Source organism: Corapipo altera, unplaced genomic scaffold (assembly GCF_003945725.1).
Source record: "Corapipo altera isolate COAL_440 unplaced genomic scaffold, ASM394572v1 50, whole genome shotgun sequence".
NCBI lineage: Eukaryota > Metazoa > Chordata > Aves > Passeriformes > Pipridae > Corapipo > Corapipo altera.
This window is the reverse complement of record NW_020884889.1, coordinates 7728430-7872608: the sequence shown is the minus strand read 5'-3', so window position 1 is coordinate 7872608 and position 144179 is coordinate 7728430. Positions and strand designations below refer to the sequence as shown.

Sequence of the window (144179 nt, the reverse complement as noted above, 5' to 3'; positions counted from 1 at the left end):
TGTTGAAGACAAATGTCTTTCCTGTAATCCTGTTCATTTAAAAAGATGTGCCAAGTACCTTTTCCTTGAGCATAGGAGGATCAAACAACAGGAGATTGTTTTCATCTGGTATCCAGACTCAAAAGTTCTGTCTAGGATTTTCTCTGTGCTACATCTCACATTTGCCCAGCCTGCATCTGGATTTTCTTTCTAAAAGTCTGCTTTTCTGTGCTATTTCTGCTGTCTTTTTTGTCATACTCACATACTAGTCAAACAAATAATCTTTTGCATAACTTAAATTCCTACTTGTTCTTTTATATTCCTGTTTTGGTCTGTGACAAGCTATATATTGGGTTTGAGGCTCTATTTTCTTTTTCTTTTTTCTTTCTTCTCTCCTTTTTTTTTTTTTTTTTAAGTATATATAAAAAGTTAGACCCTTCTGTTTTAAGGGATGAATATTGGTTACAATAGCATCTCCAGTAGTCTGTTCTGTACTATTGTTCCCTTAAGAGCGATAAAAGTTTTTTGATATTATGTGGAAAAGACCTAAGAAAACAGATCTCTTGTGTAGAAATGTTGTAGAAGTGGGACACTCCCCTCGTCCATGGGTTTTCTGAGTGTGAGGAAAGTTGCAATTGGAATTGTTTGTTTGGTGATTTTTGATTTTAACATCTGTATTCATCATTTCCTGAGTGAGTGTTTCTCAACTTTAAGAAAACACTCCACTATTCACCCCATCAGAGCGTGAAATGATAAAGGCAAAGAGCAGGCAATGATTTTTAGGTCAAGGTCCAGAAATACAACCAGAGAAGTGTCTTTGACAGAGGTCCTTCCCCCTCCTACAACCTTGCTCATGGGCGTAGGGATTGATTGCTGACTGGTACCACCAGCAAGTGTGTCTGGGCTGTGAGGAGAGATGGGAGCTGTGCCTTGCCCACCTCCTCCTGCATCAGGGAGTTGCTGGGAGTGGTGATGTTAGTCCCAGAAAAGGATGGCTTGGCCACAGAGTAGGTGTAGTGTAGACCCAAGCCATTTACTGTCATTCCTGTATTCATTAAGATATGGCTTCTACGTATCATTTAGGTTAACTTGCCTTGTGTTAGCAGTATTATTGTTAAATAGTGTTCCCCTGGTGTGTCCTGACTGTGAACACACACCTTACCAGTCTGCTGCCTGCAGAACAGAGCAGAACGTGGGCAGGAGAAAGGTGTATGCAGCACAAAGCAAAACTAAGACTCAGGTCGTCTGCCAAGTCACTACAGAGGAAAAGGAATATGTGTAAGTCATCTTCAACACTTGTTTCAGAGGCTAATTTCTTATTTTCTTTTTTTTCAGCACTCAGGTTACAAAATAAACAAGCCAGAATTTTGAAAACAGAGATGATGATGGTAATAATAATAGTAATAATAGATTGTGTCTAGAAGATAACTAGGCTTCTGGTTGTGCTTCATTACTTACAAATCCCAAGCATATTTTAACATAATTTGTCCAAGTAGCACAGTGCTCTTTTATCATGTTCCTTTCCCAGACCATCTATCCTTCTTGTCTAAATGTCCCCAGATTCTTTCATCTCTCTGCGGGAAACTGTCAGACAGTTATGCAATTCCAGCAGGCAGAACGAGCTTTTCAGTGGCACTTGTGACTCTGAAGGCAGGATTCCATCTTGCTTACAGCAACCCTTGGGCTAACTCAAAGGCCACCCATTTGCAGCACCAGAATTGAAGTTTCAAATGGCTTTTCCTTGGCTCTCTTAAGTAGAAATAGACAAATGGGGCACAGGGATGAGTTTTCCACTTCCATACATACTTATGGATAACTTACTCTCGGGATATCAGATTTGCAATAACCTAAAGCCGTTAGAAATGGTTCATGAACATTCAGGCATGCATACATAATTCATGTTAACTGAATACATTTATGTGCACGCTCATAAAACAGAAACAGGTTGCGACTTATTAGTGGAATAAATGAAATTGCTTCTTTATAGCATGTGTTTTATGCTTCTCCCTAATTTAAAGCTAGATCATTAAAGTATAAAATTGGCTGATAATTACAATAAATATTCCTATAATGTTTCTACTTGCCAGCTTGTACATAATCTTCCTTTGTTTCTCTTTAAAAACATTTATTCTATCTCAGTTTGTTCAATATATGCCATGAGGATTTCAAATCTGTGTGCTGGTGGGTTACTAACTTCTAAATGAAGGCTTGAGGTAAAATGTCAAGTTTTACCTGAGTTAAATTATTCTTGGTGGAGATTCGTTGAAAGGATTGAATCCCTTTCACAATGGCTGTTGCTCTTGGCTAAATTCCTCCTACATTATTAGACAGCTTTACCAATGTTATGTCACAGTTGTCTAGAGGGAGGAAAAAAAAACCCCCAAAACAAACACCACTTTCTGATGTTGTGTTGTATAGGAAAAAAAACGCAGTGGAAACATATATTACAATCTAAATCCTGAAAATGGAATAACTCTCAGCCATACCTTTTCATCTACATGAAATTAGCTACCAGATCACATGTGACAAACCATTAGACTCAGAAAGCTGTTTGGTTTCAGGGAATACAATATGTGCCTCAGCACTGCCAAGTAACATGCAAAGGCTTTCTTAATGTTGGGGTTTTTTTTCACAGTGTCTCAAAATAAAAAAAATCCTTGCATAGTTACATTTTCGAGCTTCACTGCAGTGAAAAATAATTTTTCCTATACTCAAGAATTAATGTCTGTCTCGGGACTTGATATTTTAGCAGACTAATAAGCAGGCATGCAAGTTTAAATCTTATTACACTCAGTGCAGGAAAAGGTGTCCTGTGAAATTGAACGTTGACAAAAGCCTTGGAATTTGAATATCTTGTGTGTCTACAATTTAAAATCTGATAAGTTTTAACTGTTTTAATAATTTAATTGAAAAAAACCCACAATAACCCTTTTGTATTTAAATTTGATTAGATGAATTTAAATCACAATGAATTATATATTTGTTATTAAAAAAACCTGAATAATTTCATTATTTATTCTTCATACCAGTTTAGTAACACTTTATTTTTGGGATTAAAGGCCATATGAAGGAATGTAGTTTCAAAGCCACAGATTTTGCACACAGTTAACTAAAGTTAGAGCAATTGGAATGACTTCTCTTGATTCTATGATGTATTCTTTCATTAGTTTGCCACAAAGTGAAACAATTATAAGTCTTAAATCTGTACACACTGTGATGCTTTCTGTCCTTCTAATGTTCAGGTTATCATATTTACAGGATTTGATGCATTAAGTTTCCTATATCTCTGTCCTTCCTATTTTAAGTGAGTTGAAATACCAATGGAAAACAAAAAAAATCTCTGGACTTTTAAACCCCACACAATTGGATGGCACCTTTCTTTTTCCCTATGTCAAACTTCATCCTCATTATTTCCATCTTTTTAATTCTAAGGAGAAACAGAAATTTGTCCATTTCTTAGTCCAGTTTTATCAAAGCTCACACCCAAATCTCCATACTACACAGCTCTCCTGTTTTGAAATACTCTAAAGCATCCTACTTTTGTTGTGGGTTTTTTTGCTGTTTGTTTGGTTTCTTGGTTTTTGTCTGACTGAAATCTCTTAGTTTACAAATGCTTTCTCATGCTGTACTAAGGAAGGCTGCCTGGAAGCTACCTGGATATAGTGAGCAGAAGACAGGAACATTTTCAGAAGTGTTGAACTTGGAAGGTTGGCTCTGGCCCACAGTTTAAGTAGAAATCATTGTTGTAATCACCCCAGCTTTTCTTTGGCAGATTGGTTAATAGCAACCCAGAGTTATGTGGCCATGAGTCTAATGTCTAGGTCAGGCTACCCAGGATGGTTAGAACTTTAATTCCCTTGCACTAATCCTTTTGATGTATGCCATGAAAGCATAGCCTGTAGCTGTCAAATTATATATGCACTGTGGGTGTAGTCTGTTTAAGTTCAGGACTTAGCATCATGTATTCCAATTCAATTTATTTTTATATCTCATCTTTCACACAGAGGGTCTGAAAATGCTCAACAGTGAGAGACAGAATAATGAGATAATGCTTTACAGAACTGTGAAAAGTGACTTGCATATAGATAGCAAGTAAGGCAAAGGTTGGATTTGAGTGAGAGAAGACAGCTGTAAATTAAAAGCAGAGCAACTCTGATAGAAGAGACTTGAAAAGTATATGGAAAAGGTTTGTGTTAATGTTAACTTCTTGTGAGAGTCAATAGTAGAATAATAAAGCTTCCTACATATGCAGTGTTGATTGTGCTAAATGGTATTTTGTTTTGCAGGAATTTGTGTTATTGGGATTGAACAGCATACTTCTAAATTTGTTACTTATGGGAGAAACATTATAACAATGGAAAGGTAAAAATCCTATTATAGCATGTACCTGATGACAAACAGAGTTCCTATTGAGGGTCCTTGAAGGGATGGCATCATTAAAGTGTGTGAGGGAAGGAAAAAAATCAAGAAAGTGGGCTATAAAGGTCATTTTGGATAAAATTAATCCTGATCTGAGCAAGAGTCATAATGACAAGATGGAAATGTTGGTAAGCCTTCTGTCAGGAAATGGAGGGGGAGGGTGTGATAGAAATATAGGAGTTTGGTGAGATGACTTGGTATCTTGGATTGGATGTTCATTCCCAGATCATTTCACTTGTCTTTCCTCCAGAACATTTTCTTATCTCTCCCAACCTACAATATCCAGCACTGCATAAACAAAGAGTTTCCCACCATGGGATTTTATCCTGGTTTTCTTTGTTAAAATGCAGACTTTCTCAGTATGATCTGAGTCTTGTGATCTTTAGTGAAGTAGTAAAACTGAGTTCTTAGTTGAAGACAGTAGTAGCAGAATCAGGGAGAATATTTTGCCTTTGAACTCCTCTACAGAAAAAGACAATATACTATAAATTCACTTCCCCCACATTCCTGAACTACCTTAGTTGCATGTATACAACTCATAACGTAGACCAGATTTGAGCTGAGGACTATTAACAAATTTACATCAATTGGTTAAAATTGATGGACCAGGCTGAAACAAGAATAGAAGTTGAGAGAGAAAAAGTGAGATTGAAAATTCAGAGCTTTAAGCAGTGAAAAATGGACAAGATGTATAAAGCCTAAAAGAAGTAAAAAAATTCTTCAAATATAGACTTTGCTCTTTCAGAACATCATCAAAGGCTGGTTGTTGGAAAGGGTTGGGAAGGATAGAGTATTAATAATCAGTGCTTCCAAGAAGATGGCTTTGGAGAAGCCCAGTATAAAAAACCAATAATTAAGATAAGAATGGAAGTGGCTCAGAGTCAGAGGGAGAAGGATTTGGGAAGAGAGTATCACTTCCATTGAATGTTCAGACAAATCCTGAGTCTTGCTCCAAAATTTGCCAAGTTGATTGTTTGGTCTTTACATGGCCTTCACTCATCTTTCTGAAAAGCCTTGGGTTTAGAAGGTAACCTCACTCTGATTTGCAGAGTTGTGAGCACCTGAGTACAGATTTCTGCAAATTTTTGATATACACCTTAATATGCAGTGTAGCATGCTATAAAATTGAATTACCACAGAAGTTGTTTTATTCCCAAACTTCCTTTTATATAAATGAGCTGGCTGGAAATAGTAGGCAATTGTGGGGTGTTTCTCACCCAGTGATGAATTTGTCAAAGGACTACAATGTAACTAGTTATTAAATATTGTGAATATATTATTTGCTAATAAAAAAGTCAAACTGTTTAGCAGCATTATGCTAAGAAACCACAATGACCCTTAACATAAGTCCTGACACAAATTATTATTGTTTACACAGACCTCCCAGGAGTCTGCTAAATGCAGTTTGCCAGTCAAAGTGTTGTAGCTGTGATGCTTGAGACAGTCTATTCTTTTACATGCAGTACTGGGCTCTAATGCAGACTATTAGTTGAATAGTGCATAAATAAGTCCTGCTTTCTGCTCCTTTTCCATGTAAGTTATGAAAACAGAAAACGTGATTGAAATAGCATCCTCTCAGATTACCTGGACAATCTTGCATATTCCCTCTATCCTTTTTATTAATGACTTTGTTGGTGTAAAATTGTAGCCTGTTGAGAAAGGTTTTGGATCTAAAAGATTTCATCACCTTTAAATGACATTCACTGGGGGAGATTAAGTGAACACATGCGCTTTCTGCTCTGTGGAGTAGTTAATAAAATATGAACTTAGCACACAGTCTAATATTGATTTCTCTGGGAAAGTCTGGATTGATATTAGATAATGATGTTGCATATGGACAGCAAATGACTTAAAAGACCTACTCAGCTTTTTGATATTCACACTGCACTTCCAGCACATTCTGCAAATATATCAGAACATTTCCTATCTAACCAAAATGACTGCACCTGATATTTGTCAGAATGTTTGTCAGCATTCTATTTATTTCTCAGTGAAATGCTTTAGGTTAGCTTTTGCAGTTTAGGAGCTTGGTTAGAGAAAATGGTGGTGTACCTTCTGAAATTCGAACAAGGAAACCTTCTGATACACCTCAAAATAACAAGGCTACAGTCTTTCAGAAAGTGAGTCAAAGAATGCTCAGCCCACCCTCTGGGGAAAGCAAAACCTTCTGCTCCCTTGGGTTACTAGCCCAGAATCTGAGCTGTACCTCTACAAAAACATGAACATAGTGAGGAGAGTGTCAGGGAATGCCAAAAATTTGGTTAATATTAGGATTGGGAAAGGTAGAGCTATGTCAGTTACTATAGTGTGGTGGGTCAGTCCTTCAGTACCTGTTGGTGCTCTTTTTTTAATATGTTAAGCTGCAGATCTAATCAAAGGACCAACTAAACAATTTACCTTTACTTATACTATCTCTTTATTGAGATTTTAAGTATGTTGTATGGAATAATGGTCTATATAACTGAGGAGAGTATGTGGGTTTTTTTCCTGTTTTTGGGGCCTTGTAGCTTTGCAGTAATCCTCAGCCAGTGTTAGGGTAGAGTGGTCTTATAAGAGAAATGGTTTAGCATTGGATAATGAAAGCCTAGCAGTAGTAACAGGGCGGAAATGTAAGAAAGAGGCTGGAGATTTGTTCTGTGGCATGTTGGATATGAAGAGATATGGTTAAGACTGGAATGAACGTTTGTGTTGGGGTAGCAATAGAATTTCATAAATAGTCGGATGAGTACCTCCCCTCAGTAAAGCCTGAGTATCATTATGAAGAAGCTACCACAGCTCAGTCTGAAACTATAGGCCTGATCCAGAAATAATTGAGAGAATATTTGGCTTGTGGTATATTTTAGCTAGACTAGATGATAGAAATTGTCTACCAGAATTCAAAGGATCTGCCTCATAAGATGAAGAACTCTGGTAACTTTTTTCTTTGTCTTATAGGTAACAACATCTGACATAAAATTCTTAAAAAACCTCAGCTAGCAGAAAGAAAACTTAAATATTTTACCTTCAAGTTGAATTAAGTGCACATACTAGATATCTTTCTTTTTTACTAACTTTTCCTTAAAAAATCAAGGCTTAAATGAGTGTTCATTAAGTTTATTGCTTATATATGAATGCAGACTGAGGTTTTCTGAATATAAGCCTATAGAAAACAAGCTTCCATATTGAAATTGGTTAAAAGATTGACAGAAGCTTATAGGTGTTACTTCGTCTATGGCGTATAACTTTTTTAATGTGTAAAAGCACCTTGTACATTAGGATAAATAGCCATGTGCATTTCTAACTGAATGCTTCTATGATGTATGTGGTGACGTAAGTTCAAATGTTTTCATAGTTTTTTCTGAAAAGTGTGTTATTTACTTACTACATCTTTCAAATAATCTGGACTGTCTTTTCAGAGGTTGGAGTGGGTTTTCTTAAAAAAATAGATTGATTTTATTTTCCTTTCATAATTAAAACTAACATAAGTAATGTCGTAAGGGAAAAGTTAAAAGATGTAATCACTCATGAGGATCAGTTGTGACAAAGATTTCTGTTCAGTCAAGTTTTAACCCTTGGAGCTTTGGAAGTGGTTAAACGCTCTTGTAGCAACGTGCTGGTATTGTCCTGGTTTGAGCAACCTCAACTACAGGTGCCTCCTGCTCAGCAAACTCAACCTTGTGATTATTTGCAGCACTGGGCTGCACAAACCACACAATTCCTTTACCCTACTGAAGTGTCAAAAGGAAATCTGAATGGGCTGCGACCCCCAAAAGGGAAACTTTAACAGGATGGTTGATTGCCACTAATATTCTGGAAGAGATACTTTGGGATCTTTGACCTTGTGCAGTTAAAGGTCTCTCTTTAGTATCTACCTCATCATAGAACATCTCTGGGTTTAACAGCATGTGGTGCCTTGGTTCCATACCAACTCCAAGGGAAGGCTGCCACCTACTGAACTCCTGAATCTGTTTCCTGCAACATCTGTATTTGCCAATTTGTCACCCAAAACAGTGATCAAATCCTGTCTTGCTTGTATTGTAAGGAATGCGTGATGATCGAGGTCGTTACATGACACAGCTATATACGATGTTGCAAATCTGGATGAGATTACTGCAGCCTGGCACTTGCTAACAGATGTATTTTATTTCTTTTCATTGCGGGCATTAGAACATGTATTTTAACACACTAATTATAAGAAACTGCAATAAAAGTGAAGTTAACAGCAGCCCACATAGCATTACTGTTATCTGACCCTGATTTGAACTCTTCACTGCTGGAAGTGCTAAAATATACTGCTAAGGATTTCTTTAGAAATTCACAAATAATTGATGTGATATTTCAGTCTCAGTCTCATAAAATTTAGAAGTGTCTTTAAAAAGAATTAAACCAATAAGACTTCTCCTGCTTCCCACTAGACGCTCAAGTGCATTTCATCAAAGTTTCTCATGCAAAAAATTTCAATTATCCATCCATAAATATTGATGAAATAAAGTATATATTTATCCCATAAACTCTTCTATTCATTCCAGCATGACTAAAATTGCAGATCTCTTGATGGTTTTTCCTTCTAAAATCTTTCTTTTGGCAAAGCAGAGGGAAACAAATTCCATTTTTGGAAATATGTATGTTCATTTCCAAAGGAAAACAGGACGACTTCAGTTTTGTGCAAAAACTGAATCTCATAGAATGAATATTTTGGGTGCCTTTCAGATATAGCTTCAAACTTTTGTTCAAAGTTGGTGATTTGGTTTTTCATGGATCATTTGGATTAGAGGATGACTTCATGGAACCAACCCAAGTATCTCCAGAATACAAAGCTTTGTTTTACATGCCTCTGCTAGGGAAAAAAATAAATAATAAAAAAAAGATGATGAAACACAGATTAAAATAGGAGCTATGAGGGTCTTTCTGATTATAAAAAATGTTTTGAAAATTCTTTAGAAGTATTTGCTTAGATTTACATCGCAGTAGTTTTGTGACCTTGTATAAACAAACTTCAGCGTGTGATAACTTGAGGTCTTTCCTTTAGGCAGCTGCTGGACCATTTGTAAAATTAAAATTGTTCGTAGTTCCTGCCACACTTTGGCAAAAGCTTCTGCAGACACTCCCTGTAAATTTGGAACAAAATAAGAGAATGGGCATGAAAGCAGTGGGGGAAAAACATGTAGAAATCACAATTGCAGAAGCAAAGCTAAATCAGCAAGCTCTTGTGTCACAATTTAGTTCCCTGTATTGCTAGACCACAGAGGTGACTCTCGGCCAGAAAATTCCCATTACTTCAGTAGTTACATGTTCCTTTTTACTGTGCAGTGTGTTTCTTAAGAGCCATCACAGTTTGCAATTGGTGTACTTTAGTAGAGGTAAAAGTTATTCCAGCTGGCAGGTGATTCTGGATATTCTATGCATTGGGGAAAACAGGTGGTGACTCGGCCATGGCAGAACCTACTCATATCCCTTCACCCTGTTTTTGCACTCATTTAAATGAATTATCTCATGGATTCACTCTTTTTCCTCTGAGGCAATCAGAGCCCCTGCTGTAACTCTGGGGAGGGTGTAGATGAGACCTGGTGCAAATGAACCAAAATGCTCACTCTGAGCTTGAGGAAAATAGAGGCTCTTGCTCTGTCTTTAGCTTAACTACATCAGCACTGCTTCAGGCATCCTGAAACTGGTTATTTTGCTTTGAGAAAAGAGCAACTGATGTAACCACTCGTGATGAAGCAGAAAATTCAGTAGAAACAAGCTGTTATAATGTGGGTTTTATGCCTTTTTCTTTGCCCTCCTTCATAGTTTCCATTCTTGGGTTCTTTTCAGGTGAGTTCTCCCACTCATGAAAGCTGACAGGCTTCAAAGGATGCTCAAACAGCTGGTTCTGATGTGATGGTTACCCTTTTCCAGCAGGCATTGGCTTGAAACGCACCAAGTCTTAGAGATCTTTCATAGGGATCAAGGGCTCAACTCTAGAAAATATTAAGGCATCCAAAGACTTGTGATTGCAGTGAGATTACTCATGGGCTTAATGTGCTTAGTACCTGACTGATTCATGCTGTAATAGGAGGCTCTTTGTGCTGTAGAAGGAAATAACAAGAGGCTTGACTCTGTGGCTTGTTAGGTGAAGTTCAATAGTAAAGCTCTTATCACCAAATAGTTGGTATTTAGGAGATGATTCTATTTATAGAAGCACACTTTCGTTGTTTTATTTCCATGCATTGTTTATTCCGAGGTTTATCTTTTCTGATTATCATAAATATGTAGGTTGCTAGAAGTGCTTTTGTATGTCATGCTTCTTCCTTTGTGCAAGAACAAACTGATTCTTTACTCTATTTGCAGCAAATCGTAGCTGAGTATAGATGGTGCAGAGCATAGAGCTTCATGTGTTTGCTTTGTTTCTTTGCAGAAAAATGAAGTGACAGGTGCTTAGCCTCATTTTTCATGCTAGCTTTGCCATGCCATTTTCACCAATAATGAAGGCAGCTGCCAGAGCTTGAGGAAATCAGGCGAAAAATTCAGCTGGCAGGTAGACCCAGTCACTTTAAGAAATGTAATCTTGTGTTAGCAGATGGTAATTAAAAGGCAGAAGAAATAAAATTTTGTCTCAGTTTTCTGCACTGTTACATCAATTAAATCTGCAGTAGAAATGCAAGCAGAAAATATAGTTTGTTTTCATGTGGCTACGCAGTATGATTGTATGCAAATCTAACGATTTGTTTTGCAGAGACAATTGCAATTTTTTTTAACCTAAGTAGAATAACTGATCATTTGCAAGGAGTATGTGTATGCAGTAAATCTTCAGTCTTTAATACCCCTAATGCAATGAAAAGCATCTCCTTGTTTTCTATTAGTTGTTAAACCTCAAATTAGATTCTGCTGTCTATACACTTCCAGCTTTCAGTAACATCAATTTAAATCCAAGCAGTTCAGTATATCTTAGTGTGGAGAACTAATCTAGCTCAGGCCTCAGCAGGGGTGCATCCTTTTAAAAGAGAATAACCAAAAAGGGCAAGATTGAGCCTGGTAATAGTTGTTATGACCTTGCAGGAAAACGATGTTTCAACTCTGACAAGATTCCTAAGGATTTTCTGTTGTTCCTACTACTTGCAGGCGTCTAGTTTTGAGCATGGAACCTTATCATTCCTCATATGTTACTACTTATAACTGCTACAGTCATGAACAACATGTGGAAATCACTTCAAGTGTGAAATAATGACATAATTAAAGCTCATTATGGCAGAGGCAAAACCCTGGTGTAGCTATGTCACTGTTTCCGGAGCAAGTTGTGATTTGCAGGGCTTTTATGAGTCATACATAAATATTCACCCAATTTTATAAAAATTCACCCTATTTAGAACGTTACAGTATAGTTGAATTTGAATGGTATTTTACTAAATGCTGTTATTAATTTTTAAAAGTCACAGGGCTGTTTAGTTTAAAATTGATTGAGTGACCAGATGTTTATTTTTTATTTCTGTGACTTCAAGCCAGGTCTGTATGTGATGCTAAAACCACGCATTGTTTTCCTACCTCTCTTGCACCAAGTCTTTGTTAAAGACAAAGAAAAATAACCTAGATATGTTTAAAAGCACAATTCCCTGTTCTTCAGTCCCATTGACTGATTGCTGATGACTCTGAACATAATGGAAATTTTATCATTGTATCTCCCATTGTAGTGAGACTGATATAGCAAGCAACTTTTTTCAGTTTTCCTTAAGTGTTCAGTTGAGCAGAAATGCAAACACACTCCTTAAAGCTACAGTGATCTAAAGCATCAATTCAGATCAAATGATTAAGTCTAATTGTGTCTGGTGACATTCCTGCTCATTTAAATATATAAAAATAGTGATCATATAAGGATGTGGGATTTTTATTAGTTCTTATGAGTAACAATGAATATTAGTTTTGAATCATAATTCACATTTATTTCACATTTGCCTGTGGAGTATATCCATGGATTTGCATCTAAGAAAAGACGTTGCATTTAAGTGAGAAATTTCACTTAATCAGCTCTACTTAAGAGAGAGAAAAACCTGGAGCGGGGGAAGTGGGGAAGGGGCATCTAATTTATTGAGACAACCATACCTCTCTTGCCAGGTGCAGATTTATCTGTGTGGAGTCACCAGTCATAAGGAGCTGATGGGATGAGTACCAGACTCTTCACTAGTGCCACATAGCACAGAGAACCCTGCAGGAACAGGGTAAGACAGAGAGCAAGTGTGGGGGCACAGCTTCGGATACAAATTAGACTGGTGGTGGCTGGGAACACTTTTATCTCCTGACATAATCCCTGAGGTTGGTTTTTCCTGTTTTTTATTCCAGGTCACAAAATTTGCCTTGTGGACACTGGTGCTGAGCACTGATGTCTGCAGGTGTAGACTGGAAGCAGTTGTAGAAAGGGAGTAGAGATCAGAGACTTCGGCCAGGGCTGACTCTTGGACCTGGCCTAAAGGTTAGGCCATTTAACCCATCCTCCCAAATATCAGCTTGTAACTTCCTAGGTTTTGCCATGTTTGCCTCACCACACCTTCGAGCTTTAAACACTTGTTTAAATAAGAGATTACAAAGGAACAAAATAAATAAAGGAATTAGCAAGGTAAAAGGACAAGTCTGAGAAACTTTCCCTGGTGCTCTCTGTTAAATGGGGGAGCACTTGATAATGTTGCTTAGTATTTCTTAGTTGTTTTGTAGCCTGGGCATTAAGATAGTCCAACACTGTTAAGCCTTTTGCTTTCTCTAGAGACTGACATTTAACCTCTAAGTTATTCAGCCAGAGATTTTAGATCAGGAATCTCCATTTGAAACTGGCTTTCCCACACACAGCAAGCCTGTGGGAGAATCTGAATTCCTATGCTAACTGGGGATGTTCATTGTTGCAATGCTTCTGGTTTTGAAATTTTATCTGTGTCCTCTGAGAAATGATCTTTTTATATACCCAGAGGACAAAAACATTTTAGCTAAGGCCTTCCAAAAAAATGAATGCTGTATTCCTCCTGCTGGGACTTTGTGTTGAAGAAGGAAACAGATGCTTCACTTGGTTTCTCCTCTCACACAGAAATCAGCGAAGAAGGTAATATAAAGTCAAACTCTGAGAATGTGCAAAGCAAACTCAATGCACTGCCACTGGGCATTCTATAAAATAGTTAAATGCCCTTAGGAATTTTGTGCCCTTAGAGTGTCCGATTTCGGGCACTTACAGGGGCCCAATAGTCTTAAAATGCTGAACAACCTTTCTTGATAAATTGGGGTTACTACAGGGTGTGTTGCATCCTTCACTAAAAGCATTGATAATAAATAAATAAATACTTACTTCAGTATTTATGCCCTGTCCCTTATTAACCTTCTAAGCAGTTTCCTCCTCCATTTTCAGAGTTGACAGAAATGTTGGGAGTGGCTTGAGAAATGGCAGGGATGTTTGGGCTAGAAAATTCTGTGGTCTGAAAATAAAATCAGAGGGGGTTGAGTACACTGTTAAAGAAGGGGTGAAGTGAGAGAATAAGAAAATAGTTTGAATTCAGTTTGACATTTTCTTTTATAATACTTGGCCTCAGTCAGCTCGTGCAGCGATAGTAATTTCTCAGCACAACGTCAGGTACATAAAGGAATGTGACAGCCTTCCCTGCTAACCCAGGCTGCCTGCTAGAAATTATCATTTATTATCATTATTAGTGTAACTAACCAACCCCAGGTCTGATCCCATTCCAGTGGCACTGAAATGGCAAAAATCCCAGTCACATCAACAGTACAGGCTCAGGCCTGAAGCCCTATTATTTAAAGAAAGCCAGTGGTGATTAGTGACTGGAGTTCTGTTATTGTATGTGGGATTTATGTTCTGTTTTTTAATGGAGTGTGTGAAATGAGGAGCTTTAAAATAGTAGCTACTATGAGAAAAATAGTTTAATGTGATTTTAGAGGTTTTATGTAATATATTACCAGATGTTTTACTCAATCAGTAAAACAGATTTTCTTGGGCAGCATTCTGCTCCAGTGGATAAACTTCCATAATTACCCTGACACCACAATTAATAATTATCTAGACTCCTTCCTTCTAGTTTGTTCAAGCTGATGAGAAACTGATAAGATGGCGTTTCAGTGCCTGTGACATGTTGTTATCACTTGGCAACATTTAAATGCAGAATATTTCAAAATCAAATCTCTAAGACTGAACATTACTTTGAAGAAATGTGTCAACAAAATGCTGTCAGCTCCTTGCCTCTTGACAAGCTGTACAGATTTCAGACTCTGAACCGTAGCTTGTCCATCAAATCAGCAGATGTCCTTTCTGGCACTATTGGTGCCACTAACTGTGCTCAGTTAGGTTGGTTGGTGGCTTTTTTAAAAGGCAGGAAAGAGACTGAGATTGTAACTGAGGCCAAAGATCTAGTCTTCAAGTAGAGATGAGCAACTCAGACTTATTGCTTATGTATCTGGCAATGAGAAGAAGGAAGCCCTGAAGACTTTGGTGCTTTGCTCATTTGATCTCAGACAGGGATGGGGTGTCCTGAAGGACAAGAATGGCTAATTGGAAGCTGCTTCTCTCAGCCCTAGAAAAGGAAAGAAATGCTCAGAGCACTTTTTCAGGCTGCAAAGTGTCACATCTAGATGATTCTGACTGCTGTCACTGTAGTATGTAATTTCCTACTGTTTCAAGAAGGACAGCACTAAAATAGCACCCATTTCCCTGTCTGAGAAAACCCTCTGCTAGCAAGGTACTTCTGGCTGCTATTATCCCCACTTCTTGTGAATTGGCTTGGCTGGAGAGGTTCAGCTGTTTCTGGTTTTCATTGAAAGGGATTATAATACACAGATTCAGCAGGTTTAATGTTTTACATGCCAGTTTTAATTGATTGTTAGACTCTGAAACATCTTGTCATGAGTTGAGAGATGATAGAGTACCTTTTTCAGATTTATGTGTGTCTTGCATGTATCCTGGTGCTGTACTTACCTAGCGCCTTTTTGGGCCCATAAGCTGCTTTTATTCCCTAAGGCCACGTGCATATGCTTCTCAAATAACACAAAACTGAAGGCTATTTGTAACCTACCAAATACAGGTTTGTAGAAAAGGAAGTTGATATTTTTCATCATATGGATTCTTCAGTTTTAAATTTAAATGGGTTGAAATATCTTTGATCAGTATACTTTAAAGTGTACTTCTGTAAAACGTATGTGCTTTGACTCTGTCTTTGTTTGTAAATTAAACCTGATTTCCTTACATTCTGTAATAGCTTGCAGTTCTGTTTTGCTTGGCGTAAAACCTCTTTCCGTCTGTGCTTTGGTTAGTCAAAGGTAGAAGACTCTCCCTGAGAGAGAGATTAGTTTTTCTCACTGGAATTCATACTGCAGGATGACAGTCTTCTCTGGCACACAGTAAGCTCACCACCATCCACAGTATACATGAAATCATAATCAAAGACAGATGCCTTTGCCTGTTATAAATAATCAGTGCTGCTTGCATAGACCAGGAAAAATCCTTGTTTAGACTGGTCTTACTTTCTTTCTTGGACCTCTGTATTTCCCTTGGCCTTCCCTTTTTTCATCTTTTCTCTGTCTCTAATTCTAGATATTTGCCTAAGGAAATAAGAGGAATGGGGAAAGTAGGTCTTGGCACTCTCTGAATTCTCAGTGGATTACCCTATGGAGTGAAATTAAATACACATGACATATAAAAGGGAACAGCCTTTTAATTTATAGCAAAAATCCCATTTCACAATAAATCCGTTCTTTCCTGTTTGTTCATGTGCATGATGAGAACATGTCATATGCTTCTGTGAAGCTGATGTAGAAGCTCTTTGTTCTGTGTAGGATTAATTTTTTTTGAATTGGTGAAAGGTTCTCTGTAAATATCAAATAGCAATTGTGGATATGCTTTTAAATTTGCTTGCTTTTATAGCAAAATCCAGCACAGCACAGTCTATTCTAACAACTTCTTGTAAAGGCGTGGTCCTGCCAACTACAAATTGTCCTCAAATAGTGGTGAGATTTCTGACATGTCAGGGCTCAGATTAGAGCTCTTATGAGGGAATATATTCAGATCTCTTTGTGGAAAAATTCTGCTCTAGAGGAGGGATGCCATTGTGAATTTTTAGCCCCTGGGCAGTGCACACAGCACTCCTTTGCTGAGTGTTGGGTAAGGTTTTTCAGCTGCAGTCACCACTCTAATAACATGCTTCTTATTCATATGTTCTGCACTGTTCCTGGCTAAACAGTATGTGTGAATGTTTTGCTTGTAGTGTTTTGTACTCTAGGCTTCCAAATTCTTGTGCTGATTTATTTTTTTCAGGAATATATAGAGTGACAAGGCAGGGATTGTGAAGAGGGAGTTGCACCACTAATGGATCACTGCTAAACAACCAACAGTGTCCTGTGTTCTAATGGAAGATTTGTAAAGACCTGATGGTAAGAAATGAGAATATCAAGGAGAGTCAAACAATGTACTTGGATATCAAGGCTCCATTGGATGATTTTACTGTAGAAATGTCTGCAATGTGCACTGTGTTCTGATCCCAATGAGACTGAATTTGGTAGCAGGGCAAATCAGGATCATTCTTACTCCGTTCATCAGCAGTCTTCTAATGTGGACAGTAATTAAAAGAAGTATCTGACTAAGAAGGACTCTTCTGATGGAACAGCAGGATTTTTATTTATTTCTTTATTTTTTAATCACAATGGTTTACCATGAAAAACACCACTGCCAGTGCTTTGATTAAAAATCCAGTTTGGTCCCCTTCCAAAGGACCCATCATTTTCTCCCAAAGGTCAGCTTTGTTCATGATTAAGTGGGGATTGAAAAGCTTTTTTTTCTTCTTGCTTTTAAAACATATGGGCTAATTCCAGTATTAACTGCTGCAACTCTTATTTCACCATGGTAAAAAATAAATTACCGTTATTTCTTGCCTATAAGTATTTATAGTTTTCTCCTTTACTGACTGTTTTTCTCCTCTGCACAAGACCATAAATACATTAAGGAGCAAAGGAAGTTGAGATCAGTTTGCCTTTGACACGTAGACTCTCAAGCTTGTTGATATTAGTCACATTAATTAATCATTTTATAGACTACAGGTTTTCTTAACGGAAGCATCATCTGATTCAAGTAATTAATCTCCCCCTCTGAAAAAAATACACACTCTTGGTATTAAGATGACTTATTGATACCCGTTGCCACAAAAATCATGCCAAATAGGTCAGATGTGGTTAAACTCTTAGATTTCTGAGTGGTGTTCAGGCTTCGTCTGTCATAATTTTGCTTGATTTTCCACTTCTCTGGGAATCATTTAAGAATATAATAATACAAGTTTAATGAACTGAAATCCCCGTGCTTCAGCTGCCTTGGCACTATATTTTTTCCCCCTTCTGCAGTGAGCAGGATCTGATTACATTCAGGCACTTGCATTTTCCTCTCACTGAGCACAGAGTTGGTCAGCAGTGCAGGGCACGTGCAAGGGAAGGCACGAATCAATCTGTGTTTGCAGTCCAGCTCTCTCTTTCATAGTGTGTACAACTTTGACACTGTTCTTTTATGATATGTCCTAGGGAATGAAAACCCTATGGAGCAGGCTATATACTCAAACTATCACTGAAATTCCCGCTCTATCTGGAATGCCATAGAGTCTTTTTGAAGCCTTTGAGTTAGGAAGTGGCACGTTTCCTGAGAGCTGATACTCTGTGTTTTGCATAAAGTCATGGCAGAAATGTCACACTGAAAACATCCCAATGGATATTTACACCCATTTAATCATCCAGTGGAGAAGTAAGGCATGTATCACTGGTGATATGAATACTGAGTATTGACTTTCCAGCTCTACTGGATATAACTTAATTATATGTCTTTCTTAATAGTATTCGGTTAGTACAAGCAAAACAAACTGTGCTTGTTTCTGTGGAAGGAGTTTCCTCCCCCTTTGCTTTTTCTTTATTTCCACCCTGTAGTTTGATTTTTCTGTGTCTGATAAAATGACAAATTAGAACAAAAGCCAATTAAATTACTTTATTAGGGAATACTGAATCGTACTATCTTTGGGTCATGGCTGCAAATGGAAGCATCTTGTCCAGAAACATAAATGTCACTAAAACGTTGCATAAAATCCTTTCACTTTAACCAATGCAATCTGTTTAAATGTTTGTTCTTGTAGGTGAGGTAAACCCAGCCAATAAATATTTTAGTACAAACCATTAGATTAAGGTGAATTGCTAAAGGATGTAGTTTATGCTTTTGTGATTAACCAGCACAAGGTATGCTGCTGTAAGCCATCTGTAAACAGTCTTCACCTCCAGCCTTTTTTGAGGCTCTCTTTCGTGAAAACTAGGCAGTATAACAGTATCCTTTGTGGTGCACTCTCTGCATAAATAATACTGTTGCCACTGAAACAGTCCCTGAGACTGATTTTGTGAACACACAACAGGTATAAGGACTTCTAGTTAGTAACTGTATATTTGACCCAACACACTGTGTTTGCAATCCTTTCAATTTATGTCACTTGAAACTAAGTCTAATTCCTTCTTCCCCTCACCTGGTGAAGGGTATCTGTAAACCAAAACCCATGCAACTGGGATTTTATCTTAATACCTGCTACACCACTGAGAAACCTGGCTTAATGCTACCGACTGGTAACCAGTTTTTCTGCGTGGAGACAGTAAGTGAAGAAATATATTTGCTATTTGTGCACAGGAGTGCAGCATGGAAGATTTCAGTAGGGGTACTGTAAATAAAAAGTTCATTACAAAAATAACCATATATGAGCTATCTAATTAGAACATTTCACTCTCAAGCATGAGTTCAGTTACTCTCTAGTACCCTGAGATCAGCTCAGTTGGTTAGAGCATGATGTTAATAGCACCAAGGCTGTGGGTTCAATCCCTGTATAGGCCATTCAGTTAAGAGTTGGACTTGATCCTTGTGGGTCCCTTCCAACTCAGGATATTCTATGATTCTGTCAATCTAGTAATTTATTAAAGCTCAGATGTCAAGGACTATATAAGCCTGGTTTATCTTCTTTAATATGCATAAGTCCACATCACCAACTCACTTTGAAGAAAGTGGTTTTGGGAACAAGCATGAGGCAATGGACCAGAGCAAGGCGAGTGGTTGCTAGCAGAGGAGACCTTCAGCTCTGTTTTCTGAGAGGTGTTTGTGTGTACAGATATGAAGGAGTGTATCTGTGCTTCAGAGGCAGGTATAGCTAAATGGGAACAGCCAAGAGTAGGGACAGGGACAATACTAGACTGGTGAGGAACAAAGAAGGAAGCCAACAGAGGATATATCAGAAGGAAAAGCATTCAGAGCTAGATATGGACCAGCCTTCTATTTTAGTTTACTAGGGGAATTAACTCTTTCCAGCACATTTAATTTTATATCATGTCTGCCTTACTTTTTGGTAGTCTGCCTTTGCCATTCACTTAGGTATTAAAATGGCCTTTTTCACTTGTTCCTCATCTTGGCAGTGTTCAGTGGGACTGCCAAGAAAACTAAACCCTCTTCCTTAGTCTTCGAAAGCATAATCAGGGAAGCCAAGATTAGTCTTGCTAATAAATGTGTACAAGAGAACTCCTTTGGGTATTTCTGTTTTTCTAAGTATTTGCTTTAAAGGATTATGAGTTTTTACCCTCCCTCAGGGAAATAGTTGGAGTTTGTCTCGTCCTTCTGTGTGTTGTGGAGGGGAAGAGAAATTACCCAATCAGTCTGCTCTTTGATTTTCCAGAAGACCCTTTTTTCACTATTTTGGCAGTTGTAATGCTTTGCTTTCCAAGGACACTACTGAGACACCAGCCATCCCCTGAGGAACTGTGGTCAGTACTGTCTGTTTCCTCCAGGGAATAACAGCGGGGATGGTAGCTCTGTCAAATTAATGTGGGTTAAGGTCACTATCCCTTTGGGGGAGTTGGCTGGCTTGCCTTGGAGAAAGGGACACGGGTCTGTAGGTAAAGAGAAATTGTTGTGTGATAACAAGCATACACTCACACATATTAAGAACCCTTATTTCGGGTTGCTTTAGGCTGTGTGAGAACACGTCTCAGCGTATCTTTGTCTGATCTCAGCTCGTGCACTGGAAAACGAGCAGACGTGTGAGTGGGTGGAATTTCCACTCGGGAACAGAGGCTGTCCACCAGCCCATCGCAGAGCACATTAGCCTCTGTCGAAACAGGGTGAATGGATTCAGGCTGATCAGTGGCTTTGTGCTGGCTGCAGTCACTGATTACTCTGAGACCATTCATAAATTACAGTTTAAACAGTAGCATTTTTCAAGAGCTTGAAACAATTATGTGCATAGATTGAAATAACGCACTGTCATGGTAGTTTTACATTGCGTGTCTTGAGTACATGGTATTTAGTCTTTGCTGTTGGAAGCCACCATCTGTGCAAACATTTTAACTGATACTGTTCTGAGAGGAATTTGATGGGTGGCACAAGAGAAACAAATCATTAATTAATGATTTGGTTGCACATATGGATGTGTAATCCCTGGCCAGAAGCACTTGGACATTTTGGGTCTTATATAAGCAGCATGGTAGGTCTTTACATGGCCAGTTACAGGCATCCACAATAAAGTTTATACTGACAAGACCCCATTTTGAGGGCCCTTTTTTGGGGGAGCTGGAGGTGGGAGCTGCTGTTTGTGTGTACAACATACCTCACCCCCTCTTGTGTTTCTGTTTTTGCCTTTTCGGTGCAGCAACAACCCCTTCAGCTGAGGCCCTTCGGATTGCTTTGATATAAACATTCAAGAAGATCAAAGAGAAAGCAAAGCTCAGCTGGTGGCCTTTCCCTTTAAAGCAGTGGCTTTTAGGCCATGTCTCTGCTACAGATGTTTGCTGGCAGGGCTGTGTCAAGCCAGGTTTGATGAGGAGTTTGATCCCTGTCAGGCAGATTTGTGTGAGGAGAAGCCCTTGGAGCAGATGTAATTTTTCTGGTTAAGCTACATGTGCTTGCTTGGCAGGAGTGAGCAACAGATAGGCCTGACTTACGCTCATGGTGCAAGTGCAATTTTGTCAGTTCAAAAGCAATTTGCACATGGGAGATCTCACCCTCCTCATGCAATAGTGCCTTGCTAGCATGACTTCAACCCAGGCTGAACAGAGCTCATGGATGTAGCTCTGCTGCCCAACAAGCAAAGTAACTGAGCCTAAAAAATGATACTGCTCTATTGGCAAGAACTCTGAAAGAAATGTGGTAAAACAACTCTCTAGTGTTGAACTGTCTTGTGTTTTAGCAACTGGTTTGGCCTATGCTGGCACAGAAGCATATGCTTGCTTAGGCAGGCTTTTTTTCAGCTGGAATGGATTTATCCTCTGTAGTTTAATTCTATCTCATTTGTTGGAAAACCTTTATGTAAAATCAAGACATCAGTTTTTTCCCCCATAGTTGCGTTTTTAGTAGAAATCCTGCTGTGAAGACTCAGAGACAGAAGATGGACCTCTAAAATGTGGCTCAGAAGCCTTTCCATTCTGGTGGAAATGCAGTGTTTCAGTGTTTGCCAGCATGGATCATAATTCCAGTGTTCTAAGAAATGTTTCCTCTTGGTAATGACTTGGACATGTCAGTAATTTAGGCACTTAAGAAAAGGAGAATTCCCTTCATTTTCAGAATGTTGTGTTTGTAGTGCCAAGGAGATGCATTTTGGGGAAAACAGCTTAAACTCTAAGTCGCTAAGATGGAATTAGGGGCTGCTGAGACTGTGCTTGATGGAGGTGCTGCTCAGGACAGACATTTGTGCCTGGAACCAATATTCAGAACTGCACCTTCTGGAATAGAAGAAGAAATTACTCTAATTTTTGCAGTGGGAGCTGTTCTTGGCTTGATCTTCAAATGAAATTTAGGGTGTGATACTGTTCTCTCCTGCCACAACCTAGATACAATTAGACTAAATTAGTTTTCCTTTGAATTAATTTCTTCTTTTTTTTTTTTGATTATTATTTTTTCTTTAAAATTTTCTTTTTTCTTTTTTTTTTTGTATAGGTACTAAAGATGGTCCAGGATGTGATTACATGCAAACTTTAATGCATATTACTGAACTCCACTGTTGTGAGGTCTGGTAAGTGCTCTTTAAACAAAATGTTTATTCAATTGGGATTTTTAATAAGAGAAAATATCTTTACTGAAAAACAAGCTTATACAAGTACTATTTCCTAATGCCTTCATCTCTTTGAATGTATCTGGAATTTACACCTTTCCTGGACTTTTTGCTTTTATCTTTAAGTTATAGTGTTGCTAGGTTTACTGGGCTTCCAGTAAAGGATTTTTCTAAATAATGATTTGATTTGAAGGTGTGGGGTTTTTTTAAAAAGTATCATCTTCAAACCTGCTTTTGCAACAACCTACTCACTTGGGAGATTGATCCAAAGCTCTCTGAAATCAATGGAAAACTTCTTACAGATTTCATGAGTTTTGGCTGAGGCCTTTTTTGAGGGCATTTTTGGGTTTCACTGTTGCATTCTTAAATCTGAATGAGCAGAAAAGTGGATGTATTACTAACAGAAGTGGATCTACAATCACAAAGGACCTGTAGTTCTCTATTCTAAGGGATATAGTTTGGCAAGATGTAGAGCAGGTAACTCTTACAATGAGAAAAATGTGGACAACTGGAATTAAATGCAACCAAATATACCCTGGAACCACGGCTGTAATTTATAATGCAGTCAGGAATGTATTGCAGACTCTTCAGTCGATAAGCTAATGAGAAAAAGGTCTGCAATTAATTAGAAATCAACTGGGTCAATATCCTGTAAATGAAAGATATGAAATTGCTAACATTTGGATGAAACTTCTTTGCCAAGTATATTTATAAACCTCATATAAAATATGATATTTATAAAAAGAGTAAAAGCTCCTTTCACTGTTCAAAGGCAGCACTATGAATGCTTGATTTCTTTTTGCTCTAAAAATTCAACTGAACTGACTTTATTTCAACAAGTTTTCTACCGTGTATAAAAGAACTGAAGTAATCTTTTAGCTTTAATTCAAGACCCTACAGTGAAGCACAGGAGCTATAAATAGGACTCCCAGGGTGATGCTGCCCATGACTTCATGGTCAAAACATCTGAAATGATGAAAGTTTGTGGCCAAATGATTCTCCTAGTAGATGTCAGGACCTGATGCATTCTGAATGGTGACCTTGTCAATCTAACATCTTGTTATATTTGTAGAAATAGCCCCAAAAAGGGCAGCCAGGGAGTGAAGAGATTGGCTAATGCTGGCACTTGAAAGCAGCTTGTTGTCTGTGTGGGTCTCCAGCTTCAAAAGACTCTGTGCCTTTATGAGTTGCGAAACTGGGAGTGCTACTTACCCAAAATCCTTTTCATCTGGCAGTGATGATTTTTTTCCATATATATTTTATAACACTTCTGCTTTTTATTAAAAAGGAAGAGGACAGTCATTGCCAAGGAGGAAATAATAGTATTAAACTTGTGAATCTCTACCTTTTTTTTTTTTTTTTTGTGAGATAAGTTTGTTTCATTATCCTGCAACATGCTTTTTATTGCCCTTTCAGTGAGGGCGATGGAAATCAGAGGATTGTACTGTAATTATATAACATTAATGAGACTTTAACTGAAAAATAACTATTCTTGAACTGTAACACATTCATTGATATTGAAGAATTCTTTTCAAGCAGATGGAAAAAATGCCCTAACAGACACTGACAGTAAAAGAAAAGGAGGACAAAGTTAGGGCTTTATTACTTAGTTTCTCCCCTGTACCTTCATAGGCCACTGAATTTAATTTTTGTCATCATAGGATTTCACAGAGATGTTAGCAGGCTTCCCAGGTTGTCTGGGGTTCCTAAGATTGCTTGTTCACATTAAAAATATACCAGTCCTGTTTGTTGCAGAGAAGAGCAATTTCTTTTCAGCATACAAACAAGGAAACCAAATTCTGCCCACACATTGTTCCTGGTTTCACCACAGAAGTCCAAACCACAGCATCCACGGGAGTTGCTGAGATGTGGTGTGTGAACAGGGTACCTTTGTTCTCTTCATCTTTTAGGGTAGAATGAGGCTCCACTTTCCAAGTTAGTGAAAGAAAATATTAACATGTGAAAAGAGAAAGAGAATCTGGAAGAGCATGTGGAAGTCAGTGAGCACTGACCTGCTGAAAGAGGGCCCTTGCTCTACACATGGCAAATGTCTGGAGCAACCCTTAGTGGCAGGGACAGGAAAAAAGGTGCTTGCTAACTTTTCTAGACTTTCCAAATTCGGAAATACGTTGTTGATGAATTTTTCTTTGCCACTGTTTTGTTAATTTTTATTTTTAAAAATCTCCTTGAGTCCCTTTTTATTCAATGATAAAATAATAATGAATCAAGGTCTTCTCATTTATGTTAAAATTCTGGTATTCATCTTGTAGATCCTTGACTGCAGGTTTAAAACATTAGAATGTTTGGTACAAAAATATAGTGGGCTTGAGTCTTACATACAAGGCAGGATACATAGTAAAAAATATAGCTAAGGGGTGTAGTATTTCATGTTTTTAGGGAAAAATGTCTGACAGCTTACATCATAAGAAATGACAGGGGTGATATCTGACCACTATCATTGCAGCTCTAGCTTAGTGCTTTTTCTGACTTCACTGCAACTATCATCACACCTGACACGAAAAGTTCCGTGCTAATATTTGAACAACATTGAGTTGTTGCTTTTTCACCCCACGAATCTTGGTGTTTAGAGTATCTTGCTTTTTTTCTCCTCCTTCCCAGATTGTAATGGTTAAGACAGTGTCATCCTCATCTACCCAAAAATGAATACTCCCATGATAGTAGTGAAGAAAGCCTTCTCAGAGTCTTGGCTGCTGTGTGGGTTTCATGAGACTTCTATGAAATGCCTTCAATCTGGACTGTGGTTTTCTTTTTAAGCAGCACATTGCTGAGCTAGGCTAGCTCTGTCGAGGCTAGAGGCATTAAATCACCACCAACACTGCAACATTTTAGGTGAAAGCATGGTCTGTCTCAATGTGAATGATGTCCTCGGCTCATAAACAGTTTTGTTGCTTGGGACAAAAGGGGGATCTGTTTCCAGTCCTCTCTTCTTTCTAGCAATGTATTTTCTCTCAGCATCTTCCAACAAAATCTGGGGGGTTTATAATATGTAATAAAATGTAGATATGTTAGTGTATTATAATATGTTCATTAGTGTAAAGGTAGGAAGTAAGAAAACCATAATAACTGTTCATGATTTTATTAAAGAAAACAATTTTTTGGGTGAAAATTATATCATGATGATGGTGTGTTGTCACAGCAACTAGAAATTTCTTTCCTATTTAACTCTTTCAGTATATTTTATATACAGCCCAGAAGTTTTCATGCCACTTATTTTTCACCTCCAGACTTTTACTACTTCTCTTTAGATCATTTCATCTTTCTAGAGACTCAATTCTGATTTGAGTTCCTATTTCTCACTTGCAGTGACAGTGAGAAATATTAGTCAGCCTGACTGGAAAAGGAATTTATAATAGAAATGTCCAGGCATAGGCTGTTTTTAAAAAAATTAAAATGCAGAATATTAAAAAAAAATTCCCAAATGAACAGTGAACAAATGAATGGCTAATACAATTTTAATAAAAGATAATATTGACACAACACTGACAAATATATTATTGTTTTAGTCAAAATGTTAGTGGTGTCACTGGTGATACAGGCACTTGCAAATTACTAGAGAAAATGCCTGAATTTCATGTATAGAAATAGCACTGCAAAGCTAGAACTGTTCCTATTCCAAACACATTCCACCTGTTCAGGAAGTTGCAGATAGATTAGAAATGTTGATGAAATCTGTACAGCAAGAAATTCTGTTACAATAACATCAGTTGATTTCCATTCAATGTGCAGAAGCACAATCATTTTTTTGTCTGCATTTTCCTCATTAGATATTCAAAAGAAATTAAACACATGAAATCTACATTATTATGAATATATTTTTTCATTAAGCTACAGAAAGTAATTGGCACTGAAATTAGATTTCACAATTCATGAACTCAAGTATTTTGAAAATCTAAAACGCAAAACAAATACAACCAAGAAAACCAAAACCTACAGCAGTTTTACATGGAGATATCTGCATTTTTAGTCAAATAAGTAATGCTACCTCAACAACTGTTGTAGGCCATGCTTCATTTCTTTTGACTTTCTCTTAAGTTAATCATTGAGTTTCCTAAGTGCAAATTCATTATGGCAATAATCAGGTTTTAATTTAAATGCATTCCTTTATGTATCAGGTCAAGAAGTCTTCCTTCCTTCCTTCTGATGTGGCTTTCTTTGGGTAAAGTGAGGGTAACATCATGGAAATTTTTTCTATCTTTGTCATTATTTAGTCAGTCACTCTCATAGGGACAAACTGTGAACCTTTCACAGTCATTAGTATTGTGAGGCTATTAGATTGACTGTCTTATGGTGTAAGTGGGAGAAGAAAATAGTTGTAGTATGACCTTTATGAGGAATTTGTAAGTGATGCAGCACAGAAGAGTTGAGAGAGCTGGGAAGGGAAGACATCCTGAAAAATACGAAGCTAGAGGTAATTTGGGAAAACACAGAATCACAGAATATTCTGAGTTAGGAGGGACCCACAAGGATCATTGAGTCCAACTCTTAAAGCGAATAGCCCAAACAGGAATTGAACCTATGAACTTGGTGTTTTTAGCACCGTGCTCCAACCAGCTGAGCTAATCTCAGGGCCACTTTCTTGTCTCATGCTATATACTGCTACTTCAAGAATTAGCAGTGATCAGTTATTTAAAAAAATAAAATGAAAGAAAATACTTATCCCAGTATTACAGGCTTCTTGTACTTGTTTGTTTTGAAGACTAAAATTCTACAGCATACCATAGCATGGCCATTTCATAGCTGAGCAGATGACAAAATAGAAAAACAGCCAAAGCAGCCTCTTTGATGGGGTTATTTCTCACCATACAGGCATGTACTTTCATCTGAATTTCAAAAAGGTAATGCAACATTTTCTTCTTTAAAAAGACTGGGATGGTGAGGAGAGGTGAGTCTATAGTTTATATGACCCCCTCTTCTGTTGCATGTTCATCATTTCCAGCAAGGGAGGTGGCTTTTTGTTGGCAGCTGACATTAAGCAACAAATCATGCTCTGGATGGCAACGAGCCTTTCCCTCTCAGAAACATCTGCTGTGTGGGGAAGGGCACCCAGGGAGTGTGGTGTATGTGTGCTGCTTGTATCCGGTGGGCTTAGTGAAAGTAAATAGTGTGATAGGATTTCTTGCTTTGATTTCCAAGTGTGCTGTTACTTTGTTCCACCACCTTGCTCAATTCAGTTCAGTTTACCTAGTTGTAAAACGTGTTTCATAATATTTACTTGATTTATTGTGATTAAATCTTCTGTTATTAGTTTAGGTCCCCTTTCTTCTAGTTGTTGTGTACATTTATAAGAAATCAAAGCCTCTTCTTCAGCGAAGGTATTACCTTCATACATAATGTAGACAGAGTAGCAAGAGATTCTAAGATGAATTAGGGGAAACCAGGTTTCTGGAAACACAGCTAAATAACATGGACATTCTTTGCAAAGAAAGCTGGAGATACTGGGTGTTGAACCAACATCTGGTAATTGATGAATACATATCTGCTGTTTCTTCTAAAGGGGTTAATTTGACTTTTTTAACAATTAATTAAAGGATTTTCTGAAATCCTTAAAAGCTTACAAAACTAATTAAATAAACCACATATGTCTTTTGTGTGAACATTACAAAGTAAGTCAGGTAAAAACAATATCTGGTAGGACTGGACTTTTTAAAACATGTATTTCATCAAATTGACAAATGAAGAACCTTATTTCTGTAAAATTAAAACAACAGACAATTTGTCATGAATTTTAATGTAAACTAACTTTTGCCCTTTCCTTCTTGTATGTCCTACATAATTTCTGTAATTGGTTTTAGCAGCTATGTACATTTATTTAAATGATGTATCTGGAAGCAAATAGTCCTTCTGATCTAGCTTTTAAGTTAAAAATACACACATTCATGACTCATACTTAAGACAGCCTATAACAAAGCTCAGTTGTTTGGTTCTTAGGAGACAGCAGTGTAACAGCGTTACACTGGGTTACATGGGTTACTGAAAGGTGTGCTGTACAGGGCATTCTCCTGGATTTTTAAAAACTATTTTAGCATCCTGACACAGTGTCTCATTGGTATAAACTACTGCCAACTGTAGATACGAATTTAGTGTGTCCCCAACCTGTTTTGTGAAATTACAGCACAACATTTTGGAACTCTGCCAGCTTAAGATACAAGCAAAAGTGCTGCTAGCTCAGGCTTGCTACTGTAAAACATTAAAATGATGATTAATGGGAAATTGATGGAATTCAGTCCTCCTCAGGAAATTCAAAGACCTAACATGGAAAGGAGGCAGAAATATGTATCATGGTTCTGGGGCCTGATCTGTTTTCTTGAAATTTGATTCTCTCTCTGAAATCTGCTAGAAGTTAGGAAAGATCAATAGCATTTGATTGTGTGCCCTAGGCAGGAAGGGATTGCTCTAGGCAGTGATAACAAGGGGTAATTTGAATTTGATGCTATTTTTCCTCTCCTTCTTTTCTTATCTGCCAAATTCACTTTACTTTGGCACTTTTTTGTCTGTGACTTTTTCATTTAACTTGATTCTGGAGTTTGTTAGTTATTTTCCTTCATTACTCTCATCATCTAACCCAAGTGCTTGCCACTGCTTACACATCCTTCTGCAAAGGTAGGAATCAGAATCCAAATCCAGGAGAAAGTGCTTGGCCAGCATTAACAGCTGGACATCAGCTAGTGAGTGAAAAGTTAGCAGTCTGAAGAGCTGGTGAGCACCAGCTTTTTCCCAGTTTTTGAACAGTAACAGAGCAGTTTGGAGACCCCTCATATCACAGGGAGATACGAGAGAAAAAAAGGAAAAGACGCCTGTTGAGAGTTTCACTTTACTGTCTGAAAAACTGTGCTTACTCTTATCCTTGTAGCTATTTCATCCTTCTTCCAAATACTTCTGCTGTTTCCTCTTAACTTCCTCAGCTGTAAAACAGCAATACCACGTCCAGTAGCTGCTGGTAAAGTGATTGATTCTTGTGTTGAAATTCCATTGAACACATAAAGTGCGAGGATTGCTTATCTGTTATTACTTATCTATTATTGTCCTAGCAAGATTCCACTCTGGGCATTCATTTTAATTGCTCAAAAAATTTATTCTTCATAAATCCTCTCTCCCCAGTAGTTTGGAAATGTGGATGGGTCTGAATGACATACAAGCAAAATCTGACTTGGATTGAAGATATATTGATATGTTCCTTTAACGCTATATTTTTAACAGCTGAAGTCAAGGGAAGAGAACAGTTATATTACTTATGCAGAAGATCCTTCAAAAAAAGTCTTCACCAACATTGCTAGAAATACCCACAACTTCATTCTGATCACATTTAGGTAACTTAATGTTTTTGTATCTCGTACTTTTTGTTTTGTGGTTGTATTATAGTTGTGCAACAAAATTGAAAAGAAATACATAACATGTTTGAGGGGAATTTCACATCATTAAGTTGAAGTGTATCATTTCCTTTGAAAAATTAACATGGCAAGAGATTTAAATTTTGTGTTAATTTTAATAGATACAAATTACTGTAATCACATCGAGATATAAATTACTGTAATCATGTCCGATTAAATCTTTCTGTGATTATAATGCCACCGTTTTAGTGTCGTGTTTCTAACAAGATATTAATTTCTTGTTGCATGTAGTTTTTGAATGGGTATAACCATGTATCTTAAAACTCATTGCTCTTGGGGAAGACAACTTATCACTTTCAGTGGCAAAAAGAAACTGTGCACAAAGGAAAGAGAAGTTACTGTAGGTGAATGTGCAGATAGAATAACTGTGAGTCCATGCTGACCTCACTACTGGAGTGCCAGGCCATCATTACTGTTTAAAACCAGCTGTGGTGGTTGCACAGGGAAACTGGAATCCCAGGAAGCATTCAATGCCAACACTTACTTCCTCCAACTTAAAAGCAAAAAGGTGTGGGGAAGGGAAAAAACTTTCCAGAGGAGACCTGATGTGTTTAATACACAGAGAGCCCTGAAGCTCTGTGATTACAAGGGGTTTTTTTCTCCACTGCTGTATGAGCATCCTGGCATTTATGAGCATCCTGGAATTTACTGGGGCACTGCACACATGCTGCACAGAGATCCTCTGTAGGGAAACCTGTGTCTCCATCGCTGTGGACATTTAGTGTGACTTGGAAAAATTGTTATGACAGTGAAAAGGGACTGCTATTTTCTACAAATTTAAGGGTAAAGTCTTGTACTATTTAGCTCCTGTTCCCATCAAAATTAATGTAGACTTTTGTAAGTCAAAACAAGGGAGAGGAGTCTGTTTTGTAACATTTTTCTGAGTGTCACTTCTCCCAGTGTGGGAAAGGGAAAAGGAATTGTTTTACACTTGAAACTCCTGCAGGATAATCAAAGGAGAGTGTTCACAATTTACAGGTATTCTCTGTGTCAGGGATTTCCCCCCCCCCTCTCTTTTGGGTCAATTTAAAAAAAAAAAAAAAAAGAGGTGAAATAAAAGAAACTTCCAAACTTCTGATTTCTTTTAACCAAATCCTTGATTGATAGCAGTTTTGGCCACCTAAAATTTAAATAACTTTTGAGAAATGTATTGTCCAGTGAAATCTTTTCCTTCTTTAATCTTTATGACTGGGCCTGTTCATTGAGAAGAAATATGTAAATAATGTTATTACCAGAGAGGAGAGTTAATAGCCTTTGATGGCTTAGATTCTGTGAATAATCATGCCCATGAGGAACTCCTTACACAAGTAGTCCTGGTAAACTCACCAGGAGTCTTCGTGTGGTAAAATTACTCATACAACTAAGTCTTTGAGAGCAAAATGTCAGTGTTCCTCTGCCACATTCCTCCTGTTCCTCCATGAAAAAAAGCCAACACATGAACATCAGAAGGCATTTTTAGTCTCATATGTCCCAAATAAGGATTTAATCTAGACTAAACAACTGTTTTGAGTATTTGCTGTAACTATTATTGAAAATGTTTTGAATTTTTCTATTCACTTCCTAGCTTTTAGTTCTTGATTTAAATCATCTGTAGTGTTCCTTCTTAGTGTGTTCACTTTGTATTTAATGTTTAGGATATCTTTTTATTACAATTTAATAACCTCTACAGTGTAGCTGCATTTTACTTAAAAATGCATCCATTACTCTAAAAAGCTTTTGGAATGAGTGATTCATCAAAAAAGCTTAAATAGCTCAATCTTATGTCCTACTAATAAGGCACCACATATTTGTTTAATTGTAAGTGCATATTCATACCATTTACAATCACCTGCAGTTTAGTTTTCAAGGACATACTGTCTGTAAGGAGCTGTCATTTTTGTCTGACACGAGGTTTCTTGAAAAGTCACAATTTCCCCTACAGGTACTGAAGTTATCCAATTACACCTATTTATTTATTACAATTAGTGCATTCTTGGTTAGCTGTTTTATGGATAAATGTTTTAATTAATCGCTAAACCAACTATTTTTCTGAACCGGGTGATAAAACAGATCACAACAGACTTGTGAGTTTTTGGAAGCAGGTATGCAGAGTTTCCCATGGTGATTTTGGAGGAGTTTGGTTCTTTGGGTTTGTTTGGGGGTTTTATCTGTTTGATGTTTTTTTGGACTGCTGTATTATCCTTGATCCTAATGTTAAAATAATAACTAATTGCATTTAATTTAGGCTGACTGTGAGTCAGCTCTGTATCTGCTGAGGAAGTTATCTGAGACACCCTGTAATTAGGTCTCTGCAGCACCTTCCTTGTACATAAATGGGCAAGTGGATTCCTGGCTGTTTTCCTGTGATCAAAAATGCAACTGAGGGACACATCTGAGTGTCAGGTACTTACATTCATCTGGAATTTTTAATCACATCTCAACACTTGTCAGCTTCAAAGTATACACTGTTGGGAAATTAGTGTCACATCATGTGATGCAATGGTTGTAAGGCTGCAAAGAAAACAGATTGTTTGATTGTTTTGTTTTTTTTTTCCTGTGGCTAAGGTTAACTGTCTGGACAGCTGCAAGTCAAGCTTTCAAGACACGCTGCTTTATCTGATTGGTCTCAGTCTTGATCTGGTACATGAAAGGAAATGTGAGGAAGTTTCCAGCAGAGATCATTTTGCGAGTCCAAAGATGAGGGTAAGGTCAAGTTCACTTGTATTTTCACAGTATCTTATTACAAACATCAGCCAAAGTGCCACATAGAAAACACGAGTTTAGTATAGCAGTGGTTTTCACCTTCAGGAGATTTCCATTGCTGGAGTATTTTTCATGTTCTGTTTACAAGCATCAAAAAGACCCACCACAGTCAAACAAGAGCAGTTACATTTTTTTAAAAGTGACTCTTTCTTCTAGGGACCAAACATATGGTGACTTTATCCAAGTTCTGATGTTTAACTTGCACAGGTGTTGCCAACCTCTCATGGGGCTGCAGGGTAACCTTAGCATCTAGTTAAGGAGTAATTCATGTTACGTTAATTTAGCCTGTAATGTTACTGTAACCGCTTTTCTCCTGTAGGAAACTACCACTTCTTCCATGCATTCAGAACTGTGGGGGATACTGAAGGACTCTATGAGGTGGGAAAATACAGCTGTGCTTTTTTAAATGTATTTTTTAAACAGTGTCTTTTATGGTTATTGTGAGCAGCGTGTGAAACTTAAGACTTTTAGCCTGCAGGGTGGATGGATCTGTCTCTGCCCCAAGAGGCTCACCAAAAGCATTCCCTGAGTTATGGATGAGCATTGCCTTACAAAGCCAACCCTACCGACTGCCTTCCTTCTGGAGACTGTTCCAGTCTCAGTGCTGGCTCCTCAGTTTGTAAAGTTTTCTCCTAATTCCACCAAGGTCTTGGTGAGATTTCCAAATTACTTCTCAATTTCTTAAATACATATACAGTTATGTTGCAGTGCTTTATGGCTTTATGTAATCAGTTTTTCTTATGCCAGAATTGTTGGTTAGCTGTACATTTCAGTGAAACCACAATTTAAAATTTTGTTAGCTGTTGTAACATGTAGTAAATTCTGTGGTTAAAGAAAGAGGCATATTGAGGGAGCCTGTGTACTCTTCAGTTCAATCAGCTAAAATGCTATTTTGTGTATGCTGTGCCTGAGGAACAGGTCTTCACACTTGTGACTGCTGTGTGAATATGATGGTTCTCAACATCTATCACAGAGAAGCAGAAGTTGTGAGGCTTCTTCTCTCCTTTTTTTGAGGTCTGCAGATGTCTTAATCTGAGATTTTAAAAAGTAAAGTTGTTGTCCCCAGAACTAAAAATCCACACAGTTAAAAAAATTTGATTTCTTTCATGATGGTGTTTCTTATATATGCCATGAAAATACAAGATTATAAATTGCCCATAGAATATCTTAATAGCTATCACACAAATTATTCTACCACTCCAAAAATGTAAATAAGCACAGTCAGTGCATTGGGTAAGGGAATATCTTTCTGAATCCTTTTGGCATCTTTTTTCAGATAGGAAATTATAGTGGTGCAAATTAAAATGTAATATAGAAGTTAAGGTGAAGTGTGGCTAGACAAAAGTTGAAAAGATAGAGGACTGATCTGTTTGAAATTAGTTATGGTTTTATTTTATTGTAAATTCTCCAAGGTTTTAGTCTGTTTTGGATTTGAGGGTGGGTGGGTGGTGGTGGTTCTTTTGTCTTCAGAAAAGCATCTTTTATAATCAAAAAGGCACCGTCCTGGGATGCTCTGGTCACTTGGGTGGTTATTAGGGAGAGCTGTGTGGAAGCTGGCACTGAACTAAACTCTCAGTCCAAATCCCCACTGTGCTTTGAGAGGAGGATAATACAAAAAGGAGCATGTCATGTCCTCATGTCTCCTTTGCTGGTCTTAATAAGAGCTTGAATGATTTCATGGGGAATAATGATAGGTGCATGTTCAGCTGTCCTACAGCAATCGATACAGAAGTGCCCTCCCATTAGGAGCAGGGTGTGGTCAAAAGGTTCAGTGTTAGGGCAGTTTTTATCACTTCCTTTAAAAGTTCCTTCATTTACAAATTCTCCCTGCCTCAAAGCATTTCTCTGTTTTTCTGTGCTGTTTTCATCATTTTCTCATAATACCAGGAAACCATGTTTAACTTCATGTGATGCTTTCTTCCAGGGAGAGCTGAACTCCATACAAATTTATCCTGATCAATCTGTGTCCAATCTGTTACTGGCTTGATCAGATAGAAATGGATGATATCAGTGAAGCTGGCACATTGCTCCTAACCTTTCCTGATGGTATATTCAATACTTCGAAATACCAAAGGTCTAAATTTAAAGGAGGATCTATAAAATCACTGTCCTCTTTCCAAGAGATATTTAATACATCTCTCATCTCTCTAAAAGTCTTAATGAAATCACGTTTTGCTGCTGTTTGGTCTTTATTTCCATTTAATGCCTAGGACATACCACATTCCCTTAAAGTACACCCCTAGCTTTCAACTTTTCGTCATTATTTTGCAGGATTTTATAAACAAAAGTAATGAGCATTTGGCTTTCAATGGACCTGTCCTTCCTTTTCAAGACAGTGTCTTTTATTATTGACTTTCAAAAAGCAAATCAGTCCCATTAAACTGCTGCACTTTTTATCCTAATGATTTTTTCAATTGCTATGTTTCTTATTCCACATCTACATTAGTATAACTTTGGTCTTTTCCCTTTTAAAAAACCCCCACATTAATATTCACTTATGTCTTTTTGCTTTCCAGCTTTATTAAGGCATTATTGACTCTCACCTTTGTGAATGTTTGCCCTTGAAGTTTAAATGTTTGTAATAAACACACACTTTTGCTATTATTAGCAGGTATGGCCACAAATTAGCTACTTCAGTTCAAATTCACCTCACAGTTCTCCTAAGGTATCATCAAGAATCCTTCTCTCCTGGCCAGCCTTACACCAGAGGAGCAGGGAGACCAATTTCAACATTTTAAGAACTACATCAGCATAATTTTTGTTGTAATCAGGAAGAAGGCACAACCAACAGGAGGTAGTTTTGGAGAGAAGTAATAACCAGTCTGTGATATTAGTTGAGAAAACTTCAGTGCTGTCATGAGTCAATTGTAAGGAGTTTAAAAAAGTTCTGACAAGGTCTTCCATATTAACAAAATTTATATTTTAGGAATTCTGCATATTCTGTTGTTGATTTGTAATTGACATTCTGCACACACACCCCCATACCCCTTTTTACCAGGTGAACAACACAGGTTGCCTTAGTCTACTGGCAAAGCCCATTTGTGCAGCACATACAGCAGCTTTACCTCACTTATAATTCAGCCTTTTCATTCCTTTCCTCTCAAGTTCACGTGGATTCCTCATGTGCAGATATTTGTGCTACAGATGTGTATCTATTTCTAAGGTTTGAGAAGACAAGTGGTAGCACCTTCTCACTGGAACAGACGAGATATTTGTCTGAGTTGGGAGGGTGATCTGAAAGCTGCGGAATAAGATTTCAAAGTCTTGGTCCAAGGGAGAGGCTAGAGCAGTATCAAGTCATCCTAGAAGATTTGGATCTAGTTACAGAAAGAACAGCTACACTCAAAGACATTGGAAAACTGCATATTAATAAGCTTTTCTAGGGTCAGTCTGTGGGGAGGTGCTGTAATACACAGGCTGGTAACATAGACTGCTTCAGAGACCCAAATGTTTTGTTCTTTGATTTTTAATTATTAATTTTTTTGCATTCTGCACAATGTATTAATTCCTTTGCTTAAGTTACTCCCTAATTTACACACAAGTGTCCCAGGCCCCTTCAGTTCCTATCTATCTTAGAAGTAGCAGGAGGAATTCAGCTTTTCCTCACTTACTCTTCAACAAAACACAGTAATAATTGATTTTTAAATAGAAAATGAACTCAGGCAGGGAATCTTGCTTTTTGCAAGGCAACATTTAAAAAACCAAAGACTGATAGCCTCTTGTACCCGTAATTTCTTGTTATAAAATGGAGTTTTAATTACTCTCAGTGGGTTCAGAACATCTTTTTTCTAGGCATAAACCCCATTTTTCCCCACTCTATCTTACAGAGGAATATACCATCAAATAATAAATATTTGATGCATAATTTTTTGCTCCCTGTGAGTCGCCTCTTAAATATACACACTGTTTATATGCACACATACTGTAAGTTAACAATAAGAAATCCTAATACAATCTATACTGAATAGTCATGTGGATTATTCAGGTATTTTAGTGTACATAATCCAATAATTCTTTTACAATTAGACAAAATTATCAGAAAAAGTTGTTAGGATGCAACTTTCCTAGTAAATTAATCCTTCGATATTTCCGTATATGCTACAATTAGTGCTGTTGGGAAGGGTAAAATGCAGTGATCCTACATTGGTTATAGGATAGCTGTTATCTGGGCTCTAAAGGCCACCACACATACATAACCACCCTCCTGTTTTTACAAACTGTGTTTTCCAACATCGTTGCTTTTTCATTTTAATAAGATGTAAATGTATTTTTAAACAGCAATTGCATTTAAGGTGCTCCTTTAAAGGGTTTTCTTTTCTCTGAAAGGGCTTTCTGGCCTCTGGTCTCTCCAAGTCCTGGAAGCTTAAAGCTAAATACTCCCATTAGGCTGGTTCAGGTGGATATGGACTTTCAGTAGGACCATTTATGTGTGTTTGAGGTTCATCAGTAAGGAATGGACACAAAGGGTAGAGAGGTGTTACAGACACACTACTTAGCTTGTGCCTCTAAGCCAGCCACAGCCAACAGGTACCTCCTTAGCAGCCTTGCATGGACTGACTTTTGTGGGGGGTGAGGATGAATCTTGGGGCCAGTCTTTTTGGTGACAATGTAAATGAATGTCGGGAAAATTAATTTATTGTATTGTCTTCTAGGTCTTTGTTTCATCTCTGGAGGAAGATGGAGGAAATCCATGCATGAAAAATCTACCAATGGATATCCAACAAAAAAGACAACTGACTTGAAGTCCCTGAGCCAGAAATCTCTGGTAACTGGGAGAAGACACCTGGGGAAGTGTTGATTACTCTTTTGCTGTATTTTTCTGCATTTGTCTTCTATCACACCAGATAATTTGGCTTAATCTAGTACAGATGTTCTTATGTCTTGCACTTGGATATATATGGATTTATTTACACACGGTGGATATTTATATGTCTGTTTTAACTACTATGTGGTAGTTAGTTTTCCTAAATCCCCTTTAGAGCCAATGGGGAGCAAAATATTCTCTCAGAAAGTGTTTCAGAGCAAAAAAAAAAAAAAAAAGTCTATCTTGGGTTCTCTTTCTGCAGGTAATCCTCGATCCACTGATAGCAGAGGGAGACAAAACAGCTGAGCTGGCTGATATAAACTGTTCAGTGTTCAGTGTTTTACTCTATCATCACTGAATGTACCCCTTTAACACAGAATGTGCTCAGTCTGTGGCAAGTCCTGTGTAACAAAAATTTGTGTTGTGTTGTTTCAAAATACCGCATCAGATTTATCAGCAAATTGTAATCATAATGCAATTATTATAGCTACAAGGAGAACTAGACACAATGGGGCCTTTTGTTGGGAGTGTGTGGCTTTTTATCACTGTTAAGCTGCAGTGTAAAATTCACTGTATGTCTCAAGCCCCCATGGGGCATCTCTTGACCCTTCTGACTGCTGCTCAGCAGGGCAGATGGGGCAGCTCTGTGTCTCTGAGAATTCCTGTCATCCTGGGGGTGTGTTTGCTGCCAGCACAGTTGTAGCACAGAGCCTGACAGAGGAACAACATGCAAAGATTCACCCGTGCAGGGTGGGACAAAGGGGAGGCTGCAGTAGGTGGGGTGAGGTACCACAGTTTGGAGTTTCTGGTGTAAATGTTTGTGACTGAACATGCACCTTGAGCTGTGCTGGAGCTGCCATGGATCCTGGTCCCATGGGCCTCCAGCTCTGCCTGTGTTTTCTCACTTTATGTGAGAGAAGCAGCAGAATAATAAAAGACTATTTCTGACACATTTCACCAGGTTTTTTCCCCTCTCTTTGTCTGGGATTATGCTGAATATAGCTGAAACCCTAGTGCCCTCTTCTGATCTTGAAATAGGTGTCAGTTCTCAGCACACCTGTCCCTGCAGCTCCCGCTCAGCAGCCGATTGTTTGAAGTTAGGCGAGCATTTGGGGACATGGATATTTTAATTTGTAATCAGCTTTAAAGCTTTCAACATTTACTCTGATCAGAAACAGGAGCTTAGTCAGAAATTAGCCTTTCCTATTTAAAAAACCATTTTTTTTCTCCCCTGGCAGGAGCTGTAGGCTTGATCTGAAGTCCACAGAAGCAAAAGGATAAACCCTTATCAGCTCTGGCCCAGCCCTTCACTCAGCACGTTCCCTGGCCAGTAGAGTCACTTAGGCTGAAAGAGGCATACTATTACAAGATCTTCAAGGGACAAAGACTAATTAAGGATAATCTTGTAAAAAATGTTACCTTTTTCGGACGTATTTAACATGGGAAATACTGGTAAGTGGCAATTGTACGATTTCTTACTTTTGGGAGGCTTTCCAATGCTAGTAAACCAAATTTACTTTATGTGTCTGTATATCTAGACAGACATATGTAATTTCATATTAGATATATCTCTTACACTCAGATAGCTGCAGACTGTATGAATTAGTTCATTCATCATTTCCAGGCTGCCACCTCTGGGACGGAAGGCAGCAGCTGGCAGGGAGCAGACAGCAGTGCTGCACAGCAATGTCAGAGTCAGAAACTCTGCATCCAGTTTGCATCGTAGGGTGGTTCCATGCCAGGGGAAACTAGAAACCTCTTCCTTATAGAAATGCATGTTTGTTTTCTCAAATCATCTTAAAATCATATTTTTTGCTGATCACCATTGAAAAAAATTCTAAAAAAATGTTCACCCGTAAGGAACATGATATATCCAAAGTATTCTAAATGTCGGTAAATCTTATAACACTAAATTTACTGCAAAATAAGGTTATGAATTCATTTTCATGGTCCTGGCTTTTCTAGAATGTGGCTGTTTGCTTATGTTTTAAGCAACTAATATTCTGCAAACTGAGAGTTGTGCTACTGCAAATAAACACTCTCTACTGACCAAACTATTTGTTGATAATTTTAGATGGGAATTGTTGAGAGACTGATGGGCAGATTAACACTAAAGGCCTCTCTAGCAAGAGGTTTAACAACACATTAAGCAACAAAAGGGATATTTATAGCACGTTCCTGGAATATTCGTTTTCCAGCTCTCTATTGCCACCTTGAGCCTCTGACTGCCTTCAACAGAAAAAAAAATAAAAATGGGGCGTAACACGGAGAGAGACAAAGGGAAAATGGATTTCCAGTCCTGATGACCAGAGCCCTTTCCAATCATCAGGTGTAAGTCATCAAACATAACAAAACCAGCATTATTTGCTTTAATTGAGGTTATACACGTTGTGACACACTAGAGCAAGAGTTGAAGTGAAGTGCCAGGGCAGTGTGATGTTGGTGCAAATTTGGTATAAGGGGTTGCAGAATGAGGTTCTTGGAAAGCAGCTGAGCCTGGGGCCAATGGGGAATTCTTGGATACTTGCATCACACACACGCCTCTAACAGTGGCTCTCAGAGGAGCTAGTCAGAGTTGACAGTGTATTTGCAGGGGAATAGAAGAATTGTGAAAGGACTATCCTTCCTCTTATGCAGATGTTTTGATAACATTCTCTTTGTCCTGTAATTGCTCTTTGTCCTATAATTGCCCTTCACAAATTTTTCGCTTTCCTCTGAAAACCAGTAAAACAGGAGCAGCAATACCTGATCTGTCCAATCTCATACTATCTACAGACTAAAGAAAAACTATGGATTTCCAAGTCCCTTGGGATAGGTGGCATAAAAAGTAGAAACCTGAGGCCTTTCCTGTGTGGACAGTTCTCTGACACCTCCTGCTTTCTACATTGTAATGTTCAGATTTCTTTTTATAGGTTTATAACTTTTAGGAGTCCTTTATTGTTATTCCCTATTCTCTCCCATTCCCTTATTTCACACTTGGTGACAGTGTTTTCAGACAGTATTCAGAACTCAGTATTTTATGAGTAATGAGTGTCCCAGGCCCCAGGAATACAATTGTGAGATCATTGTTACTAATTGAATACTTGGTGGGGGATCTCTTTCCCTCCACTGAGTGCTTGACATGTACTAAAAATAAATTGCTAAAACTTGATTCTAATGAAATCTACTGTCCATAGCCCATTTTAGACTCTTTAGTGTATTTGGGCATCATATTAGCAGTCCCAAGTACTTTCCTCTTCCAAACAGAGGATACTGTTTTAAGGTGCTATTTACACTCTTTTCTAATAAATCTCACAGTCATAGACACTAAGACAGTTTAAACTGTGCTAGTTAGATTTTTCACCCTGCTTTTTGCTGCTGCTCTACTGCAGCAAATATTGGTCTTCTCTCTTGGCTTATTGACCTGTGAGTTTCTTCAGCATGTGCCAAGCTGGTAACCAGCTTCCAGACCCTCCTGCCTGGTGCAGGGAATATGCTGGGGTGAGATAGAGGTGCCATGCCTTAATGCCCCAATGCAGGTAGAACTATGAAGGTGTCAGACCTCTAGACTGCTACTCCATAGAATAGCTGGCACAAAGGGAAATTGTATGTTTTATTCCTGCCGCAGCTGAAAAAATAGGTATGTCCATAGTCCTCTGGTTTTGTACTCATTTCAGTACTTGCATTGCCTTCCTGGGATTTGGGTGATTCTTCAGATACTGGCTATGTATCAACCTTAGCATTTCTTTGAAAGAATGGCCTAATTTATTGGATTCTGCCTTCTGTACTCTGCTGGCAATGGCCTTCCAGAGAGGTACTTTGGCACATCCATCCTGGGCTCTCAGAATTCATACAGCTGATTATTTTTAATAGCATTCTTGGAATAAACTCTGGATGGTGTGTTTTTATTTATATTGATGTCATCACACTGCTACAGTTCTGCCTTCAATACTCCTTTTTATGTATTTCCTGCAAGTGCCACATTAAATGATCATGGGATTCTTGGAAAAGCAACAGGAAATTATATAATGGTGCCCGCAAGTCTGTGTATTGACTTTTCCACAGACTTGCTTGTCTCTGAGCCTAAAAATTGTTGGTAAAACAAAGATATTTGATCTTATTTTCTGTTCTTCATTCTTGTTAGTGTCCAAGATGCCCTGGTCTTTTGCTGTTTCGCTGTGTTAAAAAAAAAAAAAAAAAAAAAAAAGATAAAAAACTAATTATAGAGATTATTGTGGTTTTGATTATAAGGATAGTTGTTTAATTTAGTTGCTTTATATTCCTAAGTAACTACTAACAGGATTTCACATGGACACACTGTGTTATCTTCAAGTAAGCTACAGCTTGCATTGAGATGAGCAGAAATGTCAGTATAGAATCATAACTCTGGTACAAAACTTGTAGGACATGGAATAAGTAATTGTCTTTCAAATCTACCTCAGTACATTTAAACATAAAGCATAAGCTGTAAAAATGAAGGAAAGCTACAGGGAAAACTGTTGTCTGTGGCATTGTTCCTCAGTAACCTTATAGAGATCATGAGCTGTGGAGGGCAAGGCAAAGATTTTTGTGGAAAATTATGGAAAATCTCTGATGCCAAATGTCACAGAATAGCTGCAAGACCTGTGCTTTTGGCCCTATCTAAGGGGATCTCAAAGTGCTTCTTGGAATATTTTGGATATTTATAGCTGAGAATTCCAAATCTTTATCTCTTTGTAGGCCCAAAAATAGCTTTGCTTTTGAAGATATGATGACTCTTTCTGGTTTATTGTGGTGATTTAACCAAAAAACTTTTCTCTCTTATGGGTCTAGCTTTCATCTGAGGGATCCAGGGATATTCCCTAGATGCTAGAAATAAATGACCTATTACACTGTTTGAAGCCTTCCAACCTCATCTGGATAATTCCTTCAGTAAATTTCCTTCTTGTCTGGGATAGTTGATCAATTGCTCAGACCTTTAAAAGTCTCATTACTGGATAAGTCCCAATATGTCCTTGTCTAGCACAGTGTCAGGGTGGTGACACTGCCTGGCAAAGGACTGTCTCCTCACTTGTGCCATTACTGTGACACCGGCTTGCCAGGAGCCCTTGGTGATGCTCCTGCCTTGCAATCCCATATATGCTACTGCAGAAGGTGCAAATGCAGTCTTAAACTGATAGTCACAAATCCAAGGAAAGGAAAAGAGCAGTCTGCCTGCTCTGAAACCTGCAATCACAGAATCACAGAGTCAATCAGGTTAGAAAAGACCTCTGAGATCATCGGGTCCAACCTGTGGCCCAGCATCACCTTGTCAACTAGACCATGGCACTAAGTGCCACAACCAGTCTTTCCTTAAACACCTCCAGGGATGGTGACTTCACCGCCTCCCTGGGCAGTCCATTCCAATGTCCAATAATTCTTTCTGTGAAGAACTTCTTCTTGATGTCCACCCTAAACCTTCCCTGGCACAGCTTACATATCTTCTATATCTTCTTGTCCTAATATCTTCTTGTTTCAGGCTAGTTGCCTAAGAGAAGGGACTGACCCCCACCTGGCTTTCAGGGAGTTGTAGAGAGTGATGAGGTCTTCCCTGAGCCTCCTCCTCTCCAGGCTAAACAACCCCAGCTCCCTCAGCTCCTCCTTTTAGGACTTGTGCTCCAGTCCCTTCACCAGCCTCGTTGCTCTTCTCTGGACACACTCCACCACCTCAATGTCCTTCCTGAACTGAGGGGCCCTCTCTAGAGCCCTCCTGCCCTCCAGCATTCCCCCTCAACTTGGTGTCACCTGCAAATTTGCTAGTGGTAGACTCCATCCCCTCATCCAGATCATCACTAAAGATATTAAACAGGACTGGGCCCAATGCTGATCCCTGGGGAATGCCGCTAGTGAATGAAGCCCTTCACTGTGTTAAAATAACTCTGGTACCAAGAACGGTCTAATCTTACCAGGATGAGGTCAAAAAGTGCTGTTTTACCCTGAAGCAGAATACTTGACTCAAGCAGTAGATGAAATTAATCTCTCCTGATCTCTCCATTGCAACTGCTGGATGGCTTCCAAGGCTCCAGCGGGCCTGTGTAGCATTAGCTTGAGTACTTCAGGATTCCTGTGGTATGAAAAAAGACATATCCTATAAATGCTGCTTCAGTTCTTCATTCACAGTGCTGGCAGCTCTGCAGCAAGCAGAGGACAGGACCCAGTGGCAGATCTTGGCGGTTGCATTTACTGAGCCTTTCCATAGGGCTCAAACCAATTGCAGCTGCCCTGGTTATAGTTCATCGGTCCCAGTTTTTACCCTCTAGAACAAAGACGCTGACAGTTGTCCTAAATCATTAAGCACTTATATGATAATTAAAAAAAAAAAATTCCCAAAGACACTTGAGGTGTGACTACTGGGAACTTTTTAACTCCACAGGCATGAGCTTCTCACACCCACTGTCCTGAGTTTCCTACTTCGCAATTAATTGAAATCAAATATGGATTTGTATTTTCTGAATGAGCACAGCCCCTCTTCAGCATTTATCTTGTTAAGATAGGCAACATGCAACACAAATTCTGAAAAAAACCTAAATGGTTTAATGTAGTAATATAGTGAACAGAAAGTTTACTGAAAAATCATTAAATTTTTCCCCTCCAGCATAGAACCACTGTATTACTGTGGTACATGAACTGTTTGCTTTCTACTGCTTGGATGTTTAGACTGTTTGGAGAAACTGCAAGTGAAAACAAAAAGTACTGGAAAACTCTAGAGCATTTCCTGAAAAAGTTCCTCTTTAGTTGTTTGCTTAAATCTTTTCCCAAAGTAGACTTTCGTAGCCATGTTATATACTATCAAAAAGGTTTGATTCAAATGATATATTTTGTTGTGATTGAGAATGAAGAAAAATTAAGCTGCTTTCCGTTGTAAATACTTACATGTTGGATGTGCAAAAATTTGCCTTAAGTGTTTACAGTGCAAACACTGACCGTTTTTTAAGTAGCCATAATATTCTGAATTCTGTTGCTAAAGCTGAGTTACTCTTTCTTCTTTGTTTTCTGACAGATTGTATGATGAAACCTCAGGTAGTAGCACTTTCAGAGCACGAACCATCATCCCATTTTATTGCTTTAATCAGTGTGAAAGGAATGATTTCATTCACTATCCAATTACCTTCCTGAGTGTGCTCATTTTAATAGGCTCAGTATTTCCCTAATTTATCTGCTAATCATTAGAAACACATTTGGCCTCAGCTCAGAGACTGCTGTGTCCTAGGTTTCAAGCTGGGATTAACACAGTTCTAAGAAATCCAAAACAAGTCTGTGTAATGGAATTAGAGTATTTTGCACACACTCAGGTGACAACAAGTAGGGCTGATGGTTTGTGCTCTGAGGGCTGTGTTTGCTCATCTCCACAGGCACCCACAAAGGTCAGGATTTTCACTGGTTGATACAACTTCCTTAGCAGGGTTTAATTACCAGAAAAAGAAGTGCCTACAGTGACAGAAAAGTCAGTTTATCATGTAATTAAATTTGCCCTACAGGGTTTTAAAGCGGTGGTTTTGAACTGGTTGAATATTTGTGTGTTCTTTGATTTTAGGGACTGTGCTGTAAATGGATCCATGTATCTTCTCTGGAATGAAACATGTTTTTCAGAAAAGTTTACCACTTGGTAGGAGTCAGGCAAGGGTGAGATTAACTTGCAGCATTATCACAAACTTGTTCAGCGCAAATCTGCAAATTGAATTTATAAACCAGGGATTAGTTTTGCTAGGATGCTTTCCCCACACCAAATTAAACATCTTAAAAACATTGCTCATCTTGCTTATCTAGCTGCAAATACTCAGTATTTATTTATGGAATTATGGATATTATTGATTTCTACAACATTATCTTTAGAACTAAATTTTTATTAAAAATAAGCCAAGTCTGAGCAGTGAAATTAAAGGGGTTTTTTTTTTAGATGTCTAAAGTTCAATCAGGTTTTAACTTGGACCTGCCATGAAGATAGTACCAAGAAAAAGGTTTCTAATAAGTCTCAGAGGATACTGCTAAATAAGAACTTATCTCAAAAGTAATCTGGTTTAAAATATGATTAGGTGATTTCATAAAATCTTGAGTCTTTATTTCTCTGCAAATGGCAGCTCTTGGACATGATATAATGTTCTGTTTCCTGTTGGCTATAATTAGACCAAGAAAACCAAGATTCTCATACCTCCCTGGAAATAGGCTTATTCCCAAAAAGAAAAACTGACAACAAGAGCTATTAATGTCCCCAAAAGCAAACTCCTACTCTGTAAGATAAATAAAAATAGTTCTGTTTTCTGCAATACTGTGAGTAGGGTTAGGTAGCTTGTATAATATCTGGAGTCAAGAAAAAAGATAAAGAAAAAACTGAAATTCATCCTGTAGAAAATATAATACTTTGTGACAGCTACAGTATTTCGCAAAGTACATATAGAAAAAAGAGTATTGATATCCCTCCAGAACACCTATGAGAGAAATAAATATAATATTCTATTATATTTATATTTTTATATAGTATATTATATAGTATATTTTATAGTATATTATATACTATATTTTATATAGTATATTAATATTATATAGTATATAATATATATTTTAGATATTATATTAATATTATTGTATTATATACTATATATAACTTTAACAGAAGTCCTTTAATTGAGATAAAATGTCTATTTTGATCCTCTCTTGGAGAACCACATTTTCATGTTCCAGGATGACACACTTGTTGCTTTTAGCTTTTTATGTCCCTAGTTCTGCAGTGAGAGTTGATTGACAAACAGCAAATGTCATATGCCTCCTCCTCACCCTGCAACCAGAAGGTTGGGGTTAAAAGTCAGAGGGAAAAATGGGAGAGGAATAAATGAGAGCACAAGAAATTTGGCAGCATCAGAAATCTGTATGTACAGTGCTGAATGACGCATTAAGGCAAACCACCTTAATTATAAATTATATGTGGTAAATTACAAGATAGAAGTATTTTAGAAACTAAATCCATCCCATATTGGTATGTTGCATTATCCTGAAGTGACCCTGGGCAGCCAAATGTTCTTGCAGTCTGTCCTTGGCTCCTTTTGCATTATACAGGTTCCTAAGCCAAATTTGCAAAGTTAAACATCTGAGCTGTAAATAAAGATTCCCAAAGCCTACTGTGCTTTCCTTTTTCTAAGGGAACCTTCACAGTATGGCCTCAATTCAACTAAGTACTTAATATGTACTTAAATCCCACTTAAATCAATGGGATTTAAACATTTGCCTAAATGCTTTGCTAAATTATGGCCTATTAAACTGTCTATGTTGGAGATCAAAGTGTAATTTATATTGCTGTGATTTCTTCTTCTGATGTTATATATTAGACACCAAACTACATTTCACTGTAGTCTTGCTTGACTAAAGCAGTAACTGTTTAAAGTGTGCAAGACCTGTACTCCTCATGTGCAAGAAATAGGTTTCATTTATTTTGGTCATCAGCTACTGTAAACTTCTGTTCCTGATAAAGTGAAGTCAAATTAGCCCAGTTAAGAGATAGAATGTTTTTCACACCCCATCATTTTGAAGATGAGTAACATGAAGTTTTCCTTTTTCAGTAATAATTGCAAGCCCTGGTAAATGTGGGAACATACAGTTTTTTACAGAATGTAGACACATGAAAATATTTGAGGAGGAAGAGAGAAGATTTTTATTCTTTGGCTGATTTGTTGGCAATCTCCTCTTCGCTATTTTTTTTCACAAATGCAACTAGGATTGACAAGAAAAACAGCCTTTTGTAGCTGAGGAGGCAGCAAGAAAAGAAGTTGCCAAAAGAACCGTCAAGGCTCCCCAAGTAATTTGATGTGTAGGGAAAATATGTTGAAAATATTGCAGCTGTATATACTATAAATTTTTTATAAGAGAGTCAGATGTCCCGCTATGCCTGGGATGCCCAAAGAGATTACTCTGGCCTTATCACTAGTTTTTCTGGGGAGAGTGAGGATGAATGGTGGGAAAGTGAGGACACTTCTTGACTTGTCTTGTAATGCAAGCTCTCTGCTTGTAGTGGAAATCAGCCAAAAACACAGCTCATATGCCAAGAAAACCCAAATGAAGAGATGAGTGGAAAATACCAGATGCTTAAATTTGTCTTGAATTTTCTCAAAGCTGCTAATACTGGTTTTCTGCTTAATTAGCCAAATAAAGGATGGGCTGTGTTTCTCTTTCACTTACAGGTACTTTTTGGAATGTATAAGAATGAGTTAGCCACCTCCAGGGCACTGCTGTCCGTGTCAGAGGAAGAGATAGCTGCTGGTTTCTTAAACAAAATTAAGAGATGACAGTTGCTGTAGAGCCCATCTCATATCCCTCATCCACAACACCACCAGCCTACCAGAACTGCCCCAAGACTGGGATTCCTGAGACACCTTTCTGTGTGGAAGTTGCTTTACATTTCTATCCTAGGAGGGAATTACTCTCAATACGTGCGTTTTCCCAAACAGAAGAGATTTATTTTCAAAGTGTTGTCTTTTGTTCACAGCTCAGTTTTCTTTTTAGCAGCTAAGCTTTTCCCAAGAGATCTTGGTATTTTGTCTATAACCTCTGGGGTATGGATGGACAAATAAGTCTATCCCTCTTGGGCATCAGGTAACCTTTCCACAAGGGATGTTTTTTCATGGGCATCTCTAAGTGTTCTTCAGCACTTTTGTGCCTTCTGAAAGGTGAGAATGACTCAGACATGCATTGAGGTTGTTTAAAAGTACAAAGTCATGAGACCACACAGATGGGCAATTGAATTTAAGTAAAAAAAAGGTGAGCAGCCTCTCCACTGAGAAAAACTGTATGATACCAATCAACTGTAGAATCTTCAGAGTACAAAAGCAGATTCTGGAGAGGAGTAGGTGGGATAAACAACATCACTGATATTTATAGTTTACTTTTGCTTTGTGTCACTTGTTTGCTACATAATTAGAAACCCTACAGCACTTGATTAGTCTACTGAGTACATCTGATATGGCCTTTTCTGACAGCAGATATAAGTGGTCTGAATGCATACAATTTCACAATAATTTTAATATTTAATTGATTTTCATAATTGTATAATATATACATATATATTAATATTTATGTAACACTTATAGAAGAATTAAATACATGCAGCATAGGTTGTGATTTTAAAACAAATGGATATAAAGATAATGTTTATATTCAGAATAGAGTTTCATAATTATTTAATACTAGCACGTAAAATTCATGTGTCACCATTTGGAAAAAAATCCTACTTCAGAATGCAAAACATTCAAAAAAAGTTCATTTCTGATTGAAAATATTTGTTGTGTATTAAAATATCTCTCTCTCTCTATCTATAGATATATACTGTAGATAGGTAGATAAAATTAAAGCGTTTCTTAGCAGGATTTTTTAACTTCTACAGTGAACCATTACAGGACTTCTGTGAAAGGGAAAAATAGTAATTTATTGAGCAAGGGATGTAACTTTTTCTCATACTTCATCTGATGATACAAGTTCTTCATCTTTCTTTGTTCATTGAGAACTCTTTCTTTTCCAGCTTCCTTTGTTCCCAAGCCTAGATAAAAATTATCATTATTTTTGAAAATCTTAGAATGTTGCAGTGCACTTTGTTTCACCTCAAAGGCTGATTTGTGAATTGTACATGAAAGTGTTACATGTTTTCATGTTCTTCTTTTTAACATTTAGAGTTTCCCCAAATATTTATAACTACCCACTCTTTTCTCACAACCAAGAAGTATAGATATAAAAAAGACACCACCTCTTTTCACACTCTTTATCACATATTGAATTAAATTAGAAAAGAAAATGGAAGAGAAATTAAATTGCAATTATGTTACTTTCTTCAAGTGATCATAATTTAATTTCTAATCAAATATTAATATAATATTAACTTTTCTTGGAGAGAAATTCCATTAATGGAACAGTTTCCCAGGGAAACAGAAGCAAAGAGATTAACTGTCATTTCTGCTTCAGTAATGAGATCTTTCTAAAATAAATAGTTTTGCTTGATTTAGCATTTGTCTCTCATGTGTTTATGCACAGATCTAGAACATCAGCCTGTACGTGGTATGTTGTGGACCTTGTTTTGGGGTCTCTTAACTCTCCCTCTTCATTCTCACACTTGTTAGAGTGAGTACAAGCAGCATACAAGAGAATCTCCTTCAGATTCTATAATGAGAAATAGGGAAAAAATCATACACATGTCTAATTTTAGTGACACAATGTCTGAAAGTATTTTCAAAAAAAACCAAATGAAAAATATATCCATATGCAAGTTCTCATGAAAAGGTTCACAGTTCCTAAATTGGATAATTTTAATGTACTCCTATGGTTGTTTTTCAGTTAGAAAATTGAACTCCAGAAATGTCCCCCTGGCTAAATGAGGCTTTTGCAATGTTGAAATTAATCAATCAGCTCTTCAATAAGAGCCAAGCCTCAAATCCACAAACATGAAACAACAGCTAGTAATGGCTATATAAATTGATTTCAGAAGGTTAAATGTGCACATTCAGGGCTTAGAACAAAGTCTCCATGGCCTTATCCAAATGGGATATCTGTGTGATTTACATTACTTTGCATACACTGTAATAATGAAAATTAAGGGACTGGGTTTAGATGAGACCATGAAGTTTGATTCATAGTTGACATTTAGAGTAGGACTTTTTTTTTCCTGATGAACAAGGTCCATGGAAATCTGACACTGAATCATTTTGTTCCCTCCTGTGGCAGAAAAAAGGATGTAAAAAACCCAAAGGTACTAAATATATGTGTAAGGGTAGATATTTTTTTTGGTTGATGGTTGGGCACATTTACGGGATGAAATATGGGTTTTTTGTTAGACCTAGATGAAAATTAAAGTTGGCAATGGCAACAGTAGTTGGCTTCCATGCTGAGGTTGTGGCTGAGGTTGGCATCAATACTTTGAGTAAACTTTAGAAGAATCAGTCTGAAAAATGGGTGCATGATAAGAAAGGGATGTAAATCTCTAAGTAATCACATCTGAAGCCTGACTGGGTAGAAAGAGGTAGGTTTTGATTTACTGTTTAGCCAGAAGTTTGCTCCAACATAGGCATACTTAATTCATTTGAACTAGTGTAACAATTCTGAATGGCAGAGAAATCTGATAGAGAGCCAGGTTTCAACCAAGAGTGGGATACAGATGGATTTTGGAGAAGTCTTATGTAGGTTTTCTCTATAGGACTTTCCAAACTAAGGCTGTTGTTAGATATAGACTAAAAAAGGGATTCTGGGCTTTGTGACGTTTAATATTTGTTACAGAAGAGGTTCTCAGGCTAAAATCAATGTTATGTCCTTCAGACCTCAGAAAATTACAGTAATGAAAAGGGCATGTAGATCTCCCTGGACTAAAGTTTTTGTGTAACCCATGCTAAAACTGTTTCAGATGGATGAAGTAGAACTTGGATTTCAGCTGTTCACATTCAGGCAGAGTGAATAGAAGTCCTTGGCTTAGATTGTTGTTTAGGTGGTGTTGATCTTCCTTGTCAGGCTGAGGTTTCCAGCTTGTGTTCAGAATTATGTATATGTTCCTTGGCTGAATTAGAGCTTAAAATCTGCAGCTGGTGTCAAGCTAGGACATGGAATGGGCAATAATGAAAAAAATCCAAAATTAAAAGGAATGGGTGCTGTGGTGACCAGGCACTGTGAACAGCAAATGACAGCCAAGGATGGGACAGATGAAGGGTTCGATAAACAGTGTAATTAACACAAAAAACCTAATTGCAGAAATGTAGTGACTTAATAAGATTTTCAAAAAAAAAAAAGATTTTAAAAAAGCAGTAAGAAAAAAAATAATCTGATGCTGATGATTTGAATCATGTGCAGCATATAACCAAAAACTGAATGAGAAGAAAAAAATGAAAAACTAGAAACAGGAAGAAAAAAAAAATCTAAAGAAACAAAAAGGGGAGGGGTGTAATTTCTTCTTTTTTTTTTTGGTTTTTTTTTTTTTTTTTTTTTAGTCCTTTTAAATAAGTTTTTGGCAAATGTCACAAGGATTTGCTTTTTTTGATAGAAGTAACTTTTTGGAGTGGCCGTGTGCATTTGAGACACTTTGAGCCCTTTGCCCGAGACTCCTCCTTATGAGCGGCGATGCCGCAGTCTCTGCAGCCACCTCGCGGGGACTCTGTGCGCGGTCACTGAGGCAGAGCCAGGCAGGGACACTCAGCTGTTCAGCAGCACAGAGCCTTGCTGGTAAAGTCGAATCTCCAGGCTTTACTTCCTTGTCACAATGAACTTTTACTGGGGCAGAGTAAGCAGAGTCCTACAGCATGTCAGTGAGTTGTGACTGTAAATAGTGGCAGGAAATCTCTCATTTACATTCAAATCCTGTTCTTCCCTCCCCCCCACCCAATCACCATAGACTTACTATCGGAGTAAGAATGAAGAACCTGAGGCCCTGGCTGCAAAACAAATGAAGGTGCCTTTCATGCTGAAGCTACATCTATGGTGTTATGGCAGAGCATATGACTTCCCAGAGGAGCCTTGTAAGGGTTGGTCATGTTTGAGAGCAGTGCCAATAGGCTGCAAGGCTGAACAGTCTATTTCTGTTTCCTGCTCCTGTCAACTTAGATGCCTTCTGTTTTCCTGTTCTCTCTGATTATACCCTTTCTGTTCCCATCCTGCCAACTCAACCAGCCAAATTGGACTTGGGGATGATATTTCCTTTTTCATAACTGTTTTACTGTCTTCCTCTCTATGTATTGGCAGTTTTTTTCTCTGCAAATCAGTGAAAGAAAGGGTGCTCACTTCTCTGGAAAGAACAATGACTTTCCTGAGGGTTTTGTGTTTTCAGCTTACAGGAAGGCAGAGAAACAGAAGGAAGATTCCCTCAGAAACTGATTTGTCCTGACAGGATCAAGTGATGCAGGTACAGGCCATTCACTTCATGAATTCTTCTCTAAGGACTCCTAATGCCTTTTGACTACACTTATCTCTGTGTCCCACTGCCAGCAGTCAGCCTTTCGCCACAGCAGGTGTGGTTACATATTCCAGCTGAAAGTTCCCTTTCTGCTTCTAGGAATTCGCTGGCAGTTTGGGACAGAAAGGTATCAGAGGTTGTTAACCCAGCCAGGTAGAAATATGTACATGACACCGAATGTAATTTTCTTTTAGTTCCTTGGGGAAAGTTCCTGCAGATCCCTGGCAAGCTGGCCCACCACTGCCATCTCCAGGTGAGCTGACCATGTTTAACCACCCACTTGACAATGGGAGGATTCCAGTCCTCAGGTTTGTCTCCTAGTGACCTTGTTTCCTTGGTATGGTGATCAGAGTGGAAATGTTTTCTTGCTGATGATTTGTGCCTTTTTTTTCTAAATATACACCTGGTTTATCATGAGCAAATTCCTGAACTGGAAGCCAGGATTATCTGTGCACCATTCTGGGAGGTCATGGCAAAAGGCTCCCATGAGTTCATGTTCAAAGCTTTGTGAAGAGCTGAGTAGCTGGAGAAGCTGTAGCCTCCATTTCCTCCTCAGGTTTCTCTGGCTTTGGTCCACCCCTGAAGGTAGCTCTGTCCACTGTGCTTCAGAAATGCACACACAGAAAAGGTTTTTAAAAATAGAACTTGCTGTTTGATCAGGGAATTGCAGTTTGTTCTAGCACTCAAATGCTCAGAGACTATTACCCCCAACAGATTATCTTGCAGTGAAAAGGTTTAAACAGCCAAACCACCTACATTCATGTAAAAAAGCAACATAAATTGATCAGGCAGTTGTCAACTGGATCTGAGATGTGGGGTGAAATATGAGAGCTAAATCGAAGTGTAATTACCAAGAGTGTAATAATTATTGATGTGGCAATCCAGGTTTTCAAAGATGTTTGTTACTAAAAGAAAATCTTCAGATATTTCAACATCTCCCCTGTAACTTCTGTTCCTAGGAATCTCTCAAGAATTTTCCCTAACCTGATAATTTGTCTTTATTTGTCATTCATGTTATTTGCCGAAACATTGATGGCTCATGAGCTACAAGTGAAACACATTACTAAATGATCTTTTATGTATTCTGAGATCTGGACATTTAGGCAACATGCTGTTTTTCACACCAGTGTCCCAGAGGAATTCCTTTCAGACTGGTTGGGATATGGGATGAGTCGGAGCACCCTGAGTAACTGATTCCCAGCATCGGGTCTGATGCAACCTGTTCCCCTCCAATTCTTTCTGTTGCCATCTGGTAGCTACATTGCTACATTTCCCACTTTTGTAAAGTTGTATCTTGCAAACACTTCCCTTAGTCAGGAGACAAACACTTCTGGCATTGCTTTTATGCCTTGCTTTTTCTTTTCATTGTGGAATTTCCTGCAAGGTGCTGCACTGACCATGAGGAATGGGTGCATGAGAATTTTCACCTTCTAAAATGGAGGTTTGTGATTCAGTGACTTCAGCCTTTCCCTTTCAGGTATTCTTGGTTTCTAATTATCTACAGCAATTCACATTAATGTTAAATGCTCCAGGAAATTAGTGCATGTCATCTCAAATGATAGAATCTTGTTTAGCTACACTCATATCAGATTCCAGTTGTTTTGTCTCTGTGTATGTCTGTGGATTTATTCTCCTGGCTTTTTTTTCTCAGAAAAGTGCAGGTTCCTAATCTCATTGATCTGATTTCTTCATCTTAGGTCATGTTACAAATTCCAAATCAGGTTACAAGAAAATCATGTTAGTTTCTTATGCTTAAATAGAACAGCTTCAATGTCTGGACCTGGTACTTAAAAATTTATGTTTTACAGAATTTTTCTACTTTAGGTATGCAGGAGGAGCAGAACACTCAGTATTGAAAGCATCACCCCCTTAATTTTGTTTAAAAGAGACTTTCCATAATAAGTAAACAGAGATTACTTTCTCAGTAAATCTGAGAAAGTGGTTTTCAGAAAAACACTCTGGTATTTGAAATTCTGTTTCAACTGTAAGTTTCATTTACCTTCTTCAAAAATTCCTATGAACATGACAGATCACTTGGTCTGCACTCTAAGCTTGTTTTATGTTCTGGCACTTGCAATATATTGATTTTATTATTCATCATTACAAGAAGAAAGAAATCAGTTCTACAACAAATAGATAATGGAGTCATATTTCTAGGAAACACATTACTCATTGGAATCAGATCTCTCTTTTGCAAAACCATCATATTACTTGTGAGAACTTCACCTTTCAGCAGATGTTATTTCTCTAAGTGTATTTATTTATTTTAGCTCAGAGGGTGTGGGACCAGACTTTGAAGAAGGCTGTATTGCATTCCCACATTTTCAGCTTCTCTGCGTTGGCCAATGAATTGGAGTCCCCATCCTATAAACAATATTTCCAAGGTCTTTATGGCTGGAATCGTTCATTGCACTACAACATTTTCAAAACCCTTACAAGCACTGGAAAAACTACAGAAAACTTTCAGTAGGCTAAGAATGGGAGCCTAAATATCCCTCCATTTAGATTTCCTGTTGATAAACATTAATAAGAGTAATACAAATTCTTTATTTGTCTACAGATATTAGGTGTTTAATGTGGCACTGAATATTTTTGTTATACTGAAGAAGTAGTGCTTAAAAAGTTCACTGAAGATTTAAGCAAAAAGTTTAAAGTAAAAACCATTCCATTCTTCTGATATTAAAAGCAAATGAAAAAAGCCCAACCCTGAATGAAAAAGTGATGCACCTCGTATATCTCAGAGAAGAGGAAAGAAGGATAACAAAAGGATGTTGCATATTGCATAGTTTTTCTTCCCCCCCATTAATTTCTCACTTCTTATTAACAAATCAAAAGAATGGTCTCCGAATTTTAAATGCTGATTTGGACTTTAAATGAGGATTTAATTTTTTCTTGACTTCCACATCAGTTTCCTATGACTTTAGTGTTCCTGGGATTCTCAGCTTCCCAGCCCCATCCTGTGCTCTGCAATTACCCAGATGCATGTGACTGTATCTGGAGTGTTTGGGTTTGTGGGGGTTTTTTTATCTGCAAACATCTTCTTTTCAATGTTTTGTTTGCTTTCCCAAGAATTAATCTAAGTTTTATTAAGGTAAAACACATTTACCCAAGGAACCTGTTAGCTCTGACAGTGAGCAATGTACAAGGGAGCAACTTGGCCACAGGGTGGAGCATTCAGCTCTCTCTGCAGGAAAGAATGGCCAAAAAGCTGCCTGACTGCCAGGATCCTCCACTAAACAGGGAGATATTAAGTTCCATAAGTTCTCTGAGAAACACTGTTCTTTATGGTGATTTATGCTCATATGAGTAATAAGAGGTGAGAATCGCTTTTACCCCAGAAAGTGTGTCTAATAGTGAAATTAATTACTAATGCATTTAATTTAGGCCAGCAAGTCCAGTTTACCTTCAGCATTTTAGCTGCACTCTCAGGTACTGACACATGCGGGTGAAGGGGCCCTCAGCCTATTCCTCACCCCCAGATGCATCAAATTCATCACACACACACATTTATGCTACAAATAAAAGCAGTATGCAATCCTCACCCTGTTTCCCCACTGGACTGCTGCCTACAGGATGCTCAGTATGTGCTTTGCTTTTCTCCAGGCTCATCTCTTGTTGTATTTGACTTGAATCACATGGAGGAGAAAGGCTAAGGACCAGCAGCAGATGCAGGAACATTACTTAATAAATTGCTAATACATCCTCATTAACAAAGAAGCCCTTCCAGAGTGGATATTAAGATGGAGAGCTTTTGGCATTTGTGCAGACTTAAGGGAACATCTGTGTTTGTGATGGCAGAAGATTCATTGTGTGATGATAGAAACAGAACCTCAAAGGAAAATCGTTTTGCTGATAAAAAGTAAGACTTCTTATAAGAACTTTCACTGATGTTCTTTCTTTTTTTTCTTTCAGATGTCATTATTTTCATCATATTTTCTTACCTATTGATAGACATGTTATCCCTTTTGAAATGAGTGGATGTCTTGAAAGAACTAATTAAATGATACACCACTTCTTTGAGTTATTTTGTTTTCTTGTTCATTTTAGTGTGCTTTGAATTAGAATACAAATCTAAAGGTCTACACAGGGTGACTTAAATAACTTCCTAACTTGGAGTTGGTTCAGTTTAATTCTTTAAGCATTTAAACCAGTTACCCAATTAAACAAATCAGTATTAGTTACAGCTAAGATGATTTACAAGATGCAAAGATATTGCATCAGAATCAAAACATACAAAAAATGGATTCAGTTCCATTGATGTAATTTCTGCATTTAGGTTTCAGCTTAGAAACATTTTTAAATTGTGAAAAGAACTGCACATCTTAAAACCTTGAGAACATTTTTTTTTTTAATGAGTGAAAATTAAATACTGTGATCAGAAGAGAATTTAATGATTATGCCATAAGCAGGAAAATACAAGAAAAAGGAGAAAAACAAAGGAGATCGGACTAGGTTTGTTGTGTAATATTAATGAAAAACTAAATATTAGTAAGTTGTGACTCACAACAAGATTTAAACTGCTTTCCACGAGCTGAGCCTTAGAGGCTGCCCATATGCATCTTCATAGCATATCTCAAATCTTAGATGTGTTAATTTAGTGAAGCCCATGCTGGCTGTTACAGGGCTTTCTCAAAACATTCCGCCTACAAAGGATATAAAATGTACCATGAGACCAGTGAACACAGTAGATGAACTTACCAAAACCAGCATGTGTTTAATGTGTGCTCACAGGAAGTTCATTACCACAGTATGTGAGAAAGTCTCCTCACTGCTTACATAATTTGAGGCTTTTCTTCTAACTTTTGGCCTTCAATGCTTGACCTCCATAACCTCAATATTATTTAATTGAGCAGCATAGAAAGGCTTACATATTTGAATTGAGAGATCCTGGGAAGAAAGGACTTTTTGAAATATTTGTATTAGGATTTTGTTAATGTTTACTTAATATGTGTAAAGTACATTTTGTATTGTTTCTGTAATCCTTTTGCACTGAGGGTAGCACACAGGAAAGCCCCTAAATGCAAGCAACAAAACATTCCTAGATCTTCTCTCCAAAAAAAAGTGAAGATGTGAGTGTTCTGTGTGGTCTTCCATGAACTAGGCTGTGAGCACTTATTGCGAAGACTTACCATCCACTGAAGTGAGGGGCAAAAATGTGATTTTATTCATCATTGCAGTGCTCCTACTGTTCAGCTGAATTCTGTGAGTTGGGAACGCTCAGAAGATCTATAGCTGTGTCTTTTCCTTTTGAGACTGAAAAGCTGTTATGAGAAAAGTTGTTACATTGAAAAGTGAGGGTGGTAATGGATTATTAAGTGTCTGGGTCAACCTTACTGGAGATGTTTTCATTGGGATAATTCAATTTAATACAGTATGATAGAATTTACTAGTATTTGTTAAAGTCCAAATGGTGATGTGTAAAAACAAAGACAAAAAGTCCCTCTGAGAAATCTGCTTGAAAGCTGATTATTTGAAATGGCTGTAACCTTATAACGGCTTATTTCCAGTGATGAGATAATGACATAATTTAGAGGCGGGTGGCTTAATGATATATGTTTCATTTAGATTCTTCCTAATAGGTGATATTTATTGAAAGATGACTCTTGAACTGTGTTGCATGCCTTGTGCTATCTATCTGCCTTGGAGCTGTTGGACACACTGTAATTACATTTTGTTTCATTTCCCATATAATTTATGTGAAAATCCTTCCATGGTAGGAAAGTATGAAGTCCAGATAATGAGCACATGACAGTGTGTAAGATTTAAGATGGTTGTTTAGATTGCAGCTTGAACTGCCCATGACTCAGGCACTTTCAAGGTCATACAATATATAGTGGGCTCAGGCATCACAGAGCTTCTGAGACTGTATAAAATTAAAAACATTTTACTACTTTTAATAAACATGAATCTTTACATCATAATTCTTAGCTATATAGATGGGTCTTTTGGGTAGAGTAAGAAGAAATGTCAGATTTTATTGTATTGAATTACTGCAGCATTTAGCCACTAGCACAGCATCTTTGTGTGAAGAATATTAAGTATAGTTTTGAATAGTTTCCTGTAGGGGGTAATGTTTTGAAGTTCTCCAAAGCTTTCCTTTTTTGTTTTGTTACACTTTCAGAGTTTCCCCTCGGCACTTTCTTGATGGTACAAGGTCTGTTTTTTAATTCGTCTGTTTCTTAATGCCTTTTTTTTTTTTCCTTTTAGAAAATTCTTGCCGATAAACCATTGTGCTGCTTGTTCTGCCCATCATGAGCCTGGTCTACATTGTATCTAGAGATAATCAGCTGGATTTGTTTTCCGGCCTAAGGATATTGTATATCTTCATTATGCACTGTTTACTCAGGGTTTGCAGACTTTACCAAGGTAGACTTTCTGAATCTTCTTTTAATATTGCAAACTCTAGATATGCTCGAGTGTCTTTTGTTGAATTCTTATGTATGCTTCCTGTGCTGAGGAACAGGAATGGACCACAAGAAAACAGCCCATAAGCCCACTGGTGGCTGAAAGCCACATTTGATTTGCTTTGCCTCCTTGGTCTAAACAGAGAGAAAGTTTGCTCCAAATTCCCAGCAGCTTTTCCTAGAAACAGTGGATTTTGGTGAACTTTTAAAAGCCTCATCTTGGAAACACTAAAGGAATTTGGTGACTGAGAAAGGAAACGAGGGGACGAGTTTAACAGAGGAAGCAGGTGTGTTTCCAAGGAAGGGAGGAAGGGACCAGCCAGAGCTTGAAGGAAACATTCTGTACAACGTACAGTGTGTGAATGAAGTGCTGCAGAGGAATCCTGTGTCCCTTAGACTCTGACACAATTGTTACATGGTACCTTCGACATAAATCGACGCTACTATTGAGAGGGATGGGCCCACCTGACTCCCTGCATCCCCCTGGTTCATTCCCACCAACTGTCTTGTGCTCCCAGTAAGTGTTGTGCTGCTGAGCGGTAGTTGAATCAAAGAAATGTTCTGCTGAAAACGAAGATGGGAAGTGGGGAGAGGCAGAGAATTGTCAGAATGACTATGCAGAGGTGCTGAATTCAGGTGATCAGTCTGGTACACCCAGCTTTTCCAAGTACTGTGTTGATGCAATATCCTGGAGAGCAAGAGGTACAGGCCATCTCTTTGCAGACAGTAATTTGAGTAGCTGTATTTGTGGTTTTTTCCTTGAACAAATGATAATTGTTGTTTCCTAATGTTGAGTACCTAAACAACCTCCCAGGTGATACAGTAACAGAATTACTAACATTCTTCATGCAATAAATTAAGCTGATCTGGATTTCCTCTCCCATTTTTTATGAACATCTCTTTTGTGAACACATTAGACAATAAATGTAGGTGAACTAATCTTACTATTTCAGTGCCAAAGGCCCTCTAAAATTAGAGTGTAATTTAAGGCTGGGAAATTGAGTGGATGTTACAAAAAGCAATGTCTGCTCCATACACAACCCACCTCTGCCAGTCTTTTGACTTTCAGATTGTCCCAAGTATCATCACTAGAAAGCCCTGACTATTGAGTTACTTCTTGCCATTGTCAGTTTCTGGAACTCTTCCTCTCTTCTTCTAAAATGAGACATTTATTTTTATTTATTTATTTAATTTCTAAAATTATCTTCTTCATTTTCACAGACTCTTAGGTCTGGCTTGTAACAACTCACGTAAGTCTAGAAAATAATTGGGTTACAGTGCTTTCAAAAAGGTCTCTGGTGAAATGCTTATGTCTGTGAGATTCACATTGTGTTGCTGGATAGGCAAAGCTGCACAAAACACAGACTTCTTGATAGCAGAAGTTGCTACAGCCTATGTATGCTCCTGGAAAAATAAGTTTTCTGATGGTGTCTAATTAATTTTTTGCCCCCTGAAAGTAGAGAGCTGCAAGTTCCAGGGACAGTGTGCCATGCAAGCCAGGGCAGTGCTGCAAGCCATGCACATCAGCTGAACTGGCTTTAAAAGCTGTTGGGGCCTTCTCTGCCCCACCATGGGTGCTTGGCTCAGCATGTGGTTGTTTCTGTTTGTCTTTAGCCCCTCTTTGTTTTCCTTCTTTTTGTCCTTAGTCGCTGTCCTAGAATTGGCCTTTAAAACACTCTTGACAATTTTCTGATTTCAGTATATTCTCTTGTGGATTGTACTCTCAGAGAAATGTATATTTTAATAGTCATAGCACTCATCCAAGAATAAAAATAGTCATGATGCTGTAAGATCAGTTAACCACACAGGAGGAGCCTTTTAAATGGAGTAATTTTTATGTGGGATGTGAATTCACAAAGAAAATTGAACCACGGTGGGAGTATTCCCCTTGATCCAAGCATGATAAATGTCAGCAAGAGTTATGAACATGCTGAAATTGAAGAGCAAAACGTACTGTATGAAATTAAACTGTCCAAACAATCTTATGGGGTGACAATGATTTAACAGAGCTCAGTAGATCAATTTTACTCTCAGTAAGTGAAGACAATGGCTTTGCCATTGTTGCCCTGGAAATCCCATAACTGCTCTTATGTCCAGCTGCACGTCTGTGTCATCTCTGGGGACTAAACAGGTGAGCTGAGATTGCAATCTGAGCAGGGAATGTTTGTCTTTGAAGTCCAGCTGGGTTGCCTTTTGATCCTAGTTCTTTCAGTTCTAAAAGTAAATGTCTTCAAGCCAAGAGGAGTTTCGGTGTTTTCACACAAAGTTGGATGCTGTACAGCATCATTACCTACCACTGGTTTCTATGGAATCAAATGCTTTAAGCACTGCTGATAATTAGTTCACTTAAAGACACAAAAATCATCTTTTTCAGTGTTTCCAAATAGTTTTTTTCCACTTGTTTTAGGTGCTCAAGAATCTGGAGAGATAATATTCTCTTTATGACAGAGATGGCTGGAAAACTTGTCCTTTTCTTCATGTTTTCTTTCTTGAAATTGGAATCAGCAGTGTTGTGACTCTCCTGAGCAGGAGTATTTTGGAAAGGTCCCAGAGTTTGATTGCACTGATGGGTAATGATGGGTAAAATTCAAACTGTAACTCTATATGAATGGAATATATAGAAAAGAATATAGCCTCCTGTTTCCCTGAATTTTCAGTAAGCAGAGTTCACTAGCCCAGCTTTTTCCTGGATAAATGTTTGAGAATGCAAAATGATCCTATGGATCAAATGTGAGGCTTCCTATTACGCACAGAGAGCTGCAAGTTTTGCAGTAAAAGGTTAATGTCCTGTTTTACATCCAGTTAATGGCAATTGAAATCAAATCTATAACTCCCGTAGTATTCACTCAGAATAAAACAAACCCCAGTAGGTTTCTGGATTCAATAGAGCATATTGAAATGGGCAGCTGGGTGTTCTGGCTGCTAAACTGCTTGCTGAGTTGAAAAGCAAAACCAAAACCCTCTTTGTGGTCTGAGTTAACACTTGAGTGTTAAGAGGCAGTTGCAGGGATCATGGGCAACCGAGGATGTCGCCAACTTCAGGGCTAAGCTCTTGAAGGCTGCTTTCTGTTTTCTCTTACAAAGCACTCTGCACCCTTCTGTCAGATGGGCTCTGAATCCATAAGTCTCCTGCTGCTCATTGTGCTTTTAGTGTTTGGTAGTAACTTTGTATGATGTATGTGCCTCGAGCACTGGCAGTATTAGTGTTGTATAAATGTCAGACTTAAATTGTCCCTTTGTTTTTTCAGACTTTAAGCTTTCTTCTAACAAAGGGAAACAAAATTTATGTGCCTTGTTGACACGTTAATATACACTAGGCAATTAAATCTATGTAAATCAGTAATGTTAGTGTTTTAATGGTTTGGGTAGTGATATACCACCATGATATTAATGGATACTGCTTAATTTGTGAAATGTAGCAATCCCTAGGAAATACTGATGATGTTAAGTCTTAATCCCTCTACTGTGGTTCCTTCAAATAAAAAGTAGGGCATCCAAAATCTCAGGGAAAAGTATGAAGCAGGAATGGTAATACAGAAGGAGAAATAGCCAGCTTATGTTATCTGCGGAATTCAGAATGTTGTTATGTCAAAACCTGCTTTCTGAGGAATTTCCCTTAGTGAGGTATCTATCTGCAACATGACATTAATATTTCTGCACGTAACTGGAATAAGCAGGCAGCTAATGGACTGCAGTGGACTGGTCTGACTAGAGAGGCACTTGTTCTCATGAGCCAAGGCAGCAGAATCTGGCCCCCAGTGTTGTGCCACTGGCTAAGATGCAATGAAAAATAACTACAGCCAAGGAAATACGTCTGAACTAACATATTATTGCTTTTAAGTTATAGAATTGAAAACATATCTTGTGGCAGGTTGAAAAAAGTGGTTTGTGGGTTTGTTTGCCATACTCTGAGGATCAAAGCTTTAAAGGGCGTTCCTGGCATTCAGAGTAGTTCTTTTGTTTTTCCAGCTGGAAAGAAGTGATAAGACTTTTAATGGAGATGTGTTTCTGGGCTGATACCCATTCCTTTTGGCTGTTTGCTTTCACTTGATGAATGGTCTGACACAGAGAGGATAGTAGGATGTATTTTTTGTCCTGTGAACTGAAAGCCAAATAGGAAAGCCATTCAAAGGTTTGTGGATTTAGAGTGCTACAGAAAGATTGAGGTGTCAAGGCTGTAACAGCCTCTATTTTACAGACTTCAAATGAAAAATAATAAAACACAGCACAGAAAAAGTACAATTTTTTGTGGTCCATCCTTGCCAAGCTGAAAACTGGAGTCCTCAGCCTTTAATCTCTGTTGTGGCTAAAGGAGGTGGGTACAAGAGATGCTCAGAGTGGAACTGGGACTAGAGAGTTCCATTCACAGAAAAAAATCCATGTAGTAGGTGAGTTTTAGCAGGCTTAAAAGTCATGCATCATATGACATTCTGTGCTGCAGAATACAGCTGACTGATTTTACTGAACTCTGAATAGGGGCATTTCTTTACAGTTCTGGGGCTCTTCTGCTATGTATTAATGAAACTCTCTGATTTCTGGGGAAGTTTCAAACAAGATACACCAAGTGAACTCTGGGCTTCACTGCAAGCTACATTTTGGAAATGCAGAATCGTCTTTTTCTAGAGCTGAATTTTCATCTAAAAAGTGTGGAGTAAATTACACCAAATGGACTTACTCTTTCAGTACTGTAAAACCATACAAGTAATAAATAATAAGGCTTGTGGCTACTCAGCCCTTCAATTATTTAACTCAGTAAGTATAGGACAGTGAACAGAACCATGATAATGGAAAAGTAAAATTTCTCAGCAAGTGGCAATATTTTAGATTAATTCAGGACAGAGGGAAAAAGCAGCCTGTGCAATTCTCTACAGGAACTTCATGTTCTTTCTTGTCAGAGGCTGCAAGTAAAAGTTAACTACAACAGACCACTGATTTATGCAATCAAAACCCTTGCTGCACTGTGCAAGAGCTATTGAGGAGAGAAAATACCAAGTTAGGAACAAGTGAAAACTCTATGTAAACCCTTCCTTTCTCTCCCACTTTTTGAACATCAAATTATGGTCACAGAAACTACTAATGTAAAGTATTTTTGTGTGCTCTGTTTCAGTAATGTGACCCAGAACACCCACAACTTCTATGATGGAGAAAAGCATGGGAAATTCAGCTGCCCTGGTCCCAGCAGAGCTTGGAGCAGTGTATTCTGTCCTGGCCAGCATCACAGAGATGCTGATGGAGAGGTGGTGTTGGTGCTGACTATAGGAAGGGTGTCAGGGGACTCTCCACCATGAAAATATGGTTGCTGGCATGTCAGTTGCCCAATGGTTAATCTTGGATTAAATAAATGGGTGTATTACTTTTTGAGTAGATGGAAACTGAGTCAAAGCCACTGGTACTGTATTTGGTTGAGACATTCAAAACTGAAAACTGGTGTTTTGCTTTCAGTTTTATTATGCAATTGAAATACTTGGAGTGAATTAGGAAGTTCATGCCTATGTGATTCCAGTGAGTACATCGTTCCTGTGAAATGCAGAAGTGTTATCCTTATTTAAGGAGGGGCAATGAGGCATAAAAGAGCAAGGATTTGCCCCAGGACATACAGAAAGAGAGAAAGAGAAAATAACCATTTAATACAGGGTCCTCAAGCTTGCAGCACCAGTCCATTTGTTGTTTTTTAAAGTGATTCTCTGTGTTAAATATACTTCTAGTATCTAGTGAATTAGTTTTGTAATAAAATTAGTTAAGTAGTAGAACTGAAGAAACAGGGAAAAAAGAGCATTAGGAGGTGATATTTTCCAGGGGTTTAGCTCTAGGAATAATCATTATTATAACATATCAATAATCTAGTCAGTGCTTATTGTAAATGTTAAAGATGGTACAATAGTTGATGGAGTTGAGTATGATTAAGATACTGCATCTACCAAGAAAAAGCAAATTGCTTGGTAATCAGTACTTGTCTAAATAAAAGGTATTTTGATATCTCCAAGAGATAAACCAATAAATTAAGGTAAAAAGAATGAAAGCAATGGCCGGCCTTGGACCCAGGAAAGCAGCAACATCCTGTTCTGTCAGGGTTGTCCTCCAGGAGAGGATCTGGAAGTCTGTTAGGAGAATGATATTGCACTTCATTCTGTTAGTAAAGGCCAAAAGGTAAACCATTTTGCTTTATCTAAGCAAGAACCTTTTCTCAAGCACGTGAAGCAGAGATGTCAACAGTACATCAAGTGTGATCACTGGGAACATCACCCAGAGCAGGCCAATGGGATGGTGCTTTGAGGGAATGCCTCACCCACAGCAAGGAATTAGGGGCTGTGAATTAAGGGCTGCAGGTGGACCACCTTTGAACTCAGCTTCCCACCTTGATCTGGGCACCCGGCTTTGAGGCACCGAGGCAGGGCTGCTGCATGCTGTGGCTTTAAGGCACTGCCAGACAGCAGGTCCTCTCCAGGCTGGAGCACCAGGCAGTGATCCTCTGCTCCGCAGGGCTCGCAGCACTCGCTGCTCTCTGCTTAATAACATTTGGCTGCTTATGAGACATCTGACCTCAGCTCAAAGCTGCCTTCCAGCGCGGCAGAGTTCCACCTGGTGCGGGCAGCAGCTGCCACCATGGCAGCAGTGACGGGCTCCCCTGCCACAAAATCTGCCAAGTCCGGCAAAAAGCACCGCACGGCGAAGCGTCACGCCGGCATCTACACCTACCAGGAGCCACCCCACAGGTAAGAGACTCCCCTCTCTCATGAAGAGAGTCTGCTCTACCTAGCACAGGAGTGGGATCTTGTCTTTTCACTTTCCTTCAGACGGAGCGTGGTAACTTGGAAATGAGCATGAGAAAAATCCCTCTTCTCTCTGTTTTTAGATGTATTTCAAACCTCTTTGGTTCTTTTTATTTTCTCTAAAGTCACGCTTCATGCCGAAACGTCGACACTGTACATAAAGCAGTGTAACTCCAATGAGTTCAGGGCATAGCAGAGTAAGAAATCTCTTTATTCTTTTTCTGCATAATTATAAATTTCCCTTGAATGCCCCTGTGACTGAAGGGACAGGACTGCAGACCAATGAATTGGTGGTCTGATGAAGTATGTCAATTTTCTTACATGGCATAGTTTAGGCTATGATTTGTTTTTAAGTGATTAAAAGGTGTTGTTTTTTCAGCAAAATTGCGGGGAACTTTCCCAATAAGTACATAGCAATACAAATGGGAAACTTCCTGGCTGGTGGCTGTGGCAGTCCTTCAGGTCCCTTCATGTCAGTCAGGGAGAAAGAGTCACAGGGTTTTAGACCTAAGCCTCTGCGAGAATGACTATTGCTGCTGTTTCACAGACTAGCAGGGAATTGCAAGAGCTATAGCTGAGTAAATGTGGTGACAGCGCCAGAAAAGACGATTTAATCATCCACAGAAATCTGTAGCAAAGCACATGAATCTTTTTACAGGGAGGAATAATTCTTGGTGTATGGGGTCCCACGCTGCCACCCCCCTCAGCAGGGAACAGGATCAAAGGGTGACTGCAGTTGAATCATCTCTTCCCCCCATTCTAACAGGAAAATATTTTATCATTGTTACAATCAAAATAAAAGGTGTGATGAATAAATGAATGTTACGTGCTCTTGCTGGTAATGTTTCTACAGCACTTTGTTCCAGAAAAATATACAGAGAGTCTTGCTAGCATGATGTACAAGCTGTATGGCTGGAAATACTCAGAGAGGAAAGACTGGGATTTGTGGTGGGGAGTGGAGATAATTTATAACTGAGGAGAAACTGGTGGGGAGGGAAAGAGGCACATCCTGAAGATGGGGAATACATCCAAATTATTAATCAACTTTAAAACAATACTGTCATGCGAGTTCCCCAGCTCACTGCTCTTATGTTGCTCTAATAGGATGGATCCTGTGCAAATCAACAGTTGGCTGGGAATCTGAATGGGAATAATTTGTTTTGTTTTTCCTCTCGTGGGGTGTGTGCTGGGCTGCCAGCAACTCGGATGACGATATCGGTGAAGAAAAGGCTGAGAGCCATGACCCAGAGCAGATCTTCCAGAACATCCAGTACCAGAAGGAGATTATGTCCAACATCCGCTGCCGGCCGTGGCCGATGAGGCAGAAGCTGAGGGCGCTCAGGTAACGGTGTCTGCACAAAGGTTTTCAAGCTCACTGACTGTGACAGTGCTTGCAGCCTCAGGACTTTTCCAGTGTAAGCTGGAAGGGTTTGTGCACAAAAAAATGATTAAGAGCTGCTAGGAAAGCATGCCATGAGGATGCTCTGAGATCTGAGAGCTGGCTGAAGGCAGCAGCCTCGGGGTGGACAGTCTGTAGGTGAAGTTGTCTCCTGCACGTGCCTGTGGCTCCCTTTAGAGAGTAACAGCATAAAAGAGAGAGCAAGAAATCATGCTTTGTCTATTACCACTAAAACAGTGTGTCAGCTCTTCAGTGATCTAAAGAAAGGCTTTTGATAATGTTCTGTAATACATTTTTAAGCTAAATTGTTTCACTGTGTCCCAAAAAGGAAAACCAGCCCACCGTTTTTAAGGTAATTGCATGGTATGAGAACAGAAGGTGGTCATATCCTCAGGTAACATCTTGGCAGGAAATACAGGATACTTGTAGTTCTTAAAGATATGGTCAGTGTAGACATGTTCCACAGTTTAAGATTGTAGTTATTATATTAATAATTCCAACTTTATAATGAAAGGGTGTGTAACTAACTCTTTGGGCCCCCTGTCCAAACTATGTCAGGTCCTTTACCACATGATCTGTTTGAGGCTTTTTTTTTTTTTTTTATTCCTTTTTATCTGGTAATTTTCTCTTAAAACACTGTAGGGTGCTCAGATGGCCACATAGTCACAAGGAATCCCTACCAGCAGTAAAGCCCTTGTGTAATCTGGGAAGCAAAGAGAGATTTTTCTCTCTTAGGCAGAGTCTGTGACTTGTTGCCTTCCTGCTCATGTTGATGAGATCTCGGTGATCCCCATCCACCTTCTGCTGAGCTCAAAGACTGTGTATGACCAGACGAACATGTACCTCTTTGCATCTCACAAGAGAGATGCCATATCTACTGAAGAGGTGTTAGTATCCACGTGAGATTACCAGACTGTAATGGGGATCTTGTTATTTTACTCATTTGGGTTTTGCCATTTTAAAAGAAACATTTTGAAAAAAGAGGGCAGAGAAACAGGTGAAGAGAAAACTTCCCCTGCAGTCTTTTGTATGCTGAGTTCTCTCAGGCAAAATTCTGAGTGGATTTAAAATATCAGTCAAAACCTCAATAATCAAAGAAAAAAGTTTTACCTGGATGATTGATTGAAGGTTGATGATGAGACAGCCCATGGCTGTATTCCAGAGCATTTGACAACTTCACTGGTTGCTGCTTGTGCAGAATAAGGACCCTAAGTAATGGAATCAACGTAGAATGAACCTCCACCTTCTTGTGCAGGCAGGCGAAGGAGATCGTGCTGAAGTACGAAGGGAGACTCACTAGAACCAGAGGTTACCAAGCTGCTGGTGCAGAGGTACGGGTTGTTTTTCTTAAATCTCAGCTCTTGTCTATACAACATCCATTTGCAGTTCTCATTTACAGAAGCATGTGCTTGCTGTGCCAACTAATTTTGTGTGTCGAGAAATGAATGTCCTTCTACTAACGCAGTATAAACTGTCTTTTCAGAGAGTCTACAAATATTGATGCCTGCTGGAGGGGTAGTGGGATATCAATAAGGCAGTGCAGTATTCTCTGAAGAGCTATTTCAGCAGCCTCTGGGGCCACAGTTCAATAGTTTATTATGAAAAATGTGTCTAGCTTGTGGTTTGGAAGACAATCCTACAATAGCTTGTGGTAAATACATTGTTAAAGAAGGTTTTTGCTTGCATGATACTCAAATATTTGAATCAAATCTTAGCAAATCTACTTACACCATTGAAAATAGACTTTGGCCTGAGTTTTTGGAAATTTATAACATGTAAGAAATTGTATCTAATAAGCAACTAACACAGAAGAGTTCTTTAGTCATCTAAGCAGTCAAGAATATTTTTGTCATCATAATAAATAGACTTTTAATAACTAACTTATCTTAATTCAAAAAGGCAGGGTTGTACCAATAAGCAGTATATCACACATTTTGCTCATATGAACAAGTGAGAGGCTGCACATATATCGGTTGTACTGCAATGCTGGGCCACAGTAGGTTAAAAGTACTACCCTCCAAGGTAGAAAGAGTAAGATTTCTTTGTTCTGTCTTTGCATTTTTGGCAAAAGCAGTGGAAGTGACAAATGCTGTTAAAATAAACACTCATTTTGCCTTTTATGGGAGGGGAATTAGGATGTTATCTAGAAAGAGAAGTGCTAAAGGTCTGCAATACATGTCAGTAAATCACAGATTGAGCTTGGTACTTTTTTCATGTTACTCTTCCTTTACAAAACCAGAAGTTTTCATCTTAGAGTTCACATGTAATACAAGTTTGTGTCTAATCTAATTGCCTCTATTGTATTTGCTTGAAGACATTCAGCACAGGGATATAATTCAGCAGCTAATTAGTACTGCTCATTATGTGTAGAGGATCTGTATTTTTTTCCCAGCACAAATTAGGAAATATGGCCTTTTCATCAGGGCTAAATTCAGCAAATGCAGCAGAATGAGCTGTGGTTTTCCTTTTTTCCTTTTTTTTTTTTTTTTTTTTTTTTGTTTGGAAGAGCTTTGTTTGCACATATTTTCTTAGAAAATAAAATGGTGACCAAGGAGACAAAAATTGCAGCACAGCAAAACAAGCACTACATCATCAAAATTAAGAACTCAGTGGTTGAACATGTGCTAAGAACAAAATGCAGCTGTTAAGTGTATATGTATTTAAATTAGGTTTTTTAATTGTCAAAATATATGCTGCTCACAATTGGATAATCCAATCATGATATTATATATGAAAATCTAAATTAAAATACTTTTTACTGTCTTGACACTAAAAGCAATTTTTTTTTTCAGTTCAATTATTTTACACTTCCTTTGTATTTTTTTTTACATTTTATTTAATGCTAGATGCCTATACTCTGGATTCAGAGAGTACAAATTATCTGTTCAGGTATGTAGCAGGGAGGAAATGTGGTGTTAGCTATCAAATTATAATTTTAACAAATACTACTTTCGCATGACACATTTGTATTCTTTATAAATCTGCATGACAGCTGGCACAAGCTGATGGAGTCCTTTCTCAGCCCAGAGAACTCTGTTTTCAACTAAAAGCAGCAATTCCAGAAATTCCCATGCAAATCATCTGCACTTTCTTTTTTTTGTTAAAATACTTCCCATTCATGCAACTAAATATCCATATCACCATAAAAATTAATTAACTTTGACCAAAGAGATTGATTAAATTTTCAGTAATTAAAATGTTATTTCTTCCTCTTAGGTTTTAGGAGATTAAATTACATGATATAACATTGACACTGCTGCTTCCTAAAATATAGGTGGGATTTTTAATACCTAGCCGTACTAAAAATACTTTATAATTCAACAACTCAAAAACCGTATTGAATTTTGCACAGGTGGATTTTGTTTCTTCTGCCATGGGTGTATGCACACCCCACTGGGTGCAGGAAGATCCTCTGACCGTGCAAAAAATGAAAGTTGAATAAAGACTCTACAAAATATAACCAAGGGTTTTCTGCAGGTGTCGGCTGTAATACAAAGAGCTGAAAATATAGCAGTTAAACGTGCTGCTATTGAATATTCTTCCTCTAAGAAAATTTCCTCTAAGGCACTGTGCTCCTCTTAAATTTGAAGTTAGTGGTCTGTTCATTTGTTTGTCCTAAAAAATCAAATTTATTATGTGTAGTGCAGCAGGATTACCTCATAGATTACCCAGAGGGTAGGTGTCCCAGCAAGAAGGCAAGAGGGAATGGCACCCACTGTCTTCTCTTGGTTCCTTATGGTCTTTATGAGCAAAAGATGTAGATTGGTGGCTCCTCAGAGGTGAATAAAGGGCACTTTGACCCTTCTTTGTTGGCATTTGGCTAATAAACAGAGTCAAGACATCCTCTCCCCCATATGTTTTGTCTAAAACCTATCATGGTTTTACCCCTCTTTACCCACAGATGTGCTCTAAGACCTTAGTCATGAATATTTGTAACAATTCTTGTGGTACAAGATAAGACAAGAGCAAAATACTCTGTTCTTTTTTTTTTTTTTTTAACATGGAGAAGTCATATTTCTCATTTCTCTGCTTTTTTTCTCAGCTTTGGAGGAAGTTTATTCGACTTGCGTATAATTTTGTGGTAATCTTTATTCCTTGGGAAATGAGAATAAAGAAAATTGAAAGTAAGTATAAGGATTTAATGGTATTGAATAGTAAAACACTTGCTAAAATGCTGAGTCTTACGGGTTATTTTTTAATGTACTGAATTAAATAATATTTGGGAGGAAATTAAATGCAAATTTTCAGCAGTGAATGTTTTATTTAAAACTTTGATTTTTCTTCTTCTCTGGGTGCCTTGGAAACTGCACAGTCCTCATTTATGGTCTTAGTTGGGAGGGGGTTAACTTTTGCAGAAGTCATATTTGTTCTGTTGTATTTCTGAAAACACAGCAAGATTAGGTTTTAGTTTATCACAGTCCCTGAGCCAGCATCCTTGGGCCGGCACCCCCACACCTGCCCAGGGTTAAATGTGGCTGTACCACACGTCACCAGCCCTTGAGTCTTTCAATGGACTTGAAAGCAGCCCTTGACGTTCCACCAGGAGTCAGGTCATACCTCTGTGCTCCAGTGGTAAAGGAAAATGGATGCACGAGGTCTCCCAGCTCGGCAGCTTCTTGCACAAATGCTGCTCGTAATTATGAGACGTCTCCAACAGAATTTGTTCGCAATTGTGTTTTCCTCAGTGGCATGTTAATGTTTTCTCTGCTTTGCTGTATTCCCTGTGTGAATAAGAGAGGTTTTTCTGTTGGTCTACTATTCAAATAATACTTCATGGATAAATGATATAAGCTTTTATAGACTGTGTTGCTCAGGTAACTATTTTCTGTGGTTTAAGGTCATTTTGGGTCTGGAGTTGCCTCTTACTTCATTTTCTTGAGATGGCTGTTTGGAATCAATATTGTACTTACCATAATGACAGGAGCATTTGTAGTCTTACCAGAGGTAAGAACATGTTGTTAATATTTACAGAAAAATGCTTAGTGCTGCACTTTCCATGCTGAAGGAAACAAACACCACACTTAAAGTCATGCATCAATTTGTAATGTACAATTTTACATGAATTATTTAAAATAAATTCCCCTATTAAGAGGTTTTTCTCTGCCAAAGGGTAACAGATTTTTGCTATTAGTTTTAGAGACGATATTTTGTCAACATGGTACTAATTCTTTTAGAGAATATGTTTGTATCTGATTACTAAAATAAAGGACCAATTCCTAAAAGCTGTAATTGGTATAGAGTATGTTCAAGCCCTGTTACTGTTATTTACAGGCAGAAAAACATAACATACCTCTCCAGACTCTGGATTATTGTCCATTAGAAAGCATTTAATAGAAGTTCCGAACAGCCACAATTTTTAGTTCTTGCATGAAAGTAAGGCTGTCATTTTCATTTAACATTGTTATTTATTTATAGATATTATTCTGCTTCACCTACCCTGTGCTTTAATAATGTTCTCAAAAAACATGGGAATCTCTGATTTTTCTTTTCACTGCCTAAAGTAGAAGAAAAATTAAATAGCTCCAGTAAAAACAAAAAGTAGAGGGGGGGGGAAAAAAAAGGTGTTCACTTCCATTTTTCACTTTTTCAAAGGAAAAATAATTTAATTCTGAAATACCATTTTGAGATCAAACACTGTCGGATTTAATTTTACTGACATAGTACCACCCGTGCAGGCAGCTCTTGATGGGTTCCACTGTGCAGCCCTGGCTCAGATCTGAGACCTTCTCTCTCTTCCCCAGCTACTGGCCGGAGCACCGTTCGGCAGCACCGTCAGCAAGACCATCCCCAAGGAGCACATTGAATCTGCCCAAGATCTGGACACCATCTGGTCACTGGGGGCAAGACTCAAACCACTCTTTCTTGTTTCACTATTGCTGTTCTCTTGCAATCCTCAGTTACTGCTCTTACTGACAGTCTCTGGTCTTTGCAGGGCTACCTCCAGTACTCTGTTTTGTTTTATGGCTACTACGGTCGTGACAGGAAGATTGGGAAAGCTGGATACAGGCTGCCTCTTGCCTACTTCCTTGTTGGAATGGCAGTGTTTGCTTACAGCTTCATCATTCTTCTCAAAAAGTAAGACCTCCCATCTATTGCTCTTGATAAGCTTGTGTGTTCAGGCAATCAGTGACGGTATTTATACCACTTCCTCTGTATTTATGCTGTAGAGCTCTATTAAAATATTCAAGCCTGCTAGTATCAGGGAGGCAGAATGAGTTTAATTCTAGATTGCTCTTTATCTTGCTATCATTAACTTCACTCTCTGTTCCATTTCCCAGTCTATAAAAGGAGGGCAGTGCAAATGATCATCTGTGTGCTTTGTGTTTGTATAGTGTTACGCCCAACACTCATGGAAAGCCCTTCTGTTCTCCTCTTTTCTGTTATAAATATTGCTATGTCAGAAATTTATGTTTGAAGTGTAGTGCTTTCAGCATTATTATTTCTTTCTATTGAAATACAAATATAAAAATTCCCTCTTAGGTGTAATATCATTTACATTGCTTCAGCAGCTTACTGTCGAAGGGCCCAAAGTAGGAGTTACTTAGCAGAGAGAGCAAAACTGCCATTGCTGACCATGAATCCAGGGATGTGCAATGCTTGGAGAAGGGGCAAGGTCACTCTATCCTCTCCTGATTTGCTTTCTCTTCCCTTCTGGATACCTACTTATTTGGCACTGTGCAATCCAGGGACATTTTAGCGCTGCCTGTAATAACTTTCAGTTTTGAAGTCAAACCTTTTCATTTATTTCTATTCTATCTCCTGGTTTGTGCCAAGGGTCACTGGTAGTCTGACACTGATCTATGCATCTGCAGTTTCTGGATATGATTAGCTCTTCTCCTTCTGACTTAGCTCAGTGATTCTTTCCTTAGCTAAGTACAATTCCCCCTTTAATGTTGTCCTTTCAGATGCCCTTTTTCATAAGCCATTATATTTCATTTCTTACACTTTGCAATATTCTGCCTCCTTGACTACATAAGATGAGTAGGAGGAGTTTTCTTTCTTTTTCCCAAGGTCTGTAAAATAGCATTGGGTTTCTATTTGACAATAACAGAAATTTTGAAGGTGTAAACAATATGGAAAACAAACTGATTTTGTCCATGATCACTAGTTATGCCAAACAAGCTTGTAATTACAGTAACAGCAAACTTAGTGATGCTGTCTTCCAGCTGGATCCTACCTGGAGATTGTAAAACTGAAATATGTGTAAGTCCACAGTTCTAGTGAGATTTATTTGCTTTATTTGTCAGCTATAAAGATTGTAAATATCAAAATGACCTTCCCCGGTGAGTCACGTCTACACTAGATGTAAACTGAAGTTAATGTGCTGAACCTCACCCTGTTTTCTGTTCTTCAGAAAGCTGCCAAAAATGACACTAATTTCTGCAAAGCTTTTGTAGCTCTAAATGAAGAGACATCTGAAAACTCTAAACCAAACCAGTGGTTGTCTTCATGTTCATCTTCACACACCAATAGCAGTTAAATGTTTGTTTGGTTTTTTTTACAGAATGGCAAAGAACTCAAGAATGAGTTTAGCAAGTGCCTCTGATGAAAATTACACTTTCTGTTGGAGATTGTTCTGTGCTTGGGACTATTTGATAGGAAACCCTGAGGCTGCAGAAAGCAAAACTGCTGCCATAGTCAACAGCATTAGGGTGAGCAACTGACCTTCGAATTATTTCAAGTTGATTTGCTTGTTAATCTGTAAGCCTTGTAAGTCCTTTCTCTCACTCCCCTGCACTTTCTTATGGTTTCTGGCATTCATTTACAGATCTGTTTGCCTAGGGGAGGGCTGGCATCACACCTGTGTGCTATTGCAGGCACATTGTACTTGCTGACATTCTGCCCCAGCAAGGCCATTGTGTCCTTCTTTGGGAGAGTTTTATTTAATGCCAATGTATGTGTGACAGGAAATTATATAACTAGAAACAAATTTGCTTGTGATGAAATTTCACTGAGTGTTAGAATCAAATTCATGTTAACAATTGCTTTGACAGGAAAATATACAACTTTAAAAAATGCGTAATTGTTTTTATGCAAAGAGAGTGTGTTATGCCTTAGGGATTCCTTTATAACAGGTGGAGAAGCAGAAACACATCTCATATTTTGCAGGATATTTTTTAAAATGGTAATAAGTCTTATATCTCTCTCTTATGGTTTATAACTTCCTGGACACAAATTATTGCTCTTTATTTTATCAGCTATTATTCAAGCTTCCTAGAGAGGGTCATAGCACCAAGCCTGTTGGAGTTCATCTGTACGATGCTCTTAGGTGGTTGTTTTAAATAGTCCTATGAGCAGCAGGAAGTTGGACTCACTGATCTTTATGGGTCCCTTCCAACTTGAGATATTTTATGATTTTATATTTTATTTCATCTCTCCATAACAAACAGAGAGACATCTTACAGCTCTCTCAATATTAGAAAACTGCTATAAATACAGATGTTTTCCATTTAGAATTTCAGAGCATATGTGGTGTTATCAAAAGTAATTAATTTCCGAAATTTAGTGTATTCTCATTGTCATTGAACAAAATTACTTCAAATTGTGCCAAGGATAAATTAGTAAGCTACGACATTTAGGTATTTCAATGAATGAGGTTAACTTCTGACATTTCTGTATTATGCTAGTAACACCCAGTTTCTATAGGTATATCCTGCAAAAAATCTGGTAGTGTAAACCCCTGGTTATATCCCCCTGAACATGCATGACCAAAAGTGCACGAGTATTTGCTTACTGTGTATTTGTTTCTCAGAAAGCTCCTTCAGTATTTAAGCTTACATATGACTGCTACAAAGCAATGAGGACAAGGAGGTATTTCTCTGCTTGCACTTCCAGGATGTGATGTTTTTTATTGATATGCCTTAATTTCTGTGAAAGATATGTGCATTATTTCTGCTGGATATTATTAAAATGATAATGCTGTGTTTCTTTCAAGGAAGCTATACTGGAAGAGCAGGAAAAGAAGAAAAGCAAAAACTTGTATGTATATGAGATCAGAGGTACTTTTCAAAGCACTGTTTCGATGCAGATATCAGTGCTAATCTGCTTGTCTCAGACTTCTAAACCATGTTAGAAATGACCCCTGGTGTCGTAAGACAACCTACTGTGTTGGTTGTATTTTTCTTTTTTTCTAGGGCAGTGACTATAACCTTAAGAATTATTGCAAATATCCTTGTGCTTCTCTCACTTGCTGGAAGTATTTACATCATCTACTTCGTCGTGGATCGATCCCAAAAGTTAGAGCGCATCAAAAAGGAATTGACTCTATGGGAAAAAAATGAGGTACACTGGCTTTATGCCACCTCTGTGGTAGAAGCAGGATTACTGTCTCGGGGCTGTCTGTAGCAAGAGTGCACATAGGTGTAAATCACAAGAGATGAGCCAGGAGAAATGAGGAATGAGTGGGTAGGGTGGTGCTTACCTGGATCTGTCTTCACTCCCTTGCTCCCTTCGCTCTGCAGACAAGTGTTAGTGGAGCTGAAGTGGGCAGGGGGAGGCTGCAGATCCTCATTTCACAGAGACTGCAATTCTAGCAGGTCCCTATTTTGTGAGGACAAAACTTAAACTCTCCTGTCACTTACAATTCTGCTTTTGCACCCATAATTGAGCTGAGCAAACGCTGGGCTGCTGGACCAGAAAGGAACTGACTTTGACAACAGGGGATTCCGGCTGGGGGATACCAAATGTTGTGTGAATATTTCCATTCAGAAATGGAGAGTAGGAATGATTGGGTATGGAGAAGCCACTCATTCATTTCAGAGGAAGACTCTGGCTTCATATTTCCTATATATTAGGTTTTTATTTCAATTAATAAAGTAGAACTTTAAAGCTACAATATCTAGAGTAAAGACTCCTGAGTGGTATTCCAAATCTATAACTTTGGATCATAACTACTCTTATTACTAATGTTAATAACAGATTTTTAAAGCATATCCTCCAAGAAGAGCAATCACCAAAGCATGTGCCTCAGCAGTATTTCAATCAGCACCCAAGGTTCCACAGAGGTTCCACATGAAAAGCTACAAAAATGCTGCATATTTCTGTTCTGTAGGTAAGCGTGGTTGTGTCACTGATCACAATGATTGCACCCTCTGCTTTTGAACTTGTGGCAGCTCTGGAGATGTATCATCCAAGGACCACTCTTCGCTTCCAGCTTGCCAGGTATGGGCATTATGAAGTGTAGAAATATTTGGGGAGAAAGGGAGGAAGAGACAAGGTATATTCTGGTCACATATTTTGGTCCAGCCAAACCAGAGAATGTATGAGAATTCCATGGGATAACAATACTGATAACCTGTATTTTATTCTGTTTGCAGGGTTCTTGTTCTATACCTGGGAAACCTCTACAGTTTAATCATTGCACTCCTGGATAAAGTGGACAGTATGAGTGTCACTGTAAGTTTAACTTGGAGTTTTCTGATGTATAAAGCTAGCAGACTTCATAGATAGAATTCCATTTATTGTGATTTATATGAAGTCAGATGACAATTTATTTGAAATTGATTAAAATATATTACAGTTCAATAGGACTGTAACATTAAGTTTAGTAATTTACTTACGGTTTTTTAAATTAGTTTTTTAGGATAGGTGGATCCATTTGACTGCTAATATAACAAGATAAATAGATTTCTGTGCACAGCTGAACAATTAAAAAAAAAATAAATCTATCACTTTAGGGCCAAATATTTCTAGCTACCTAAAATCAGATTTCAGTCCTGTCCTTACAAGTTCCATCTGATTCTGTGCACTGACAGCTACTTAACAGTCACCTAACTGCTGCTGGAAAATATGTGAAAGAAATGTGTGTAGAAGAGACAGACATCTGCACCTATGTAGAGTTAAAAATTAGCTTTGGGGACATTTATTATTTCAGGTCTCCAGCGTTAACAGCAATGCAAGTAATTCTACCACCTCCTTAGCAACCAAAACTCTTTCTAAAGATGACAATTTAACTATTCCTAATCTACAAATTAAGAGAAGCAGCATTGTCACACTGGAAGAGCATCGCACTCAAGACTTGATGGTCTCTGAATCACTGGTTAACAAAACAAGTTCCTTTAACACCCAGAACCCACAGGATCAGTGCTGGGAGACATATGTTGGTCAAGTACGTAACTGTTGTATTATGTCATCAGCTTATTCCTAATCCATATTTGACAAAAAATTAAAGTCATGTTGTGCTGTGTTCAGTTTTAGAGCTCTTCTTCGTATAAAGTCCAGAATTCAGCTAATTTAGCTAAGGATTGTGTAGAACGAGTAAAGGCTGTGCTAAGTCATAGGCCATGGATACAAGCTTGGATTTTGTTTGATATCTACAGTATGTTTAGTGTTATACAAATGTTCTTTTGCCAGGTTTTTGTCTCTGTCTTCAGCTCTGCACAGGCAGACCTGTATAGATGCATGATATGAATCCTATTTTAGTAGGATATGTCCTACTAACTCATACAGAGAAACATGACTATAAAAACATATAAGCAACAACATGCACCCTGTGCAGATTCAGGTTACTGCCTCAATATGTGGAGATGCAGACCCAAAACAAGCACAAGATTGTGCTCTTAGTCATTTCTACAATATCTCTGAAGTCTCTATTCATTCTGCCTCAGTAAATCACTAGAGAATCAAGTGCTTTTCGCTCCTTCAGAGGAAGAGAAGACAAGAACAAAAGGTTTCAAAATACCATCAATTTGTAGGAAAGGGGCCAGTTGGGTGGCAGTGCCATGTTCCCATAGCGGGGTGAAGAAAATCTGCAGATTTAATATGACACTTTTTGCTTTCCTTTGTGTTAAGGGTATATTATACCCTTTGTGTTAAGGGTATATTATTTGTGGCCTTTATTTTGAATGACTGTCAGGGGCACTAACACACAGAGAGAGAAATTTTAACCACACAAAATGCAAAAGGTGTAATCTGAGGCTCTGGTCTCTTTCAGTCACACTCATGTCTAGGCCACTGGGTTAAGAATGATGCTGGTGTGTTTTTGATTTGCTGAGCTCCTTGTTTCAGTGAGCATATTAAAGGTCTTGTTTGAGTGTTGGGAGAAAAAGACCTCTCCTAGTTTTATTAGCCTGACTTCTATTCTCATACACCCCTCTTCCTCTTGTACAGTCTCATAGGAAATAGAGGGGTTTGAATGTTTTTTTCCCCAGAATGGGCTAGTAATGTTTGGAACTGAACCTTTTCTATTTAATTTTATATTTTGAAAGCTCAATTAAATATAGGATAACCACATGCCTTTCTAAGCCCTAGACAGCTGTCTTTTACGGCTTGATGATCCTATGCCATTGGGGTTTGGGTTTGTATGAGTAATAGGATTTTTCTCAATGTGAAGCACTTAGCAAGTATATATTGCAACAGTCAGTTTAATAAAGGACTTGGTGAAATAGAAAAATCATCCTGTTCTAGTTTCACTCGATAAATTTTCAGAACAGTCATTAAAAAGAAAGTTTGATACCATCATAACCAGAGTTTTATTGCTGCAAGCAATAGAAGGCACCCTGGAAGCTTGATTATATTTATTCTCTTTGCCAGAACAAAGATAAGTAAGGGAAAAGCTTAAAAGTAATATATTCAATTTATATATTCAATTCATATCTTATCAGAATACTGAGCTGAGCCAAAAATACAAGTACAAATGCAAAAGAGCCATATGCAGTCCATTTGCCTTCAGAATGACTCAGTATGTGTGAACAATGTGTATTTCAGGAGATGCTAAAGCTTTCAATTATCGACATGATTTTCACAGTCGCAAGCATCCTGCTGATTGATTTTTTCCGTGGACTGTGTGTCCGATATTTAAGTGACTGCTGGTGCTGGGATCTAGAAAGCAAGTTTGTAAGTACAGTCCTTATTTTATCAAACTAAGGTGCTGAAGATGGATGGGCTCCTTTCCTCAGTACTGAATATCCTTGAAGTCTTGGCACAAATGAATAATTTCTTGGTAGCACACATCTATAAAGGCACAGCTCACACTGAGTTTAAATTGGAGGGCACAGGGTAAATGCTGAGACTGAATGTTTTTTTCTCAAGCCTACTCCCATGTCTCTGGTGCATTTTCCCAAAATGAGATCATGGAGCAATACCAGAGTCAAAGGTGAGACAGAGGGCGTGGAGTTGCTCCCTACTCTTTTCTGTAGCTGTAACATCTATTTGTAACAGTGGTCCAAGAAACCACAACCAACAACAAGCAGCCCTTTAAGAAAACTACAGTGAGTAATACTTGGTTAGCAAGAAGCTGTTGTTATGGAAGGCTGAGGAGTGTTCTTTGTCCTTAACTAAAGAAGCGAAGTAAACTAGAGAAGAATTAGTTCATTTAATCCCTGGCTGCAGAGTTGGTTTTGCTGTGTTCCCACTGCCTGCCAAAAGTTGGTAGTTGATCTGGATGTTTCAGGCTATGTGCTATCTGCAAACTAATTCAGTTAAATGCTTCAAATAAATGTTTTGAAAACAAGATAAAGACAGAGGTATTCATCTTACACTGTGTTTCTTATAGCCAGAATATGGAGAATTCAAAATTGCAGAGAATGTATTGCATTTGGTCTACAACCAAGGAATGATCTGGTATGTAGTCCTTAAGTGATTTTTCTTGTTCTCTGCTGTCTGATTGCTAAGTCAATCTGATGATTTCAATGAAACCTATTCAAGTAGGATATTGGTAATGTGGTCTTTTACATAGCAGATTATCTATTAACAGTGAGATGTTGTTTTCCTGTTGGGGTGTCTTCTTTTTTTAGTGTGTTGTGTTGCCATTCAAATGGTTTCTGGCAACACTGAGCACTGACATGACATTATTTTTGCAGGATGGGAGCTTTCTTTTCACCTTGCTTACCAGCATTCAATGTTCTCAAGTTGATTGGACTCATGTATCTCAGGAGCTGGGCTGTGCTAACGTGCAATGTACCACATCAGCAGGTTTTCAGAGCATCTCGGTGAGTCAGAATGACAACTAAAGACAGGGAATAAATCAAATGCAGACAATGGAAATGTGCATATGAATCAAATTAAGGAGATTTTTAGCTCTGAAAGTTGACAGTCAAATTTCACAGTAATACTGATAGCAAAGGTCTGTGGAAAAAAAGAGCTACTGAGAGACTGGAGGTCTTGTAAAGCAGGGTAGTTGAAGATATGCAAGAACTGAAAAATATGTCAGGGAATATTCCTAGACAGCTATATATGGCCTGACATAAATGCTTTATTTCCATACAAATATGCTCGAGTACAATAACCTAGATGTGTTAGCTGTTCCAAGTCCTATTTTTTCATGTTTCCCTCCTTGAAAGCTGTGAAGTAGATCCACTTTTGTCTGTTGCATCACACAACAGTTTTCCCCATTTTTCTTTTATCATGATGAATATCTTAATTGTTTACTCAAAATGAAAATAATTTAGGGCATCTTTAATTCTTAAGAATCCACTATTTCTGATGTGTTTGGAAGATGGATCAGTTTCTGCCAATGTTCTTTTTCTCCCCCAACACAACTGGACAGTAAGATCAGTTTTTATCAGAGGGTGCAGTAAACAGTTCTCTGGCTGCCACAGCAGTATCTGGAAAGCACCGTAAATAGGATTTTGATCATTAAGAGTCTGTTTATACCAGCTCTGTCCAGACTTTCTAATTATAGCAGAATGATTTTATTGTTTCAGAAATGTAGATCTTGATAGGTAGATACAGACTTGAACCTCTTAAGTTGCCTCTGTTTTTCTCTCTGATTAGTATAATCTGAAACTTTATGCACCTTCTTGCAGGTCCAATAATTTCTACTTGGCCATGTTGCTGTTTATGTTGTTCTTATGCATGTTACCAACAATTTTTGCTATTGCCCGCTATAAGCCATCTTTAAGCTGTGGTCCCTTCAGGTAAGTTAGAACAGACTAATGAAAACTGCAAAGATTCTTTTTCCCCCTCTCACAATAAATGCCTTTCAGCTGCCAATGTTTTACAGTTTAAGGTGTAATAACATGAATTTGTCAATGTTCTGAGTGTATTTGCTTTATAGACACAGTTCAGTTATGTTTGCTCGGTGGCACATTGCATTGCATTATGTAATCTCCCACACATCACTGTCTTGTGTCTCAATTCAAGCACCCTCCAAGCTTCGTGAATGCTTTTGTGCTTTGGAAAAAACATTGTTTAAAAGCAACTAATGAACAAGTTGCTTTTATTTTTTTAAATTTTCTTCCTTTTCACTATAGTGTTCCAAAGTAGTTTTGGATGAAACTTCTTGTTTATTCGGTGCAACATTGCTTAACAAATGTACCTAGGATTACTTACAACCTAATTTTACCTTTTTCCCCCCACCACCTCTTTTAGTGGTCAAGAAAAAATATATGATATCGTTTCTGAAACAATTCAAAATGATTTTCCCACGTGGTTCAACACAGTGATTACTTACATCAGCAGTCCTGTGGTTGTCCTCCCTGCACTACTACTTTTATTGTAAGTACTCTGGTTTTCACAGGTGGGTTAAATTGATTGTATTAAAACTGGCCCTATCTCTAGAGAGTCAAATGTTGATACTGAGGAACAAACACTGCATTTTTGCAATTTTATTAAGCATATGTGAAGAAAAAATCGAACACCTCACTGAATATATGGTGTATGGATCAGACAGGAATAAGAGTGTGTTAAAGACTGTTACTGCATTATCAAGAGGAATTTCTTGTTTTGGGATACTGTTGTAGAGTAAGCTCACTATATTGTGTCAAGGCTTGCAGTGCTGCTTTTTCCAGGAAGTTAAGTTTGCTTTCAAGAGTTCCTCAGAAATAATTTTTCCATTTCCTCATGGTCTTCAGTTCAGTTTATGACAGTGAACAGGGCTTAGTCTGTCATTTAAAGAAGCTACTCAGTCATCCTGATTTCTGACAAGATAAATCAATTATGACTGTCTGCTCTTAAGTGTTAATTTAATATAGCTTGCTGCAGACCCTCCAGTGGAAGTCTTTTCTTACTTAGATTCTAAATAATTGTTCCTAGCTGGGAATTAATATCAACTTTGAGATGTTTGAAATTCACTTTGCTTCTGTGAAATCTCTTTTGTCTTGCATATACCTTTGTACCATTTTTCTCCCTGTAAACTAAAGACGAAGGCAGAGTTTGTTCTACCAGTGGGCTTTTCAAACAAATGAGAAAGATCAAGTCAACACTTCCTATTTGTAACTTTTTTCCTCTAATATCCTGGTCATGTAAATATGAACATATTTACAAATTTAAATAAATCTATTGACTGCTTCAAACTGATGGCAAAGCACATATGTAAATATTTGTGGTATGAAGTCTATGAGACTACTTCATCTGAAAGCCAATGTAATCCATTATGTCAGGCCATAATCTGCCAGGATCTGATCTCAGCTGTGCCAGGGTAAACAAGGTGTTATTTCAGTTAGCCAACAAAATTACATTGGTATGAGTGTGCAAGCTCAGCCATAATTCTGGTGTCTCTGTTCTGTAACCTTGGACTGGGGAATAAAACATAAGACAATATTTAACAAAATTATGTCCAGAATTAAAAAAAAAAAATAAATAAATCTAGAGATACACCCAGGGTTACATGGACAATGAAAAGAGCTGTAAAAAACACAGGTGAAATTAGAACTGCTGCTAAATCTATTTTCAGTGTCATTTATTTCTTTTATGTGTTTGCTTGAAAGAAGGCTGTGATCAATTATCGTATAAGAAAATGATATAGAGCAACAACTGAACCTGTACATCATTTTGATGACCTATAAACCCTCAAAAGGGAAACTGTCAAGAATGTTTGAAGTGACTAATATCACCCCTTTCACTTCTAGCATGCTAATCTACTACCTACAAAGTATTGCAAGATCATTAAAATTCACCAACAATCAACTGAGAATGAAGATCCAAGCAGTAAGTACAGTGCAAAGCAATTTTACATGTAATTTGGTGGGTCTTCAGCAGAGTTCAAGCCTAATTAAATCCCTAAAGTCAATTCCAGCATTTCATAATGTAAAACCAATCCTTTATGTTTCATCTTTACAGAGAAGTGGATTTACTCTCTAATCCATAATAATTTACTGCTTCTCATTCTTCTGAATGTATTTTAGGAAAGAACTGAAGATAAGAAAAAGGTGGTTCAGATGGCAGTAGGTAAGTAGATGAGCTTTAGAAATGCCACTATTAGTTAAGCATTTGTATGCAAAACCATTTTGATTTCTCATACATGTAGGGAGCTATAATTACATTTTAAAAACTGGATTGTGTATGTCAAGAACTAGATCAGGTATCTTGAAAAGAGGTAATGGCTTGTTGCCCAATTTGGAATCCTACAGTGCAACATCCAGTGTTTTTTCTGTGTCCCCAATACTCCACCTATCATGTACTTCAGTATGAGGATCCACTCCTTTATCATTATGTCTCCCACTGTGGCACCAGTTTCTCTTTTCTGAACACAGTGGTTTCTCTTGGCATTGGATCCCTGACTGAAGGAGGAATTTGTGCCATTGCATTTACACAGCAGCTTCTAAATGTAGAGACCTGGATAGTTCCTGTAATAATTTCTATTCTCTAGCCAGAATCCAAAATCTGGATATTAATGACAAGAGACCAGACCAAGACAATGATATCAGCCAGGAGTCTTCTGTTCGGTCCTCAACTCCCCGAAAGAATGGCAGTGTCTTGAACTTTGAATCTCCTGTGAGCAAAGGCAGCAGAATACAAACCATTTCCCAGTCTGTGCCCCAAACTGTGCCCTCAACTGATGTTGCAAGACCTGTCAACGCAACTCCCACAACTTCAACCTCTTTAACGCCAGCTCCCTCCATAACAAGTGTACAGAAACCAAGAAATGATCATATCACAAACAGGTAAGTCTGCTTTGGTTTTGAAATGGCATTTATTCCAGCAGCTCCATGACTACGTGTGTTTATTGACAAAATAGCTGTGTTTATTTACCAAATAGCTGTGCATTCAGTCTGTTTGGAGCTGTTAGCTGAGAAATTTTTTAAAAGCGGATTAATTCAGGGATACTGTTCATATTGCTGGTGACACCACCTTCTTAACACTGACTTGAGATGGGATTATAAACATTTTGAAATTACGTAATTGATGGAGTTTACACATACCTTGAGCAAATGTAAATACTAAGCTTCCCCTCAGGCACATAATTAAAATAGTTTGTGTGGGATACTGTTTCCAAGAACAAGACAAACACAGTAAGAGTAAAGAAACTCTGTGCAGGTCTAGTTGTAGAGCAATCAGTTTAGGACATCAGCCGATGGATGCTTTAAGCTACCTGCTGTGTTTTTTTCCAAATGATCAGATAAAAAATAGTTCTCAGAATAATAAGAAAACAGAAAGGGAATGTAACATGAGAGGTCAATTGCCTGCTGCCTTTTCCCAGGGAAGAACAAATATACCTCCTAATTTCTAGGGTATGTTTCTCAAAATGGTTCTAAAAATTTGGAACAGTGGAAATATGACAATCTCCGGTCTTTCAACCTAGTGTTTGACTTCCAGAGCAACGAATTTTTTATATGTTTTAATTACGTTAATTGATAAGTATTTCAGTATTTTCTTTCTTTTTTTTTTCCTTCCTAAAGATACCCAGGTGTTGTGCATAGGAGCACAAGTGAACTCTGCAAAACAAAGTCCTGTACACCAATGGCTTTCAAAAAGCACACTGAAGATATTCATTCTGAGCCTCTCTTCAGAAAAGCCATTCGGCAGGTAAATCCAGATGCCCTTGGGGCAGGGGCTCCTGTTTTTGTGGAATGCAGACCATATGCTACCAGGTATTTTCTGGTTAATGAAAATGAGCCCCGCAAAAAATCGCTCCGTTCTACCTCCCGACTCCAAAGGCATTTCAGAAAGGAGGAATCAGGAGACATTATTGAGTTGTATCCACGCCACGTCAGAAGATACGTGGTTCGAACACCATACGAGATGTATTCCTCTCATCCCAGTGAAGATGACGAAGATGAGGAAGAATTTGGGAGAGAATTAATGAGCAGATCTCACCGCCCTCGCTCTCTGTCTGATCTTCGCCCAGCACCACAGTTTTACATCGGGGAACATGCTGCCAGAGTGCATTGCAAATCCTGGGATGATGGTTTTGAGCTGGACCTGGACAGGCCTCCATACGCTTACAAAAAAGTACACCTGAACTATCCTGAGCCCCGTGTGAAACCAAAATCAAAGCAAAAACAGGAGCAATCCCTAACAGAATCTGATTCCATTTCCATTGAGTCCAGCAGTGATCCACAGAACAGCAGCAATGACCAGTACATCCAGGTCATTCACAGCAAGGACAAGTATCCAAAACCTGGAACAAAACTCACCAAAAAGAAATCAAAAAACAGTGATCTAAGTATGTCTGAGCCTAATGAACTGATATGCTCAAATGTCTGAGAAAGTGCCCCAACCTTTTTGTGTTTTCAACAGGTGTATGTGCATTTGTTGAACTTACTCTTTGAGGTCTACCAGAGTAATTGTGACAATTAGTAGTCTTTGTAACAACCTGTATGCAACCACTCGAGGTGAAAAACGCATAGTTAGCCTTGTGTTTTACTGTACCTTGCTTTAATATCACAACTGACTTGTTGCAAATTTTGTAAGAGAAAAATATTCCAAGTTGTTCCTTACTGTTATGCTGTTAAAAAACCAAAATATCTACCTACTGGAAAATCAGAAGCTGTGTATCCGGGGCACTTGCTTTAAACCAGTACAAAAATACATGAGATGAGGTTTTCTCTATCTGACACGGTCACAGCTAAAGATGCTTCCACTGAATAAATTCAGCTGGGAATCAGCTTCCCACAAATGGAGTTACTACTTAGAGTATGACATCTTCACGTGCCTTATTTGAACATACTGCGGCTCGAACAAATCAGGGAGAAAAAAGTTAATTAGAGCAAATAGTGAGGTTTTTACAAGGCCCTGAATAATAATCTCTGGGTAATGGAGTTATTTGATCATAGCAACGCGTGCCTGCCTTCTAGATTAACATGTAGATCCTCTGTTAACTTTCCGGTGAAACTCAGCCCAGCCCGATAAGCTTCTCAAGAGTGGAAAACTTTCGACCCATGGCCTTTAAAAAACTCGCTTCATTACTCCTAATTAAATTCTAAATTCTATCCCGTTTTTTTCAAGCACAATTGCAATTTTACACTCTCTTTAGACGCTGAAGACTTTTATCCCCCCCCGCCCCGTGTCACTGGGATTGGGATCACACTATGGCGGGCGCGGGGCGGCCCCATCTCCAGGGAAGCGCACGGCAGCGCTCCGACCCCCATCCCTGGGACCTTCCCGGGGTACAGGGGCTCGTTTCTCCGCAGGCCTCAGAGGACAGCCCCGCTGATCCCGGGGGTCCCCGCCGCCCAGGCCGGCCTCCCTCAGCCCCGCTCCCCGGGAGGGCGCGGCGGGGCCGGCCCGGCCTGACCCTCAGGTGACGGGGCGGTGCCGCCGTCGGCCCAGGGGCGGCGCGGCGCGGGCGCTCAAAGGCGGCGGGGCGGCCCCGCCCGTCCGCCATGGACCGTGAGGAGCGCGCCGAGGCGGCGGCCGAGCAGCTGCAGCTGTACCGGCGGGACCCCGGCGGCTGGAGGGGCTGCCGGAGCACGGTGGGTGAGCGGGGCCGCGGCGGGAGGGACGGGGGCCGGGGGCCGGCTCGGGTGCTGAACGGTTCCCCTCCCGCAGGGCGAGGTCGCGGTGTCCTGGAGACCCTCGGCGGAGTTCGCTGGTAACCTGTGAGTACGGCCCGTTCCCGGGGGTGAGTGGGATCCTGCCCGCGGTGAGGGGCCGGGTAGAGTGGAGAAACATTTGGTTTCGTTTCGTCCCGCCGCAGGTACCGGGGAGAGGGGATCCTGCCCGCCAGCCCGCGGGATGTCTGGGAATGCATCAAGCCGGTGGCCGGCGGGCTCAGGACCAAGTGGGACCAAAACGTGAAGGACTTCGAGGTCATCGAAGCCCTCACCGATGTAAGTTCCTTAAAAACTGTCCTGGTGAGATTAACGCAGCGTGTGTTGAGCAGCGTTGGGCTCTGCACTGCCCTTCCTGTCGAGCCGCAGGAGACAACCGATGTTATGTGCTGGTAAAGAGATCTTAAAAAGTTGTCTGGTGTCTCTGTCTGGATCAGACTGACAATACTGGGATAACAAACCTGGTTTTTTCTTTCATTTTTTTTTTCTTTTCCATCAATTTTATATATTCTATTAGCATATACATAAACAATGGTTTTTCATTCTGAAAGGAGCTGCTGATACATTCTTGCCTAATACTTGCCTAAGTTGTGCAAATGTATAACATTAAAGATTCCCACGCTATGTTGTTAACACTGCAAGTCAAGCTAGGCGTGATTATTTTTAATAAGCTCTCTGTGAGGGAAGAGGAGGTTTAGACAATATATAGACTTAGCTAAGCAGTGAAGCATTCATGTCACCAGACTTTAATTCAGGCCCCAATGGCAGCACAGACCCACTGCCTTTAGCTGGCCTTGGGACCCAGTGCTTTACCTCTGTCTGTCATTAAAATGGAGATGCTGCACTTGGAGGATGACAGATGAACAGGGCTATGTATGAGCAGCAGCTTCTTCTGCTACCGCAGGTATAGAGTCTAATTCTTTTTTTTTTTCCTCTTAAAAGGTGTTGGATTTTGGGATCCCCAAATCTGAAATGTATGTAGGTGCTTGGAGGCAGCCAGGTACAAACACAGCTGGTCCCAGAAATGCTTGTAGAAGTCCTGTGAAGTTTGTTTTTCTTGGGGGAACTGTAGAGGCATTTTGTGTTCATTATAAACTTGAGGAATGCTGCAACCTCCTGCTTGAAATTCATAGACTTGCCAGCAGTTACCAGTGTGATAGAATAGTTTGGGGACCCTCTTACCAGAGAGCCTCCACAGAAGGGGATGGTAGTGTTAATGTTTCTGCAGTGTAACAGATTGGGTTATCAAGTTATATTCCATGTATATGACACAAAGAAGTTATCCTTGCTAGCTTCCTGGGAACAAGAAGCATTTTACCTGTCCTATGACCATAGATGTGCCAGATTTGCATTTCATCATCCCTTGTGATATCTGTCCTTAGTCAACCTGGAAGCAACACATTATCACTATGTTTTTCTCCATTAAACTGTCCTTATCTATGCAGGGTAGTGCCTTTTGACTGTGCTGATTTATATTTTGTTCAACAAAGGGTGTAGTAGAACTCTTTGATGGAGTTTAGAAAGTGTAACTGAAAGTGTATCAAAAAGTACAGGTATTTTTCTGATGTGCTTCAGAGAGCATTAACTGGCATAATTCTGGTTTTTGATTTCCAGACTATCTCTGTATGCAGAACCACAACCCCTTCAGCTTTCATGAGGATTATTTCACCAAGAGAATTTGTGGATGTGGTAGTAATGAAGCAATATGAAGATGGGACATTGCTGTCTGCTGGTAAGGCTCTTGTGTTCTCAACAGGTTCATGTTACGTTAGGAGATATCCAGCAGCTGCCAGAAACAAATACAGAATAAAAACTAAGTAACATGCTGCTCAGTAGTTGTTGACCTGATCTTGATCAGAAGATGAAATAGTAGTTGTCTCTCTATGTTGTTCTCAGACTATATAAATCATCTTAACACTGAGATAATGATGATACTGTTGGCCGGTTTCTCCCCTTGCTATGCTTTTGAAATGGAATAAGTATTTAATTTACTATTAAGTTCTAGGATATTTTGTGTGTGGTTTTATTGTTTTACAAGTTTACAGAACTTTCTAAAAGAAGTCCTATTTAGGCTAAACCCCATTTTAACATTTTCTGCCTCTATGTTTTGATGAAGCCACTGAATAAATGTACCACTCCTGTATGTGGAAATAATTGTTTTTATGAAAACAAATGTAGTCCTGATTTTTAAGGGGCTGCCACTGTATGGCAGGATGTTTCTTTGGTTTTTTCACTTTTACTCTATGGTTTAACTGTTCCAAGTCAGTGCTTTTATTCCCTCACTGTTCAGGTGTCCTATTTGCCCACTGTGTTCAGGAATGCCTTGCCAGGAATTTATGTACTTGCTCGAGTGTAGCTTCTCAGCAGCCAAGGGGCATATCCATGTGACATTTTTTATTGGAGGTATCCTGAATGACCTTGCACAACAGGGGTTCAATGCAACTCCCTCAAAGTGTCCTGATGCTTCCTTCAGAGCTCAGTGACAATTGCTTGTAAATTCAACCCTTCTTTGATTTCCCCATTCTAAGGCCAGAGTGGTTCCTTTTAATGGTCTTTCCTGCCAGTTTTGTGACACAGCCTCACACTAAGAGGATTATATTGCCATTCTTTTTAAAAATATTTTCATATAGTGAGTTTGCTCTCCCAGCTTCTGTAAGAATGACATTTTTCTTCACTGCTTTTTCTTACAGCCACCAACGTGGAACATCCGCTGTGTCCGCCTCGACCAAATTTTGTGAGAGGTTTTAATTACCCTTGTGGCTGTCTCTGTATACCTGTTCCAGGGTAAGAAATTATCTACTTGACTGTTTTGAATTCTAAAGCTCTTCTTATCCGTTGTGTGGTGTGTTTATGTGAATGTGACCACATGTGACCTGTAGCCTCTTGGCAATGGCACGTGTCTGTCTTCCTGGTAGTCATTATGACTGAGTGCCCTTTTTGTGTTCTCATTTTTGGGCAGTGAGTTAGTTTCTCTTCCTTTCCTGGAGGGAAGTATTTAATGTTACAGGAACTGTCATCATAGTAGGATTCTCGCTGACCTCTTAAGCAGAGATTCAGCAAAACATACAAATATGGTCTTAATCTTTGGTAAATGAGTATCTAGTTGTTTATTATAATTTATAGTAATTTATAAGCAGAGTCAAGTAGCTCATTAGGGCCTACTTAATCTGTAATTCGGTAGCTACATTCACAGACATTTGCTTGTTTGTTCAAAAAACAAAAAACGTCATAGAAATATCTTTTCTATTGAGTCATTGAAAGAGTCATTGAAAAGTTCTTAATGCTCTTAAACTGCTGGCTATAAAATCATTTGCATTTCCTGTCTTTTCAGGGAACCAGACAGGACTCAGCTCCTCACTTTTTTTCAGACGGATCTTGGTGGCTACCTTCCCCAGACAGTGGTGGATTCCTTTTTTCCATCTAGCATATCTGGATTTTACAGTAACCTGACCAAAGCTGTTAAGACATTAAAAGCATGACAAGATGAGTTGCTGACATCACCAGCTGAGGGTAGGAAAAAAAACCTGGCAGCTTGAGGGTAAAAGTAGGAAGTTGAACTCAGGACTTTTCAGTCAGCAAAGATACTTAAGAAAGGTGACATGAAACAATGAACTGAGTAAAATAATTTTTTAAAATAGCTTTTTGTACCTGTCTCCATGCAGAACAATGCATTCTTTTCTAATACAAAATTCATCACTTTTAGAAAAATATCCCACCAGAGGCTGGAAGAATCCTGGAGACAGCAGTGGTGGCTGTCTCCAGGGAGAAGATGCACATGCTGGATCTGTTCTTGGCCACACTTTGTCAATGTGTGCGAAGGGGAGCGTTGTTAAAACCCACTTAGTACCACAGGGTTAACCAGGTGTGGGCCAGCTCTGTTTGGTCTCTGAAACCCTGTAGATTCCCGTGGAACAGTGTTTCTTCCCCAAAAGAAGAACTTCTAGAGCTGCTGAGATGTATCAGTGGGTCTAAGCTAGGAAATGGTAAAAAGCCAAAGTTGGATTGTGTGGAGGATTCCGCTTGTTTGTTCCAGCAGATGTCAGCAGTGATGGTAAATATGCCTTAAGTGCTTTTTTGTAAGTCAGGGTGCAGCAGTGCAAATCAATTCACAGGTCTGTGGGCTGGCAAATGGACACTCTTCCTTTCCCCTCTCTGTACCAAAACCAGTGATTTCCCCCGTGTCATTAAACAAACTGAATTGACACAGTGGCAATAAATAAAGAGGATTAAGCACTTTACTTGCCATTTCTTAAACTCCACTTGAAATGACCCTTTTGAACTGTGCTTGAATGTTTTTTGGTCTCCTGTGGGGAAAGATTTTAACGGGTAAATAATCTTGTTTTGTAGCTTTGTCTTGACAGGCCATAAGGACATTGCTTTTCTCTAAGACTGGTTTGCCTCAGCATTATCTTTGGAAACCAGCACCTGATTTTGTGTGCAATGTTGTGTCCATCTGTAGGAAATATCTATGGCATTGCTTGCTGCAGGAATGTCAGACATTACTGTAGGTTACATATAATTACAAAAAGAAAAATAATTGCTGAATTAGGTATTTAAATGCAGGTTGTGATTTTAATGCAGTAACTCGATTATTTAATAAGGTTAATATGCTCTGCTTTCTGTCCCTGTATTTTTTTATATTTATTATAGGGCATGGACTTACACACAAAACTTCCTATTGTAAATCTTACCCTATGGAATAGTTTTTTAAGGAAACAATTTTTAGTCTAGTCTCCTTTGTATACAAAGATGTAAAAACTTGTGTGAGTGCGATGAAATAAATATTTTTTCTGCTACATCTTACTGTTTTTCCTGAATCATCTTTTAAAGTGGTTCTTTGTGCACCTGCCTTGCTGTCAAGGAAACATAAGAGCTACTTAGACCTCCAGCATCTCTCTGAATTTAAGGCAACAAGAGAGGGAAAAGCCTTCCCTACCATTTGCAACCCCCACTACCTGGGGAAGAGATTTGTTGATGAGAACACTCGCCCTTCACAGGTTCTTTGCCCTTGGTTGGTCCTTATTTCCAATTACTGTGTTCTGTACTCAGGAAGAGTAACAAATTCACTGAGAAGAGATTTGGGCCTGGATGTTAGAGAGGTTTATATGTATTTTTCTAAATGTACTGAAGTTGTTTGGCATGAATTGCAATACCTTGGCAAGTCTTTCCAGGTTTGTCCTCAATTTAGCAAAAAGTTCAAGGAGCAGAGCTGAGATCACCACTCATTATTTCTGCAGGTAAACCTTTTGCAGACAATGTGGCTTCTTATTAGCTATTTGTATTTTTTTTTATTGCTGTGAGCAACAAAGGTGGCAAGTGAGGCTCTTTATTGCAATAATTTAAGGATCCCTTTTCTGAGTGCTCAACAACTCCTATCCAGAAGGAATTAAGAGCCCTTAACCTTCTGCCCTGCCAAATTGGAGTTGAAAATGTCTTGGGAAAAAGTTTCATGTAGGTACCAGTGTAAAAATGTACAAAAAGATTCACATTTTTCTCTTATTTTGGTTGCTACCCAATTAATAAAATTTTTGTTTTGAGATAAGAGGTTGTTTTTTGGAAAAGACAACTCCATCGGTTAAGGATTTGGAAGGTGGGGGCAGATGGCTTGTCAAGAATGATCTTTCAAGGATTAACATACGGTTGTCTTGTGAGGAAAGGCCAAAGCAAATTAGATGCCTGAATTCAATTAACAGCTTCTGCTGCCTGTCCTACTTCCCTTTCTCTCAATTGCTGTTTCTGTGGCATTGTGTTAAGTGCACAGAAAATAGCTTCCGAGCTCCTTAATTTCTTCCTGCTGAAATTAAGTAACCGAAGAAGGGTACAGAAAATTCCCACCTCTGGGAAGGTGAACAGCCAAGGACAATAACCAGTGCAGCCATCTGGCTTTTAGCTGATGAGTTACTAGTTCCATCTTACCGTTGCTTCTCTCCCTTCAGTGAAGCGGGTCAGAGAAGACCAGCTGGAGACACGGGACCATCTTGCCATAGATACACGTGCTGGTGCTGGTGGAATTCCATACAGTGCCTGTAGAAAGCACTGCCACAACGCTGATAGCAGTGTTTGAAGCATATATTTGTCTCCAAGTTTAGTGTTTCCGGAATAAACAATTCCGTTCAGAAGTACTTGGATTCTCGCATACTCTCGTTGGTGCTTTCCCTTACAGAATTAACAGAGACCTTTAAAAAATAAGTGTGGTTACAAGGTAAGACTTGGTTCTGAATGGCCTTGTTATTTTCCTGCTGTATTCCTCTGAGATCTCTGGCCAGAGGAAGGTTAGGAAAACCTGCACTATGTTACCCTCATCTTCCTGCCTCACCCTAGGAATACCGTGAGAATTCCTTCCCACTCTGTGTTTGACTGCTGGAGTTGAGATGGCTCTGTTAACTGCAGTAGAAAGTTACTTTGACAGGTTTTGGCTATCCTGGATGTTCTGTGAATAGAAAAGCTGGAATTTTCTAGGTTTTTGACAAACAGAGCTGCATGTACCTTTCTCTGCCCTTTACATATTCCCTAATATGTAGTGTTTAGTTGAAGGCTTGTAGACACATTTCTTCTTCCTGGGAAGGTAAGGCAAGGCAGGGAACAGGACTTGGAGAGTAGCACTGAAAACATAGCACAGGATGTGCTTATGATATTTGTTTAGTTAATGGCTTAAAACAGGAGCATACTTTAGCTGTCAAGTATTTTATTACAGCCAGTATATTGTTAATAAAGTCATTATTTTATAATTCTACACTTTATAACATCTGTTTCTGAATGTTGGAATAAGAACCATTCCCATTTTCTGCACATCTTAGACGCATCCCAGACAGCTTTCTCTGTACTGGCAGTGATGTCCTTTATACTCTTCATGTGTGCTTTCTGAGTATCTTGCTGTGCTCGCCAAGTGCCTGCAAGTAATAAAATCCTTTGTTTGATTATTGGCAGTAGTCTAATTCCTCTCTTTACAAAGTTTCAGATGACTTGGTGGTAACAGAGCTCAGATTCTTCCTCTTGATGATGGCTGTGATGGGCCCATCAGGTAATGCCTTGATTACATTCCATGCTTCAAAACGAGTTAGTCCTTGCATGGCCGTTGTGTGCACTTGTAGCAGCTCATCGCCAGGCTGAACAGGGCTGCTCTGTTCCAATGCAGTCCCTGGGGAAAGAAAATGAATTCCCTTCAGTTCTTTATGTGTCGGAGACTTTAATGTATCTTTGACTTAATAGTGAAATAGCTGGACCACCAGCCTGTTTGGTATAAACCACCTGGTTCCAGCAGGCACCAAAAAAGATAATGCTGCATTTGCAAAAAATACTATTCCCATAGCTATGAATCAGCAGTAATGAAACCCACAAGTCTGCATCAGCTGGGAACAAGTCGTGTATCCATTTAAGTGTGTTTACCTTTAAATATCCTGTTGATGATGATGGGTTTATCTCCCTGAACAGACCCCTTCCCTCCTTCCAGGCTGAATCCCAGACCGGCAGGTGTTTTTTCTAGAGTTACAGTGCAGATTGTATCTCCAGTTGCTGGAAACAAATGGAGAGTTACCAGGTGGGCAGCACATAGTCTGAAAAGCTAAAACATCTGTTACAGAAAATGAACTTTGGTTTGTTCGCAAAGGTACCATAAACTGAAATGAAAGAGAAAGTGAAAACTTTTAATTTCTCCTTTTGTCATTTTAAGACCCTCTGGGAAGCTGAGGAAAGAAAGTTGTGTTTGAATTCATGTGAGAATGGAAATACAAGACATTTACTGGAAGTATAAAAATCTGTTCCATGAACAAAATTTAAGGTAAACATTTGACTTGCTGTTAGTTATGAAATTGCTATCAGCTACAAAGCTGCTAATGTTTATTTGCAGATGGAAATCCAGATCATGCTTTAGGGAAAAAAGAACAACACAAAAATATCTTGAATGTGAAATATTCTGCAAAATTCTGACCTTGCTGTGGTTCAGATGTAGCCACCTGCTACATTGAACAATAGCACATTGTTTGTTCAAAATGAAATTCTCTTTCACAGAGAACAAGTCTTGTAATAATACTGGAATAAAGAATCACTCTTCACTGAATTGTCATTTTACCTACAATTAGATGTGTTGCTACAATAACCATCTTTGTATGTCTACAGAAATTCATATAGAGAATCACAGTGGTTTTTTAGGGAGTTCTTTTAGAAATCCGTTCATTCTTTCTCTTTTCAATGAAGTTATTCCAAATGTCTGTTTCGGGAATGCTTTATTAACTGTGCTGTCTTTAATCGTGGTTTTTAGATTCATGCAGCCAGTATTGCTTTATGAACACCTGGATTTCAGGTGGTGAGTAAACACTTATGTGGGGAATGCAGGGTAATGCCGCTAAACTTACCAGACTCCTGTGAAGCATCACTTGCTACTGAAGATGTACTAGAGTTGATTGAAGCATTGAGATTTGTTTCTCCATCTTTAGGTTTTCTAGTGACAACAACAGCTTGTCTGGGTTGGCGGGCCTGTCGCATGATTGCTGAGGCATCGTTGTGAGTCACACCTTTGAGAGACTTTCCATTAATGGATAGTACTTCATCTCCTTTCTGAATAGTTCCTTCCTGAGATGCCAGTCCATTGGGAAACACTTTGTGAACCTATTGAACAGCCCAGACACCACACACACAAACAAGGAAAAGGAGGGGGGGGGGGGGGGGGGGGGGGAAAAACCACTAAATCATTCAGTTAATATTTTTTACCACGTGAATTTTTCATTCTTTGCCAGGAACGACTTGCTTCTATCATGTTTCAGGACTGAGGACTGAAAAAATTTGTACAGAGAAGTTCTCCTGTGCACATCCCTCTTCAAGCAGCCAGGCAAGCAGTTTGGCCCCCGTACCAGATGACCCAGGCTGTGCTGCCTGTGGTGTGTACCTTGTGTGCTACTTCCTGACCCTCTCTCTGCTCTGCTCGTGGGAGGAGGAAGGCATGAAGCTTATCTCTATCTTCCAGACCCCTCACTTATTTATGCACCCATCTTATTCCTCCAGAGCACACTGCTTGATCTTCTGTAAGCACAAGATGTTGGTTATTTCCTGCTGAGGGCTGTGTGTTCTGCCTTGGCTTTCAGAGCTGTTGGGGATTGGGTGCCCAAGGAAGCAGAACACTGCTGCCAGTCACCTGGATAGGCAGATCTGTGCAGAAGGATTCCCTTTTCACCTACTGAAACCGTGGTTCTTCCAATCCTATCAGTACAGCTGCCTGCTTTGATTATGCCAAAAACCAAACACTGGAGCAGAAAACCAGCAAGGTTTATGTTTTCAGACAGAGTAGTTGTTTTGGGAGTATTTTTTAAGAATTATGTTACTTACTGTTACTATTTTGTTTTCTAAATCAATGCCCCCTGCCAGGCTGAATCCAAGCCCAGTATCTTCTTCTTTATGCAAAATTGTAACATGAACATCATCAAATTCCTAGGCAGAGAAAGGAATACAGTCAAAAACTTCTCAAAAGATATGTCACAATGATTGGAAAATCAGCATGTTTTCTTTTTCTCTGTTGTGCATTTTATAACGAGACTTTGTAGCATAAGCATAACATTAAAGTTGCAAAGATTAACCAGACACATTTGCTCCACATCTTTCTGAAAATCATGCACAAAAAGAAAAAAGCGGGTTTACCTTTAATGTTGCTTCATCTAGTGCTTTGACTTCCTCTATAAGCTTTGCTAACTCCTCAGGGGAAAGCAGAGAGATGACTGACTGCCCTGACACACCGGATGCTTGAGGTGAGCTGTGTTCCTGTCTCTCTTCCTCCTTCTCATTGTCTGCCAAGCTCACAGTGTATTCTCTCAACTCAGAAAGGCTGTCCCATTGTGGCAAGAGTAAAAAAGAAACATTGAGTTATGAAAGAACATACCCAGAAAAGCAAAAGACAGTTTTGGAGCAGTCATCTTTTGATTGTATTAGCCTGTACTTGGGGTGGTAATTCCTATAAGTATTATAAATACAGACAAATGTAAATTAATCGTAAGCGTAACACAAGTAGAATCTATCACATAAAAGAATAAGAGTAATCTGTTGGTTCCAGGCAAAACCAGACTTAAATCTCCTTTATCATGGAGATACTGGAAATATTGCTCCTTAAATAGGAGGATGTTTGAAATATACATGGGCGTATGTAGCATGAATTAAAAACAAGTGTAACAGTCATATGAGTCATTTAACCTTTGTGGTCTAAAAAGATCCTAACTTAGTCTGCTCTTTATTGTTGTGTGCTACTACCTTAGAACTTTAATCTGTCAGCAGATCAGCACAGATGCTCGCCAAAGCTGATCTGTAAATCTGAGTTTTAAACATGGCATCTTACTTTAGCGAAAACCCAGTGTCCAGGTGATGATGGTCACTTGCAGGTGAGATAGAAGTCACATCCTCTTCCCCAGAGGACTGAGACACTGTATCTGCAGTTTCCCATGCACTGTTTCCAGGAGAGGCTGGAGACTGAGTAAGGCAAAGCAATGATTTCATTAAAGCAGACGACACCTGGTTACTGATGGAATAGATTTTGCTGCACTTCTCGTCATGTGGCTTCATCATCTCACAAGCCTGCCTGGCAGTAAGTGGGAAGCTCCGTGACCTTAGACTGTGTGCTTTTGCTACTGACACAAGATGGGAATTTGCAATGGCTCCTGTTGTTAAGAGACTTGATAAAATTTCAGTGCTGGCATTGCTGCTTTTCTCTGAGCTGGTTGCAATATCCTCCCTGCGGGAGGAAGGTCTATCCAGGCTCTTTGTACCCATGGACACAGGTGGCTGCTGTTGGCTGGTTTCACAACGTTGGAGGAAGGGTTGGTTTGAATGGGCTGGAGCCACCTCTGGCTCTGCTGCAGTGGAAGAGGATTCTTTCTGGACTGATGGTTTCAGGCTGAACCTTCGGTGTGTTTTTTCAGGTGACTGCGGAGCACTCAAGGATTCAAATGAGCTTATTCTTTGTTTTATTGATGATCCTCCAGGAGACATACGTGATAAACTGGATTGTTTTTTGGTGGAAATACTGTCAGGATTAAGAGGACCTTGATCTGCTTGTGGTTTTAGATCTGAATTTTCTTTCTTCAATCCTTTCAGGCTTTGGCGAAACCAGGTGGGCTTAGGTGCAACAGGAGGACCCTTTTTCACACTGTCATTTTCATCTGATTTTAGCCCTTTTGGACCGACTAACTCTGATTCTGATTTCTTCAGAACTGTCTCTGAGCTGCTTCGATTTTGATTCTCTTTCTTTTTGTCAGTGCCAGGTTGTAAATCTAAATGGACACTGTTTTCACTCATGGTAGGATTAAATAAGCTTTTTATGCAATCAGAAATTTTAACCCAAGGGTCTTCTGTTGTTGTTGTTGTATCAAGACTATAATCTACCCGTGCTTGTCTTTTAAGTACAGGCCTTTGTATTGATGAAAGTGGAGTCCCTGTGTTAAAGAAACAGTGATTATAAACAAGCTTCCCTCTACTTCTCCACTCCTTATCTCTGCATCATTATTAATGCAATAAATTTGAATTTCATTCAAGCCTCTGATAGGTTTTTTTTTAAGTTTCAGAAAAGTTTAAACTTTTTAAAAATTGATAACTGTTGATCTACAAGTTCTGAATCCAGACACTGAAATTAACTGAAAAACAAGGCTCTTAGACACCTAAAGAGGAGATCCCTTTTTAAAGGGTTTGCAAATTCTAAATGTAACCCAAATTCTGGGGTGCTGAAGTCATGATAAAGACTGTAACAGTTAAAATAGAAGCTTAAAATTGTGATGTTGTTTGCAGCCTAGCAAAAAAGGTGATGTTACAGTAAATTCTTTTTAAAAATGTTTTTCTTTTCTAGCTTTTTAAGTGTATCCTGCTCTGAAAGGACTCTCCTAAGAAGATCTTTGATGACTATTTTTCTTCCTTAAATTTGTGCAGGCATTTCCAGTTGATTTTTTCTGAAAAGTAAAAACTTGATTGTAATGCAGGAAAATTTTTTACATCACAGGCTGATTACACATTTTAATGTTAGATGTGGTAGAGCTGAACGGCAGCAAACTTTTGTTTGTGCAGTTGCACAGGTGCTGTTATCTGCTTCAGTGTAATTTTTTTTTTAAGGCATCATTTTTACTTTTTTTTAAAGATCTGAACAAGAAGTTATGGAATTACATAGCTATTTATGTTGTGAGAGACCTCTTGAGATTGTCTTGTTCCCTTAACACTAAGTTTCCTTGATTCTAACTAGCACAACAGAAAGCTAACTTATCAGTGGTTTGTACCATTGCAACACTAGAGCCTTGAAACTAGGTATAAAAATGTCCTTTAGAAATTATAAAATTAACTTTTACTATAAAATATTCGATTACTAAGCAGTTTCAGCTGAAGAAATATACCAATATCGTACCTGTCCATTAACATTTTTTACAGTAAATCATCACTTATGCTACTTTTGATCTAGTTTCTCTTTTTTTCCCCAAGATTGAAATAATTTTTTAATTATATTTCAATAATTTGAAATTTCATATGTTCACCCCAAAATTTACAGATAAATTTAAAGAGAAAGGTGAAGTCAGCTCAATACCCATTTTGGCATTAAAACCAAATACTACGTTTAGCTGGAAAAAAAGTTAATGGAATTCAACATACCTAAGTTTTCTTTTCTTTCTTGATCTCTGCCCACTGGAGCAGCAGCTGGGTGTTCTGTATCATGTGCCGTAGGAGAAGTGGTAAAGACACTGTGTGTTACATCAGTTTGGTGTCCCTCTAGCATTGGTTCTCCAACTTCCTGCTGAACAAACAGGAAAAAGAATTGTGTCAGAATGTAATTATGCAAACCACAGTACATATGTATCTGAAAAAAAAATGTGAAAAAAATACATTAATCTGAAAAAAAGAAGAAACCACATACAAAAGTGTGGTATGCGGGTCTCAAGCTGACTAATACAAAATGTTTGGGGAATAAAGGTTTAAAAAAAATATTTTAAAAGCAGTAATAAAACCTTCTTTTAATGATCTGAAATTCTGACGAGAAACCCTCTGTCTTGAGCATATACAGATATGCAGACTGTCTTAATAGAGGAATTTGTCTTCTTGAACAGAGCTTGACTTTACTGATCTCAAGACATGGGTTTTTCTCATTATCATTTAGAACTACTAAGTACTAGAAACTAAGAAGTTGCAGTCAGTGATAAGTTCAACAAGTGTTTATTTCTCTTAATTTTACTTCTCAAAGGTGATTTTCTAGTAGGTGTTGATGAATATATTTCTACTGCTCTTCTGAGGGGATGTTAAAAGAGTGATCTTACATAAGGTGTGTAACTGAAAATTTCTCTGATAGTAACATTATACGTGGACTTCAGTCTGATCTATATAGTTTGATTTTGATGCTGCAGCTTGGGAACTGTTTCGAGGGGTTTTGGTGGGTTTTTTTCTTTTCTTTTTCTTTGCATTGCATTGAGAACTGTTAATTTCTACTGCTGCATTACTAAACTGGGTAAAAGAGGTTTCATTTTTTAAGTGAACCACAGCTTTGTTTCAACATGAAGATCTCACAATCCTTCACACTCATGCAAATGTGAAATGCTGTCTTTCTGTTCTTTTAGATGAGAGGGAACTGAAATTTAATGACGTTCAAATACACACTGATTCCAAGTACTGTAGCTCATCAACAAATACAGAGGTGCATCACAATTTAAATGAGTTTATTTAACACTTCCTGTTCTCCAGAAATGGATCTGAGCCCAAGAATACCTGCTGTATATAACATTAGTGCTTTCTTCCAGTAAAAATCCACTACTAAAATACAGAAATAGTTTTGTGACTTTTCTGCTTCATAAGTTATTTGACTCAGTGTCACAGATGGTTAAGATCAACCATACCAGGCTGGTATCAGAGGTTGTGTAAACTCCAGTCCCAGACTGGAACTCATCACTCTCCAGTCCACTGGAACTTGAGAGTGCTTGAGCCACCAGTGGCACATGCTCACGAGGAATGACAGGGACTCAGGTTCATTGTTTCTGCTCCTCTCACTGGGATTTTAAGTCAGATTCCTTGATATGGAATAAAATTTTCTTCCGACGCTGCTCTGCCTTCTGACCTTAGTTTGAACATCATGTTTTGCACTCAGCTAGTTTTGCTAAGATACACACCTTGTTTTCAAAACAGAAGAGCCTCATTCTCTTCCCCCAATTCACACATGTGTATACACTTTTTCTTTCTTCTCTACCTTTCTTCCTGGTGTCATACAAAGTCACTTTGCCTTCCTCCTCCCCCTGCCTCACAAGTATGCGGACGCAAGAAAGATTTTGTACATTTTGCTTTACCTGAACACTTGCAGAAGGTGATGCAGCCACTTCTGACACAAGCTTTTCTTTTCTGTCTGCGTTACACTGGTCATCACATGTGCAGTCCTGCTTAAAGTATTTCCTTGGTGGAGGTTTGGGCTTTGACGATTTAGGTTTTCTAACCAGGATCTCTGATGATTTCTTAGTGTTTTGCAAAGGTCGACCTACTTCACTACAGGTAGGAGGGGAATTTCTCTCCGAATTATGAGCAGAGAATGAGCACAGCAGGCCAGGTTGTCTGGTAATTGGTACATCAACACTATGTACTCTTTCTTTCAGGTCAGTCAGTTGGTACAGAGCACCATTGCCACACGAGGACCGGGGGTTGTAGCTGCTGTCGCTGCTGGAGCGGGTCATCAGCCTCTGGACCCTGCGGTTGCAGTAAGCAGCATTCCTTTCAATGTGTTTTTCGCACGGGTGTCTTCCATGCCAGCTCATTTCCAGTCTTTTAACACCTGTATCAGGAACATGTTCAAAATGTCTGTTCAATACATGCAAAGTGAGCTCTCCTAAGATTCAGCCTTTAATCTTCTAAGATTAAATTTGCAGCTAAATACCATCATCGGTGGATGCGAAGGTGTGATTGATGCATTGAAGGCTTGTAGAGTGAAGAGTCAACAGGTACATTCCTGGACACCAGAATAGAATTTTCCATATACATGTACACATATATGTATGTATGTCAGCAGTGTAGTTATACTAATGATAATTCTGTTACTTTTGGTCCTTTAGAAGACATGAGGACACTAAAAGGAGTATGTTACTGTGGGAGGATGTCATACCTGAACTGGGCAAATAGCTCCAACCATATGCCTTTCCTCACAATTAGAGGATTAACAAGCTGTTTGTTCCCAGCACATCACCTGCATTGTGCAGTTTGTTGCTGTCATAGTGCTATCATCGACAGATAGTTGTTTGAAAAGCTCTAAGTAGAGGTTGTAAATAAGGAAGGATGAGCAAATGTGAGAGGAAGTTTGCACAAAAATTTTTGTTGGTAATCAGACAGATTTGGTCTGTTCTCTTCACTCTGATAACGTATCATAGGAGACATGTTAGGAAGGTTGTCCTGTGATGTTTATCTTTCTGCTCCAGGTTACTTGACTGTTACCAAGGATTCTAATACAGCATGTACTCATCCTCAACATCTTTTAGGTCAAAATTACCATGTCTCAGTGAATGCACTTATTCCCTTACCTTCAGTGCTCCATTTATGTCTCTCCTTTCCAAATCTGTTGCTTTCCACAGCTTGTGCAACAGCTTCCTTTAGCTGTTGCTCAGACACCTAGGAAATATCATGCCATTATACTCTCATGAGATTGGTGTGGGGTGATGATTAACATTTAAACATTTATTCCTTTCACAAAGCTTTCCAAGTCCTGCAAGTCCCCAAACAGAAAGGCATAGACCAAGTTATATCACACATCAGTTAATTTAAAGCTCAGCGCACACCATTATATTTGTATATATTCTAGTATAGATGAAGTATATCTATGGATGTGCTGTATAAAGTGGTTATTTAGGTAAAATGGGATCTTTCAAAGATAAATGTTCTTTCACATATTTCACTAAAAGTGGAGTTCTGGATTTACCAGTATAAGATGACTTAATGCAGCATAATTTATGCAACAATTTAAACTTGGTAATCATTTCTACAGTATTTGGTGTTAGGAAGCATTTTTTAATGAACATTTTGCCAGAATAAAATATTTTACTTCAATATTAATTTAATTATAAATATTGACTGGGCAAGACCTAAATTTTAATTACTGAAAGACAAGTGTAAAAGCATTTCTTTAGGGGAAGATATGTTCTGTCTTTCAAATTATTTACTTATCATTGGGAATTCTTTCTTGGGTAAGAACTATATTTTGGTTTATTCAATACTAATTGAATGTTAGTTCTGTAATTTCCTTATTTACTGCACAGAAACTCATGTAAGACTGTCTCCAGTGATCTTCAAATCTTGCATGATTCTATTTAAGATAGTGCATATCTCAGGTTTGTTTGTGTGCAGTGATGATTATAGAGAGATCAACACCTTTGTTATCAACATTTTTCCACCCAGTTTAGATTAGCACTTGCTCCCTCACTCACAGTTCTCAATATGTGCTATACTGAAGGTCAGAAAGAATACAGTGTGCTACCTGTGGTTCAGGGTGTCTGCTAATGATAATTTGTACTGCACCAGGATCACAATGGCTTAGCACAGCATAAACTTCATTGAGAGTTGTATTTTGTACTGAAGTTTCGTTAATTTCAATAATTTCATCTCCACACCTACAGAGATATTAAAAAAAAGGCAGAGGATGTAAACAAAACAGATTCTCTCCCGACCTTGTCTCACCCATGTGAAAGTATGCAAAAGGGAAGTCCATATGGTTGACCTCTAATTTGATCACAGATTAAATCTGTCTTTCTGTTGCCATGACAGAAAATGGAATGGGAATGAGTTGGATGTCAGGGGGTTTTGATCTGTCTCATTGCAAGCAGTATCTGAGCTTCCTTCATGCTCTGCTATGCACACCTTGTGCCTGTGATCTTTCTGCTCAGCTGCTGCTTCCGCCTACACCTTCCTTCCTTTCAAGTTAACACTTCACTTTTCATGTCTTTATGTTATGGTAGTGCTATTGAAGGTCAGAAAGGATGTTATGTTTCTGCTACATATGAATAACTTGTTAATAGAAAAATTCTAATAACAAGCTATTGTAATCCTCCTGACTGCTAAACAGAGTGTTTCTAGATGAAATCCAAATTAGGCCCACATGGAAACTGAGACTATCTTTGTCTGCTCTACAGCAAATATCCCCATATATTAAGAGGCTGACTGAAGGCACTGATTTGTATCACACTAGTATTCAAATAGTTTAAGACACAGCTCTTTCAGTTAAAGTCTCAGGCATGTATGAGAAGAGGGTTACAGATCATCTCAAATTAAATCAAAAAGCCTTCACTGAAACTGCAGTGTTCTGTTCAATTCTCAGTATGTTCAACACTACTAACTGGTCATAAATTTTTGAAAGTGAATTTCTACATTCCCACTAAAGCTCATTTCAGAAAATCTGCATTTCTATTAGGCAGGAAGGGACAGAATTTAAGGAGCTTGTATCAGAAAAACCTCAAAAAAGCCAGAATATGCCAAGTGTTTGGATTTTTCCAAATACTTTCTCATTTGAAAATCTCCTCCATTAGCAATGCTATATGCTTGTCTAAGACCTTCAAAGCTAGCCCAGGCTGGGCAAGAGACAGTAATTTCACTGGGTTGCTGTATTTCTGGAAATCCCACATCTGAATACACATGCTCAAACTCTGAAGATAACATATGTTTAAAATACATGTTATAAACCCAAAATTCACAGAAAGCACTGTCTTCCTGCCCAAAGAGGTCAAAAATAAACCCATAAACCAGAGCAATGAATGTGGCATAAGACAGTCTTTCTCATCCTACCTGAGTCTCCCATCCATATGTGCCACTGAGCCTGGTGAGAGGGTGTGAATAAAAATCCCAGAAATACACTGGAAGTAAGGGATGCTACATAACCCAATTCCAAGGCCAACACCTGGTTCTGAAAAAATTAATAATAATTAAAAAAAAAAAAAGGTAAGAAATAGTAAAAACAAACCATTGGAGAGACCTTTTCAAAAACTGTCTTAATTTTTTTACTGCACAAACCACAGCCAAATCTTGCATTCATGAATGTTGCACTTTCAATACTGACTGCTGCTTCCACTCCTTTTTTTTCTTTTCCTTTCTGTTTTTTTATTTTGTCGTTACTTTGAGGGCTTTTGTCCCCCTCATGATTAAAGTGAGTGCACACCAATATTGCTTGTGGAGTTCCAAGGTCTGATTGTTGACAAGAGCTTTATTTTTTCATGTGAAGGATATGAATTTGATTCTGCTTGAGTGAAAAAAAAATGAATGATTGGCTCTTGAGGACAGATGGTGTTCAAAATCCTACTGTTGATAGATAGTTGTTAGCACTGACAGGCACCAAGTGTATTAAAAAAAACTTAGTTCAGGAAAAGAATCAGGTTAGTGAGGAAAGGCTCACTGTTCAGAGAGTAAATGAACAGTGTTTCATCAATCAGTGCTTTGTTGTCAGTGATCAGGTAATTTCAACACTTACCTTTGTTTAGGGTAACTTCCATTATGACCCTGTCATTGGGCTTTGTAGGATTTAATGGGAATGATGCACTTTCTGAACTGAAAGAGCTGTTTTCTTTGGTTATGCACGTGCTGGAGCTCAGTGACTGACACAAGAGGGGTGACTGACAGCTGGAAGCAGAATGAGGTGTGTTGAAGCTTGTCCTGACTGTAAGCGTCAGAAGACCCTTTTTGGCCTGTTAGAAAGAACAGAGAATGAATGAATGGGTTGAGTTCACGTGTATGTTGTGTGTAAAGACAGAGATTGTTCTGGAAGAAGATTATGTGACCTTGAATTTTTGTAAAGCATCATAATGTGTTAATCCATGCATGGATTCTCCATTCAGTTCCAAGATTTCATCACCTGTTTCAAAAGACAAAAAATAATGTTACTATTACCATATTATGCAATAAGATGCATGATACATACGTGCACTCAAAAGTAGCCTTGTAAATGCAATAATGTAAGCAGGTTTAGAAGTCACCTATTGCTCATTTCAGCTTCACTTCAATCTGTCTTTAGGTATCATTTTTTGGGAAGTGGGCAAAGTGAGGGAAGAGGGATTTCCCACCTTCTTGTAGCCTTCCATCAGCAGCAGCAGCTCCACCAGGAAAGATGGTTTTGACATAGATGCCTATTGGTCCATAAATGCTGTCTTTCCCTCCAACAATACTGAAGCCCAAACCCTAATTTATGGAAGAAAAAAAGTGTGTGAGGGCCCATGTTCAGTTATCATAATAGTTCATTTGCAGTTTCTTCTGTATTACCTATTTAGGCAGTATTGTCGATGGAGTAATATAATCCATGAAAAAATAGTCAATCACATTCCAGTAGTAAGAACAAATGGGAATTTTTGCAAAATATCCTCATGATTTGCATTTTGTTTGTTGCAATCAATTCATTCACTATGATAAGTGCATAGAAAGGTCTGGTTTGTTCCTGGTAGCTCTTCTTTTCCTTCTCAACAGAACCATATTTATAGCTCAACTCTGACTTGAAAGAAACTCTGTAGCTGCTGTGCTGGTGCAACTTCTGGATGACACAGAGTCTATGATTTCAATCCTACCTCCAGCTGCCAGAAAGGGTAGCAGTGAATGTCAGTGTTGATGTTGCTGGCTTGATGTGGATGTGTTGTCAGAACCTGAAGGCTCTGCCTCAGCGAAGAGATACTTCAGAAGGTTAAGAAGCAAGTGAATGGTAACTAATCACTCCTGGCAAAGCCAGGATATGAATTGGCAACCCAGAAGTAGCAACATTAATACCTGAATTCACTTCCCTGTGTATAGCAGATTATATTTGTGAAATGAAGTAAAACTCTATGGTAAATTAGGAGAGCCAGTCTTACCTTCCCTTGTCCTTTCATCAATACAATGTTTGAAATTACTGAAGCCTGTGAGCCACAGGATGTGTGCACTAGCTGCGCTGTACTTAGGGATCTAGACGATCTAGAAATTGCCTGTAAACATTAAAAAAAAAAAAAAAGAGCTCACAAAAAATTTTTAATACAGAACCTGAAATTTTTGGGCATACATTACAACTACTTGTTTATTTGAAATTTTCCTCCTTATAACTGAAGGTACTAAAGATTTTTTTTTAGTCTCTCTAATTTTCATAAGCCATTTCTTATTCAGACAATCACTAATCACTGAATTTGTCCTGCAGTGATTAAACTGGAAAAAAAATAGAATGTTGATCCTTCAAGTATTGCACTGGTGTAGAAAGATGTATTTTCTTCATCTCGCAACTAAATAATTTCATCTTGGGGCAAATAAAACCAGTTTTGCTCACGAAAGTTCTTCAGACTGTGAACTACTCTGTGCTTCTGCTTATGTGGTGAACCACCACATAAGCTTCTTTCTACTTCTGAAAGATGTGAAGCACATCCTTTTTGCTTGATAACCAAGGTGAGCAATTTCTCAGTGTTCTTCCTCCCTCCATTCCACAGACGGTGGATTTCATAACTGCATATGTGAGAAAATAAGTCTCAGTTTTGACATAAAACCAAGATTAATTGTTCAACATGGGATTAGGAACATGATTGAGAGGGAGATGTCTGTGCAACACCAAAACCACACTCTCCAAAATATATTCCTCTACCAGATCAGAGTGATTGTTTATTCCATTGTGGATCTTATAAATCTGAAATAGGAAATTTTCATGTGTCTTTTGCTTCTGTGTGAGAGGATGTATTTTTTATTTCTGTTTGTGGTGGGTAGTGATACCCAAAATGAGGATGCTGCCAAAGAACCTCTGCCAATGGGCAGCACATGCCATGCAGAGCCTTTGAGGAGTAGGGAACCCAGTGAATCCATGAGGGTCTGTCTGTGTGCATGGGTGTTGTTTGATTGGTCTCTGTGCTCCAGTTTGCCCTTCTTCACTTGTGTTAAAGCCCTGGATGAGGCTGTGGCACTGGAAGGGTGAGGGACTAGCCAAGAAAAGAGAGGGAGCAGCAGTGAGTCCCCCAGCCATGCTTCAGGCACAGCAAGATGTGACAGTGAGGAGCTTCATTTCCATCTCTCCCTCCAGGCTTGAGCTTGGGAACCACTGGCCATAAATACTCTCAATCTCTTTGCCCTGCCCAGCCTTCACTCTCCCAGACAGTGGCGAGTTGTTGCCAGTCTCTAGCCTACATTAATGGTGTTTAAATCTTTCTGATTCAGTGTGGGCAGAAACTGAAATGCCTGGCACAGCCAGTGCAGCAAGGGCAGCCACTTCCAGCCATCAGGTGAGTCCATCCTTCTTGTGGCCATGGGTGGGCCAGCAGACGTGACTCTGGAGGCTGGTGGCGGTGGGGTCCGAAGTGAGGTGGGGTGAACCACATAAGGGGATTTACACACACCGTAAAACCTGTTGGGGTAATAGGAGGGAGAAGCTGCTGGAGAAATGGGGGTTTACTGGCACGAGCCTTTCCTGGTCTCCTCACAGAGGAGGTGTTGGGGGTAGAAAGCAGAGGAGAGTGACCATCGTCCCCGATAGGGCCTGGAGAGAAGCTGGGTTCTGGTAGGAAAGCAGCTGCCGCAGTCACCCAGAGAGTCTTATTGGTGACAGTTTTGTTTGTTTTTCAGGCGATTTCCTGCAGCACTTACCGGGGCTCTCCCTGCAGAGCAGTCCAGCTGTTGGGAAAGAGATTTGCGGCTGGTGTGGAGAGTGTGGGGCTGTCGGTCCCTGAGGGGCACAGCTCTCCGGGGTGCCGTGCTCTCCACCTCCCCCATCCAGAACGGGCTCACACCTGACACAGAGAGGCTGTTATTGCTCAAATGTTGGACTCTTTTGCACAGTCATTTTATCAAGTAAACGTTACTTAGAAATGTTTTTCCTCTCATAAATCTCTTTGTGAAGGCATCAATCTTTTCAGTCCTCACTGTGGGGATAGCCATTAATGTTAAAAATAATCAAAAGCAAACATTCCCTACCAAACAACTTAGCATACACCTTAAAAATGCCCGGTACCATCGCACGAGGAGGTGCTGTGCTGTGCATTCCCTGAGTATTACAAGAGAGCAGATGACTTCTCTGCCACTTACTGGCTGAGTTACTGCGAGTCCTCTGACATGCAGCTTTACTGTGCAGAAAACCATTCTGTACTTCCAAAGGCCTTTCCTTACCCCTTGGCGTTTCCTAAAACAAAAACAGACAAGCAAACAAAACCAAAAAACAATAACCAGATAAACACAAAAAAACCCTCTATTGCTATGCAAGAAAATTTTGAATTGGTCTAATCTTAAAAATAAATTTTATCCTAATTTGGCTGGCACAAATTTCAGCCTGAATCAAAACATATGAAGCAAAACTAATTATTTAAAATAGATAGGATGATAAAAGAGAATGCAGCTCAAAACTTTGTTATAAATATTAGTGTAACCAAGTACTTTGTTAGAAATATTGGTATAACAAAGTAATAAGACAGAAATAGATTCTGGTCTTTAATCACAACAGACAGAAAATTAATTGGACACCCCCAGTTGGTTCAGGTAGACTAATAGTTTGATGTGTGGGTGAATTTTAGCAAATGCTTGTCTAATTTCTGGGGTTAACTGGTGCTTTTGGGTACTCAAGAACCTTAGAGGGGTGTTATATTCAAGGGAGAAATTCTTAGACCCAGCTTTAAAAGGGTGGCTAGGTGTCCAGCTTCTGATTTCAGAGGGTTGTTTTTTAGTCAAAATACAATTCGCATGTTTAAAAACCTCTGAGGACTAGGATTTTGTGTTTAAAAAAAAAAATCAGTATCTTCTACTTGGAAAATCCTGTTGCTTTTGAAAATATGGCCAGTAATTCTTGCACTTAAAAACTTGTAGATAAAATATTCAGGTTTATAAAGGCAGGTTTTTAGAACGGTTTGAAAATAAATAAATTATCACATCTGAATAAGAGTTCATGTTAGGAGTAATTTCTGTATGTGTATAGTTCCTGCAAGTCCTGCTTTTGTTATGACATTGATCCTGAGGGAATCACAGTTGAAGGAAGAACATTACTAAATACAGACAGAATATGAGATGTGATATAAATACAGTAAAACTCCAAGCACAAAATCGTTTTGCTCAGCAATATTCTGCAAGGGCTGAAAAGACCACAAGAGCAGCATAAGAGCATGACCTATATGTTCTAATCTATCTGGAACCAACAAACACTTTGTTCCAGAATTCTGACTTCAGTAGTTCTGTTTGGAGATACCTCAAGATCTAATGAGAGAAAATTTTCCTCTTAGACAGCAGGTGGAGGTATTGCCAAGTAGCAAAATCCTACTAGGGCTTTTCAGTCCCATTCTCTTAAGGAACTCTTCAGAATAAGAAATACAGAGAAGATCCTTGAAAAGGAATTTTGAAAATGATTTTGCAGTGTTTCTCTTACCAGGTTAGGTAGCTTGGAAAGCCTTTGCTATTAGCTATAGATCCTAGATCCACAAAACTACTTCATTACAGGGCCTGCTCTCTGGCTCCTGGATTCATGGATCTTCCCTTAAATCCACCTCTCAATCTGCATTTGTTCAACTTCTAAATGGAAAATTAACATTGGCAAGCTATGTGCTTCTAAAAGGAGGGGTTGTACAGCCCTTGCTAGAGTTTCCCAGGGCCTTGGCCTCCCCATAGCTTCTGTTTATCTGGGAAAAAGCTATGCTGAAAGTCACCAGAGTCTGACCACAAGAGGTTTCGGGTTTTGTCAGGAAAGGCAAAACCATGTTCTTCAAACGTCTGATGAACAAATACGTCTCCTCTCTAAAGTAAATGTCAAATCACCCCACACTTGTGGGAGGGAACCACAGCTTTCATGCTTACTTTGTTAGCCATCAGGATGTTCACCAGCCGTGTCGTTGGGTGAATGAGAGGTTCGGCCTCCTTGCTGGGCAGATCTTTAAGTGACTGTCCATTTAGTGTTAACAGTTCATCCCCTGGGCTCAGGCAACCATCCCTTAAAAAAAGACAAGCAAAAACCAACCAAAACAGAAACATTTGCATATTATTTTACAAAGAACAACATGACACTGTTGTGCTACGTCTCCTCACTAACTGAGGAGTTGGCTGCAATTCTCCCTTTGCCTTGAAGAGGGCTGCCACAAGATGCCTTGATGTGTGATACTCCCCATCCCTTGCTTGGATTTTCTCCTGTTGCTGCTCTATCCTGGTGCTCAGTGGCTACCTTTCCACATTTTGCTAACTTCTAGGCAAGATATTCCTCCTCTCTCACCATCTTGCATTTGCAAATTGATCAGAGACGATACACACACTTTACTCCCTGTCAGAACCTTGGCTCACATTGTTTTCCAGCAACCTTGGTAGGCTGGTGCCATCCTACACTGCCCTTTAATAGGGTAACTAGGAAATCGTGTTTGAAAACTTGATGTTATGTACGCTCTCTCTTTCTTCCAGGTTTTATTTCTTAGTGTAAATTGAGAAGCATTAGATCCCTGAATGTTCGTAGTTCTATTTTTCTAGAACCTCGACCCATGTCTCCAACTGTAAGCGTTGTAAGAAGTTGTTCCCAGGCATCACTGCTTTTCTCTAGAACAGAGCTTCAAGGCATAGCTTTTCTCAGAAAGCTGGTCATGCAAAATCCATGCAAAAAAAATGGCTTTCTAATAACTTGCTGACTCCATGTGTACAGTACCTGCTTGCTCGGCCTTCAGCAGGCACGTGGCTGCCTGTGAACCCTTTCCAGAAAGATGAACATTTTGGACTCCTGGAGAACTTGAATCCTGAGCTGCTGCTCCCCGATGTTGCACACAGCCTGCAGATGCAGCTGTCCTGATTCAGAAGATGAAAGGTTGCATAAAAGAAAATGTACCAAGGGTGTTAAAAGTTGCTTACACTTATCTCGAGCCTTTTTAAGAAATATAGAAAGTGTTCACGTTCTTAGAACCAGATTGCCTCCAAGAAGAATAGGAGCAGGCCTTTAACACTGTGCAGTTGAGAAAGAACAGTGGTATTACAGAGTCAGTGTTTTAAAAAAAGTTGTTTTCCTTAAAACTTCAGTGGCTTCTGGCTACAAGAGGGGAGAATCAGAAAGTAGTGTCCCTTTGCATAGAGGGGAAGAGAACAAATAATAGACTTTTCACAGTAACTGGGTAAGCTTTGCCTATGCTAACTATTATAAGAAAAGACAGGGAGGAAAATAAACACATGCCAGAAAATTAAATGCTCTGGAAAACAGAAGAGGTCTGGATGGAAAATAAGTGTATACAAAACACGAAAAGCTCCACCCCTGCTGCTGACTTGTTAAGTAGGGGCAGGGGAATAGAGAGGTCTGTAACAGTGGAAAATTCTTTGTCCACTCCAGACTGGTTGAAGTTGCTGTAGTCTGTGTTGCATCTGGAGGACTAATTGTAAGCATATTTTTAATGCTGTTGTGAATCATTAACACACGGCTACGCAGAAGGAGAAATAGTGTCTTAAGACTTTTAAGGAAAGCAAGGAATGGAGTGACTAAGCACATGAAGCACAACACATTTGACTAGGAAATATGCTCCTCTGACACAAATATGTGAACACTTAAACATTCTAAAGAGACAAGAAAAGCTGGAACGTTAGCACACAATTTCTTCTCCATTTGCTTAGTATATGTCCTGGTTCAAGTATTCACTCATTCTGCTCCCAGCTGAACCCACCTCCTCTGCCCTCGCCAGCCTCTCCTTACTCCACAAAGTGAAGAGGACTCTCAGTGTATCCTGGTCTGGGCTTGTTCCCAAGAGATTTGTGTGACTGAGGTATAGATTTCTGAAGGGGAGGCAAATTTCATATGTTAGGACAGGCCACAAAATATAGCAGTGGTCAACTGTCTGTATTGCTCCCTGGGCCCCTGATCAGAGTGGCGTAAACTGTTTCCAGTAATCTAAAGTCCTCTGAGACACAAGGAAAGCTGTGTAGCCGCTTTCACCATCAGTAGGGCTCCATTTCTGCCCTAAGCAGAGTTCATCCAGCCCTGAGAGTGAGAATTATTATGCTCTTTCACCACAAATCAATAGAGATCACATCATACCTGACTGGCAGCAAACACAAACTTCAAATTTACGGCAATGTCAATAAAGGTCATTATCTTTTAGGCTGACTGCTGAAGCCCGGCTCCCATTCTGAAACCTGCCAGAGTAAATCTGAGGCTGTGAATGAATGAAGTATTTAGCTTGGAGCCCTGGGCTCACTGCAGGCTGAGTTCAGTAGGTAAGGGATAAGGGCTGTACTTGTATTGACTGACTCGTTAACTCTGTGGGTTTACTTGCATTCCAGATTGTCTGCTTTTAACGAGGAGTGTCTGAATTTTACGAAGCCTCTTTTGTTCACGAAGAGTGCTTCTAGTGAGTAATATGTTGGGAAGCATATAAGCGTGGACAGAATTCTGTCTTAAACCAGTTTGTTTGAACTCTAATGTTAGCTTTGGAGATTCTGTATTTACTTTTCACCCAAGATAAATATCTTGGGAAATACTTACTTGCAATCAGGATTACATTGTGTTCTTTTTTTATATCTTATGGCAGTGCTTTGAAGTCTTTGGCATAGTAACAAAATAAAGATTAAAATTCTGATACCTTAAAATTTGAGATCTTGAGTAGCCAAAAATATGAGCTCACTTTTCTGTTTGTTTGCATTGGTCCTTTATTTCAGGTATGATTATGAAATCACAGGCCAAATTTTGCGTGTGTGAAGTATCCATTAAAAACCAAAGGGTTTTCAATAGGGTAGTGTGCTTGCTCTAAAACATGAGAAATATAAGATAGATATTAAAGGCAGGAAATTTTTCTCCCCATTGGCTAAATATTTTGAGATGTCAGCTGATTGCAAATTGGGGGTGTTGTAAAAGAATAATGGTATTATAATCTCAGTGTTTAAAAAAGTTATTTCCTTTCTTTTTTCTGTAGTCAGAATTCAAACTTGCACTTGCCAACTTATCTTCTTAGGAGTCTTTACTGTTATATAATGCTCCCCTGAAGTATATGTGTGCCCTCTCACAGATACTGGTCAGACATGCACACAGAACTTTGCATAGCTATTCTCCACACTTCAGTCTCTTCTTGATTTTCCAGCTGATAGGCCTTTTCAGACTGTCTCCAACTCACCAGCGTTAAAAGTAGAGTCATGCTGATGCCTTACATATAACCTGTTCAGAGTGTACAGCTACTGTGTTAGTGGTACCTGTAAATATCCTCATGATTTCATGTCCAAAAGTTATCTGGCTCTCACCAGTTTCACGGGACATCACAGAGTGCAGTGGGTTTGTCTTTGAGGTCTTTCATTGCAGAACCGTGTGAGTCCCCTGGGGACTGTGTTTTGTACAATGGGACGCATGCCAGGCTGGAAATTCTAGGTTGTACTGGGACATACATGTGAAATGACACTAAAGCAAAACTGATACAGATATTTTTCTAAGAGCAGTAAGTTGTGTGCACTTAGTCACTAGGAAAGTAGAGGTTAAATCTGTTATACGCTGCAGAAAAACCTTGGGAACATTTTTTGTTTACACATGTAGTCATCTTACCAAGCTGGGCTACATTTCAAATCAGCTCTGTGTCTCAATCGTTGCTGCAATTCATTTAGGTGAATAATTAAAAAAAAAAAAAAAGTTTTTATTGGGCTGTGGACATGTGACAAGTATCTGTATGTTGTCAGCATCTGTATTTTTTGGGTCCTGGTTATAGATCACTGTGTTCATATCCAAGTTATTGCAACATGGCAGAAAATTATTAAAAGCTGTTCTGTAGAAAAATAAACATTTGACCCAATTCATGTGCCAGCAGTCAATTTGCTTTGGGTTTTGTTCTTTAATATCTTTTTTCCTGTCTCTCTGATTATTTTATGCATAGAAATACTGTGGATGGTTCCAAGAGTAAAGGCAGTATTTATTTTTGCACCCTTCTCCTTTTCAAAGCATTCTGCTGGTTTTGAAAGGTAATTTATAGCTCGGAATGCAATGAGTACTAAAAATTTGCTAAAAGAAGGTTGGCAAGTTTGGTGTGGGGGCAGGTGGATTCTAATTCAACCTTGTGTATTCAGTATTAGAACATATGTTTAAACGTGTATTTGCTGCCAGTGAATAAAATCTCTGCTTATAAGGGGCTTTGCCCTCAAGCAATTCAAGACTCTGGGGAAACTTTTATCTGTGTTATAATATGCACTCAAAGCAAAATTTGTATTTAAACTGCTTGGCTGAAAGATAAAAATCAAAGGTGGAGTTCAAGAGCCTTCTTTAATGCATTTTTTTTCATAGGTGAGAGCAGATTAATTTTTCTTGTATTTAGTTCTGGGAAAGTAATTTGCACATCCAGGCCAACTCTCTCTTCCTGTTCCCCTTTTTTGTCATGCAAAATGCAAAGCTTCTGAGGATGTTTTTTATCTGCCATTTAAAAGATTTCTTTTTCCTTCGTGTTTTCATTAGACATTTGTAGCCAGAGTCTCATCTCAAAACATCTAATTCCAGATGTTGTTTAGAAATAAGGGTAACCATGGCATCTGTGGAAAACTGAAAAACTTTTGTGCACTCTGAAAGTAAGACACAGTAGTTAGATTGTCTGAAATGAAGTGTTATACAAGGCTAGTTCAAGTAAGGTCTTGGACTCAGTTAAGCAAGGATATGACAATGAGCTGACTGACTGCTGGTTTAAAAAAAGAAGAGAAAAAAACCCCAAAACAAATAAACAAAAAAATCTAACAACAGTACAATAATTAATTTAAATATTTAGCTTTTATGGCCTTATGACTGTGAAATAGCTGGGATTCCCAAGAGAATACAGTCTTTGGGGATTTTCTTCAAGAAGAATTTTTTTCTGCATCAAGTCTAACAAAGAAAGGGCCGGAGTCGCTCTGGCATAAACTCACTCTACTGGTTCTGATGTATCCTAGCCTGATGATTTTGTCTTTGGTCTTTTCAAAATATTTATAGTAAATGTAATTCATTTTCCCAGCAGCATATTCCCTGTGCAATCAATAAAATGGCAGAAGCCAGAAAGAAAGAATGATGCAAGGAGCAGGGCATGGGTTTAAGATTCTGCCCTAGATAGGCAATTCAGCACATCAGATGTTACAGAAGGACCTTTCCACCCATCATCTGGCCTTAAGTAAGTTTTTCTGGGAGCCTTCCCCCTGGCTTGTGTTTTGCAGCACTCACTGTCTTAATGCAACAGCCTCTTTCCCAGCTTTCTCTGAGGATGACATGGCTCTTGTGTAGCAAAATCGAAAAGGCTGGGAAGACAGAAAGAGAGAACAAGTAGGAAAAGTAAGGAGAACACATAAATATCTAAATAAATGCAGCCTCCTCTCTTGGCTTTGTTTTTCCGTCCTGCCCACGGGCTCATGTTTGAGACATTACAGTCTGTTGCCATAGCACTTGTCCTGGTACCAAAGGGCCAGCTAACTGGTGTTTGCATAAAGGCAAGTTAAGAAAAGTATGTTCTGGTAGTGACCAAAGGAGAAAAATTACCTTTTGCTTTTTCTCTCTTATGAGAAGAGGGGCAGGAACCAAAGGAAGCAACGGTACAGAAGTTTCTAGAACCAAATAGAGCCATGCAGTCAGATCAGCTCAGATCCAGTGTTTGCATAAAGAATCAACCCTTCTCTATTCTGGTTTATTCTAGATGCTATTTCAACCCTGCTACCAGCCCCACTGACTGGTAACTCCCCATGCTTCCCAGGGCACTGGTGGTACAGGGAAGAGGTAATGGAATGTTTCTTGAAGTAGTAGCTCTCAGACCCAGCAGAGACTGCTGTTCTCTGAAGAATAGGAGTTTGTATTGTCTATTCCTGCCCAGTTCTCCCAATAACTGGCATAGTTTCAGTCTCTGTAGTGACATGACCAGGCAAGGACATCTTCCACAGTGTTTGCTGTGGCAGTGCTCACGGTATCAGATACTGCTTGCAATTTCTTTGGTTTCTTTCCTTTCAGGCCACCTGAAAATTGCTGATTTTGTGAGAAGCAAGCTATAAGGGAGGTCTGCTTGTTTATACATTGTCAAGCTGACATTCCACCATACCACAACAAGCACACCTCCTCTTGGAAGCTATGTGGTCTGGCAGCTGGCTGAACAGATAACAGGTAACCCTGGGTCTCTGGACACTATGAGCAATTGTCAGTATAAGTGAATAGTGGAGCACAGATACCAAATAAATTAAAAGACTGTTTATCTGCTCTCATCGTTGCTGACAGAACGCTAGAGAAGGAAAAGAAATCTTTGCTATTTAGTCTTGAAACACTATTTGATTTGCTCATGGTTTATTGCTTGTGGTGAATCTCATGCCCAGGGAGATACTTAAGGCTTTTAACAGAAAAAAGGAACTCATATTTTGAGTACTGATGTTACAGGTTCGCCCTTATTCTGGAGAAGAAATGTACCGGGAACATTAAATCATGCAGCACTTCTAAACATTCTCCTCTCCTTCCATTGTGACAGCAAATATTAAGTTGTTCAGTTCTGTGGGAGTTATTAACACCTTCAGAGTTATGGTTAGGGCTGCAGGTGCTGGAAAGCAGAAGAATAATGGAATAGCCTCAGCAACACCACTGTAAGAATGGAATCAATTTTCTTGAACAAAGACAAGGATCCTTCAGCTCTGAGTCACACATCGTGAATTTCCAAAGTGTCACATGGAGATGGAGAGAGAGAGTATTACACTGGGACTTGAAAAATGCTTGTGGACTCCTTAACAAGAGAGGTCTTAGGCTTAAGCTTTGTTAAGACGTGGTACAGGAAGATTGTGCTGACAGGCTGTTGCCATATGGAAGAGAGAGATCACTGCTTTCATAATACAGGGGAAAGCCTCAGCAACAGTAGTACAGGATAAGGTCAGTATGGCTGTTACCAAAGTTCATCCTATTTAGCATGATGAGATAAGACTTTTTAGAATCACTCATTGATCCATGACTCTGAAAGGTATGGAAGATTAGTAAGTAGTATTTGAAGAGGTTTATATTGCTATGAGAGCTCTGGAGTGGGAATTTAATGGTACCCCTTGTCTACAGTGGCACTAAGCACCCAAATGCTTCTGTAAGGGGCTGGATTGATGACTAATTTATGTCACCATCAATCCCGGCTCCTGCCCCATCCTGGTCAGTGACACTGAGGCTTCAGCCAAAGAGTGGATTTATACCCTTAGCAGTTATATTTTATCTGTGCAAATGTATTAGTTATGGGACTTACCCTGTTCCCCAGATTCCTATTTTAGCTGCTTACCAGCTATAAAAGCCAATGATCTAAACTTACAGTCTGCAATAAGATACTGAGTAGTTTCATATGGATATGGATTTCAACAGTTACTGGAGCCCTGCACACTTTGGAGATATGAAGCAAGTAGACTGTGGCAGCTGACACACACCTAAGTGCTTCAACTTTTAAAAAGAGAAGGCGAGGAAGTCCACAGGGACCAGCCCTTGTTCACTCACAGCAGGGAATCAGCAGTGTTCCAAAACGGAGGAGATGGTATAGATTTCAGGTGACTGAGTGTATATTGGGACTTGGGTCTTGTTTTCTGTCAGAATGTGATAGCAATTTGTTTTGGTTTTGTCTTCATACTGGGACTCTGCCGAGGGTTGAAAAATCTTGTATCCATCCTACTGCAGTCCTTGCAATGTTGGGCATGCTGTGATCATTAGCAAGATACTCAAGGAGTATGGGGAGATTCCGATTTTCAGTAACACTGTACCACTGTGTTTTAGACAGAGTTTTAACCAATTTCTATGGGAGGTAAGTAAAATAAAATAGAATATATAAGAAAAACATTTTAGGTGAAAGAATCAGTTCTTTCACATAAGCAATTATTTGCACACATAAAAGGCATATAATAAAGGAGGTACCAGGAGGATGTTTGCAGTGAGGTCCCTTTTACACATCAAGTAGAGAGAAAGTGGAAAAATTAGGTTATGCTACTGAAAAGGAACTTTCTGAAAGCATCTAAAATATATTGTTCAGACTAATATTGTTCAGTTTTTTGGATTGTTAGTGTTAATATAGTTACTTGATTAAAGAATAATATTGAAATACAAGACTGTTAAAACTTTTTATATCTCTAGGAAGTGTGATGTCTCTGGTGGTTTTAGAGCCATCACTAGCTTCTTCATGAATCAGAAGGAAAGAGCATCTGCCTACTGAATCTCCTGTCTTCCACAGTATTAATATAATTCATGCATGCATAGCTTATGAGATCTTATGGTATTGCACTCTACAAATGTACTTTACTATAGTGACAGCTTTATATTTTGAGCTGGATTCTGTACTGCAGGTAGAACACACCAGCTGTGCTAATCTGAACACTGTGAGTGGCCTGGAGTCACTGATTTCAGCAGAATGTCGATCAGCAGAGTGCAACAGCACAGCAGGGATGCTAGTACATTTTCGTGCTGTTTATGCAGATCAGGAACACTGCAGGCTCTAAAAAGGCTGAGTAGAACCCTGTGTTCCTGAGAAATATGAGTTAATTTAGGAATTTATTAATTTAGAAACTACTGCAATGGGAAACATTACAATATACAGCACAAATTGCCTACCTTGGTGAGTAACTTTCTTCTCATGTTGTTGCAGTTCTCATTTGCAGCAGCTTTGGACTGGACCGTGCTGGTGATCACATGTGGAGGATCAGGTGGGCTGTCTTCTGTCTCTGATGTGCATGGTAGTTGTGTTCTAGGACAGCAGTCCAAGTCCTCTTGACCCCAGCTGGTAGACATCTCCAAGGGATCGGGACATTTCTCATCAGGACTTGACCCATCGTCACTGTTTTTGGCATTGCAAAGTATAAGTGATCTTGAAATGGAGCGAAACTTCCTTGACTTCCTGTTCCCAGCATTGCTCTTTTGATCCATCTTCAGAGAGCCGCTGCTCTTTTTCCTATCATTCTCCCATTTGTGTGGCATGATACTTTCAATAACTTTCTCCGCTTCTCTGGTGCTAAATATCCTCCAGGAAAGGAAATATAAAAAGTAAGTTGCAATATACCCCACTTTCTCCCACTTAATAACCTACACTACTGAAAAGCCCTAATGAATAAATCGAATCAACAGAGCCTTTCAGTCTGCGAACAGCCACGTGATATCTCATGACTTGCTAATTCTGTTTCTGCACAGTGCTCTACTAGATTCTCCTTCACCTTTTCATTCTCTTGCCATGTTCCTCAAGCACAATGGAGTGCTTTTAATAAAAGTTTGTGATGCTTCCATTGTCTCCTGGCTTTGGGCATCTGCTGAATTTGCATGTTGAAATCCCATATTGAAAAGGAAGATACTTTAAAAGCATTATTGTATCCTCCTAATATTATTTGGAAAGAAGAAGCTCCTTCTGAAGCCTGATTCATGAAACCACTATAATTCAAAGAAGATTAATCAAATTGTTGACATTAAGTTCTCTGCCTGGCTCATCTGATTTGTAAGTGGTTTAGCAAAAGTAGATCATAGCCTCGAGAAAATAAGGAATGTCAGGCTGCTATAAAACTTCCACCTTTGCAGACCAGAACTCACTTAAGACCGTGCATTTAAGAGTAACAGAGAGATCCAGTGAAGCACTTAAGATGTGAATATCTGATTAGGGATTGAACTCTATAAAGGAATACAGCCCCAGTACATCAATCAAGAAGTGTCCTATTACAGAAGAGGTTTGTTTCAGTACATGATTCAGCATACAAAATTAAGGTAAAATGGAAGAAAATTTATACAATCAAAAATGTGGCAGAAGTTTTGTAAAATGAATAATGAATATGTTAATGTAACAAAAGGGGTCTTTGTAAAACTGTTTTCTTTTTCTCTCAGAAAAAGCTTTTTAGAAATACTTCAGTATGTATGTATCAGTGCTGAAAATTCAACAAGACAAACTCTAAATTAATTACTTTGACTTTCTCACCATTTTTATCATTGTATTTATTACACAAACTTTTTACTCTCCTCACAGTACGTAATAGATACTGAATGCTGCCATTCTGGGGAAAATACCTATTGAAACTGAAGTATTTGCATAACAATGCTGTAAGGGTTACACACAAACCAGAAAATCAATGTAATTTGAAAAAAAACATTTCTTGGATATACTACTGAGAGAAAAAGTTTGTACATTGTGCTCTAAACTGGGTTTTTGTGTTTGGTTTGGGGTTTTTTTTGGTGGTTCTATGCAGAATTAAGTAGGCACATATGCACTTTGCACCTGAAGTGCCGTTAGTGATACAGAAATGGAAGAAGGAAGGTTTTCTAAAGGCTCATTACAGCCACAACCATAAACACAGGTCTGCAAATTCAGACCAAGCCAGATTCATATAATAAATCCAAGTCAGCATTATAATAAATCTGCAGGATTATTTTTCTTGGTTTTTATTTTTTCCTTCTTGTATAAATAGGGAAAAAACCAAAAACAGATGATAAGCACTATGCCATTGAGTACTTGTCTGAAGGAACTCTATGGCATTGCTGAAGAAATCCACAGTTCAACATGAATCTGAATTTTTTTGAATTTGTAAAAATAAAAAAAATTTGTGCATGGCTTTTTCAGGAGAAGCAAGGAGGCCCAAGGGAAAAGGAGGTTTATTTGGACAATACTTTCCAGTGTATTTGATAGTTAATTTTACTTTTTTCTTCCTTTCAGAGTAGCCTCTCTTCTTATGAATGCCAAGATTCCTGTGATGGGGGACTGTCCAACAGCACAGCCACGTTCCCTTCCTGTGATGCAGAGCACACACTGAATAAAAGGACAATCCTGGCCTGTGTGTAAGGACACAGAGGCAAGAGGGGAGGGGGAAAAATATGGCATAGATGGAGCTCAGTTTTAACACATGTACTTCGTAGTTGACACGGGGTCTTATTTCTGTAGGATTCATCTCTGTTCCCGCACTATGGAGAGAACCTTCTTGTCAGAGCCTCTATGTGGCAATTTATTTTGAAGTACAGAGATGAAAAGTGTTATGAATTATATTAGAACAGTAATTTTGAGAACTAAGAAGTTGGTGGTTGTATAATTTAGCATCAAAAGTTTGCAATTTTTTTTCTATGCTTCTTTGTTGATTACTTTAGCTAAAAACTGCCTGACACTATCACTATGAATATATAAAGACTCTCAAGGTTTGAAGATCTTGTTTGAGTCTTTTAAAAAGACAGTTCAGTCTACTATAATATAAATGAACTCAACTGCAATTTTTGAACTCAGAAATCCCTGTTAGCATCTCCAGTGTATTAGAAAATAAATTTAAGCCTATGATGTTGCATTTCCTGTATGTCTGAAGGAAGGTAAAAATGCAATCTGGCCCACTAGACCAGAATGTGGAGTTGAAAAAGCAATGGGATGTCTAGGATGAGGGGAACTTCTGCAGGTCTCTACTCTCAGTACCTGGGCAGGAAGCAACAAAGCTACTTGCTGGAGGTGAGTGGAATGTGGATCACTTGAAAATCTGCAATAGGAATCAGTGCTCCTTCTGTGTTCTGATAATTGCTATTAGACAGTAGCAACAAAAATGTCAGAAACGAGCCCAAGTTTCACATTCAGACCTAAACAATCTTGCCTATGGGGGGAAATCAGAAGAAATAGCACTTTTCATTCAGGGATTTCAATGTTGTACAAACATTAGCTGCACTCTTACGCTTCCAAAGAGGAAGAATTTAAAAAAGAGCTATTAAGCATGTGGACAAGCAGAAGACTTGATATCTTAATGGTCAAAATGCAGCTCTCTGGAGACTGGCATGTTAGGATGAAGGGTGGAGATATGCACGAGCCCTTTCTTGCTCTGCCTGAAGCTGCTGAGCTTAGGAAGGCAGTGCTGCCATCAGTACTAAATGCTCCAAGAGGTGCCTCTCTGGCTGTGCTAAGCATCTGGGATGCAGGGAACACACACAAGCACCTGTTGAAACAGGAAAGAAAACGTTGCTCTAAGTGCATTCTGCTATCCCAGCCCCCTGCAATGCTCCTGAGGACTTTTACCTGCAGCAGAGAGAACTCTGCTTCCCTGCTTCGTCAGCTGTTTCCTCCTTCTCCACCCCCATCATAGCTCCATCCACTCAAAGACCAAGTTTAACCCTGAAGGACTTACCTAATCTCAAAGTGAGCCAGTGGTTGAGGTGAAAACAAACCCAGTAGACCTGAAGACCTCCAGTTAAATACTTGCTCTTGCTATAAGTATTTGATCACAAGTCCTAACTAGGGCAACATCCTCTCCAGAGCTGCTGATTCAGGGTTGCATAAGTGACAGAAATATAGGAGGTACCGAAAGCATAGTCTATATGTTTTCTGATAAAAATATCAAGAAATGTTATTTTACACAGAAAACAACATCACAAGTGCCAGAGAAGCTTTATGATTCATTGCCACCTTCCACCAAATTTAATTCAAGGTATTGATGGCATGGACAATTACTTCAAAGTCAATTCTCTAAACCATTCATCTTTTCCTCCAGTGCACTCACTGCTTGTCATTTTCTTTTGCCGTTCTTATACCTCCAGCTCGCCTGATGGAAGCTGTCTGTGGTTTGTAATGCAAACCAAATGTTCCTTCTCTGTTTCATTTTTTTTCCTCAAGCTTTATTTTTCCAGCTTTAAGTTTAAAAAGCCCGAACTCAGTCTGTCTTCTGCAAACAAAATACATGATTTGAGCTGTGCCCATTTGGTTCAGATTTTTGGTTGGATATTAAACCGAGCATTTACAAGATGCAAATAATTGGTGTAGCTCCCAGATTGAATGTGAATGCTCTGCTTTTAACCAGACAGTAGGAAAGACAGAACCTTTCTTTACTAGCAAGAACAAGATGAGATTTACATTACCAAGTGCTAACAGCATCCTCTTTTAATCTAGAGCTCGCATTCTATTTTAATCTAGATCTTGTAATCTTTGTCAGATTCACTACTGAGCAGTATTATTAGCACTGAACTATTGCAGATGTCTAGGCTTCCAGGCAATAGGAAGAGCTAGAGATTTGGAATTTTTATAATAAAGAGTAAGAAATTACCGTAGAGTTGAATTTACTGTTAAAAAAAATTTAAAAAATTAAAAATACCTAATTGTAAAAGAAAAATTCAAAAGGAGGAACTTACAACAGCGAGGCAGACAAACCTGACTCCTGCAGAAGGCTGTTCCTCTTCATAGGCCTGGCAAAAAAAGACAGAGTGAATAATTGAAAACACACTCTCCTGGTGCCACGTGACTCAGTTTCAGTAATTCTGCTCAGTACATTGGAACGGAGCTATTGTTTCCTAATTGAAGAAAATGTCAGCAAGGCTAGATAAACAAAAGCAATGGGATGCAGTATTGGGGAAACCGTTTCCAGCAGGCTCCCAGCTACCCAGAGGTGGCAAGACCATTTAAGGAGTTTGTGTCATTTGTTTTTACCCATTGCTCCCCTGTCCTAGGATTGATGGGGTTCAGGCATGTTAACCCCACCTGAGGGGAGTTAGGGTGACAGCCAGAATCTGTGCTAATCAAGTGTAGGATTTTCTGCTGGAGGCTCAGATGGCAAACAGGTTTCTCATATATTTTAGCAGATATTTTAACATTAAGCTAGCCAGAGTTTCATAGACCACTTCTGCTCCGGGAGCAAAAAGTAATGCCAAGCCCTTGTATTGTTCACCACGAAGTGACACGGTCCCTTTAACTTACCAGTTCTTAAATACTTTCCCCTTTATGGGCTAGACTGCAACTTTGTGATCCAAACTGATCAAGAACTCAGAAAATTATTGGGTTTTTTCCACAGAGCATGCAGGAAATGAGAACTATACCGTGGAATCCAAATTGCCTCAGTCACACCTTTCATTTGCTGCAGAGTAAGTGGTTCACAATCTATTCTCCTATTGTGGTGATTCCCTCCACAAAACACTGCTTGAGCTGCATCCACCATCAATTGTGGGAGCAGGCAGCTCCCCCTTTCTGCCACGTCCTAGTCATGCTTAGCTGGTTTTTATTGGTCACACAGATCAGTATCAGTCCCCAGCTGTCCATCCTTAGTTCTGCTCACCCCGACAAATATCAATCCTGCTGCAGAAAACTACTTTTTGTGATAAAAGTGCGTAAATTAAAATATTTCATAGAAGAAAAAATTGTATCTAAAAGAGTTCATGTCATTTTATTGAAATCGTGAGGCCTCTTTAAAATGTTCTTACAAACCACAAATCCTATACCTTTCAGGAAAACGTAAACATAAACCTGGCCATGTCTGATCATGGAAATGCTCAACATGAGAGTGCTTAGACACCTGCTACCCTGTGTGTTCTGTGGCCTGAAGGTCCTGGTTTTATTGGTCTGTCACTAAACTTGCAAAAGAGAGAGAGGAATTATTAAATAGGTTTAAAATATTGCACTCATAGGATCTCATGCTTAGTGGTCCTGTGACTTTTAGATAAAACATGGACTGCGAGGACAAGCATCTACCCTGTGGGAATGATTTCCCTACTGGGAAAAAAAGGGAAGATGAAATCTCTGCTCTGTACATTGTCTGTGGGAACCCTAGAACACTCTATCCTTGATAATAATATTGTGGGTATTCTGTATTTTAAATGTTTATGAAGAGAATTTGACGTTATTTTCCTAACAACTAAGTTTTTAGGATGCTAGTTCTCCAGAGGATATCTTTTGTAAAGGATACAGTTTTAACTATTTTAACAAATAACATAGAATATTACTTAACTCTTTTACATTCTAATCTTATAAAAGAACCAAGATTTGGCAATAAGTAGTGATCAACAGCTATCAGGTAGCTTTGCTGGAGAGGAAGAGAAATAGGGACCTAACTTTGTATTTTGGAAAAGAGTTTTTCACTGTATTTGAATAGAAAGGACAGTGGCCTTGTACATTAAATGGGGTTTTGTAGTGCTAGTGCTGTAAAAATGAAATATCAACAAGGGAGCAAAGCCACATACTGTTTACCGCTTCACTGTCTTTCACTGTAACACACACATGTTTTTGTTTAGCAATAGAGAACTCATTCACACAAAATCTCAACAGCCCCTGAGTTTTGATCCAAACTGATTGAGCTGGAAGCTCAAAAGCATTGGAAAGCTTGCTTTATTTCTTCCCATTGTCACATACTTTTGCATTTCCTGACTATGGGCTGAATAATGTAGTCCCTAAGCCACTGGGAGTTTTGTTCATTCCAAATCTGGACTCCTGCCAGGGCCAGCAGCAGAAACATAAATATCACAAGGAGGGGCTGTTTTTTCATGTTGTTTCACTCTAACCTTTTGCAGTTTTTTCCATCTTCTCTGTACAGTAATTGTTTGGTGCCCAGTGGTGAACAGAAAAGCAGGTTTTTAGAAGCCATAAGGAAAAGGGGAGGGAGAGAGAGAGAGAACCTCTACTGTGCCTGCCTTGTTGCACAAATGGTATACTTTGATATTGGATGCTGTGGTCAATCTTCATTACTTAGCTCAAAGGTATCATACCAGGAACAGGGCTATGAAAACTGATCAGAGGCTGGAATTTTGTATTAGTTACATGGACTCTCCTTTGCAGAAAGGAGCTGTATTGATAAAGGTTTATGAGATAATAGGAAATATAAGGAAAATCAGTTGGGTTTCTTCAGTGCCTTTTCTGGTGAGGAACAGGAGAAGAAGAATGCAGTAAAATAAAGAGTGTTCAAACAAATAAATGGAAATGCTTAAAAGCTCAAGCATAATCAATGTGTGGAACAAGAAGGTCCCAGAAATCATGAGCACTTTGGAGTTAGCTGTTTTGGCATTGATTTCACTTGGACAGGGATTTCACCCCAAGAGGTGAGTTGATGAAAATATAGCTACCATAAAATGGAGTAACTTTAGTGACATCTGGAGTTATTGTGTATTGGAGGTGGGTAAAGAAAATAGAGAAGCCATTGAATTTAATAGTTATGGCAATTCTTCTCTTTTGTGTGACTAAAATCAGGATGTCTCCGGAACCATAGCAGAAACAGGAGCTGATTCCTCTTTTCTCCAAATTATTTTCCATATCCAAAGGTTTGGATTCTAGAGGACAAATATGCAGACTATTCAGTACTAAATATTTTGCCCGTTGCTACTGGTGATAACCTTTTCCAAAAAGGAGCATACAAATTTAAACAGAACATTAGTACTGGGCAAAGCAGATCTAAGTATGGTGGAACTTAGCCTCAGTCCTGATCTCCACCCAGCTCCAAATACGCTTGTGTTAATAGAAAAGAAAACCAATAGTTTGGAGTGTTCTAGTTTTTGTCCTGTCCTTACATTGTTTAGTAAGCTGATAAATTACTTTTGCCTTAGACAATTTTCACATTTTACCATATTTCAGACAACAGTTATGTTGCATGGGACAATCCATCCCCTCATTGCTTCTAAGCCAGGACTGGATTAGTCATCTCTGTCTTGGGTTTCATGCCTTTCACTCTGCCCTTCCATCCATGAAAACATAGTAACATGGCATGTTGAGTCACTCCATAAACCCAATTAAACCAATATCGTTCTCCAACAATTGCTTCAAAGGGATTACCTTGTAAAAAAAAAAAAAAAATAGGAAAAACCAAGAAAGAATTTGCTTTCAGGTAGAGTTTCTTCTGAGTACCTTATAGGTAAGAGTAGATTGGCGCTCTGAGGTTTTGTATGTTATTCCGAAATTATTAGGTTTTTTTAGCAGAAGCCACAGCTGCCCTATAATGGATAAGTATTGCATTATGTCAAATTAGGTAAAACTCTTTCTAATTTCTTTCATTACTTAGTACCCAGCTTTTGCCAGGAAGCACAAGGATTTTATTTTTTTTTTTTATTTCTACAGATGAAATGAATCCTGTGTAATGTAACTATAATTTATCCATTTCTGGCTCCCATTAAACTTTTGATTTCAAGAGTATCTAGAGGCAATGAGTTTCATGTGTTACATATAAATGTACTTGTAATTGTTTTAAATTTGCTTCCTATAAGATTTGTTCAGTTCTTGTACTAGGAAAAATATCCTGATCTTCACTTCTCTGTAGAATCCTTTTCTCATTGATCTCTGTACTGATGTCATCCTCCATCTTCTACATACTTTTATCTTTTCTTTTTTTACCCTTCCTTCCAGCTTCCTGCTGCTTTCATATGTTTGGAACTCCTCCTTTTTCTTCAGATCACTTCTTTTTGTGAACTTTATTACCTGACTCTTTCATGGTGACATCCAGCTCTGCAGCCTCCAAGACTGTTTTCCAGTGAACTGCCTTCCTGTGAGTTAATAAAAGTTCCTGGACCTCGTCTTGCCAAAAACATTTGTGTTGCAGGATGTGCACTCCCACTCTGCTTGGTTACTATCCTGGCTTGTTGCAGTGCCCTAGAGGCAAACTGTAAAATATTGCTTATATAATTCCATGGAAGATGGTCTAATACTAAATGTCCATCCATCAAAAAGTATTTTTGTCTCATCTTGAAAACATATCCTGGAATTCCATGAAGAATATGTTACTGTGTGCATGCAATGCTTTGTTTACAGAAAAAGTAGCCCAAGTGATTTCCATAAATGATTGTGTTAAGAGTGTGTGATTGAAAAATTACAGCACTATGAGTATAAAGTGTGTTGGCTTTTTAGTGTGTGTAGCCATGGTGTGGTGTATGAGGCAAGGCAAGAATGGTACCCTGTTAATTAAATGTTGTGGGCTGTATTGTTATTTTGATATTTTTGTAGTGGGTATGTAGAGTAAGAGATTATACTGGACTTAAGAGAGGCACTAGAGATTATTTGTATTGGCTATGAAGCTGCTAAATAACTGGCACTGAAGGAAAGGTCATTCTTTTTTGCTTTTAAACTGTTGACCAATATACAGTTTATAGCTTACTGCAGCACCAGAGTAGCAAAAACTGAGCTCCCCTGTATGGTGTCATTCTAAAATGTGAGCTCCCCTGTATGGTGTCATTCTAATTTAAACCAAATATTTTAAAAAGTTATGACTTTACCTCTTCTTTCCACGCTTTCAGTTACATAATGTTCCTTTTTCATCTGACTTAACATTCCCTTTGATTTATAGTCCCCTAAACTGTAGGTAGACATAAGGGGCCCTTTACGTTGAATGAAAGGAGAATTATCAATAGCCAAAAGCTATGATTTATAAGGAAAGAATGTAAAGGGCAAAAGAAAACTGAATTTGCCTAAAAAAATTATATGAATATTTTCTCTATATTTTTGATTAGTTCAGTTAAAAGGTGTATTTAAACCTGTCTTTTTTAATCTTTTATTGTGAGCCCATGCTGGATTCTCTCATTCTTACTGCTGCCTTCTTTACTCCTTGAGCAACCAGATGTGAATGAATGAAGGTACTGAAAAGGTGAATATATTTAGTCCACCCAAGTACCAGTGGCAGAATTTACTCCATGCTCCACACTCTGGTACAGGCAGCACTTGCTACAGCAACTGATCTGAGTCTCACTGAAATCGGGGGCTTGATATCCTTTAGCATTTCACAGAGAGCATGCATGATCCTGTCTGGGTTGCTGGGTTTTTTGGTTTGGGTTGTGTTGTTTGTGGGGGTTTTTTTGAGAGCGGATATAGCAGAGTTTGTTTTGTTTGGGGTATTGTTTCGGGGTTTTTTGGGGTTGGGACTTTTTTCAATTAACATTGTCAAGGATTGATGATGAATTACTCAACTTCTTCTCTGGAATATCTGCATCTGAATAAGATGACTTTACCACATTTGTACAGTTGTCATTTCAAGCACAAGGCTTAAGCAGTAGCTGCTTCCGAGTATTTGTCATTCCTGGAGCTTGGCAGAGGCAAAGCTACTTAACACAGCCTGCTGCTTAAGTCTGCACTACAGAAGTTTTGAGGACCCTTCACATTCCTGCTGCTGCACTTTATCTCTAAGGCTGTGACAATCAGAATGAAGCTGAGAAGGTGGGTTTTGTTTGTGGTGTTGAAGATAACAGTATAAGCTCCAAGGGCAGCTCTCCTGTTCTTGGCAATACTGTAGGTTTTAACACTAACTTTAGTCATAATGTATATTCCCCATAGCATTATTGTTGACAGCAAGATGAGTCTAGGTTATTTTACAGGTTTCCCATGAGGGAAGCACCCTAATCTGTCACATAAATAGGTTCCTGGTAAGGCACAAAATGCAATGCTTCTGATGCTTCATGAGATCTTATGATAACTTTGTCATAGGTGTGACAGATGGTGCTGGGGTAAGCTGTAGCATCCTAAACAGTCTAGGATCTAGTGTCTTTGGGAGAACACTTTTCTTATGTGCTTCGAAACGAGCCTACACCTTCAGAGAAGTATCTAATGTTAAGTAGTTTGGAGGTAGTGGCTGAGAGATCTCAGCTGAGGGTTCCCAGTCTTGGGTTTTGACTTTCCTACAGAATCACAGTTTTCAAGACCAGAAGAAGTTGTTCTAGTTAGCTAGTATAAGTAACCTGTCAAAGAGAAAAAATTAGCCTGTAATTCCTGTACTGATGGCAATAACTTCTGCTCAAGCTAAAGCTTATCTTTTAAAATAAGCACCAGATCTGAATGTAAAGACATTATTACATCAATCTTGAAAACTAACTATACTGTCAGACAGATTGTTACACAGCTTAGTTACCATTTCTTTTAAACACCACTGAATCCTCATTTGCCTTTATTTCTGTGTTTGTCCAGAAGAGCTTGACTATTACTGTTATGGCACAGTGATAACCTCAGTTTAAGCATTTGAAAAATAACTCTTAGGACCACAGCACCTCTAGTCCAGGGCTACTAGATAGTAGGCAATTAAGCTCCATAGCATTAAGGAGTGGAAGGGATACTTCAATTCATAAGAAATTGGTATAACTCAGATCACAGGTATTATATTTTGCAGCTGACAGAGGGGACAAGAGCAGATATACAATAGGATTGTGGGACAGGCTCTGCCTCCAGACACAGGGCTGTCTTTTGAACAGACTCTCTGGAAAGGCTGTCTGGAGATGTGCAAAAAGCTGGTGTGACACAGCATCCTGTGTCTCCCACAATGCCACCTACTACATCAGCTGAGGACAACCACTGAATGACCCTGACCATGGAACAGACATGTGCTCAGGGATGTCAAGTTTTCCAGTGTCTTTTCTTTATGTATGCTCAGTTTTGATTCAGAGAATGTCTAATAATAATCTCTCCATAGGAACTAATGCTGCATTCCTTGTCTCAGTTTGGATTTCCCAAAAGAAACAGCCTCTTCTGGAATTTAAGTCCCAAGTAATTGCCTGAAATCGCTTTCCAAGAAAACCATGCAACCACCAACATAACCCAGAATTTCTTTTTCTGGTTCTTTCCCTTTTTCTTCAACACGTTTTAAGCTGATTATAAATTTTTGTCTTTTTATTTATGGAGTAAATCTTTAAAGACTTGACTCAAATAAGCATTCAAGAACACCCCGACCTTTTGGAGAACAGTTTTAGAGGTGAGGGTTTTTTCCCTATTTCTGGTTAAAAACAAAGGATCCTAAATCCAAAAAATTAGCAGCAGAAAAATGTTAAGACTTTGACCATATCAGTTTAGGCTCAGCATTAATCTTGGGCAAAGACATATATTACTTATAACTGAACCTTACCAACCACATTTAATGAACACCACTCACTATAAAACAGTAACAATCTACCCCAGCTCATTTTTCACTGAACACTGCACTGAGTCTGGAAATCTCCTTCCAGCTCTGATGGCAACCTACTTGTTTAACCATAGATAGGTTCACTTTGCCTGGCTTCTGAATCCTCGTCCTCATCAAAGAAAGAGGGTTAAGGGCATCACCATCTTTCTTGGATGTGTGGGGTGAGGATTTCTCTGATGAAAAATATTAAAAGATAATTAATATTTGGCTTTTTTTTTAATGGAACAATGAATAAAACAATTAACAGCTACTCTTAGAAAACAATAACAATTTGCCGCTGTCAGCTAATGGTATCCTACAGCAACCCATTTTGTATTGTGCAGAATCTATTCACAGAAATTTATTCCATATTATAAGGCATGCAAGTTATTTTACAGTGTACAGTATGTGCCATACTGTAATAGAGACAGCATAAATATTGTAACAGCAGTAGGCAAAGAAAGCAGCAGATCACATCAGTTGTGCTCTCTAATAGCAAGGAGCTGTAAAAGTGATAAAGAGCCGTCACCTGTCAGGTCAGTCCTTCAGCATAAATTGAAGGAATTTGACGGCCCCACAGCTTTATGTCATCCATTCCCAGGCACAGGCTGGTACAGTGGGGGAAGAGGGGAGTGTTTCGTGCCCACCTCCCACCTGACAGCAACCTTCCCCCCCCCGGAGGAGCAGCAAGGGGGGCTCCAAAGCCTCTGCCCTGACCACCTCTCCCAAGGGATTGCTCACCAGGATCTGTGTGCTCAGGGCTCAGCTCCACCAAATGAGGTTGTACTGGCCCTGTGGATAACAGATCACCAGGATCTGTGTGCTGTACCAGCCTGCACGTTTTTTCTGTGGGCTCATACTGTTTGAATCAGTTGCTAATGGGGCACATAATAAAGGATACTATTAAGTGAACACTGCATTAATAACACTGGCAAGGTTTCAGGTCTACAGATGTTATTTATAGTATATGACTAAACAAATACGTATCCCCTTTGAGGCTGAGACTCAGAAGCAATTTACTGATTTCCTGTATAGGCTAGTTCATACAGAGATTTGAGTAAATACTACATTTGAATGTCTTGCTTGGATCTGTGCTTTGGAACTGTAGTAGATAATCATATTAATGTTTAATTTTAAAATGGTTTGGAAATGTGTTTTCAGAGGATTAGATTCTACCCCTGTCCAGTTCTCATGGAGAAATGCATTTTTCTGTATTTTTCTTTGAAGAAAAATAAAGTATTCAAAGAATATAGCCTTCAGTTACACAGCACAGTGGAAATGAGTAGGGAATCGTTAGAGAAAATTCTCCAAAAAAAGTGTACTTAGCAAAAGCTTAAAAAAATTTAAATATCCCATATCCTGTCCTTTCCATCTGGTTTTAAAATTAATTATTTCTCTTATTTATGAAGTTTAATTGCCAGTGAGATATTTTTGTAGATTTCAAATTTTTCTGAGTAATGAATCATTTAATTTGTGATTTTGTTTCTTTTCTGCCTCTTATAATATTGCAGGTTTATAGAGGCCTTAAAAACTGAAGAAAGCTGTGAACTCACAAAAGTCTCTGGTCCACTCTGCAGACTTTTATATGAATAATAGAAATATTATACAGCAAAATAACAGTGTCTTATATTAAGGTACGTCCATGTAGAGCATCTCTGTCTAATTCATAATGCTGATCACTGAACAATAATAATTTACTTCAAATTTTAAAGACAAAATAGTGATAGTGAAAAGACAGAAAAAAATGTAGTTTGTGAAATACCTCTTATCTGTTTATTCTTCTCTTTCAAATTCTGAAATTAAAACAGTTGAAAATAATACATGATGGCATGTAAAAAGAGCTGACTGCATGATGTCTAAATAATTTGTTATAAAAATATCACTTACCATTGCCAAGTATCTTCTTATTTAAATCCACTATTATCATGCCTTCTTGGATTTGAAATATGCAGCAGAGTCAATTCCCAGTGTGTTAAATACTTGAGAAAATAATAAATGCAGTGTAACTCCACAGTGTTTGGATATTTGACTGTAACTCCTAAGCATTCAAAGTGACTACTCAGTATAACAACTTTTCCTCTGCAGAAAATGCCTCGCTATTTGCCAGCAAATCTTTAATGCTTTAGATTGGGTATTTCCAACTACCGCCCTACTTGCTAGGCAGATGTGTATAAAAGAGATGTTATTTCACTGAATCAACCACTGAGATCGTAACCCTTTTCCTGTACCACAAACAGAAATGTAAAACCTCAGACTTTCCTTTTGGACTTTTACTGACTTGTGTGTGTTGTAAGAAAGCAAAACACAACTAGTCCAAACGCTAATATATGGAAAATGTGTTAAAACGTTTTAGATCATCTCATTGCTTCTCATTCCTGCAGTTCATTGGTTAACTGGCTCGTTCTGTGTTTATGTAGTTGCATGGTACAAATACAACACCTAAACTTCTCGCCTGAAGTTGAAATGATTCATTTATTACTTTTTATGCCACCCCCAAAGAAAAAAAAATAAAAAGGAAGAAAGAAAACACACAGTGCTCATTTAACCCAAGTGAGTGAAAACGCCTTTCATAAGGTCTGTAAGGGCTTTGGGAGGTTTTTCTTGGGTGAATAAAGTCTGTGTAGTGGAGGGAAGAGTTTTGTCTGAGGATGGTAGAACTCAAGCTACAGCAAACAGACACAAACTAGGATCCTTTTACTGTGTGAAAATAAGATAATAGAAAAGGAGGTGCAAATGTTATTCATATGAGATCATTTGAGAGGGATTCATTGTTTTGAGGAAGTGAGTGGAGGCAGGAGAGAGGGGGTATTTTTGAGAGGGTTTGTAAGACTCTGCTAGTGCTTTGCTCTCTGGATTTATATAATGGGTCAACATATATTTAGGTCTTTTTGTGAGGTAATTACCCTAAATAGATATTACGTAGGCTTTCCATCTTCTAGGTGCTTATAAATATTAGTTGACCACATTAGTTATAACCACAATGGGGAAAGCACAAGCAAAACAATGAGTGAGTGCCATGCTAAGTGGAAAACAGGATTAAATAAAGACATTTCCTCTGCTTTTTCTGCAATGGAGAGAACGGAGCTATGTGATAAGGCACTATTGCATAGGATGTACCACCCTGATTTCTGATACTGGCTGTGGATGCAGTCACTGTTAGAAAGAAGGTATTACAGTGGGTAACCCTTGTTCTCCTGTCTGTGTCCCAGCCATGAGTACCCCTAGCACAGCTCTGATGGGACAGTTATTCTAACTTTGTTCATCATCCTCTCCAGATGGGCATTAGACTTAATCAAGTCCTAGTCCTAACAGCTTGTTTCAGGACCACAGCTGGAATCAGCACGTCTAGACTAGCACTGATTTATTCCTGGCTCTCAGAATGCTACTATTCCATATGCTTTTTGTTAGAGAGGTAATAATGCCCTTTTACAGTGTAACTTCAGTTTCTCTTTCTTGCCCCTTTTTTATTGTAATTAGAATTTATTTTACTTATGTGTGAAAATGTCCTGCCTCTGCTCTGAATAAGACTTCTGGAAGCAAGCAAACTTCCAGATAAACAAAATAAAGTTCACAAAGGAAACAGTTAAATTTTCTGACTGCCTTCACTGTCACAAAAAGTGCTAAACACATTTGTAAGTTATATAAAACTGCATAAGTTCATATTTTCCCCTCCTGGTTTCACAGTCCAGAACAGCAAAAGGACCTTGTGACAATCTCTAGGCTCTCAAGAGTTTAGTAATCCAAATAAAAATAATCCTCAGCAGAAAACAACACTCCACACCCTGCTACTGCTGAGCAAATGAGTTTCCCATTTTCCTCACTTATCCTCAGACTAAACAATGTTAAATTTACAATTCTGACATCTATATATAGCAAGCACTCTACTCTAAGAGCCACAGAGGTTGGTGTATGTCATTGTCCTTAATCCACAGGCCAGCTTTCAATCTGGCATGTCAACTAACGAGGAGAGGAACCTACCTTAATTAATATCTAAGCAATGTATGCACTGAGGCACGTTATATCCCTAAGCTGGGTGGTGTGCATATGTGGGGGGGTGTTCATCTGTTGTAAATTAATCCCTGGTTTTAGTTTTTTGTGTTTGCCGTGGACAGTAATCGATTATGTTAACAGCACCATGGGCTTGTCAGGGGTCTGCAGAGGCTGGGGAAGGTCCTGCAAGAGAGTCAAATTAATGGGTGTCCAGCAGCGCTGATAATCCTGACAGCAAACACTGAGGTAACTAAGCTGGGCAGCTGTGCCTGCTGTGAGGGGAAAGTGGGCTAAACAGCCCTGAGGGGAGCACTGGGGTAACTGGTGAGACTGTGGAAGCAGCAGGGGGTGGTTTGGGAATGTAAGTGTAGGCTATGAGGGGAAGGAAGTGTATGAAAGGGAAAAGGCTTCAAGTTAGGGTGCTAGGCTGGCTTTGAGGAAGTGGGTGAAGACTCAATACATGGTGCTGGCTACAGGTATCAGCTGAGCCTAAACTGGATAAGACCTGGCGCTGGGTTGCGCCCTGTAGACTGGGCTCAGGGGAGAGCAGAAAGGTTCTGTGAGGAGCTGACCCTTTCCAGTTTTCTCTGGAGCAGCAAGAAAATTACATTCAGGTATTGAGCTCGAAAGAAGCTCATGCACAACCTGTAACCCACTTTTCATCCATTCATGTCAGTAGATATGACAAAATATGCTCTGCTATCCTAATTTACAAACTGAGGAGCAGAGAAGCTGTTTAGAGAAAAAACCTTAATTTGAAGGATATCACCATTCTGATAACCTTTAAATTTCTTTCATTTCATAGTTTATCAATGCTTCTAAATCCCATTTATTTTTTTTCCAGGTGATTCCTATTTCTTTTCACATAATGAAAGCAAATTAACTTAATCTTAAGATTAAAAATACTTAGTTGATGTATTTGGTATTGTTGTTCTTTCCAGTATTATTTTTCAATCCATCTTTAATATAGCCTGACATCTTGCTTGCTTTTTTTGACCACTACTGTGCACTGAGTAGAAGTTTCCATTAAGCTGTCCACAGTAACGCCTAGATCTTTCTCTTGAGTGATTTTGCAAACCATAAGTGTATATGAATAGTTCAAATAGTTCCCTTCAGTACACATTACCTCACACTTGCCTACGCTAAATTTCAGCTGCCATCTTGTTCAGTCCCTTCTTTTAGGTTTTTCTTTTGTTTTGTTTATTGCTGGGGTTTTTTTTTTTTAAGTTGTGGGTTTTCTAAATGATCACATATAATTTCCCAGTTATGCTGTCACTGCTTCTGCATTCTTGCATTCCAGAGGAGTAGTAAATAGATTAAATTAACCCCAGTTTTGGTGTAGTCTTGGGATCTCCACTTGTTCATATCCTTCCCTGCTGAAAATAACCATTGACTTGTATTTTTATTCGGTCTTCACTACTTTCTGAGTCATAATATATTTCTTAGTCCTCTGCTATTCTTTACACTTTAAATGCTTTATGCCATCTAAAATAAACACCTTGGTTATACCTCTAAAATTATACTTTTATGCATTATTTTATCTTTATTAAAGAATTCAATGGCAATTGGCTGTTAAAACTCCATAGGGACAAGTACAGCCACAGTAGCTATAGGCAAAGCTATCATTTACCTAGAGCAGCAGAATGGTAGGAGAGAGAAAATCAAAATCTCAATTTGCAAGAAGAGTCCCTTGCAGTCTCCCAAGAGCCTGGAATAATTCACTCACAGCTGAATTCAGTAAAGCAGCTCCCAGGTGTTCTTAGTCTAACCACTGAGCCCAGGCATGTTCTTCTGTGCATCAAATGTCTCTTCTCCACCTTGCCCTTGCTGCTTCCTTGACCCCAGTGGAACAGACTGTGCTGGTCTCAGGCTGCTCAAACAAAGAGAAATGACAACAGGAGAGGGGCTGGAGGATGCAACTCTTTTCTCCAGCAAGCCCCAGGCCACCCACCCTGACTGAGGCCCTGGATGCAGCCTTGAAAATGGATGCGTGTGCCAAAAAGCATCAAGGAGGAACAGGATCCTTACTATTGAATAAAGCATTAAATGAGTCACTCCGTGTCCAATTCTGGCATCCACTCTTTTTAGCACAGATGGTAACAAGGTGGGAAGAGTTCAGAAAACAATTATAAGAAGTCTGAGGAGTATGTTTTGCAGTAAGAGGCTAAAGAATTTGTTTTATTTTCTTCCAGTAGATTGTTGCAATGTGATGTCTTTGCTGACTGTGTTCATACCTCCATGAGTCCAAATTCAGAGGACTGGGATCCAAAGGCAGATGCATATGAATCAGAAATATGGTTACATGAAAGTTCATCATTAAGGTAATTAGACCTTCCTGCCCTATGCAATTTACCACAGCAGTGACATTCTGTTTTTGGCAAAGGGGCTAATCTCATTTCAACAACTAATACTCTGATAATCAATTCTGGGAACTATGGTTCTGTTTAGCTCTTTTTTTGCAATCCTGCTCAGTCATTCATATTTTGCAATAATGTTCTGAACTGGAAGAATGCAATATAGTAATTGGCAAGATCAGGTGAAATTAATGTACCTCACTAATGGTTTGTTTTCTTTACCTAAATGAAGCCATTAATTATAACTTACTAATGTTGTCCTGATTGTACTCAATATGCAAACATAACATAGATTAATGACATTTGAGACTTAAACCCAACAGACTTTTTATTCCATAACCAGTGTCTTTATCATAGCAGGATCTTTTTGAAGTAACAGGAATTATATGAGGCAAACTCAACTGTGGCAAAAGCGATTTTTTTTTTGATGTCTAAAATGCTCTTTCAAGCAAACTTTTTAACTTCAATCAACAAGGGAGAAATGTATCAATACAAAATATCATAGACTGTTATTGAAGAATATAGCTATGGCTATGGTTGTCTACTAAATTGTAAAGATGGTAATTGTTTATTTCTGTGGGGGAAATAACCTATGTTCACCTGCAGAAGCTTAATATCATATTGAGTTCTCCCCAGGGACAGATAGTTTTGCAAGTTTAAATATATTTTGAAGAGCTTTATTTTTTGTTTTCATTTGTCTCAGTAATTTTGTGTTCATTAATTTGTTTTCTGAACTCTTTAAGAACTCCTTTCATTACTTATAATTTCAGTCTCAACTTCATTGCCCCACCCTCAGGAAGCCCATCTCAGCCAAGCATGCTGTTACGTTACAGGCACGAGAACTCCAGGTGCTGAACACTCTCTTCATGACAGTTACACAAGAGGACTGTGCTCACTTAATTACACTGCTCATTTGCAAAAATTGCTGACCTACCCTAGCATGACAATAAGTTCTCTTTTGCAGAATAGCTTCAAATATGTTTGAAAAATCATTACTGTACATTTATATCAATTCTGACATCTTTCTTTACAATATGAACCTTGTATTATTGCAGAAAACCTAAAATTGCTATAGGTTCCATGGGCTGAACAAAAAACCTTCACTGCTTGTTGGCTTATATGTAATGCTTAACTTCTAAAACCAAACAGTGAATGGCTGTGCCGTTTAACAGGCCAAATACGTGGTATAAAGTGACTTTGCCTCAATTCTTTCCATGATGAATGAACATTCTGTTCTCAAAAATAATTGCTTAGATGAAAAGGTTGCACACATCAACCATATAGTGCAAATGGTTACTCCCCAAATCCTTGTTAAGCTAATTTCATAGGAAGCAGGAATTTGTGTTGGTGTTTCTGAATGCTGTATAAAGTCCAATGGTCAGTAGAAACCATTCAGTAGTCCCAAAGTGGGGCACTGTTTAAAATCAGTTAGCACTTAGGGACAAAATTCCATAACTGCCTAATGTGGTGCAATGAGTTGATATATAGTTAGACATTAATTAGCAAAGGACAGAGGAAAATGTTGGATTTCAAGTACTTCTGGCAGCACCAAAATTTTCGGTAGGCAACGCAAACAATAAGCTGTGTTGTATCAAAGGTCATATACGTAATTATGAAGACAGTCACGTGGACTCCTTTCAAACAAATTGCAACTTGATAAACAGGAATGTAGAGAAAAGATAATAGATCTAGAGGATTTTTGTCTCGATAAATGGACAATAAAAATTACTAATTTGATTAATTCAAGTTGGGGAATTTGTTGAGAGCAAATACATACAGAAAAATTTTATGGTAAATTTTAGAATGCCAACGCACTTCAAAACAATGAAAAAATTTGCTTTGTGATATTTCTTTGTTTTTCTTAGAAGCACCTCATGCTCATAAACATTCTCAATGTATTTCTTACTATCTTTATGAAAGACCTATGCCCAGCTGGGGATAGTGATGCACAGATACACCAAATGAGGGATAAAAGGGTACGTGTTACGTGTCTGAGAAAGTGCAGAATAGGATTCCATTACCTGTGTTAGCCAGGGAAAGGGAAAGAGGTTTGTCTTTGTTTGAAACAGTGCAAAATGCAAATGTGAGGATTTTTGGCCTGCCTAGTCTCTTTGCTTTTTACCCCCTACCCCTACATGATCACTGTGCTCCAGTGGTGCCATAAAAACAAAAGGCAGAGTTAACTACTGCCCCTTACCTGAGCTACAGCAATTTACCTAGTATATAAGAAATTAGTCCACCCTCCATTTTTGTAATTATGATTTATTAGAAATTCTACTTCATAATAGGGATAAACATGAGTTTGTAATGCCTTACAGCTATGGGTGCCTGTCTCATCCCCTGAAGCTTGTCTTGGTGCTCACCATAGCTGACTACTTTCTTCAAGAACTTGCTAGGCCAGAGTTAACTGCACTGAGTCTCTAAGATTTGCAGTTTCATACTCAGACTTTCCCTTTTATCCTGACTGGCTTCCCCCCCCCAGCAAGGCAACACAGTGGGAAGCACTCTTTGGTTGCATTTCAAGCTGCCCATTCTGTTAAAGAGTTTGAATGCTGGTGGAGTCAAATATGCCTGCTTGGGACTCCCAAAAAGCATTTTACTAATACCACAGTAACCTGCTTAAATTATTAATGTTAGTTCGATTCAAGGTCTAAATATGTTTTATTGATCATAAATATTTCTTCCAGTATGGTGACTTCTGCCAGAATTCCAGGTTTGATCCAAAGGTGGTATTTCAATAAAGAAGTTCTAAAAGTAAATTTCAACTACCCTTTTGACAGCAAATTCACAAAAGACAGTAAAATAAATTAGGAGCTTATCAGAGAACTTATGCCGTCAAGTTTAGAAGTTTCTTTTGTTGTAATCATGAATTATTGACCACACAGTAAAGTGATCTAGGTCCTCCACTCAATGTGTTATGGAGAGAATTATCCACACTGACTAGCTTATGAGGAGCCAAGAGCACAGCAAATATGTTGGTCCACCTCTAGGCAAATTTTTGATTTCTCTGTAAGACTATGAGTAGAACCAGAGGTCAGCTGGATTTGAGGACACATTATGCAGCACTGGGGGAAGGCAGAAAGGGGAATGATGATGGATGAGAAAAAAGGGCACATAGTGAAGCAGTAAGTATGGCTACAGCGTTATTCTGAATTACCATGTGATGCCATGGAACCATTTATAATCAGACCTGAATATGTCCCTGACCAGGTAAGATTACACTGAAAGAAATAATTAGTTCAGGTAGTTTCAAAAGAAACCAATTGATACTTTGAGATGAGGAAAGATTGTTCTCCTGCATATGCTCAACTACTTGTTATTTCTCTGTCAGCATTAAAGTTCCCAGGGTGTGTATGTGTATATAGTGACAATTCATTTATATTTCTCTATATATGTTTATTTATATGGCAAAATATGTCTCTTTTCATGGTCAGTTGAATTCACTGGTTATTTGTGAGACTGTAATACATCTTGGGTGTTCTGGCTAAACTGATGCTGCCAAAATTGTCAGCAAAAAGACCGGAAAAGCTGATGAACCCTAAACTTTTCCCCAAACAACTGCTCCCTTGTTTCTCCAGGATATAGAAGAGGCAGAAAGCCCAAACAAGAGGAGTGATAGGAAACTAAGGAGGAAGAACAGAAATTGCTGTCTGATTTGGATTCCACAAACTGCTGTGTTTAATCTTTTAGAGACCCTATAACAATAATCCATGCTAACTAGCATTTTAGGAGTTTAAAGAGATTTGTTCTATAAAGGAAAAATAATAAAAGCTTCAGTTCAGTGCTTTGCTTATTCAGTAGTTTCTTGCTTTTGTTTTGCTTAGGCGTTTAATGTCTTCATAAATTGTACAGGTAACATTTTCAGAAACAGCTAAATACCATTTTTGAAAATTATTTTCTTAGACTAAGATCTCCAAAGGTGGGTACAAACTAACTCCTAACAGTTTTAATGTGAACAAGCTGCAGAAACAGCACTTCAGTTTCTCAGGACTGGTGTCACTTTTCCAAACGGGACTTGTGCTAAGAGCTGGTTGGTATTTTTAACTAGTATGCCATATAATTAAATAACTAAGTATATGTATAAAAATAAATACTGCCATGGATAATTCTTATTCCCCTTTGTGGGTTTGTCAGACCCACAGGAACAGCACTGTGGTTTGTGGGCTCTTCTCCTAGCAACTCCTGTTAACGTCAGAATTACTTGGGCAGCTGAATCTTCATATCCCACACCAAGAGTTTACCATTTGGCACCAGTTTACGTGTAGATTTCATATGCCCATATCTCTCTGGTTGTATGCACCAGGTTTACTTCAGTTTATTGTCGTCTTACAACCACTTTTACTAACAGCTTTTTGTTATTACTTACTGACCTTCTCTGCTGTAGTTCTTTGTATTTGGAAAAAAAAAAAAAAACGATGGAGATACGGTCTCTGCCCCAAGTAGCTTATAATTAAAACAAGATCAGCATTATAGAAACACGTATTTTAGATGGCTTCTAACTGGATGGTCTGTTTAGTTTTGTTTTGACGTATTGTATGAAGCAGCATTTAACAGATGTTGGGAAATTAGTTCTCTAAGCTTCTATTATAAACAGACAGCAGACATGCATGTGTATGAATTAATTTCATCATTGAATGTGGGTATTAATGTCATCAGGCATTTTTAAATGTTTGTGCCTATTCTACTGTTCCTTGAGCCCTCCTTGCCAAAAAATACAGAAACTTCTCGAAAGTGCCTCTGTTGTAGCGATGCTTTTTAACACTGTACTGATGATTCTCTTCTGTTGAGTGAAAGATGTTGCCTTGTAAAAGCCCAGCAGCGAAAAAAAAAAGTGTTAACTCTTTCATTAAATACCTTCCATACACAGTGTTGACCAAAGAAAACCCAAAAAACCCACCAAAACTGAGGAGTCTCCCTTGGTCTTTATGCCACGTTGTCCCACTTATTATAAGTAATGCTAACTTATCACGCAAATCCTGTAGTTGATATTCTTACAGCTGCTCATATCTCTGCTGAAATAGCACACATTCAACAAGGTGACATCTTCCCACTCCTCCTCTTAGCTGGGAGAATCCAGTGTTGAGGATTAGATTCCCTTTTACAGCTTCCAGGATGAAGTCAAACCAGCTGGCAAAGCAAGGCTTGCCCCTCTCTGTGCTGTATATGGGCAAGGAAATTAGGCAGGTCAGGCAGAAAATGGAGGCAAGACCTGGGACAAAGCCTAAAACAGAACAGAATTAGAAGGGAAGCGTAGCTGACAAAAGTACTTAGAAATTTCATAATTGCCACTTGTATTTAATGTATTTTGCATTTCACATCTGTATCTTTTTTATTTTGTGTCCCCCTTAGTTTAGTTTTCATACATGAAAGTCTTAAGTGTTTCTAAAGCAATAGCTATGATTTTAGAAGATCATTTCACACCCACCCCACTCAAATTACAACAACCATGCAATATTAATTTAGGGTGAGTGGGCACAGATGTTATCAAAATCACCCATTTACCTGCCAACTCCACCAAATTTTCCAGTGCTTGGATATTTTCTTCCACTGCTGTGTGGAATTTTATTGTAATGTTCTCTCTGCTTTTTCTTTTTGTGCCTTTTTTTTTCCTCAGATCTTTTATCCAGTTACTAAACCTGCATATGGCTTCCTCCTCTATCAGCTGTCTGAGCTAAAACAATACTTCATGGCAATCACTGCAAAGAAAAGCAGCCTCTGAAGATACTGATGTGATTAGGTGTGAGGCCAGAGACTTGTGCTGAGCGCTAGAAGAGCACTTTATAACCACAGTAAATCAGTAAGTTTGGGCTAGACAACATGGCAGAGGAGAAGTGATGTGATGTGAAACATGAGTTGGGGGAGAATGCAAAAGAGAGGGAAGTGAAAAGACATTTAAAACTGGATTTTCATTTTCTGGTGTTACCAATGTGTGAGTTAAATAATCAGCT

At 38.7% G+C, this 144179-nt stretch overlaps 3 protein-coding genes across 3 annotated transcripts; 2 read left to right on the top strand and 1 right to left on the bottom strand.

Moving 5' to 3' along the window:
• Window positions 1–65282: 65282 nt before the first annotated feature.
• Window positions 65283–86634, top strand: TMC3 (transmembrane channel like 3). The gene is made up of 22 exons (XM_027644673.1): window positions 65283–65407; window positions 66663–66806; window positions 68119–68194; window positions 70906–70987; window positions 71701–71807; window positions 72605–72703; window positions 72796–72938; window positions 74368–74515; window positions 75799–75842; window positions 75998–76145; window positions 76915–77024; window positions 77180–77258; window positions 77737–77970; window positions 79569–79697; window positions 80356–80423; window positions 80663–80791; window positions 81608–81718; window positions 82173–82298; window positions 83651–83729; window positions 83927–83969; window positions 84391–84685; window positions 85421–86634. Exons 1-22 carry the CDS (start codon window positions 65298–65300, stop codon window positions 86226–86228), a joined length of 3312 nt encoding a protein of 1103 aa, XP_027500474.1. The 5' UTR covers window positions 65283–65297; the 3' UTR covers window positions 86229–86634.
• Window positions 86635–87324: 690 nt separating this feature from the next.
• STARD5 (StAR related lipid transfer domain containing 5) lies at window positions 87325–92312 on the top strand. Its single transcript, XM_027644658.1, has 6 exons — window positions 87325–87436; window positions 87513–87562; window positions 87661–87793; window positions 89129–89246; window positions 90205–90298; window positions 90846–92312. The coding sequence occupies exons 1-6, from the start codon at window positions 87347–87349 to the stop codon at window positions 90991–90993; spliced, it is 633 nt and encodes a 210-aa protein (XP_027500459.1). The 5' UTR covers window positions 87325–87346; the 3' UTR covers window positions 90994–92312.
• A 1875-nt stretch (window positions 92313–94187) lies between these two features.
• On the bottom strand, window positions 94188–133872 carry IL16 (interleukin 16). Its single transcript, XM_027644657.1, has 22 exons — window positions 133775–133872; window positions 124419–124472; window positions 119913–120318; window positions 112059–112195; window positions 111230–111362; window positions 109481–109574; window positions 109043–109185; window positions 107302–107412; window positions 106528–106642; window positions 106246–106319; window positions 105939–106152; window positions 105260–105377; window positions 103959–104091; window positions 103009–103096; window positions 101794–102269; window positions 100118–100259; window positions 97830–98922; window positions 97142–97325; window positions 96833–96934; window positions 95866–96118; window positions 94901–95026; window positions 94188–94652 (listed from the first exon to the last, which is right to left on the bottom strand). Exons 2-22 carry the CDS (start codon window positions 124466–124468, stop codon window positions 94459–94461), a joined length of 4386 nt encoding a protein of 1461 aa, XP_027500458.1. The 5' UTR covers window positions 124469–124472; window positions 133775–133872; the 3' UTR covers window positions 94188–94458.
• Between the last annotated feature and the right edge of the window lie 10307 nt (window positions 133873–144179).

What these genes read in the sequence shown, in the direction of transcription:
- TMC3 (XM_027644673.1), top strand. Translation starts at nt 65,298, where the DNA reads ATGGCAGCAGTGACGGGCTCCCCTGCCACAAAATCTGCCAAGTCCGGC. An exon ending in CTTCGCTTCCAGCTTGCCAG is followed by an intron (nt 77,025 to 77,179) that starts GTATGGGCATTA and finishes TTCTGTTTGCAG; the next exon opens with GGTTCTTGTTCTATACCTGG. An exon ending in TGGACAGTATGAGTGTCACT is followed by an intron (nt 77,259 to 77,736) that starts GTAAGTTTAACT and finishes TTATTATTTCAG; the next exon opens with GTCTCCAGCGTTAACAGCAA.
- IL16 (XM_027644657.1), bottom strand. Translation starts at nt 124,468, where the DNA reads ATGAAGAGGAACAGCCTTCTGCAGGAGTCAGGTTTGTCTGCCTCGCTG. An exon ending in CATATGGATGGGAGACTCAG is followed by an intron (nt 104,092 to 105,259) that starts GTAGGATGAGAA and finishes ATATCTCTGTAG; the next exon opens with GTGTGGAGATGAAATTATTG. An exon ending in CACCTTCTGCAAGTGTTCAG is followed by an intron (nt 100,260 to 101,793) that starts GTAAAGCAAAAT and finishes CTGTTTGTTCAG; the next exon opens with CAGGAAGTTGGAGAACCAAT.
- STARD5 (XM_027644658.1), top strand. Translation starts at nt 87,347, where the DNA reads ATGGACCGTGAGGAGCGCGCCGAGGCGGCGGCCGAGCAGCTGCAGCTG. An exon ending in GCGGAGTTCGCTGGTAACCT is followed by an intron (nt 87,563 to 87,660) that starts GTGAGTACGGCC and finishes GTCCCGCCGCAG; the next exon opens with GTACCGGGGAGAGGGGATCC. An exon ending in TGGGACATTGCTGTCTGCTG is followed by an intron (nt 89,247 to 90,204) that starts GTAAGGCTCTTG and finishes TTTTTCTTACAG; the next exon opens with CCACCAACGTGGAACATCCG.